Source organism: Clytia hemisphaerica, unplaced genomic scaffold (assembly GCF_902728285.1).
Source record: "Clytia hemisphaerica strain Z4C2 unplaced genomic scaffold, Clytia hemisphaerica genome assembly, whole genome shotgun sequence".
NCBI lineage: Eukaryota > Metazoa > Cnidaria > Hydrozoa > Leptothecata > Clytiidae > Clytia > Clytia hemisphaerica.
The window spans coordinates 93817-207980 of record NW_027103805.1 but is presented as its reverse complement, the minus strand read 5'-3'; the positions used below and the strand labels follow the sequence as shown (position 1 = coordinate 207980).

Below are 114164 nucleotides of genomic sequence, written 5' to 3'. Positions count from 1 at the left end.
CGAAACAGGAAAATTGAATTTTTGAAGATTTGGCGCCCCATCAATAATCAAAGAAAGCTATTTTGAATGGCTAAGACCTATACTTGTATGAAAAAATGCTTTTTTTATTGCTTATATACTGTTTTAACTCTACAAACCTTAAAGATGTTAATTTTTTTCTTAGATTTCATGAAAATTTTGATTTTAATCGCTTTGGCACGCCTTTATGACGACTTAGGACCGATTTAGTAAAAGACATATTAATGAAATTGTATTCTGGAATTCTTTAGAATAGATAGTATGAGTATCTCCAAAAATTTTTAGGTCTATATCTTTCTTACTTTTTGAAATATTAACAAAAGTGTAAAACTAGGGTAGAGGATAAATTCTCAATTTTTGAGGTGTTAACAGCATACCATCCCTCAGTCTAAACCCGAAATCTTTCGATTCCATACTTTTTGACCTTGCTAACATAGAAATTTCCACTCTACATAAAATTTGGGATCTTTTGGTATATAATATGTCTGGTAACCTCTTTGAGCCCATTTTGACCCCCAGCTCATGGACTATATGTATTTAGGTTGAATTTGGATAATAACTAAACTAAGAATACTGTTAGAATATTTTACGATGATTTTCCCGAAAAATTAAGAATACTCATGTTCATGATGAAAGGCCTCTCCGATTTCTTACGTCGGTTTCAAGGGCAGCTTTTTCTAAACTTTTATCAAAAATTATGAAAATTTAATTCTTATTGTCGGTAAGAATAAGCTCTACGTAGGTATGTTTTAAAGCATATCTAATTAGCACATACGGGAATGTTTTTGTAGTAATTAAGGTAATTCTATCAATTGTTTCGCTTTTAACTTAATTGCCTCTCTAATTCACTGTTCAACGTGTATAATTATCATAGTGTACAAATTTAATGATTTTGAACAACATTTAATAACTCAATCGGATACATGTTTGAAACCGTTTGGCCTACCTTAGGTTTTGCGGCTATTAAGTCTGCAGTCTCTGCTTTGACGCAATGATTACCAAGGGGATAACTTGGGCAAAAAGGGGTACGGCAATGTGCCGCTGTTCAGGGTACCTTTTTTCACCTCGATGAGTCCCAGGTAGCTCTGCAAAAACACCAAAATAGAAAAATCAGTGCCTCGGGACTCGTACGGTTTCTTTTTTGGGGAATTCGGAAAAAATATGGAAAATCTAATTTTTTTGTTGAAATTTCAGTTCCATTCAAGGTCACTTCTTTTCAAAAAACGAGTCCCATGTAGAGTCAATTTTTTGAACTTCAGCGGCACACCCCCGTCGGTCGGCAAGAGGACGATCTTCACTTCACTTATTTCATCCATCCAGCTTTAGATTTTTTTGGCAGACCACCGTTGGAAGGCAAAACTTTCCTATTCCCGCCCAGTGAAACATTCTTGGAGCATTTTCGGGATCTTTCCACTGCTTTTCCGAACATACCTTAGCTAGAAATAACAAATAGCTTAGAAAACACGCAACGGCGTTGAAACTTCTTAAAACAAATTGAAGTTACTTTTCTTCCGACCCAGAGTAGTTGTCTTTTTACGTTGTAGGTGGCAATAGGACATTTTTGCCGGAAATGAGAAATTTTTGCCATCCTACGGAATATTTGATTGAAAAATTAGCAGTGAGCAAAAGCAACGAAAGCAAACTTTCATTTTTACTTTCGATTTCACGCCTCAAAGAGTGCTCCAAATTTGAAAATTCATGCGTCGAAATCTTATGGGATTAATCAAAATTTTAGTTTGTTCTATATATTCTATCTAATGACTTTCAAAAATAGAAATACGGTATTAGTACTAGTAATCGTATGGTTTGGAGTGCAATTAACGATTAATCACGAGTAACAAAGGAGAAAATAGTAATTTGCACGAGTCCGAAGGACGAGTACAAATTACGGTATTTTCTCCTTTGTTACGAGTGATTAATCGTTAGTTGCACGACAAAACATACGATTCCGAGGTAATCGTCAGTAAACATTCGAAAACCTCCTTTTTTTCTTTTGTTTAAAAAGAAAACGTTGCAGTGTAATTTTTCTTTGTTTTCAATTAAAAGAAGCTATTGTAACGTAAAATTTCTTTGTTCTTTTTTATAATGAAGAAAAAAAATGTCTTTGTTTTTTATTATATAGTAAAAAAAAGTCTCTGACACAGGACTTGGGAGAGAAAAGAATAAGGGGACAAAAGTGTCCCCCCGCCGAAGAGTGCAAAAAGTGGTAATAGTGCAATTAACGATTAATTGCACTCTTCTAAACCAATCAGATTCGAGTAATTTTGCACGGCTGACGATTACTTATCAAATAAACGCCCCTCGAGTAGACGCCTCTGCTAAAATCCGAAAAATTTAATTATTTTTAATTATTTTTATTCGAAGAAATACAGTATTGAAATAACCTTAAAAGGTTGGTTCAAGAAACACAGTAAAAATTATTATTTATATAGTTAATGATCATTTCAAAAGCTTGAGAAATATTGTACAAATTGCAGACAAGAAATTTGAAATTAGCAGGTTTTAGAGGTATGATTGAAATAAATTTGGGTTAGGAAACATATCCAATCCAATTTTTGACCATATTTTAGCGGTTTAGAGTCCAGAGCACTTCTAAAAATACACCCTATCTACCATGACAAGTATCAATTAGAACTTCTTCAAAACTACCTCTAACAGTTTCTTTCCTTGAGTAAAACCGATCAGGTTTATGTTCGCTTTCATAAACATAATGTTTCATATCATGATCACCAGTATTTGGATAGAAATTCTTCAAACTTGTAAGACAAATAGAATCTTCTTGTTCTTTGCATACTTGCCAATATCTTCGTGTTGTTAATAATCGTTTCTCCCCGACATCAGTTGTTGTATTACTGTGACGCACGTCATGCTTCAATGAACGTCGGCGACGTTTACCCCATGTCCATGACCAGTATGTCTCGTCGCCCATGAAAACCGCTCTAAAACATAATATTGTCTACATCAACACATACATTGACCATATTACCATGATCGGGAATGAAAGAATATTTCAAAAGACAAACACCTGATCACTTTTGTCTCAGACCTTAAAAGAAAGTCACATTTTTTGAGGAAATTTGAAAATGAAACGGCCCCGAAACACTGTGTGAACGTCAAAATTGGAAACGTCAAAAAAAGAAGACGTTACAATGCAAAACATGTCGAAACAGTTTCGCTCCACTACTTTCATCGGAACGGAACTGCTTCGTTTTTTCGCTCCGAAACGTTCCGAAATGAGTATGAACACTTCCAATCCATAACAAATGACGCACCGGGGCGATACGAAACCATAACGTCTGAGTATGGTCTTTAAGTGCAGGGGTAATCAGTGAAAAATAATATTCTATATATTATCGGCGATCCAAAAAATATCTGCAATCTGATTGGTTAAAGAGAATGACGAAAGCTAAATAGGGGGTCTCAAGATTTGTTCCAGTTCCATGGTATATTCGCTGACGTCACCACGGGTTTTAATTGGTTTAAAAGATTCGAAAGAGAAAACGATTTTCTGACGTTAAGACATTATAGCGTCTTCTTTTTCGAACTCCAAACCAGAATTGACGTCACAAAAACAATAAAAAAACAACAAAACTCAGCGTTTTTTTTAAATAATTTTATCAAGCCTTCGCTCGTACAATATGGAAATATTTCACTCGTTCCGGATTTTTCGTCTAAAGGCTCGGAAAATATTGTATGGAAAAATCTCGGAACTCGTAATTTATTTCTCATATTGTACTTGCAATTGTCCGATAACTATTACATATTCAATATACCCCTCTCTCACTTTTTCTGGAGTTAACCCGAAAGACAAAAAAAAATTTTGCCATATAGTGAGGTCTGTTAGCACAAAAATACTTCAGATGGTGATAAAAGCATGAAAATTGGCACAAATGATCCTTAGAGGATCTAAAACTTAATTTTAAACAGTAACACCAAATGTTTCCACATGGTCACCAGCCAGATGACATCATCAGGTGGCTGGGCAAAAATTTATTTTTTTGAAAATCTTCAAAATCTGATGGTTCCAGCGGAAAGAGCATGAAATGCTGATGAAAATCGAGGTATAAAACATGCCTTGAAAATCTTCCTATCAAAAGTTATAAAGGTTGAAAGTTTTGTTATGACGTCATCATAAGCCTTTCCAGACAAAACTTAAAAACCTCGTAATTTTGGAACAAATTGACCAAATTTGATGTTTTATACATATCAAATTTCGTTGCTTTTTCTGATTCTGATGTTCAAATTATATTAAAAGCTTTAAATCCTACAGAACACTAAAACTTAGATTTTGAGATTTATAAGGCAAATCAACGCAGCGTTCTCCCCTTCAGAAACACAGTGTACAACTGACTAATTTTTTGGATGTTTTAAGGCTTATGATGACGTCATCACAAAACTTTCAACCTTCATAACTTTTGATAGGAAGATTTTCAAGGCATGTTTTATACCTCGATTTTCATCAGCATTTCATGCTTTTTCCGCTGGAACCATCAGGTTTTGAACATTTTCAAAAAAATATTTTTTTGCCCAGCCACCTGATGACGTCATCTGACAGGTGGCCCGGTGGCAAAATTTGTTGTTACTGTTTAAAATTAAGTTTTAGACCCTCTAAGGATCATATGTGCCAAATGTCATGCTTTTATCACCATCTGAAGTATTCTTACGTTTTTATGAGCTAACAAACCTCACTAATACATACCTTGAATGATGAACAAATCCTAAAATTTTTGGAGGAATTATTGTAACCAAATCAGCTTTGTAAACGATACGAAGTTTGCGGAATGTTGGAATCAATTTGTCATGAACGTCCGCGTAATCTTGGTTTCCAACACGAGGCTGTCCAAAGGTGATCAAACACGATTTCGGGTGTTTCCATATACTTCCCTACAATTAATAATCATATCTAGTATTATACTTGACGAGAAGCATCTGAATATATTCAATAGACCTTTTCATAAATTACGTCACGAATGAACATCACTTGCCTCGTATTCAAACAATTACCATGGTGATTATGTCCCTTGAGACATTAAATGATTTTCTTTATGAATAGAAAGTAGTTTTAATTCCACTGGGAGTTAATCACCATGGCAATAATTTCAGGCAAGCGATGTTCTCAACGTTAAATTATTGTGTTGGTATATATTTTCTTAAATATTTTGTTAAACACACGGAACAACCTTCTACTCAGAATCATGTTCGAACTCGATACTTTTTTCCGTACACCCTGTATACTGTAGTGAAAGCACTGAGCCTTTGACTCTATAGAGAGTTTTCTTATTCATTTCTAGCCAACCAAAATCTTTAATCTGAGTTTTTTTGAAAGCGGTATTGACAGCAACTATTAAATAGTGATGTGAATGCATCGAGAGAGCTAGATCAATCTTTCTTTAGATACTTTTGTTGCAGGTACATTTCCAAAAAAAACTACTTCAAAGATGGCGGATTAGTCCAGGGTTTATAAGTGAGCGAAAGCAAAAAATTCACCCGAGAAGATCGTGCACAGTTTCCAAAAAACAAAACAAAAATCCCAATCAAAAAGTCTCATAGCCCCCCCCATCAAATCGACAAATATATATTACAGGAAAAATAGGAAGGTAAAAACCAAAATCTCTTACACTGAATTCTTGTGTCATTTGCAAAGCCAACATCGATGCTAATGCACCACCTAATGAATGTCCAGTGATGATATATCTCTTCTTTGGATCGGTCATGTAAGGCTTTTTACCATAGAACATCAATTTGAAAGCGTTGTGAAAGAATTGAAGAACCCATGTCTCCTGTGAACCAACCATAAACTTAATTTTGGATTTCAACGCATCTACGACTTGCAACATCAATTGTTCAGTCCTAAAAAAGTAGATATAGTGTGTGCGATAATATAAAAAGTAAGACTTAAGTTTGTATCAAAGGTACGTGAACCTTTTTGATAATTTCTCAGTACATATTAATACTATACACTGCTGGAAAGATATTTTCAAGGAGAATAGTCGAAAAGATTTTTGAAATGTTACAGTACTATGAAGTGGTTAACTTTTGTTATTTTTCGGTCTAACGGTGTAAATGCATACTGAGAAATTGTTAAAAAGGTAAAAGGTCAGCATATTTTTGTGACAGACTTTAATGTAAATCGCAAAAATCGTAATGCAATAATTTAGCAATCACTATGAGTTGGCAAGTAGAAAAAGGTGTATCACTTTATAAAACTCTTAAATTGTTCATCAAGTCTTTACTTTCACAGACTAGAGAATTCAAGAAACCACTATAACATATCATCCATTCAGACAACCTTAGGAAAACTGTTTAAGTTTCACAGTATCATACCCATCAGTTCCTCTGAAGGCCAATATCCGTGTATTATGAGGACCATCAGCAATGACTGATCGAATGCCTTCACCATCTGATTGTAGATTCTCATGGATGGTTTTGATGATTTTGAATTCTGTGTTCGGTACCATCGCATTCTCTTTACATACGCTGTCGTCGTAAATGAATTTTGAGACTTCAGCTGCGTCTTTGATGTCGGCCATCTTAATGGCATTTTCAGTGGTGCTGTTTATTGAAAGAAAAACAAACCTTTTCGAAAGAACTTTTCGAGATTTTCAAGGAGCCTCATAATTTGCCTTTCAAAGCAGTTGATGATCAGCTCAAAAAGAAATACAATAATTTAACATCTTGAAACACTTGGTGTACTAAGCAAATCAGGTCAAGGAACTTCAGATTAGATGCAGTGTTTCAATATAATAAGTGGAAAGTATAAAAGAGGAAAGTGGAAAAAGAAACTTCGAAAATTTCAGAGAAAACTTCGTAGAGAAGGGGCAGTATTAACGCATTATTTGCATGTTTCATTTAGAATCAGGCGTTGGTTCCTTAACTAGTACATTCACAACAGAAAAGAAAAATCAAGTAATTGATAAAAGTACTTACGGGCAACCTCCTCTGATGACACCAACGAGATACAACATCCCAATCAGATACGGTAAAAACATTACTGGTTACTTTGAATCTGAAAAATTGGAACAATAAATTTAAATATGTAAATTTACACTTTTAAAATCCAATGACTTTAAAGACTTTTCATAAAGCTTTAAATATTCGAACACCCATTAAGGGAAATAAACTTTCCCTCAGCTAATTTCTTTGCTTCGAATACAGCCACCTTTGGACAATCTGAATGAAACAGAAGAACCAAGAACCTGGTTATGTATTGCCAAGCGTAGACAAGCTAAGACATAAGCAGCAAACATATTTTTCAAATAAATCAAATCTAACTAGTAAGTTTGAAGTCGAAAGCAACAAGCCTTTAATTCGGCATGATTTATTTGAAAGCTACATTCAAGAAAGCAGCTTTGAAAATATTGTATATCTTTTTACTGATTGGTACATTATGATGAATAGCAAGCAGATTACCAGACATTTTTTTGAAATGATAGAAACAAAATCAAAACTATAAAAGAATTTCAAGCGGAATAGGTAATGAATTTAAAACACGGCAATCATAAAGCACTGAAAATCTCCGTATATAAAAGCTCCTCGAATTAATCAACCCTATCAATAGGCTTCTGTTCATCCTCTAGCGAAAAGAGATTCTTATATATGAAGAATATCTAAAGAGGTCTGCGATTCAGACTACCCTATCAAATAAAGAGTTGAGATTTTAATCGAGAGTATAAATTTACGAAGGAAATTTTACCCATGATCCTTTTCTGCATTTACTTGTACCCTTTCATGAAATTATTTTCTTCCTTCAATTTCTTTTCCATCTGTCCAGCAGAATCGTGTAATTCCCTGACCAGAACCATCAATTCTGTAATGTTACGGTGGAATGTATTCGAATGATCAATAACTTCTAAGTATTTTTGCTGGAATCTTTGTTGCATCTGTGAAACAGCCCATATAATGTACAAAAACATGAAAATTGAAAGACAAATTATAGATGCTTTATTCATTTTTAAGATACAAACACAGCTTACAAAGTTTAAAGTGACTTCTATGAAGTAGGAAAAGTGCATCGACGAAATTCAGTCGAGGAAGCTCTAGGAGAGGAAAAAATCTCTATTGGACATGTCTTCATAACAGCTGAGTTGAAGGAAAAATTTTCTCATCATCTTGTTTTGAATACACGTTTTTTTTATAAGAACAAACTATAAAAAAACACAAGGTTTCAATGGCCAAAATTTTAAAAACAAGTTAGGAACGCATTATAAGGCTTTGCGGACACTCAATTTCTTTGGAACATGGACCAAAATACTCAAAATGGTGAAATTAAGAACATGCTAATAACATTTTTAGGTTTAAAACTCAAAAATTTAAGAACATCCGAAGGCTTAAAAATTTTTGGATGTTCTTATAAAGAAAACGCGTATTATCACATGTTTAGAAAAACGAACTGAAAAACTAAGAGAGGTTTCGTATTAAATATTGGTTTTTATATTGACAAAAAATTTAGACAAAAACTGCACATCTAGAAATGAAAATGACACAACGATACATCCTTCGGAAATTTATCAAAAAACAAAGCTTGTTACCATCTGATATCCCCACCAGCTGTCTAAATGAAATGATCTCCTACTCCTGAACGGAGAGCAGAGCGCTTTTATGTATGTTTTGACGATGTGAGACGGATATTTTCTCATTGTTTTAAATCTTAAATGATAGACGCGCTCTGATAAGTGTCCCTGTGTATTATGGTCGACTTAATTTTTGGCCTGTACAAGCCTCTGGCATGCTAAAAAATGAAGCAAATCCTTTAATATAAAAATCTAAATAACAAAACTATAAACAGCAAAATAATAAATATTCTAAAGCTTGATAAATACTTAATATTACAAATAAAACCTAGAAAACGAGCGTCCACAAGTAACATGGTTGCAGGGTGTTTTTGACAATTTAGGCGCCCCAATACTTTTTTAAAACTCAAACTAGTATTTGTCACCTAAAAAGAGGAAAATATCCAAAAATATTCTTGTTTGCTTCATAATACTGATGGAAAGAAGCAATGAAACTGCCGGAAACTGCCTTAATGCATAGATTTGCTATCACCCTCACATTCAGTCACTCCACTTGCTTTATAAAAGGTCAGCGAGACATTTTTCCAGGGGGGTAAAAAATCAATAAAAAGGTGATCTTGCGTATCAATAAAAAAAGTCGACAAATGCAAGGTTTGCCTCCAAATTTACAGTATCATATTGCTTGCATACCATAATAACGAACCCTCACATTGGCCCATCATGCCAATTCATCCATCAGCGATCTCAAAACATTGGTATACTTCATATCTTTCTTATTTTCGGACAGTTTATAAAATACCGGACAGTCTAGAGAAGTACATTGAATGTCTTGTGTGGTGCACTGCATACAATGTTGACAAATCTGAAGGGAAAAAGTAAGAAAGTGAGACCCCTGTCTCAAAATGATGTTTGAGTGATGCTTAGTAAGACCAATTTTATTAGTTCTTTTACGGGCCTGACCGACCCAGAAATTCCAAAAAATCGGAATAAAAATGAAATTGATTTTGGTAGTACATTTTATTTTCATTGCCTTACAGACAGCTAAATTTTCAAAATGTTGGTAGTTTTTCCAATGTTTTGAGAATTTCATGTACAAGTTTTCATTTCATCCAACAATTCGAGCTCTTTGTGTCCTTTTATTTTCTATGTTGCTTTTGTCAAATTGTAGTAGTTTTTGCTGGCTTTTTAGGAGATTTCATAGGGGAAATTCTATTTTTATTTTTATTTTTTTGCCGCCCGACCGACCCTCTTTTTGGGGTAGCTTGACCCATAAAACAACAAATTAAACTGGTCTCGCCTAAATAGAAACGAGAAAGAATAAAGTTAAGAAATGTCATCAAATCAGGCATTAAGTCATGCAACAAATAAGTTTCCCCCGTACATTTCACTATACGTAATAAAGAAAGCTCAGAGCTTTTCAAAATAGACGGGCTTTAAGTTTTAAATATATAGACGTGATTTGCCCGTGGTCGATTTAGAGAGGGTTGAGATAAGCCAAATATTTTGAAGATATTCTTTTTTTATTAGAAGGTTTTAGTTTTCGCTGAGCCTGAACGTGCTTAATTCTTAGACAACTTTGAGCCTAAAATGTTCTTATTGACATTTCTGAAATGAATTTACTTAAATACATAATAAAGTTAAGTTGGGTCAGAAAAATATTTTGTTAGGGGTAAAGCGAAGGTTTTAATTGCCATCCATCTTTTTTCGTTCTGACAAATATCCTAAACCCTATCCTTTGAAAGAAATTTGTTTCGGGAGAGATTACTCCTTCTATTCACCGCCAAGAGATTCATCATTTACACATAAAAAATTCAGGTTAACACATTAGTAAATCCGTTTGATTGATCTAATTGACACAGGAAAAAACTTGGTCACCATAGCTCACTATATGTGATATTCACTCAATAAACTGAAACAATCGATCGATTGAAATCACTGAAGTCACGAATGTGATGAATTTTTTATGTCAAAATTTTCGCAAATGGAATGCTTAGAAATCTAAAAGGTGGTTAGTGTCAATCAAAATATCATAGATCGTGCGAAATATTCATTTAAGTAGTGACAGATTAACCTAAAAGAGATCCACGAATCGCAAAATAAGGAGAGACAACAGCAAACTAGCAGGTAAGAAAGAGATAACAGTGATAAAAATGGACACCAAGAAATTAAAGTCAATCATCATTGCTTTTGCAATTTTTGACACTTGTTTGGGTGGAGTGGACGACAAATACAGTCGAACGTTTCGCCATAAGCGTTTTACTTTGTACACCTACATGAAAATGCAAGGATTGAGCGAACTTCATTGTGTAATGGAATGTTCGAACGATCATCAATGTGGTTCTATTAATCACAAGGGTGATCAACAACTTTGTGAATTGAATCAACATAGGGAAGAAGATCATCAACACACAACACAATTACAAGATGAACAAGGATGGAATCATTTCATCAAAGACAAACAGGTATAATAATTAATTTCTCAACCCCCTGAAGCGAACCTTTTTTTAGGATTAGACATATAATAGGACTGCAAATCCACTGAATTTTGAAAAAGGCATATCCGATTCATTTTTGCCAAGTTTTGGACATCGGATTTTTAATTTGACGGAAGAGGAGATATTGAGAGGTTTAGTTTGCAAACGACAAGAAACGATTGTTTTCTCACAGTTTTGAAATAGTCAGGTAATCCAAAGTGTTTCAATAACAATACAATGTAAACCATTTTGGTTATAGGATTCTTCACAAAACGATGCCGAAATTTTCATCAGGCAAGGTATACTATTCAGGTAATATATCAGGTAAGCTGAATTGAGCTAAACTTCTGAAACTCTAAAAACTCTTAACCGAGCCTCAAAAGTTAAACTATAGTCTTTTTTGAAAAATTCAAAACATTTGCAAAACTTCATATCTAGGACATGGACCTAATTTGCACGGTATGCGAGGGTTCAACTCAAGGAGCTCCTTCCTTCTTTTGTGACTTATGCCAGAAATGGTTTCATCATCAGTGCAATCTACCTTTCACGATTAAGCCACCGCAAGTTAGCGCGTGCGTAAACTGCAATTGCAATATATTCCCTTTCAGTATTTGTCACGATATCGATGACGAAAGTTTCAGGTTCAACTATTTTCATCCTTCTTTTTCTGATCTAACAACTATAGAAGAAATTCGAGAAACTAATTCAGAGTACAATTTAAACACTATTGATTGTAGGTATCTAGATTGTGACGACTTTAACTTTGCTTTTTCTAATACATCTTCACACCTCTCTTTTCTTCACTTAAATATCTGCTCTTTACCGAAACATTTTGATGAGTATAATAACCTCTTAGAAACATTAAATCACGAATTCAAAGTCTTAGGAATTTCGGAATCTAGGCTTACAGATTCGTCTATCCCACACAGGCTTGAGATAGATGGCTATAAATCATTCTTTACTAATACAAAGGCGAGTGCCGGCGGCACTGCCCTCTTCATTTCTGACAAGCTAAAATCCAAACCTAGAAAAGACCTTTCTAATCTTCTCAACTCAGAAAAGGAGCTTGAATCTACTTTTTGCGAACTCTTGTTTGAGAAGCAAGAAAATGTAATTGTTGGATGTATCTATAAACATCCAACGATGAAAATCGAAACTTTTACAAACGACTTCTTCATTCCCTTCTTACAAAAAGCTAACAAGGAAAATAAGCGCCTTGTGCTTATGGGTGATTTTAATATCAACTTGCTAGAATGTGGTACCTCTCCACATGTAAATAACTTCGTAGACTCTCTTGAATCCTTTTTTCTTTTACCTAGTATTTCTCTACCTACCAGAATCACTGATAGGTCTAGGACACTCATTGATAACATTTTTTTCACTCCTTCTAAATACAAACCTTTAACAGGAAATCTTCTTTCAGGTATTTCTGACCACTTGCCTCAATTTCTGATATTTGAGAATTTTCATTTTAACTCCTGCAAGGAAACAAAATATTACAGGAGATGGAAAATTTTTGATAACAATAAATTCAAAGAATCCTTTTACAGAGTAGATTGGAATGACATCTTGCATTCTGACTCGGATAATCTAGATCTTCTTTTTAACAGCTTTTTTGATCGAATGAATACCCTAATAGGTATACACGCACCTCTGCAAAAACTCACCAATAAGCAAATTAAAAAGGGAGCTAAATCTTGGATAACTAAAGGCATTAAAACCTCTATTGCTAAACGAGATCAACTCTTAAAGGCTTAGACGCGAGAGAAGGACAATGCTATTAAACACCAACTCCACATCAGATATAAATTCTACAGAAATCAAATTGTTAAGCTCTGTAGAAGAAGTAAGAATAACCATTATAAAAAGTACTTTCAAACAAATATAAAGAACAGTAAAAATATCTGGAAAGGCGTATACGAATTGATCGAAAGTAAAAAATGCCGTAGTAGCACAACAATATCTCTAAATATTGACGGACAAGTAACATCTGATCCTAAAGTAACAAGCGAGGAATTGAATAAATATTTTACTTCAATAGCCGATAAAATACGTCAAACTATAAATGTTAATAATGAGGAAGCGAACTTTCATCAAACTCTTGTAAATTCACCAATAAATTCTCTGTTTTTCGAGGAGATACAAGCTGAGGAAATCGTAAAAATTATCAATGCTCTTAAACCTAAGGCAAATGGACCATTCAGCATTCCACCAAAAATCTTAAAATCGGTTCTTGGTGAGGTAGCTCAACTCCTTGCTAAAATTTTCAATTTATCAATACAGACAGGCAAGTTCATAACAACTCTTAAAGTAGCAAAAGTAATACCCGTGTGTAAAAATAAAGGCTCCCCATACGATCCTAACAACTTTAGACCAATTTCGCTCCTCTCTAATATTGATAAAATTTTTGAAAAATTAATTAAAAATTCAGAGTTGTAAATTTTCTTAACATTAACAACAGCATCTTCAAAAACCAATTTGGATTCCGTAATAAACACTCTACTTCTCACGCATTAATAAATCTAACAGAAAAAATTCGGTCAAATATTGACAAAGGGTTGTATTCTTGCGGGGTATTCATTGATCTTCAAAAAGCTTTCGATACAGTAGATCATGAAATTCTTCTATCAAAACTTCATCACTATGGCATACGTGGCGTTGCGAACCTCTGGTTTCGATCTTACCTGACTGAGAGGAAACAATATGTTTCAATTTCTGGGCATGATTCCTCAAAACGATCTATCAGACACGGAGTCCCCCAGGGCTCTGTCCTAGGGCCTCTACTTTTTCTAATATATATAAATGACATTCCTGAAGCCATTCTGAATAGCGAAACAAACCTCTTTGCTGACGACACCTGTCTTCTCTCTTCCGATTCGAATCTAAATTCACTTGAGACGAAAGTGAATTCTGACTTAATCAGACTCTCCTCTTGGCTTCGTGCCAACAAAATCTCTCTTAATGCTACAAAAACTGAGGTTATCCTGTTTAGAAGTAAAAATAAACCTGTACCATATACAATGAATCTCAATCTTGATGGGCATGTCTTGAAATTTTCGAAATGTGTCAAATATCTTGGTCTTTTTCTCGATGAATGTCTAGCGTGGAATTTCCATTTTGATCATTTATCCGCAAAACTTAGAAGGTCAAATGGCATCTTATCCAAACTGCGTCACTTTGTTCCACAGACCATTCTTAAAACTTTATACTATGCTATTTTTCACTCTCATTTGTCATACGCAATAATCGTGGTATGGGGGCAAAGTCTCACTCAAAACTCTAGAATAGGCAAACTTCAAAAAAGATGCGTGCGCATCTTGACTTTTTCAGATTTTAATGCAGAATCTGCTCCTCTTTTCATTAACCTGGATATTCCAACTTTGCCACATACTGTAACAAAGTTCAATATCCGACTCGTACATCAAACTCTCACTAATCTTTCTCCTGAAGCTGTTACGAACATTTTAAACTTCAAAACTCTGTCTCATAATTATCTTACTAGAAATAACGAACTGAAACTTTTGGAGCGCCCAAAAGCCAAAACATTAAACTATGGATTGAAATCGATTAAGTACCAATCTCTTTTAAACTGGAACCAGCTAATATTACATACTAAAATCGATCTACAACCATTATCTGGATATATGATCAAAAAAAAGATAAGCGAGTTCCTTCAAAATTGACCTCTTGCATACCAGAAAAATGAAAGTCCATATAGATATAAAAATACTCTAATTTGATTTATTAAAACAAAAGATTACTTATATAACTACCCGATAGTTACGTTGAGTTTTTTTTTTACTTTGTTACTTGGAATATTGAAATATTGTTACTCTAATAGTTATATCAACCCCACAGAAAAAAAATCTGCGTCCAGGTAGCCATTTCATATGATTAGACGGAAACGTCTATTGGATGGACTCCTGGCCTGCATCCCCTCCCCTAATTTATACAAACTTAAATATGTAAATTTTTAATGATATGCAGGCGAATAAATAAGTTTTGAATTGACTATGAACGAATCCTTTTTTATCAATCCAATAGTTAAATTTCAAAGGGCTTTATATTGGCTTGATGGTCCAAGTATATTCAAACGGAGTAAATATCAAAATGAGATCGAATTCCACCTAACTTGGCGTGTATGTTGAAGTAATATTCGAAATTTTGATAAAACATGGGGGGGGGTACAGCTACAGGGTACTGACTCATAGCAGTGGTGGTTGTGTAGATTTTTGTAATTTTAAATCTCAAAAAGTCAGTACTCGGTACTAGATTTGGGGTGGGGGTGGGTATATCTATACCAGCTAGTACCTGGTACTGAACTCAGTTTTTTGTGTGGGTAAAATGGGTAAATGAGGAGATCAGATGGGGATTCCCTAATTTTCCATAAAAAATTCCGGAATATCATCAGATTTCATTTAACGAAAAGATATTTCTTCATTTCCTCATTTTCTAATTTTGAAAAAATAAAATTGGCGCAGAAAACTTTGAGTTCTCTATGAGTTCTCACATTTTACCGAGGTGAAATTGACTGATAGGTATTACAAAGCGTTTTTCTAGGGTGATGTACCCATATTCTTCAAGTTAACCAGCTTCTAAAAAGGCGGTGGGCAAAGGTTAGTAACCGGTACTAAAAAGGGGGATAAAACTTCCTTAAAATCAGGGTTTGTACCCTATGAGTTTAATGGAAATGGTCCTGGAATCGTCGACAATTTTTAGGGCTTCATAATAATCTTATCAAAAATTCCACTGGACCACAAAAATTCACATCTTTCGACATAGGGCCATTGTTTTTTAAAGTAAAATGTTCGAGTAAGTTTAAAATTAGAGTTTTGTAGCTTGTATCGAATTATGCAAAATGATATCTTGTCTTATAGCCATTCGTCCAATCAGAGGACGTTTTATCAAGTTTATCCAACAGATGGAGCGTATTTGGGAGGTCTCGTTCGACTTTACATTATTGGAGCAAACAGATCGGTGGAAAAATGCTATTGTTTTCACCACAGATGAGAATGGATTGGATGACGACTGGAAAACTTATGGTAACAGGATTATCGCTGTTTACAATCTTTCTGGTAAAATGTACTTTTATTATAACACTGACGTGAAAGCTGACCACCACTTTACCAGTCCATCCATTACGGTCAATCAAAAGTATTCATTCAAGATGAGACAGACAACAGGCTTTGTCAATAAGAATCAGAAGTACATCTCAATCTTTATGAATGGCAATCTGGTGCACACAAGGAATTTTATTTTGGACATGGATTTTCCTGACGTCAGATGCTACATAACGGGCGCACGCCACAACGTTCCACCCACAAATGCTATTATAAGCAATTTCAAATACACCCACGATCTTCTATACTCAGGTAAGCTATACTACCTTTGCTATGATAGCAAAAGCAAAAAAGAAATTCTTCATTTTCCAATAACCTTTTACTTAAGGCCGGTCTCCACTTGCGCACGCTTCGATCACACTTTTCGAGAAAAGCTTCCACGCTATTGGTCAAAAGAAAAATGAAGCAATTTTATTGGCGCGATCTAACGTAACGGTTGAAAAAAACACTTTTTTTTCGAGACCGCACTACATTTTTATGACGTAATCTTTTTTCCAAGCAAAAAGGATTGAAGCCAAAAAGTGCAATTGCAGCGCGCGCAAGTGGAGACCGGCCTTTAGGCTTTCTGACCTGACCTGACCTGAAATTGACGCATAATTACTTTGATAGGTCAAGAACTACTTGTTCAAAACAAGAAAGAATTGGTTCGTATCTTTCGATTACCAAGTCAGGGCTAATATCATGATAATAAATGGTCAACGTATTCTTACATTTTCGGGTGGATTAAACGGAAACAGCGATAACACAGCGTTAGAAATCATCAAAATCAGAAAGGTATCCAACGATTTGGAATTTTACACACATTTGCACTCTGGTCCTACATACATTGCCAAAATAGATGTTTCCAATTTGAGTAACACCATTGTGAAATGCAAAATCGGACAAAGACGTGAGTCAACGAATGGACAACTATGGGTTTCATTGTGGATCGACGGTGTGAAAGTGGGTGCCGTACAAAATTCACAACATAGAACATATGAACGAATACAAGTCACTTCGGGAACGGGTACGCCAAACGCAGGGGAATGGATAATGAACCTGAAATATGGGCCAATACAATAAATTGTTTTTTAGTTCATCGATCATCCATACACCTATCAACCTTTGAAACGTGAGGAGACTGGGTTTTAGAAAGGAATGACGTCAAATTACCTAAACATTCCCAACAAAAATGTTGACGTCATTTCCTTCTAAATTCGTTTGCAAACCCCTAAAAAAGCGAGTTCGCCGCTAAGGGTTGATGCGTGTCTTTGTTTTGTTGGTATCAATATTAAATTGCACTAGTTAAGAGAAGAAAAAAAGTAATTAAATTTTCATACTTCATGGTAATTCCATTAGAAACGAGTTCTTATTACCTTGAGGAAACTAAGCGACTTAGTGCAGTGGTAGAGCATCCGGCTACGGTGCGCAAGGTCGTGAGTTCAATCCCCGCCCGGGTCGTAAAAGATTTCGTACTTAGTACAAAAATAGTACTTGATGCTTGTCAACTTAATGCTAAGCAATTAAGAGAAGGATCGAGGGTCAGTGGAGCAATCCAAGGAGAAGAAGTGGCGCCCTCCCCTACCTTCGGGTTAGCTATCAAAGGTGACTCTTCGGGTTGCCATCGCAGGGCATCGCAGGGCATCGCAGACTAATTTGCTAAAGGAACTAATTTCGACAAGAACAAATTTAAGTTGAAAATTAGTTCTCATCAAAATTAAAATTTTTTGGCTGCCTCGCCAGAACAAGATTTTGGTCAAAATTGACCTTTTTGTAATTTTTGAAATGTATTTTTATGTTAAAACACTAATTTCTATGCAAAAAGGAACTTTGCCCTGACATTAGACAAAATTGGTTTCGTAAAATTAAAAAAAAGCGTTACTCGTCAAAATCAGTTCTTGCCAAATCTGATTTCAATTTTAATTTTTTACCACTCGCCAAAATTAGCTCCCTTAAGGTATGAATTAGAAAAGAAGTGTCTTTCAGAGTAAAATATTGAAAAAATACACTTAAATTTACCATAAACTGTTTTTTTCCAAAATCAGACTTTTACATCCATGGTAATTGCTTCTAAAAACTTAAAGCACTCACCAAAGAAAAACGTCGAATACAAATTTTTAGGGGCTCTCGCAACCAATTGATATTTGCCCTTTCTGTTACAGTATTGACCCCAACAGGCACACAACGTTGTTTCAATGTTTATCTAACGCTCACAACGTCCATATAACGTTAGATCAACGTTTAAACAACGTCGTGAGCCTATTGGGACGACATAAATCGACAACGTTTTGTCGCCAGCGGCAGGTTTGACCGATCGGGTTTAAGTTTAGAGTTATAAATATAATAAATATCATAATTATTGTTGAGAAACACCATTCATGGTGTTTTCCCGCAAACTGAATGCAATGCATAAGACATGAAACAATCGAGAAATCAGGAAAGATTTTGATTGGGTAATATAATGGTCCTCATGAATAGGTAACATAAATTTTTTTAGAAAATCTACAATCTATAACCAAAATAAGACGAGACAGGGCAAGTAAAAAGAAAGAGAAAGAAAAGAGAGGAAAGATTTTAACGATTATTTTTCGTCAAAAATTTTAAGATGAAGAATAAATTCAGGTTACAAATTTTCTATGTATCGCTTCTCATTCAATTTTGTTTGGGTGGAGTGGACGACAAATACAGTCGAACGTTTCGCCACAAGCGTTTTACTTTGTACACCTACATGAAAATGCAAGGATTGAGCGAACTTCATTGTGTAATGGAATGTTCGAACGATCATCAATGTGGTTCTATTAATCACAAGGGTGATCAACAACTTTGTGAATTGAATCAACATAGGGAAGAAGATCATCAACACACAACACAATTACAAGATGAACAAGGATGGAATCATTTCATCAAAGACAAACAGGTAAAGACAGACAAAAAATTGAAATATTGAACACCTAAAACAAGTTGTGAATACACCTTTTCGACCGTAGCCGCCAATTGCCGCGCGGGCATTTTTCCGTTCGTTTTACCACCCAAAAAACGTCCCAGTCTTTTTTTGCACCTAAAGAAAATAGAAAAAAGTGTAAAACAGGATTGGATCGAGCTTAGGTTGGTAAATTAAATAATAAAGTGGCACGCGCCTGACCACGGGTTAATTTTCCCACGAAAGATAAGTACTTTTGCCCCCCCCTACTACAAACAAGTTATTCCTGACATACTTCAATAGAATTCTCATATTATTCAAGGAATGGTTAACTCTATATATTTTGAATAGTGTAACATGAGTAGAGAGACCTAGATCGAAATTCCAATTTTAAGCTTATATTTTTTTAAATACCCGGTATTATGTGCTCATAACGCATTATAGGTTAAGGGCTCTGACCATAGCCAGAAAATTGATTTTAGTATCTGAACATAAAAGTTATGTTTTAGATTTTTTAACACTTTTCACAAAGAATTGCCTTTATAAATTGCTTTTTAATCAAATCCCTTAGGGTAATTAAGAACTTGCATTTACAAAAATTTTCCGCAAAAATTTTTATTGTTCGGTAAAAGATACACCTTCTACTGCAAAAACTTTTTCAAAATGTTTTTTCTTCGCCGAAAGCTCTTCAAAGTTAAAATACTCTTCCTCGCAAAAGTCTTCATTTTCTTCTTCATCAAACTTTTTCAATGCAATTTTTGAATTTTCAGATTCAGGAATAGTTTGTCTAACAGAAAATGTATAACATGCCATAGTCTTGTTGGCTACATCAGTCAGAAAACACATTTTAAACACGGCAATTATGAAAAATTCACTATGGTCAGAGCCTTTAAGTCAGTTTACAACACTGGTTACGTTTCCATTTTACGTTCCAATTTAATTCTATTTTCAGAAAACTGTCAACACAAATGACATCCTAATGCCCACAGGTTAGTTCAAATACAGTATTCATGATATATAAATATTCATGTTGGCGTCATATAGTATTCATAATATGCAAAGGGTTAACACGAAATTATGTAGTTTTAATTTTCGTCTATCAAGTCCTTGGTGTGACTCGGCTGGGGATTGAACTCACAACCTTGCACAACGTAGCCGATAAAAACCAGCCCCCATGACTTGCTCTCACTTTATACGTTTGAGAAAACCCCTTCAACTAAATTCTAAGGTAAAATAAATGGAATTAATGTTATCTTTATGATGATTTAATACGCTCATTTTTTGCCTTTTTTGACTTTTTTGACAAATGATCTCCCAAATTTAAGTTTATCCTTCCTCTTTCCAATGCAAAAGGATTAATTCTTTAATAGTTTATAGAACTCGGACAAATTCTCTTCAAAGAGGAAGATTTTTTTCTGGGACACCCGGTGGTTACGATATGAACCATCTTTATATGCCTTATATACACCAAAACACGATAGTCCAGCATATAAAGCAATTTTTCTCGCACAAAAGATCAGTTCGTGAACGTATGAAACCTAATTGATATTTTCTAGTCTTCCGACCACGTCAAAACCACCACCTTGTGAAAAAATTCGTTTATCATAACATTTGGGAATTATCTTTCGATTTTAAACTCTTTGAAGAAGTTCCCCATTGGGTAAACATCGTCTCGTTCCAAAAAGTTGGTACGACATATTACACACAGTATGGTAATCGAATTCCATCTATTTGGACATTTGGAAGAAAAATGTATTTCTTCTATCCAGATGATACTAACCCAAACCAAGATTGGAACCTTGACCTGAATCTACAACAGACATATTCTTTCAAGATGAGACAAACAACACATACAACGAACGAGAATATCAAACACATTGCCATTTATGTGAATAGAGAAAGAGTTCACTACCGAAAGTTCACCTTAAATTTGAGTGTTGACTTTGTTGAATGCTTCCTGACAGGTATCTTATGGAACTTCAGATACACACAAAGTCCGATATATCCCGGTAAGTAATCCGTTTCTTACAAACCATCACGAAAGTAAAAAAGCTTAACCATGGCTTTAGAGCGTGTTCTGATCCAATCCTGAACTTGAAAACTATGCAGTGGAGTCTCTATAACTCAAACAAGTAATTGTGGTCATGGAATATGGTGACTGTTTATAAGGTAGTGTTAAGTGAAGGGACAAGAAAACTTCGAATTGAGGAGACATTCGATTAATAGAGATTCAAGTTCTGGAGACTCATCTGTGTCTTAACCTTGTCGCCCAATCGTAAACTTTTTCTAAAAGCAAAAAATAATAGCATGAATTATTGCCGGGTCATTGTAATACCAGGGTTGCTACAGGTTTGCCAAGTTGAAAATTCCAGACTTTTAGTCTCAAAAGCCATATTTTTCCAGATTTTTTACCTGAAAGTGTCGAAAATCTTCCAGACATTTTAGCGAAATTTTATCCATTAGGAAGGTTTTTAGTCATTCCTTAATGAAAAGTTAAAATTAAACTTTCGGGAAATGGGAAAACTTCCATCCTTGAAATTCCAAAAAATTTCTGCTCGCTTCGCATCAAAATTTTGAGGGGGTGACGAAATTTTTCCCCGACATTTTATCACCCGACCAAAACTTTTACCCGATTTTTTAAACCCCAACCAAAATTAAAATCTAAACTTTAAACCTTTATTAACCGAAACAAGATTCGCAAAAATGCGACTAAATATTTCCTTAAAAATGAAGGTCATTATTGACATATACTAGCAAGTAGCTGTCGCTAAGAATGCCCCGGAGAGCTTCCTATCGAAATATCCCTAAGTAAGCAAAATTACGCATGTGTAGATTTTAAATTCGTTTTATCAATAAAATTTAAGTTGGAGGAAGAAAGCTTGGTATCAACTTTACTTTTATGACATGGGATAGACGGTCGGTCACATCTCAAAAAGAAAAAGAGAATTTATCGCTCACATGTTATCACAGTGAAAACGCCAAAAATTCTGAAATTTATTTGATTCTTATAAAGTAGACACTTATAATAAAAATAAATATGCTCATCTTTTTCGCCATACTTTGTTTACTTTGTAAGAACTAATTACCGAAAGGCATGTTGCCTTCAATCAAGAGTTATTGATTTGATTTTTATAAAGTAGATGCTTATAATAAAAATAAATATGCTCATCTTTTTATTCATCCTTTGTTTACTTTCTAATAACTAATTACCGAAAGATATATTGCCTTCAATCAAGAGTTATTGATTTGATTCTTATAAAGTAGATGCTTATAATAAAAATAAATAAGCTCATCTTTTTCGCCATCCTTTGTTTACTTTGTAAGGACTAATTACCGAAAGGCATATTGCCTTCAATCAAGAGTTATTGATTTGATTCTTATAAAGTAGATGCTTATAATAAAAATAAATATGCTCATCTTTTTATTCATCCTTTGTTTACTTTCTAATAACTAATTACCGAAAGATATATTGCCTTCAATCAAGAGTTATTGATTTGATTCTTATAAAGTAGATGCTTATAATAAAAATAAATAAGCTCATCTTTTTCGCCATCCTTTGTTTACTTTGTAAGGACTAATTACCGAAAGGCATATTGCCTTCAATCAAGAGCTATTGATTTGATTCTTATAAAGTAGATGCTTATAATAAAAATAAATATACTCATCTTTTTCGCCATCCTTTGTTTACTTTGTAAGAACTAATTACCGAAAGGCATGTTGCCTTCAATCAAGAGTTATTGATTTGATTCTTATAAAGTAGATGCTTATAATAAAAATAAATATGCTCATCTTTTTATTCATCCTTTGTTTACTTTGTAAGAACTAATTACCGAAAAGCATATTGCCTTCAATCAAGAGATATTGATTTGATTCTTATAAAGTAGACTTTCTTTAGGCGCTAAAACGGGCGTCAGTCAGGGCGTACGGAAGGCGTTTTGACACTGAAAATTATTATGATGGAGAAAGCCCGTTTTGACAAATATTTCCCTTTTGGAAAACGGGAAATATTTAATAAGTGCTTAAAACGTCGAATTACAAGATCTTTTTTTGAGCTAGTGAAGGAAACCAATTCATTTGGACAATTTAGTTGGGTGAAAGTGACTAAATCGTAAATTTCGTCGGGGAAAAGTGACGAATTTGAAATTTTGGTCGTGGGAAAGTGACGAAAATGCCTCTAGGTGACGAGATTTTTCCCCGACTAAATAAAACTTCGACATTTTTTTCCCCGATAAGGTAATTCGAATCTTTTTGTAATTCGAGCTGAAAAATTAGTGCCCTCAGCTGGAAAGTAATTTTAAATACTCTCTGTAATATGAATCTTTCTCGAATTCGAAATAAATTTTTCTTTAAGATAAACTCAACTGTATTTTTTAAAACCTTAGGTCAAAGAATTTATGTACCACGCGAAGAAGAGCTTTTCAAAGAGATCAATAATTGGCCGCCAAAGGAATGGTTTGTATCTTTTGATTACCAATTAACGTACAGTGCCCAACCAAACTATTGGCTTTTCATTCTTATGTTTTCTGGTGGAATAAACCAAGAAACAAACAATCGTGAAAAAAACTTCGTGAGAATTCAAAGACCGTCCAACGCACTTGCATTGAATGTCAGAACATGGACATCGACAAGTGGGGCACAACTATTAACACATCATGATCTAACAAACTCACTCAACACTTACATCAAATGTCAGATGCAACAGCAACGCGATCCAACTGATGGCAAACTTTACGTCACATTTTGGGTGGACGGACAACTAAAAGGGACACGAGTTCTCAATGAGAACCATCAAACATTTCAGAAAGTACGAATCACCTCCGGATATTCAAATTTACCACATGGAGTTGAATGGATTGACAATTTAAAATATGGTGAGCTTTGAGATCAACATTTTAAGTTACGATAAAAAACAATGCACTGTGGATATTTTACTACATCTTGGCAGCCAGAGTAAGAGTCGCAACATTATAGAAGAAAAATATAAATGAATGTGATTTCAATACCACCTTTGTGATTTGATGATTTGACAATGTCCAGTAACATACCAGTGGAACGTGGAATTTCACACACAGAGGCTATGAAATTTATGATGAAATTTAAATTTTTTCATTCAATAGTCTTAACACCATACATACACTGAATAGAGCTATTCTTTCTTTCCCAAGCCAAAAAAAGGTGAAGCAAAGTTTGCGCTGAGCGGACCACAATATATTACAATAGAAAACTTGGTTTTCAACGTTCAAATATTTTGACACTGTAATTAAATGGCTTAAATTAAAGGCTCGTGTAAGCAAAATTGTGCCGCTACTCTATTAAAAATGACCGACAGAGAAGCTCCATCTATTCTTTTATTGATATCTGTGATTTGTACAAGTTACAAACAGAGCGTGATTGGAAAAAATCCGTGTCCGCCCTGAAGTGACAAAAAAAATCCCATCAATTTGCAAAGATCCCAAGAAAAGGGTCAAATCGGAAAATACCTTAAGTAGATTTATAAATCGTTTTTCGGTATTCCAAATACGCGATGTAAGATGGACAACGGTCATTTGTGGCTGTTGTTGACACGAACGGCAGATTCGTAGAGTAGTCAGCTGTTGACATATTGGACAGTGCTGACTTCCAAAATAATGCGAAATGGTTCCCTGCAAACGGAAAGACAAGTGCTAAGCAAAATGCAATCTTTCCTTGTATTAATTCATGATATTCACGGCGGAAAGATCCCGGTTTTTGCCAGTAGTGGCAAATTTTAAACAACTTTTGTCTAGTTTAAATTTGCCACTACTGGCTAAAACCGGGGTATTTCCGTAGAAAACACTACGTCATGAATATCACAAATATAATGTAAATAATATTGTAAATAATATAGACATCGTAAAATTTAATTTTACAGTTTAAAGTATAAATATTTCAATCATTTTTCATTAATTTTCATTTTTTGAGATAAGATTCGCATTTTCAATGGCTAAATTTCAAACTCCAAATCTTATTAACGGTATTAAAATGGGTTTCAGAAATAATCTTCAGCAACGTAAGAAAGCTCTTTGTCTCAACTTTCCAAAAACTACTAGAGTAAATTTTCACTGAACGCCGTATTTTGTAAAGCCGTGCCAGCTGATGTAGGGCTGGTAAAATAGCTTTTTATTTGAACGTAGTCAGACGTAGTCAATGGTACAGGTTAGTTTTGTCCAAGAGAAAAAGGTTACAAAAATTCAAAACATGAATTTTTTTCGTTATTTTAGTGTCATCAAAAATATACATCTCAGCAGCCTAGTACATGAAAAACGATATCAATGATATTACCTTTTTGTTTGTGGAGTGGTCAATATCTCGATCATGGATTCTGTTCATCTTCGGCAAATCTGTGTACCTGGCAAAAACAAATTGTGTAACAATAAAAAATTGCTTTTTGTTCACACGAAGCTTTTTGAGAGTGCATAAAAAATACATTATCCTTTATGTTAAGATTTCATCCAATTACAGTGGAGTCACTTTAACTCGAACCTTTATAACTCGAATGGCTCCTTAACTCGAACAGATTTTAAAGACTTATAAACTTTACTCCATAACTCGAACAAATTTGTGTTTCCCTCGTGTGTTCGAGTTATGGGGACTCCACTGTAGTATAAAAAAACCTTTTCGAGTTCTTGTATAATGCATACTTCGTAAAGTGAACCTTTTCTTAGAAGTAAGTTTCGGTTTAATTCCAATCCATTGAATCCATTCTGAACTTGACGACATGCTCATGTTCATAGTCGCGTCTAACCGATCTCAATTAAAACATTTATCTTAGAAGTTAATTATTTCTTTCCAAAATCTGGTCGGTTCAAAAAAAATTTTGAAAGTAAGAAAATAATAACTGTAAAAAATCCTACTATCATTCTTACCATTTGTTGACATTAACACCGAGCAACGAAAAGATACGCGACAACGCAGGTAAGATCTGTTTAGTGATATAATACACGTCATTGATTCGGAGTCCTGAATTATCAACTAAATCTTGCGGCCTGAAAGAAACAGATGTGATAAGAAAAGGTGAAAATACTCGATGCGAATTCATTCCACTTCGTAGGAGAGCTTTATCTTTGCCGAAGCCTTCTGCCATTTAATTACACATTTGTTTATAAAAGCAAAACTATACTAGAACATATAAGAATAATATTAAGAACAAGTTAAGAACATTTTAAAGCTTTATGGACTCTAAAAGGCCAAATCTCTTAGGAAATTTCACAAAAATACTGAAAAATTGTCAATTTAAAAACATTTTGAAAATTTTCAGGCTTATTTTAAAAACATCAAAAAGTTAAGAACATACGAAGGCTTCAAAAATTTCGGATGCTCGTATAAAAAACGTGTAATAAGAAAAGGTGAAAATACTTGGCGCGAATCTATTTCACTTTGTAGGAGATTAATATCTATGCCAAAGCCTTCCACCACTTAAAATTACAGTTGACGCTCTCTAATTCGATCTTCAAGGGGAATTGGATTTTCATCGAATAAGGGAGCGTCGTTTATGAGAGTTTCTTGTTGACGGGGACTTTAAGTTTCATCGAGTAAGGGAGCCTATCGAATAGTAGAGTGTCGTAGAGAGCGTCAACTGTATAACAAAAAAAAAATCATAAAAGATAATCTTACGGTCGAACTAATTGTATCAGTGGTAACCCAGGGCTTCCATGAATTACAACATAAGGAACACGTTGACCTGTACGAGGTTCTGATCGCCTGTCTTGTTTTAACATTTTCCTGGAAAAGGAGAACAGCCATTTTCGTTTATTAAATGAGCAGAGATGTTGTTAGTGGTGATTTTATGAATATATAATAACAATTTTGACAATCAGTCCATACAGTCATTGTAGGCTCCGAAGTAAGTTGATGCATTGGAATTTTGACGATTCTTGCAGCTATTGGTCCCTAGGGAAATATTAAAACCTGAGGGGTTTCCATCTCTAGTCCATTTAACTAACACGAACATCGAACTGGCCGTGATATACTGTACATTTATGAAAGAATCAAACATGTCAAATTTTTCCCGCGTTAAACTCTTGATTAGTTATATAAGTGTGATAAGATATTAAATTCTTATTATAGGATTTATAAAATATAGTTTTTTGAATGTAAGGCACTGAGGAATTTCGACAAGTGAACCAATAAACACACCATACCAAAATTACTATTAAATTTGACCTGCAATTTTACCTGGTCAGCACAAGCGCTGGTACGCATGCGCCTGGTTTATAAGTGTTCATTCCACGGTATTCTTTTGCAATGATAAATTCTTTCAAATATGTCTTTCCTTCTAAAATTTTCATCAGTTGCTTTTGAACGTAAGATTTGATCAAGCTCACATCCTTGGTTTCAAACAGAATACGTATCGACTTTTCCATCAGCTGTAAATTGAGCAATAGGTTCAGTATTTACACTATGAAGAACATAAGGCTTCGATAGCCAAAATATTAAGAAAAAGTTAAGAACATTGTAAGGCTAGAGAATCTCACAAAATGGTGAAAATAAAACCCAAAAAGTTAAGAATGTCTGTAGGCTCAAAAAATTTGGATGTTCTTATATAAAAAATAGTGTAAATGAAAGGTTTTGAGCTCCAAAGTGCAGAGACGATTATTTTCCAAGCAGATCCTGATATCTACTTAATTTTCCGCACCCAATCCCAGAGCGTGGCGCTGATAGAATGGATATTCTGTTCTGAGATCAAGTAAAAAGGTCTAGATAGTTGTTAGCGTATACGTTTTTTGCAAGATCGAACTATATAAGAACATAAGGCTTCGATGCCCAAAGTATTAAAAACAAGTTAAGAAGATTTTAAGGCCTCGCAGACTCAAAAACACTAAATTTCTCAGGATATCCCACAAAAATACTCACAAATGTTGAAAATAAGAACATTTTAAGAATATATTATAGCTCAAAACCAAAAAGAACATCCGAAGATGTTTTTCTTGGATGTTCTTATGAAAAAACGGGTAGTAAAAATACATATTTAAATCGTGTTAAATAGTCGGTTTCTCTTCAAGTAGAGTTCAAAGAAAAGAAGAACCGATAAAATAGTAAATATGTATCAAATCATTAACCTTTTCAACAGCTGGGCAATTATCTCTTCGAACAGTTTCGATTCCCTTGGCATCGAAAATTGGTTCATTTTGGTCTAGAGTTTCATAACTGTAACCAACATATCGTTTCTTGGTGATCAAAACACATGGCTGATAAACCTAACAATACGAAATGGTCGCAGGAAGTTATTTTTACGGAATGAGCTAGTAGTTCAAGATTTGTTTTGGGAGCTTGGTTTTAAGGATCTATAAATTTGTAACAATGATACCAAAAGAGTACTTTAAGAGCAGAAAATTTCGCGAGGTTACAAAATCTTGAAATTTCGCAAATTTAACTTTTGCGAACTTTACTTTTGGAACGAATTCAGCGAATATAACTTACACGAATTTTAGAATATCATTTCATTTTGCAGGTAAAAAAGCACTAAAACTGAAAACTGAGTATAAAATAGCAAAAAAAAAGTGTATTTTTCGCGGAAAAAACTTTCACGAATTTCTCGAGTAATTTCTTACTTGGCAGAAACTTTCGTGAAAAAGGGCAAAAATCGCGAAAATCGCAAAAGTTTCTACCCGCGAAAGTTTCTGCCCTTAAAGTAACGCTCCGAAAACCATGATTTTTAAAGAGTACCGCAACACTTATAATGGTAAATGGACGACATAGCTTTATTGCAAATTGAGAAGAATCTCTATATAAATGATTGCTCATATCAAAGCCTGAGGGTTAATTTTCGGAATAGAAGGACTGAAGACTGAATTAAAGATTAAAAATAGTATTCTTATTTTTCGTCGACATTATTGCTTTTATTAATCCTTTTCTAAACAAATTTAATTACCTTATTCCATAGTAACATTTGTTAACTTTTTGCACGCAGATATTTTAGATTGGATTTCTCTTGTATATTTGAATAAGCGCAGAAGCACGAAACTTTGAGTCATGTACTTTTATTGAAAGAAAACTATTTTTGAATTTTACTTGGGTCTAGTATCTTGTTTGTTTATATTCGATTAGTATTTAGTTTGGTTTCATGGTAATGATCGAACGAAAATTATAAAAAAGCGGTAGAGAATGATCAACTAATAGAAAAAAAGATTATCCTACCTTTTCGAATTTAAGTTTGACAGGTTTAGGGTTTGCTGCAGTGACTTCATTCACTATCTGTTGACCGATTTCGAAAGCCCGTTCTTTCGTTGCTCCCTTAACCAGGATGAACATACTAAAGGCGGAACGAAAGCAAATCAACTTTATAATGACAACAGTCTACAGGTTAATCAGACACAAAGTTCTTTATCACCAAACTCAATGAATGATTATTATTATTCTTACATACCAAATCTCTTATCTTAAAGACATTGTTTTCAATGACATACAAAAGCAGACTCGCATCCTATGCTGACAAAGCACAGTCAAAACAATGACTTGTCAAATTTTGCGCTTCTTCACAGAAAAGTCGATTTCTTTTCCTTAAAAATGCTGTGTAAGAAAACTCTTTCTGCAGGGTTAATTTTCTGACCTGTCAGTATCTCCATAGACTACTTTAGCATCCCACTTAGCAGTTGTGTTGACCAGATGAATAGCTCGTTCCAATGTCTCACGGGCCTTTCGCACTACACTGTCACCGATCTGAAAATAAAAATGTCAAAAATTAATTTCTTGATTTGATGATGATAATAGACGATATTGGTTTCACATTAAAAACTCAGATTTGACCCCTGAGAATTCCCCACAATGCATTGTGCGGAAAAAGATTCTCCGTGAACTATTTTTCCGCGCAAAGCATTGTGGGCAATTTTCGGAGGTTAAATCTGAGTTTTCACGTTAAGCCGATATCGTCTATTGCCTCAGTTTTGATATTGGTCCTTTTCTTTTTATCCCAAAAGCACTGTTTTAACTGAAGATTGTTTCAACACTTGAAAAAGTTACTTTTGACACGAATATTTCTTAAATTTTAATTGCAGACTCCTTGTTTCCTTGATTTCAATATGACGACAAGTGTACTGCACCTCAATGCAAGGCATTCTGCCTGAGAAATTGGCGCTGGTGTAACCATAAGTAACGTTGGCAATCAATTTCAGTCCAAGTTGTCGCGAATCCAACATTCGGTGCAGGACCTTCAAAAAGAAATAGAGGGAAGTTAAAAGTGAACAAAAAAAAAAAATGAAAATTTGAGACCGAAGCGCAGTCGAGGGCGACCTGAAGGCTCCTTTTTCTCTAGCTATCTACCCGAAGGTAATGGAGGGCACTATTCCTTTCCCTGGATTTCTCCATTAAACCCTTGATCCGTCTTTTTACTTGCTGAGCATCAAGCAGAGAAGCATCAAATACCTTTTTGGGAATCTTTGATATGAGCCGGCTGAGCGTCGAACCCATAACTTTGCGCACCATAGCTGGATGCTCTACCCTCATACTACGGCCACTTTCCAAACGATAAGCCTCGTTTAAAAGGAAGGAATTGAAGGAAGGCTTGCTCCGATTTCATGCAACAAAAAAAAGAGCATTTTGAGGATTCGGTTATTTTGAAATGGAAAAGCATACCTTGTCCTCTTTAGCTTTCTTCATAGCACCTTTGACCATGATGCGCGTATTCAAAATGTCCTCCAACATTCTAAATAACAACATATCTCAAGTAACTCTTCAAACGTAAGAAACATAAGGTTTAGGTTAGGATTTTCAGGCTCTAACATTTACAACTTGTTGTCTTAAAAGGGGCTTAATATCAGTATTTCCTTTAGCCACTTACTAAAATCTGATGCTGGGAGTGTTCTTACTTTTCTCTCAAACTTTTACCAAAATCTGAGTCTTATTTCTCTCTTGTTTTATAAAAAAGCGTGTCAATTAATATGAAATTCGAACCAGCATCAACAGGCAGCCTTACGTATGAGTAGTATTCGCGTTTGATTTCTAAATTAATTACTGGAATTTAGGGGCGATAAAAATTCTATCAAAAAGTTGTGTGAATATTTGCTACTACCACCAAGATTTTCATTAAAAAGTAAAATGTTATATACCTTGGTAAAATCCCTCGTTTGACGTTTGCAGTTACGAAGCCGACACCGTTTGGACTGACATGCGTCAATTTGTCTTTTGAAAGTTTCTAAGGTTTCAGGAAAGGGAAGATTAACACTTCGAGCATTTTTTGAAAGTGTGTAAGATTTAAAGAAAGGAAATTTCAAAGTTACACACAAGAACAATTTCTCTGGTTACACGTTTTTTATTAGAACAAACTATATAAGAACATAAGGCTTCGAGGGCCAAAATTGTTAAGAACAAGTTAAGAACATTTTAAGGCTTTGTAGACCCTAGCACACCCAATTTCTTAGGAAAATGGACAAAAATATTCAAAAATTGGTGAAAATATGAGCATGATAAGAACATTTTTAGGCTTAAAACGAAGGCTTTAAAAATTTTGGATATTCTTATTAAATTTATTTATTTATTTATTCGTTTATAAACGTGTAGTCGATAGTGTATCGAACTCGCCTTAATCCTTTGAGCATCTTCCTGTTTTTTAATGGCGAAAGCATCTTAAAATTTCAAGTGAACTAGTTGATAATCGGAGGTGATTTGTAAAGTTTTGGAATCAAGCCCCCCCAGCAAGATACACGAAGGTTTAAAACCAGATTGGTTAAAGCAAAAGAAATGCAGCTCCTTATATTTGAAAAAGTGTCTTTGTTTAAAAGACTTACATTGAGAACTTTGAGTGGTAAATTCAACGAAGTGGCTCCAAATCGATAGTTCTCATTACTGAAATGAAGAGATAACATAGATAAATTAATTACAATGACTTAAACAATTCATTTCTAACCGATAAATGGGGGCTTGTGGAACTGGTTTAGTTATGAGGTTGGGATTAATATTATATAAGCAGATACATAGAATTCTTTGATGAGTTTTCCGTTTTTTTTTTACGTAAAACAAAAGTGCATGTGGTTATCAAACCCTCCATACTATAATACAGATCATTTATTAGGCATCGTAGCGTGCACTTACGCCGAGCAACCGCATTGCGGAGGTAGAGTATTTGGCTACAATGCGCTTCGTACATAGTATAAAAAAAGTACTTGATGCCTCTTTGCTAAATGTTCAGCAACTAAGAGAAGGGTCGAGGTTAAGTGGAGAAATCAAGAGAGTAAGAGAGGTGCCCTCAAACGAGGAGCCTTCGGATCGCCCCAGCTGCGGTCACCGGCTTACTACTTACGCCGAAAAGGAAGACACTTTGCCGAGACACGTTGAATAACAATAATTATATGCGATTATGATGGATGGGTAGAGCGATTGAAAGTCCAATACAATGACTGGATCAGCATAAAACTTTGATTCTGGTTCAAGAACTAAAGGGATGCATTCTGGTGCTGCCATTCTGTGAAGGTATAATACAAAGGAATAAACATCGAATATTCTACGATACAAAAAAGTGGGTTTATGATAGCTCTGGATAGAATAGTCTGAATAATAGACAGCTCTAGGCTTTTAGACCGTTCTTAGGCCTTAGAGTAGGAGTTTTACACTCGAAACGAGGGATGATATGGCTTGTGGATAAAAGAAATCACGAAAACTTAACCACGTAATCAAACTTTGATCGGATTAGTCGTGAAAACATTATCTTTATACGCATATGTGTTCGAAAGTTACCAATTAGAGCTTAAATTCACTCAAAAGGGTTTCATTACTTTTTTTACCCATAAACTGGTCCGGTGTGAGAAATTCGTGTACCATTTATTAGGAAAAACAAAATGCGTAGAAAAAGAATGCAGAATAAAGACTTTTAACATTACAATTCCTCATTGAAACTTAGGGAGAATCAACACAATTCTCTTACTTTGCTCGTTGTTGTACAGTGGGAGAAACAGGAACATAGTTCAACGGGTTGGCTGTTCGAATCATCATCGACTCCACTCGAAACTAAAACAGACACATAATTCAAGACAGGCAATAATGATAATATACGATACTTGCTAGAGTTAGACCTTTGCAGGTTGAGAAATAAACGAATAAACAATCATTTTCAACATGTCTTAAAATTGAATTTGCCAGTTCAAAACGGTCAATGGGGAAGGGTGCTTAGGATGACGAACACGTTTTTTATGAATCAAAATTTTTCAATGTAATTAAAATCTATCCATCTAATCGTGAACTAACCTGCGATCCTCGAGAAATGACAGCATAAAACAAAATGCCGAACACACGAGCCAGTTCACTCGTTCTATTAATGAAATCGATGCTATTCAACAATTGTAAGTTGCCTTGACAACGCGTCAAATAATACTGACAAACTCTCCAACGTGATTGGTCCTTTTTCCACCAATCAGTGAGGACTTGATGCGTGAAGAAGGGAATACGCCGGTGGAGCACGTGGTATGCTACATTCTCGAACGAATAAATTTGCAAAGTGATCTGAAAGAAATGGGAACTAAGCTCTTTAAAGTCATTTCAAGGTAGAAATAAATAAATCAAGAAAAATCATTTTTAAAAGGGTAACCTGTACGTCGTAAAGCTTAAAATATCGTCGACAGCATATGCAACCGGTTATTTTTAGACATTAACAGCCCTAGACAAAACTGCAGATAGATTTATGCATTTTGAATCGATGTTAAAACTTCATAAGTCTGCGTGCTCTAAAAAATTTTTTCAGGCAGTTCCCGTTCATTTTTTAATGAAATAGATATCAAAGAAATGTTTTTTAAAAGTCAATACCTAACTTGAAATCATTAGGCAAGAAATGAAAGTCTAACCTCACTCCTCATGACACGCCACACATTGAGTATAATCCGTCCGGTGATCGTCATGTTCACAAGCTGTCCGAACCAATTGTCCGGCTTACCACCACCTGCAGATGCACCTAAAGTAGAAACGAAAACGAATTGAATAAGTAAGAATAAATGAAACCATTTTGAATTACAGTTGGCTCTTCGATCTTCATGGGACTAGGATTTCGTTCGAATTAGAGAGAGAGAGAGAGAGATTCGAATTAAAGATATTATTTCAAACGGCTTCACAGTTCTAAGGACCAAAGGATGTAGGTCAAATTAGAGAAAGATTCGGATTACAGAAGTTCGAGTTACAAAGAGTTGACTGTATAAAGAAAACTTATCTTATTCATATAAGCGCGGCGGTTCAAAGGCATGCGAGGTCACGTTATTTGATCTGTGTGATACAGGCGTTTGGAAAAAGCCAAACAGATTTATATAAAAGTAAAATCATTAAAACTTTTTATTTCAATGGAGTTTAGAAAATAATTTTAGAAATACACTTGATTGACACCTAAAAGCAATCCTTTTACCTCTTGGTAGAGCGTCCTTTTCCATGATCCTTGACAGCAAATGACACATGTTTAAATCTAATACAGCACCACGTTCGATGACATAACCCCATGACATCATTTGAACTTCGTACCCCATTATAATATCGGGGTCTAGTTCTCGAATGAATGCTGCAAACTCCAAAAGCATGTCTTTCTCTTGTTTGAAAGTGCGCTGTTGAGTGATGACAAAACCTGTGGAAGTGCAAGAATAATACCTTATATAAAACACTAAATGGGGCTTCTTTGTTCCTAGCTAAAGAAAAAAAGAAAAAAAGCACCATCTTTTAAAAGTAAGCTACAGTTTGGTGCCGGCAATTTAATCGATCAAGTCCTTTCTCTAGCATCTTCGCTTCGCACCATTTGTTTTTTTTTTTGCTTGATTGAAGAAATTACCTGTGCCGAACTGTCCTTTAATCAATAAGGATGGCACATTATTTTGCTTCAACTGTCGTAGCTTTGGAATACAGAGTAGCTCTATTTAGTGTTTTATAAAATAATGCACAATGGGTATAATTGTTAAAGTTTGTATAACAATATGTGCCTTCCGTTTTTTTTTTGAATTTTTTATCAATTATGTCTAAACGTGTCTTCTAACTTGATATTTTATCTTTTGGTAATCCACCGCAATAACCCTTAATTTTCATTGAAAAAAAAGTTCGAAATTTGAAAGTTCATACCTGTTTTTTGAAACAACTCATTTACATCAGTCTCTCCTTTCTCATGTTCAGCATCGAAAAGAAAGACACCTGATTGGTCAGACGCGTCATCCGTTACCTTGGTAACATCACGACACACACTGTAAAATATGGCATCAATGGGGTCGATCTGAGGGTCTGGCTTCAAATTGCGACGTGTCTTACAGAATATTTCCACGCTTATAACTATTAGATGTTGGTTCTAAAATCCAAGAATATATAATATGGTTAAAATGAGACCCTTATTCATTATAGACAAAACGATTCCTATAATTCTAAAAGCGAAGGTTGCACCTTAATAATTGGTCTTTTGAAGTAATAAAAATAACGCATTCTTTAGAAAAAGCAAAAAAAAATATTACTGGTTATAACTAACGACCAACCCAATCAAATATGAGCTTGTAAAAACTCCATCTCGTCCATCAGCAAAAGAAAAGTCGAAAAAAATTTTCCAATGAAAGATAAATTGAAATTGTACAAAGCCGAAACTTACAATATGTAACGCCTTAGCATCATTGAGATTGGCTTGGGTGTGATCAAATGAATAAGTATTATTGGGTGTCATCCCTTCGATATCTGATTGGTTCATGATACGGTCAACACTGAATGAAACCTAAAGTAAGACAACGCGAAAAAGCGGTAAAAATTGGCCCACCCAAATACAGTGGGGCTTTCGCATGTCTTTACACGTTCGCGAACCTTGCGCGTCAGAGAATCGCAAGCGGCTTCTTTCACTATTGAAAACCTATTTATTGGCGACTCGTAGCCTCGAAATGATAGGGACACTTGTGTTGAACTATTAACAACAGTTAAAAAGCCTATTTTAATTTGTATGTATGTATGGGAGTAAATCTTGAGGTAAATAAAAACCCCACTATTTTCGAAAAAAATAATGCTTTTGACGATATTCTTTACAATTCAATTAAAATGGAGTGGTCTTTTAAGGGGTTAAAGAAATATCAAAGTTAGGGGAAAGAACTATTCTTGGGGCCATAACGCTAGGGAAGGATTATAGAAAAACTACCTCGCTCTTATTTTTAGCAACAGGTGTCTTGTTCGAGTCTTTTCGATTAGTGAAAGGTGAAACGAATTGAGGTATGGAAGACGAAGCTATGTCCGTTTTTTTTGCTTCAATTTTCCTCTTCTTTTTCTTTCTTTTCTTTTGTCGTTCGTCAATCCAGGCTTGAACTTTGCTCAACGTTGGTGGTTGTTTACATGGTTCGATTGTTATAGTTTCGTTACCGTACAAAAAGTCATTGATGGACCTGATACGTGATTGGTTGGATACCCCTATTATGCGATTAGTGAAATAAAAGTAAGTGTGTAGTAAACTACAAACATTTAATGCAGGCAATTTGAATTGATCTAGCTAGGGCTTCTATTTGCCGTCTAATCTTTTAGTCTTCTCTTTGATGCTTAGTAATCAGCTTGAGGTTGAACCATTGATTTTCAGGCCCGAAGGGCTAGAGTCTAGAGAGGGCGAGACTCCTGTATGGGAAATGAAACCACTTATTTCCCATCCAGAACGCCCAAGGTAGTTTTTACACAAACGCCGGATTGAAACTAAAATCTATCGCTAGATCTTAAAAAAGTGTAGTCCTCCAAAACAACGGAGCCGAGATACAATCCGTCGTCATGATTACGGCGCGTTCTATACGCGTTTTGGATGGGGAATAATAAGTGGCTTTAATTTCTCTTGCCTAAGAAGGGTTAAAGTTTCGCCTGTAGCCCTTCGGGCTTGAAACTCAATGGGTTGAACCTCCAAACTTGCTTACCGTTTCCATGTAAACGGTGTGGGTCATTTCGGTCGGGAATTTAAAGACTCAATTAATAAAAAAAGCTGAAAGTAATGTACCTTGCAATGAATTGTCCCAAAAGCCAAGTTTTTCGATTTGTTTCATTTGGAAATGTTCAATGGCACCGTTGGATGGAGTTACACCAACACATTTTGGTAGATTACTTGTCTAAATAGAGAAATTTTAAAAATATAGGTATTCATAAAAGAATCAATGTAATTAATATTTTTTTCAAAATCGGTGAAAAAGAAAAAAATGAAATGTAAAACACCAAGTTACCTTTGCATTGCATCGAACAGCATGTTGTCCATGAAAAGCGCTGCAAGATAAAATGTCAAAAAATTAAGAAAATTGTGATTGCATGTTATTCAAGTTATTAGACTGGGAATAGAGAATATATATTGACTTTAAAGCCCGAAGGACTAAGAGTAGAATCTCCTACCAACCAAACAAGAAAGCGTTAGGTTTCGCGCCGGATTTAGAATGACAGAACAAAATTAGCGCTTTCTTTGTTTTCAAGTAGCATATTTTTAGAAGTCAGAGATTGTACTCTCAATCCAGCGTTTATGGAAATCAACGCGCGGGTCACGCGTTTCAGATGGGAAATAAGTCACTTCATTTCCAATCCTTGAGATTCATTAAAACTCAATGACAGATGATGATGCAATTCTTATTTTGGTAAATTGAAAAATTTCTTTTTGACTTTTTCAAAAAACAAATACGAATAAAAGATCCTAACAAAGCGAGTGTCTTTTGTACTAACCTTGCTTTATCGGTCAAGTCTTTGTCGCAACTGAAGAAAGCATCTACATTTTGCGTCTCCGATAAATTATATTGTGAAAGCGAGTCCGAAACCTCTTGTCTTGAAGGTGGGCTTTTCTTTGGTTTTACGATGATCATTTGCTCCATTAAGTCTTTGGGTTTAGTAAATTCAAATGATTTTGTAGAGTTTTCACCTGAGTTAAATCTTTCAAAATCTTTTAAAGACGTTTCTGGAGATTTCAAGGTGATATCTTGAGGAGAGTTCTCAGAGCCATTCAAACTCGACGCTTTAACAGTAGAGTTGCCAGAAGAATTAGTGGAGCTTCCAGAATGAGAATCTGTCACGGAAGAATCGTTCAAGTCAACTCGTCTTGGTTGTTGGAAACTTTTGATGGTCTCGTATTCTTGGGAGTCGACAAACCTCGGCAAAATTGGATTTCCAACAGAAGAAGAGCAATCATCTTCCCTTTTGTTAGATGGATCTGAATCTCCATCAACACTAGCTTTTTGACCTTCCTCCTGGTTTTCCTTATTGGTCTCATCAATTGCTCGATCATCACTTGAAGCTTCATAACTGTGGCCACTATTTGAAGTTTTGTTGTCATACAGAAAGCTACTTTTCTCGAATATGAGTGGTGAAAGCAGATCAGATTCTCGCTGGTGATGATCGGAATCGACCGGTTCATTTTGTTGCATTGGAAAGGCGTCTGGTGAAAGCACATCTTTGTCTAAACTACCAGGAGATTTAATTGATTTTGAGACTGAACTATCATCACTGTCAAACCGAATAAGAAAGTTATAACGCTCTCTGCTGAATAGAGTTTTCTTCGTTTCGACCGAAGCATCGTCTTTATCCGTAGATTCAAAACATGGAGGTGAATTCCTTTCACCAGAGTCCTTGTAGATTGTTTGATCTTCCCCAAATTCAATGTTTGTCTGCGAAATATTTCTCTTTTCTTTCTCAGTCCATCTTTCTTGATATGTACGTTTTAATTTGACTGTTTGAAATGCATTATTGTCGTTCGAATTTCGCCCTAAAGTTTCTTCAGAACAGGCCTTATGTTGTTGAGTTGTGATTTTGTCATTTTCATTATCTGGGAGGCTTGAAGAAAGTCCAGTAATAACGGTACATTTTGTTTCGTTGTCAACAATAGAAGTTGTAATACTAGAAGCAGAAGATTCCTGTTGATCATCTACAGGCTCTTCCTTTTCGACCATATCTTGATTATCAATGTCCATGGAATAACTCAAAGTTTTCTTGACATAAGCCTCTTCTATTTCATTTGTTCTAAGGTGGTCATTTGCTGCTAATACAGTTTCGTTTGAGTCTATTTTCTCAGATCCTAAAGAATCCTTCATTTCCTCAGTATTATCACCTTTGTCTACATGTTTTAGATTCTTTATAGATTCTGGAGCAATTGTATTACATATAAGATCTTTTCCAACGTCAGTATTTACAGAACCGTCATCAAGGGGAGTTTCAAAGACGATGGTTGACGAACTTGTTTCTTCATGTCTGGTAAATATATCCTCACTTTCTGTATTGCCAACATTGCCAATATCATCTCCAGAAGCGAAATCCAAAGCTTTGTTGACTTTCAGGTTAGTCAACCTTTTTGGTGTTTGATATGGATGAACTTTGGTGGGTGTGCCATACGTTGACAGCTCTGGTAAGGCTTCACAGTCGTCTTCTGTTTCCTGCTCAGATGGACTTTCTGGAATCTCGCTTATCGTTTCTGCAAACTCGTATTCTTCAGAAACATCACTGTAACATGGCGACATTGCAAAACAGTCAGGAAGACTTTCATTGTCTTCTTTATCGTTATTGTCACTGGTGAAAGATTGACGTCTTTTGGTGATCGGTGATCTGAAGGCCATACGATCCAGAACATCTTGAAACTGATTGAATTCATCGTCGACATCATTCGCTACGTTGGTTAAAAATGTCAAGTCTTGTAATTCGACTTCAAACTCATCTCTGGGGATTATCGAAGTAAACGACTCCTCTTTAATAGACTCGTGAGTATTTGTGGTGAAGAGTAGACTAGGCTTGGCACCAGTTGGAAGACCACTTTCTGATCTGATTCTGGAGACTTTAGAAGTGGTATTTGGGGGAGTAACAGAAGGTGAATGTTTTATGTAAAAATCACCTCTAGTATCTTTCCTGAATTTCATTTTTAGCTTCCCAGGAGTTCTTTTTGGTGTTCGAGATTTTATAGAAATATCATTCATAGTTCCAATGTCTTCTAGGACAACTTTACAATCTTTTAGATTGTATTTTTCACGGTAATAGCTCATGGGAAGTCTATCACTTTGTGAACACGTGGAGTGTGCATGTCTATCATCTTGATCTGAATCAAAGATGTGGCTGTAATCAACAATCTGAAGCGTGTCGTGCTCGTCCACAAATTTAATACAACATTCTTTACTGACTTCAAAATTATAATTTACATTGTCATTTCGTTTACGTTTCGGATATCTATAAGCTGCTTCTTCAAACGAAGTTAGAAGTGCTTCTGATTTACGTTTTGTCTGTTGAAGTTGTTTCGTAGGTTTTACTACAGGTATTGATATTGTTGTTGACGAGCTAACTGTAGTGACATCTTTCTTAGAAGAACTTCCAAAGCCTCCAGGTAAAGCATTCTCAGCTTTACAGGAAGGCAGTGGTGTTACCGTCCATGCGGAACAGCCAGTCACACCGGAGCTAGCCGCACCAGAGTTTCTACCAAATTGAAGTTGTCCTCGTTTCACTTTTTTCTTCTTTCCTCTCTTTTTAGAGGAAGATTTTGATGCAAATGAAGAAACGTTCGGTTTGAAATCGTCTGCAGATGAACTGTCTGAATCGCCATTACCGTCGAATTGAGGGATGTGTTTATGGCGTTTCTCTGCTTTCAGAGAAATTCTACCCTTATTTACAGACGAAACAGTACCACAATTGCCAGAATTAGTCATTTTTTCTTCAGAAAAACCATAGTCCATATTACTATCAAATTGAGGTATATATTGGTTATATTTGCTGCATGTTGGTTGATCATTATCGTCGACATGTTGTTGGGGAAGATCGTCAATGAAAGATTCTGTCCAAGAATCGTTTGGTTCTTGATATTGTTGGAGATCGTTTGCACTGAAGAAAAAAACATTTATTGCTTTATAAGTGGTTACCTTAAGGGAACTATTTTTTGCGGTTCGCAGTTCAAGATTTAATATTTAATATTTGCGGGAACTTAATTTTGCGGATTTCTCACTTGAAAGAAAACTACAGCCGTACTGTGAATTATTCGACCTTTGTTTTTCGCATTTGAAAAATTTTGCGGGAACTTAATTTTACGGTTTGGGCCTAAATCCGCAAAATTTAGTTCCCGCAAAAATTCGTTCCCTTAAGGTAGTTTCACAATAATTTATTCATACAACCCAATTAAAAAATTTTTTTCCAAAATTTTCCCAATACCTCAAGTGGGTATTTATAAATTTGCCGATTGGCCAAAATTAGATTTTTGGGGGTGATTTAATTTGGTGAATGACTGATTGTTTTAATTTTGAAGGGCATTTGATTGGGTGAATTTTGCCAGCATTTTCCAAATTCACAAAATTAATCTTCTTAAGGTATGCCCGCAAAGTTTTTAGTTCTGTAGTTCTTTGGAATTATAAAATATTTGGATAGGTAAGAAACATGGTAAATATACTTTTTCTCGTGTTCTTTCTCTTCTTCACTGTCCACATGGGTCACGTGTTCACCAAACACCGTTTGGGACATCAACAAAATTTCATTTTCTTCTTCTGTTACATTTCCCTCCTCATCCTCCTTGTCTGAAAGACCTATGATTGTAGGTAAAAAGAAATATGATATATCCCGTCATGAAGGCATTTTTAAAATTAGTTTTTAATTCAAAGAATTATAACAAAGGATAAGGCACGAAAGAGAATTTCATATCATTTGGCACCAGATGTAGAAATAAGCTTCTAGTACGCTAAAGCTCTGAAGTCAATATACACAATAGCAAATTTTTTCACCATTTGGAAGGTTTACCGTGGTTTGCCTGACGGCAAAACGTATTTTCTCGCGGCAGGTTTGGTTAACCTATCCTTCGGTTTGAGGGATTGTCGGACCCTTCTTTCATTTGAAATCTCTATTGATAAACTTCTTTTGTTAAAAACTTCTATTATGCTTAATCCAATTAAAAAGCGAATTCCTGGTGGGGGTCACTAGTGGCCGCCTATAGCAGTGCCTATGGAGAGTGTAAGGTCTAAAAAGCCTGGAGCTGTCTATTTTTAGATTAGTTGATTCACAATTATATTCATAAGATAGCACGACGCCATGATGACCAAGTGTATTACCATTATTGATGAATGTGGTTTCAGACAATGGAGTTGGATTGATTTCCTCTTCCCCCTCTTCATTTTCTTTAACGTTTGCCATGTCAACTAAAATGTCCAACAATGACTGATCGTTGCTACTGGTGATGGCTGGAATAAATAAAAATGTTTATAATTATCATCTGTGTAGGGCCATTCCAAGAAATTGTCAACCAAGAGTCTATGCCCGACTGAACCGCCTTTATGGGTGCTATCAAATGGTGCATGGGTCGCAGCGCTCCTAAGTCCCTACTGGAGCAGGTATCCAGTCACAAATGAGATTGACGTAACGCACCCTTTCCTCTGAAATGACCGTATAATAATACTCGTACTTCTTTTCAGCGCTTTAGTTTATTTCCCTAGCGATCGTAAGTCTCGTGTAACTTTTATTAGGAAGTTTTGTTTCATTAAAAATAAATAGTTTTCTTCCGTTTGTTATTTCACATAAATTTGCATTGGAGGATAAAAGTAGTCTTTCATGTGTCCTGAGAACAGGGGGGGGGGTGAAGCAGTTAGTACAAGACATCATGCCGGTTAGTACCGTGGTGGTGTGCCATATGAATTGGATAAAATCACTTAGTACTCAGATGTACTAACTGCAAAAAAGGGTGGTCCCCTGCTAAAAATTTGCCAAATTTTGGTACTAACTGTGTAAAAAATAGGATTTTGTGAGAAAATTAAAAAAAAAATACATATTTTACCAAAAAAATTTTTTGGGAAGTAGATTTTTTTTTCAAATTTTCGAATTTTTTTTTTTTAAATCTTAAAAACAATTTGCTGGTTGCAATAGAAATTTGATTTTCTAAAATGTTGTTTTTTCCTATTGAAAGCTATGGAAAATTGAATCATTTTTAAGATATTAAATTTTATTTTATTTGATTTTATTGAATTTATGAAGGTCAAAAGCCTTTTTCAAGGCTAAATTCAGTCAGTACTAACTGTACTAAGTGTACCAAGGTGGTGGTGTTACTAACTTCTTCCGAGAAAGCAGTTAGTAGGCATGATGTCTTGTACTAACTGCTTCACCCCCCCCCCTGCTGAGAAGGTTATTAAAATATCTTTAGAAATGGTGTCTTCAATGAAGCTAATGATTAAAATTCGTCTTTAAAAACATATGGGACTGCTTGGTATTTGGTCAAAAACGCGTTAAACAAATTTAGCAAAAAGAATTTCTACTTACAGTCGTTGGCAGATGAGCCCAATCGATCTAAAATGAGAGAAGAGCGAACTTTTCGAAAAGAATTCTCCAATACTTTGGAAATCCTATTGTAAAAGACATACTTCTACAGTCTTCGGAAGACAATACCGCGTTTATGTATATGTGTTTTTCTGCGACGGAGGCGGTAAGCTTCTAATTTGTCTAGATCCTGACTGACTGAGGACGACAGTAAATCGCCAATTTTGCCGTCCTCGATTATGGTGCAGATTATTCCAAATAGCTTCAGCCACTCTACCGTCCTCAACATTTGCTAGTATATCGACGAAAGATGGATTAAAAATATGCATTTATGGAACCAAAACATGCTTTAAAAAGGCATTTCAATTTCAACAAACATACCTGGTTGAGAGAAGCTCAAATCAATACTCGACATTTCACCCCTGAAAAGAAGATGAATCCGTTAAAATAGTGGTTTTTGAGAAATTTTCTTGTAAGAAGTATTCTAATTGATCAAGTATCTATCGGGAGCTAAATAAACCAACGATGGGTGGACCTTTTCGTTTATATTACTCAGTCGTTGCAGAGTGCTAGTTTTACGCGGACTAGTCTTCGGAGGTTATTGAAAGCACAGGCAGTAGGGCAACCAGGTCGTGTTCCGACGGTTTTCCTCGAGGGACGTTTATTTTTCCAAAAAAATCTTCGACGATTATGCATACACGTTTAATTTATAAGAACAAATTATATAAGAATATAAGGCTCCAAAAGTCTTAAGAACAAGTTAAGAACATTTTATAGCTTTGTGGTCTCTAAAACACCCGATTTCTTGGGAAAACGAACAAAAATACACACAATGTGGTGAAAATAAGAAAATTCTAAGAACAATTTTAGGTTTAAAACTCAAAAAGCTTCGATGTTCTTCATAAAAAAACGTGCACTTACATTGTATTGACTCTTTCTTGGAGGACCATTTCAAGTCTGTGTATCTGCTCTTTCTCATCAATTGTTATCTCATACTCATTACGCGCTAAAGGAAAAGAAAGTAATTGTAGACTCTCCCTAACTCGAATTTTTACAACGAATCTTATTTGTTCGAATTGTAGAAAGATTCAAATAATAGAAGTTCGAATAAACGAAAGTCTACTGTAACTATGATAAAGTGATACAATCCTTAGTGCAAAGATAGAGCACGCAAAGTCGACAGTTCAATCCCCGAGTTGGTTAAACAACGATTTCATACTTTATACAAAATTGGTACTCCACGACTCAATGATTGATGTTGGGTGCAATTAAGAGAAGGATCAAGGGTAAGTGGAGCAATTCAGGGAGAAAGAGTGACGCCCAATCCTTATCCCCGGGCCATCTCCGACTGCGTTCACAGACTTAACTTTAGAATTAGAAAGACTCTGTATATTATATGATAAAAAGGAAGCATTTCAGCCACTTTTACCTTCAACCTGACACATTATCAGAATGAAACATTGTAAGTCAATATTTGAGCTCTCCAAGCAGCGCAAGATTATTCGCGTAAGTAACGAAGGGAATGTTCGTTACCTGGCTTTGAGGAATTTATGATTAATAAGCTACATGCTCAATGGGTGTTAAGAATGACGTAAGAAAATAGGAAAGATGGTAGCAGTAGAAGAAAATACTGACTAAAGAATCAGAAAAAAAATACCAAGCCTGTCGCGGTAGTAATAATTAACGAACGAACGGTGCAAAAAATGCCTCATACACTACACAATATATTGTTGGGCAATATATTGAGAATATATTGCTGAATGCCGGAAATATATTGAAAAGGTGTCCACAATATATTGTCAGCTCGATTTGCAATATTCCAACAATATAGGGGGATTGTTTACAGAAAGAAAATTCCTTTTTATATAGAGCACCTGTTGCTTATCCGTACATCACGGTCCAAAAACTTTATTGTCGAATATTGATCACCAATACCTTATTGGAACTAATTTTCGCGGGAACTAATTTTCGCGGTCGAAAAAAAAGTTCCGAAAAATTGCATTTCGCGGGTTTTAATTTTCGCGGTTTTTTCCATTCAGGGATTTTCGCGGGTTTTAATTTTCGCGGTTTTGCCTTTTTTTGGACAAATTTCTTTCATTTTCCTAGGGATTTTCCAAATTTTTCGATAAAATTGGAAAAAAGTTGTATTTCGCGGGAATTAATTTTCGCGGTTTTCGACTCTCAAAATTTTTCGCGGGTTCAAATTTTCGCGATTTTGACGAAAAACCGCGAAAAACGCTAAAATTAAAACCCGCGAAAATTAGTTCCAATAAGTTAGTTGATGAAAATCAGTTCACTACGCACGCGACGATGATTGTGACGTCATTAAGGGATTTTCATAACTGAACTCACGTTAATGGGATTGTATTACAATAATTCGCAATTTCCTGGTTTCCGATTTTAAATCGGATCATTATATCGGAAATTCTTTTATAAATTTACAATCTGATTCCGATTTGATTGGTTTATTTAAAGAGAACGTTTTCCCTGATTTCAATATTTGAGTATCTGACCCCTTTCTGTAAACCGTAAGCCCTTCCTTCAACCCGTCATTTTCCAGCTAAATGGCTCATAAGCCCTTGGCCCTTTATTTTTTCAACATCCTTACACAAATAGCTATTACATACAAGGGTGTCTGGCGTTTTAACCACTCTATAATGAATATGAACAATTTCAAAAAGGTTCTACACTTTTTGAGTGTTGACTAGTGTCTGATATCTTACCTAGTCAAACTTAGAATACTTCAGACGATCTCGATATTTGAATCTGACCCCTTTCTTTTAGCCGTTAGCCCTTCCTTCAGCCCTTCATTTTCTTGCTAAATCGACTATAAGCTCTCTAGATCTTCATTTTTTGAACCTCCTTTCCAAATTTATTATTACACCCAAGGGTTTTTGGCGTTTTAACCACCCTCTAATGTACTTGATAGTTTATAAAAGATTTGACACTTTTTGAATGTCTTGCCTTGTCAAACTTAGAATATTTCAGATGATTTCAATATTTGAATCTGACCCCTTTCTTTTAGCCGTTAGCCCCTCCTTCAGCCCTTCATTTTCTTGCTAAATCGACCATAAGCCCTTTAGACCTTCACTTTTTGAACCTCCTTTCAGAATTTATTATTACACCCAAGGGTGTTTGGCGTTTTAACCACCCTCTAATGTACTTGATAGTTTATAAAAGATTTGACACTTTTTGAATGTCTTGCCTTGTCAAACTTAGAATATTTCTATTTCAGACGATCCTAATTAATTGAAACTGACCCCTTTCTTTTAGCCGTTAGCCCCTCCTCTTCAGCCCTTCATTTTTATGCTAAATCGACCATAAGCTCTCTAGATCTTCATTTTTTGAACCTCCTTTCCAAATTTATTATCACATCCTAGGGTGTCTGGCCTTTTAAACACCCTATAATAGACTTAAATAATTCCAAAATAATTCAGACGAGTGTACTTACCCTTTTGAAACTTATGTACTCGCATGATTTCACTATTTGAGTCTGAACCATTTTTGTAAGCCTTTAGCCCTTCCTTTAGCCCGCCATTTTCAAGCTAAATCAATCATAAGCCCTTGGCCCTTCTTATTTTGACACCCAATTCAAATGAATAATTTGCTTTCCTATTGGTGGAGGGCGCCCCACCCACTCTTCAATGAATAAAGACTTTTTTCTCTAAGTTTAAACCTCTTTCTGAAAGAAATTGAGTCTTTTTTATCTGCGCAGTAGCATGAATGGTTGACTTTTGTATCATGTCAAAAGGGTATTGTCTGAATCAGAACCCTTATTTTACATCCTTGGGCCCTTCTTTGAGTCCGCCGTTTTTAAGGTAAATTGTTCATGAGCCCTTGGCCCTTCATTTTTGGGACTTTGATTCCAAATTATTTTCGCACCCATGGGTGGATAACGTTTTGACCACCCTTACATAAACTTATACCATTTTAAAAATGTTTACTGTCTGGATTCTGAACCGTTTAGGTTAGCCGTTAACCCTTATCGAAGATATGAATATTACCATAATTCAGATATTAATAACGTCAATCTAGTCGAACCCAATTTCAATCTATTTTTAAACCCTTCAAATTCCCTTGCAAAACCCGTGGAGCCCGTGGTTTGGTCCGTCCTTTTCGCTTGGATTTCCTTGTGGGCCCTCGAGCCCGTCACTTCAGAGAAATAGAATATAACGACACCCTGGGGTGGTTGGGCTGGTTGGCGTGCTACACCCACCAAATTTGATTTTAATTTTTGAAATCCTTCAAAGTCCCTTGCAAAACCCGTGGAGCCCGTGGTTTGGTCCGTCCTTTTTGCTTGGATTTCCTTGTGGGCCCTCGAGCCCGTCACTTCAGAGAAATAGAATATAAGAACACCCTGGGGTGGTTGGCGTGTTACACCAACCAGATTTGATTTTAATTTTTGAAACCCTTCAAAGTCCCTTGCAAAACCCGTGGAGCCCGTTGTTTGGCCCGTCCTTTTTGCTTGGATTTCCTTGTGGGCCCTTGAGCCCCTCACTTTAAAGAAATAGAATATAAGAACACCCTGGGGTGGTTGGCGTGCTACACCCACCAAATTTGATTTTAATTTTTAAACCCTTCAAAGTCCCTTGCAAAACCCTTGGAGCCCGTGGTTTGGTCCGTCCTTTTTGGTTGGATTTCCTTGTGGGCCCTCGAGCCCGTCACTTTAAAGAAATAGAATATAACAACACCCTGGGGTGGTTGGGCTGGTTGGCGTGCTACACCCACCAAATTTGATTTTAATTTTTGAAACCCTTCAAAGTCCCTTGCAAAACCCGTGGAGCCCGTGGTTTGGTCCGTCCTTTTTGCTTGAATTTCCTTGTGGGCCCATGAGCCCGTCATTTTAGAGAAATGAAATATGAAAATAAAATATGCTTGTTGAATTTTTAAGAGGCCCGTGAAGACGGGCCTCATGGATTTCAAAGTCTATTTAGAATAACAAGAGGCCCTTGATGACGGGCCTCATAGATACAAGAGGCCCTTGATGACGGGCCTCATAGATACAGGAGGCCCTTCATGACGGGCCTCATAGATACAAGAGGCCCTTGATGACGGGCCTCATAGATACAAGAGGCCCTTGATGACGGGCCTCATAGATACAAGAGGCCCTTGATGACGGGCCTCATAGATACAAGAGGCCCTTGATGACGGGCCTCATAGATACAAGAGGCCCTTGATGACGGGCCTCATAGATACAGGAGGCCCTTGATGACGGGCCTCATAGATACAGGAGGCCCTTGATGACGGGCCTCATAGATACAAGAGGCCCTTGATGACGAGCCTCATAGATACAAGAGGCCCTTGATGACGGGCCTTGCGTATTTATCAAGTATTACATGTTATTCTATGGAACTAATTCAAATGATTTCGAAATGCTTTCAAAGAAACGACGGGTCGAAGGGCTCATAAGCAATATAGGCTAAAATAGAAGGGCCTCTCACGGGCCCAACACGGACTAAGACTTTGAATTCAGAAATGTCAAAGTTTAAGTTCTTAAAATGAAGGGCCCAAGGACTTGTAACCAATTTTGCTTGAAAACGACGGTCTCAAAGAAGGGCTCAAGGATTTACAACAAGGGCTCAAATTTTGAGAGATTTACATAAAATTTCTAAGTTCAAATGGGTGGAACGCCAACGCCTTCCACCCTTTTCTTAATGTCAAGATCACAAAAATGAAGGGCCCAAGGGCCTGTAACCAATTTTGCTTGAAAACGACGGTCTCAAAGAAGGGCTCAAGGATTTACAACAAGGGCTCAAATTTTGAGAGATTTACATAAAATTTCTAAGTTCAAATGGGTGGAACGCCAACGCCTTCCACCCTTTTCTTAATGTCAAGATCACAAAAATGAAGGGCCCAAGGGCCTGTAACCAATTTTGCTTGAAAACGACGGTCTCAAAGAAGGGCTCAAGGATTTAACAACAAGGGCTCAAATTTTGAGAGATTTACATAAAATTTCTAAGTTCAAATGGGTGGAACGCCAACGCCTTCCACCCTTTTCTTAATGTCAAGATCACAAAAATGAAGGGCCCAAGGGCCTGTAACCAATTTTGCTTGAAAACGACGGTCTCAAAGAAGGGCTCAAGGATTTACAACAAGGGCTCAAATTTTGAGAGATTTACATAAAATTTCTAAGTTCAAATGGGTGGAACGCCAACGCCTTCCACCCTTTTCTTAATGTCAAGATCACAAAAATGAAGGGCCCAAGGGCCTGTAACCAATTTTGCTTGAAAACGACGGTCTCAAAGAAGGGCTCAAGGATTTACAACAAGGGCTCAAATTTTGAGAGATTTACATAAAATTTCTAAGTTCAAATGGGTGGAACGCCAACGCCTTCCACCCTTTTCTTAATGTCAAGATCACAAAAATGAAGGGCCCAAGGGCCTGTAACTAATTTTGCTTGAAAACGACGGTCTGAAAAAAGGGCTCAAGGATTTACAACAAGGGCTCAAATTTTGAGAGGTTTACATAAAATTTCTAAGTTCAAATGGGTGGAACGCCAACGCCTTCTACCCTTTTCTTAATGTCAAGATCACAAAAATGAAGGGCCGAAGGGCCTGTAACCAATTTAGCTTGAAAACGACGGTCTCAAAGAAGGGCTCAAGGATTAACAACAAGGGCTCAAAATGTACAAAAATTACTTCAAAAAGACTAAGTCAAGTTGGGAGGAATGCAATCCACCCAATGGGTGCAATTAGTTTATTCTTCAAATGATGAAGGGCCCAAGGGCCTGTAACCTTTCTTGCCTGAAAACGACGGTATTAAGTAAGAGCCTTAGGGCTTCTTAAAAAGGGCTCAAAGTGTACAAAAATTACTTTAAAAGAGGGTGGTTAAAACACCAAACACACTTAGATTTAGTTGGAGGTTCAAAAATTGAAGGACCAAGGGCCTTTAACCAAATTACCTTATAAACAACGGACTTGAGCAAGGGCTGAAGGATGAGAAATAGGGATTTGAAATGGAGTACAAACAATACTAAAAGTTGAGATGGGGTGTAGCTAACGCCTAACACCCTCAGGTGTTAAATTGTTTATGAATCAAGAGTGCCAAAAAAAGTCTTTTTTTAACTATCAAGTCCAATAGAGGGAGGTTCAAAAAATGAAGGTCTAAAGGGCTTATGATCGATTTAGCTCGAAAATGAAGGGCTGAAAAAAGGGCTAACGGCTAAGAGAAAGGGGTCGGATTCAAATATTGAGATCATCTGAAATATTTTAAGCTTGACAAGGCAAGACATTCAAAAAGTGTCAAATCTTTTTTAAACTATCAAGTGTAATTAAAAGATCAATTTAACGGCTCAGATATAAGGGGTCAAACTCAAATAATGAAACCATCTAAAATATTATAAGTTTTGAAAGGGTGCATACATACACAAGTCTAAATCATTTTGAATTAGATTAAGTCCATTAAAGTGTGGTTGAAACTCCAGACACCCTTTGGTCTAATAAGAATTTTTGAAGGGATGCTCAAAAAATGAAGGACCAAGGGCTTATGATCGATTTAGCTGGAAAATCACGGGCTGTAGAAAGGGCTAACGGCTTACAGAAAGGGTTCATACTCAAATAGTCATCTGAGTACATACATTTCGAAAGGGTGAATACTTTAGTCTAAATCATTTTGGAATTGTTTAAATCTATTATAGGGTGGTTAAAACGCCAACCACCCTTGGGCGTGGTAATCAATTTGGGAAAGGGGTTCAAAAAGTGAAAGGCCAAGGACTTGTGAATGATTTTGCTTGAAAATGACCGGTTGAAGGAAGGGCCAAAGACTTACAGAAAAGGTTCAGACTGATATAGTGAAATCATCTGAAAAAAGACTAAGATTGAAAAAGTTGAGTGTTTGCCATTATTCTCAAAACTTAAAATCATTTGAAATTATTTAAGTCCATTGTAGGGTGGTTAAAACGCCAGAAACCCAAGGGTTTATGATTGATTTAGCTTGAAAATGACGGTTTGAAAGAAGGGTTAAAGGCTTACAGAAGGGGTTCAGAATCAAATGTTGAGATCATCTGAAATAATGAAAAGTTTAGAAGGACTAAATACACCATCCATCAGTTCAAATCATTCTAAAAAAAGTCCATAAGAGGGTGATTAAAACGCCATACACCCTAGGGTGTAATAATCAATTTAGCAAAGATGTTCAAAAATTGAAGGGCCAAGGGCTTATGGCTGATATAGGTTGAAAATGACGGGTTGAAGGAAGGGCTAAAGGTTTACTGAAAGGGTTCAGACTCAAATAGTGACATCATCTGAAATATTTTAAATTTCGAAAGGGTGCATATATACACAAGTCTATTTTATTTTGGAAAAGAGTTCTTAAACCAGTACTGAATAGTCTACACCTTTTATTATCATTAATCAATAATTCTAAAATGATTGATGTCATCTGATAATTAATCAAAAATTGGTAGTATGAAAGCCAAAACAATGTCAATTCCTCATTTAGATATTTGATTCACACATTGATGATACTTATACAGTTGATGAATACATCAGGCTTTAAAAAGAGAGTAACAATACGATTTTGATTACACTATTATCAATTTTAGTACTCTAATTTAGGTAAAAACATAAATCCCCATATTGTCATAACAGTGAAGGCTTTGATAGGATTGTTAGTGCAAAATTGCAACTACAATGCTCAGTTAAAGACACCCATTTTCTAGATTTTATTCAAATTCATTCATGTTGGTGAAAAGCTCAATGATAAAAAAGCTTTTACTAAGTTCAAATTTATGACAGAAAATTCAGTACTATTACTTCAACTTTCAGTAAAGAAGCCAAAATTTTGATCAACAGAATGAAAAAAAAACAATGATTTAAATGTACCTTTTTTATGCATAATGACTTGATATATTACAATGCTATTCTTATATACAAACTGAATAGAGCAATAAAAGAACCCTATACTAATATGATGAAAACTGCAATTATGACATTGAATATGGTATAAATATTTTTGGATTTTACTATGTAATCATGTTATCAATTTATGTGGATAATTTACCTTTTATTCATGTTAACTTGTGCCTAGGACTGCAAAGTTAATTATTGTTCTCATTAGGTTTCAATCTTTCCGAATTGAATTAAACCGAAACTAATTAAAAGACCTTCAAAAGTCAAAAAGCAATGTGAAATCAGTGCATTTAATACTTTCTTAGGTTGCAGGCTAGATTTTTAAGTTCAAATTGATAACATATTATTATATAATCTATGATGTATAATATATATAGTATATATACTATATATAATATATAATATATAATATATAATATAATATTATATAATATATATAATATATATATTATAGTATATATTATTATTATAAAAATTTTGAATCATTTCTTATTTGATTTAAAAGAGTCTAGCCTGTAAACCAATTCATCGGATGTTTCTGAAGTTAAAGGTTGGATTAATCGAAATCAAAACCACCGTTAAAAAAGAATGTTTCGGCTATAATACTTAACAGGACATGAAGCATTACAGTATATATCAAAATAAATATTATAAGTTATATTGTATAAATATTTTTTTATTCTAAAATCACTTATCAACTATGGTATATCTTATAATGGAAACTGTTTCTTGAAGGCTGCAGAGTTTGATCTTATCCTCAATGAATCTCTGGTCCTTGATTGGTGAAACTGAAACTCCTTGTCCTTTAGAATAGAAGCCCAAGCTGCTCGGCCATACTTTTGGATACCTAAATTCAAAAAATGGTCCTCTTCGCTTGTAAATTTGATATTCTTTGTCTTTTTAGTCGATGCATTTGTTTCATTTACATTTTTTGTCGCCATTATTGGTGCCATTGCTTTCAATGGTAGTTGTGAAATTAAGGGTGCTGTAGTGGTTGTAGGAGTCGAAGTAAAATCTGTTGATGTATCAAAATCATCATCAATTGGTTGGTACGGATCAAGATACTTAGAACAAGTGGGTTCTTGATTAATTTCTGTTGTTTGGTTGGCTGCAATTGGTGGGATTGTGGAAATGATTTCTTGACTTTTTTCTAACACTTTCGGATCAAAATTACTATCCAGATTGTTGAATAAATTAATAAGATTGTCTGTATCACCTCTTCCTCCTTTCGTCATTTTATCCATGCATTTTTTCCCTTCGATTGCCACCTGTCTTGAATGTTTCTTCTTATAGTATATCTTGGCAACTTGTGAACTGTGTTTCTGGTCCTCTGATACGAATCTCTGTTCTTCAATTGATAACCTTTCACTGCTTTCTGTTTCAATGATTTGACGGTATCGAGTTGGATTTATATATCTCTGGATTGCTTGATGAACGATCATGATCATTGCATTAGTTAGTGACTGAAACTGAGTTCCATTCGACGATATCAACACATAATCACAACTAGGTGACAACCGAGGTCGAACAAATTCGATATACATGTCAATAATATCTAATACATCTTGTGTAAAAATCAATGTATCGAATAGGTATGTTGCCGAAGTTTTAAATTCAGTTTGATCGACAAAACCTTCATTTTCCTTGGCCTTTTTAATCATGTTAACAGTCAAGTACTGAAAGGTCATTGGTCTCGTACACTTAACTCTGAGAAACAATAAGGTAGTGATAAATCTTGTAGAGAAAACTAAATCACCTTTTGTAACAACACCGTTTTGTCGACAATTTTCTATTACTCCTTTAAATTTTGGTAGGTGAAATGGTACGACCTGCTCCATTTCCTCAATTGTAGCCCAACTGTCTTTTGCCATTAAGGTCTCTAAATCTAAGTTTCGAGTACATTCTACATTCTTTCTCTTTCGGAGGTTCTCTTTTGCTCGCCTTATGTAAACTTCAGTAATGGTAAAACTCCTCAAAGTAGCATCAGACACGCCACTCGCCTTTCTAAAATCTACCATGTCACCAATAGCTTTAACATAGTTCAATGAACCGGAGGAGCTCATCTTCCATGATTCTTCTAAAGTTTTCAAAAAACGATATGATAATGCTTGCTGATCCAAGACAACAATCGACAAAGTCATAAGTAAAATCAATAGAGTCGTCATTATTACCAATAGCCTGCATAAAGTATTTCATTGTTCTTTTACCAACTTGTAGTGCTTCTTTTTGAGTCTTTCCACCACCACAAGAAGTTGTCAACCATTGCATGAAATCAAGGCCGATTCCTTCCTCAAGTGAAAATGAAGGTTTCTTGGCAGTGAATGCTTTTTTCCTATTGGTTGGAACTTCTTCAAACATGTTTTCTTTCTTTACTTCCGGTTGTTGATCAAAGTAAAAGTACCAAGGATGCTTATTATTGATGTGTTTGCGCAATCCTCGAGCACTTTTGTAGTCAGCATGTAAACAATGTTTCAATAACGGACATGGAAACGAACCTTTGTTGTTTGGTCGAATTTCCAGTTTTCTTCTTCCTTGCGCAGCACCCTCTAGAGATTTCCAATCCACAAGTAGATTTCGACTGACCTTCATGGTCAATCTGTTTTTATGATTTCGGAATCATTTGCAGAGTTTTTATAGAGACAACAATCTCACATTATTGATAGGGGGCTAAAACACTGAATTTGATTTGTCAGATCTTAAGAATAAAAAGTTTCTCCTTTGTTCAATGTTCAATTGTGTATTAGTTTACCCCCTGTTCCTTTTAGGCCAATGAAAAATCACCGCCATTTTGTATCCACGTATCAATGTGCTCTCACTTAAATTTGCGCGCTAATGGTTTATGTAATAATTACGCAATAGAACGAAGGCGTTGTTCCCTTTATAGATTGAACAAAATATGCCAGCATTTAGTGGAATAACAAGTTCCATAAAAACACTGAACAAAATGACCACTTTAGTAGAGACTGAAATTGTCTAAATGTAGTGTCCATTTAATTCTTTAAAAAGGAACAGAGAACAAAGCAGTCAATACCAATTTACAATGGAACAAAATGGACTCAAGTTAACAAATTGTTCCATTGATTAACTACAATTGAACAAAATGGTCTTTGGGACCAAATGGTTCTGTAAAATTGTGTTCTCTACGCATTCCCTAAAATGAGGAATATTATAGAAAACAACTACATTAAGGTATATTGTGTAGTCTAAGTAGCCCTAAATAGTTTATCGGTCAGCCGCGCATGCGAGTTATAGAAAAATTAAACCAGGTTCCAACCGGGTTTTAAGAATGGATTGAATACCCTAGAGGTTAAGATAGTTTAGGAAGCGCCAATTTAAAAAAAAATTACGTCATTTTCAAGATTTATTTGTTGACGTCGAAGTAAAACAAAATATTTGACGTCAGTTTATTTTTTCTACGAAAAAGAAAGTCGCTCCACTTTGTTTTTTAATTGGATCGAAAAAAACACTGAGTTCACTCGTGTTTTATTTTGGTGAAAGAATAACTATCAGATTCCAGATTTAATTTCATTGTATTATTGGTGGAATTGTGATTAATAAAATTTTATTGATCTACTATATTTGTAAATTATATTTATTTTGTTTTTTTTGGCCGTGCAATACACACGGAAATTTCAAGATGAGGTCGTTGAACCTTTTGGTTTCTTTGGTCCTCGTTTTGGCATTATCACATTCGGTAGTGCTTATCTCGGCAACAGAGGTAACTTTTCATATCATTTCCCAAAGAAAACAATGTTACTTCTCTCCATCTATGACAAAGACGACACCTTGCACTTAAAATTTAATTTTCTAAACAAAAATCCTTTTACTTTGCAAAATAGTGGGTCGTAGTGAATTTATTTCTATTTTCACTAGGTCAGCGTGTTTCAGACACACTGTTGGCAACCGCCCGCTGAAAATACTGTTGAAAAGAGCTCTCTTTTATTAGCATTAGAAATACACTATTCAGTTCGTCCACTTTTCCACTAGTTATTATTTATTTTCTATTCATAGTTAAACAATGTTTCCTGATCCCGGGGGGGGGGGGCAAAATGGGTGCCGGGTATGTGCGAGCCATAAGGGTACCTTTTCTCATTCCTCGGAAGTCTCTCAAAGGGGTACAAATTCAAAAGTTAGTCTCTGAAAGGGTCCCAAAATCACGAAAATCAAAAATTTCTCTCTCAAAGGGTCACGATTTCCAAACATTTTGACCAAAATTTGGTGAAAATCAAACCAAAATTTGGAAAAAATGGACCAAAATTTAGGAAAAAGTCTCTCAAAGGGTCCCAAAATCACCAAAATTTTGTCTCTCAAAGGGTCGATTTTCGATTTTCGGCTCGGACATACCCGTCACCTCGCAAACCTAGTACCCCCCCCCGGGTTCCTGATATCTCTGGTTACGAAACTACTATTATTATTGTTTCTAAATTTTCTAGGGACAAGTTGCTTTGCCACTGGTATTGAACCATGGTATGTCTAACATCATTGAAGACAATGGTTTTCTTAAAAGTAAGTTTTGTTGATTGTATTTGGTTATTGATAACATGTATCTTAAATTGTTCTCTGAAAATATTTTCGGCTCATTTTTGATAAAAACTTTTCAGTATATTTTGAAATCTCTGACCGTCTCTGCAGCGGAGCATAGCATTTGAAAAAGCTTTTCCCATTTTGAATTTTACCAACAAACAAGAAGTTACCATTTCCGCCAGTGCCTTGATATAAAAAGGGGTTGTAAAGTTTTGGGACATCAGCATCAACAAAGCTCAGCCATAATTTAGCCCTAGAGGTGGAATTTTCAAAATTTAGAGCCCTAGATAGACTTAATAGGCACATATATCTTTCAAAAAGAAGGCAACATTAAAGGAAAAATGCTTTGGTCAACTTACCCGACTATGTTAAAGTATTGACTTTGTTATTAAAGCTAAAATATTTAAAAAAAGGAAGAAAATTCCAAAATAATATCAACCTTGGTAGCTAAGGTAATTTATTCATCAAAATTAACGACGAAATAAATTTTCTCAACTTAGATACCATGGATTTCAGTGGTAGCATCCACGAACACACAAGCTATGTTATTGATGAAGAGATAATGGAATTTCTTGGTGAAACAAACAACGAAGATGATAGTCATGAAAATAATGAACATGATGATGATGACGTCAATGATGACGTAAAATCTGATGACATCATGGATGGAATGGAGAACCACCAAGTGCGGGAATATGAAAAAGAATCAAGCCCTGAGGAACCTCAAGAATGGATGGCAAAAGAGAATACCAGGCAAAAATCTTTGCATAAGATCATTTTGGAGCAAGATGATGGTAACATGTTGAATGACATCAAACAAGAGTTGATTGACGAAAATGAACTCTTCGATCTTTGCCAACAACATTATGAATTATCTGATCAATATTTCACGGATATTGTCGATTCGGATAATGCACTTTATATGAAAACGGAACTTCTCGAGGAGCTGAAGGAAACAATTGAACAGATAATCGATATCTCATCAAATTTATCGACAGCTGATGTAATTTCTTCCTGTGTACTGGTGAACCCACCTCAACAAGGTTTGTTCCAAGTTTAATCTTTTCATGTATATAATTGCCTTTGTGATGATTGCAAATAAGCATCGACGCTCATTTTATATTTCGGAGATATTGGTTCCATTCAAAACTCTCGTTATATATAGGGCGCCAATGATGGGGTAATCAAGTACTAAAGTAAAACGGTACTGTATGTAGTCAACCGAATTGTGACTTGACATCTTTGATTAATTTCGTTTCTTTTACCTCTAGCGATGAATCAAAGTATCACAATGCGAGGCGTGAGAATCGAGGACCCAGAATTCCTCATGTTATACGTCAACTGGACATTGCACGGTGACCAAGTCATGGATGCTAAAGATTTTCACCGAATGCTGGATGAGAAAGAAGAAGACATTAAAACATCTGCAAGACACTTGAAAGAACATTATGTCATTCGTTGGAACTATCTTGTGTCATTGATGAAGGAACAATACGCTCATTTGCGTGAGGTATATCTTTAGAGGCTTTTTCATCATATGCCATTATTCTAAATTTTCATATCATTTCTAAACAAAAAGTTATTGATAACCCAGTTGGATGACGTCATAACGGTGTAAAAACAACAGCATCCACAATAAATGTGAAACTCGTCTTCATTCTATTAGATGCTTTTGAATTATTGGGATGATATTCTGTCATCTAGCATTCTAAATTCTGAGTTGTATTCTTCATCATAGAATCACTGGTTGCAAATGAAATTATTCGACAATTTCTTGGTAAGTACTTTCGAAACGATGAAAACGCGTTATTTCAGAAGTAAGCTACAAATCACCACCAACATGGCAAAGACTCACGTTCAGAGCATCGAAAACGGTGATTATGTGGGCGCGTTTGAACGACAAGAAAGCATAGTCACGGCAATTGACATAATCTCCAACACACCGGTCAATGACCGATACCTCAAATATAAGATGATGAACCAGATCAAAGAGAGCTACTTTTTCTCTGGTGATCATCGTGGCAATTGCTTTCAATACTGTGATGAATGGAACAGACATTTAGAATTGGTCATTGAGGACTCGCCAACTTCCAATAAACATTCTGTTTATACTTGGTTGGACTGGCTCCACACCTTACTGACCATACAGGAATACAAAATCGCTTTCCCAGAGACGGACGAACCAAATTTCCCAAATTTCGAACTCCAAGAAAACAGCGAGGTAAGTGAAATTTCAACTCTGATTTACGTTCGTTACAGAAACGGGTTATCAAAAAATGTTTCCAGTGTTTCTTTATGCCTGTCCACTATAATTTTGAATGACTGGTAAAGACTATCATATGAAACTAAACAGAAAAAAAAACTAAAATCGTAACATTCTCTTTCCGTTGCATTTGCAAAACAATGTTATTAAATACCTTTTGTGTAACTGCATTATTCCCGAAATATGTTGAAGGAATTACATAATGAAATATTAGTTAGAAGCCATTGTATTGGTGTTTCACCTTTATCCAAACAGTCAATCTTTATAATCATTTTCATTATATACAGCCTGATTGTGACAAGGACAAAGCTTCGAACGGTGAAGGTTGCGGGAAGACCGGAAAGAATGGAGAAAGTGAGGAAGAAAGAATGATGAGATTGTTCGGGTTCATCAATGATGAGAAAGAAGATTATCCTTCTCCTAAAGGCGAATACCAGTTACAATCTTTTGACTACAACCAAATCCTGGATGACCAACTTTCCCCAAAGAATGAGTACCAATTGCAATTCCCTGAAATCGACCAAGACCTAGATGAAGGTTACGGTTATCATGATCCCATACTGAAAATTGTACCCAAATCTGATCCAACCGTTAACACAGAGTTTATTGAAATCTTAAAGAGCAACGGATATGATATGGACAATTTCCAAGAAATCAACTCAGAAAATTTACCACAGCGACCATTACAGCCACACCAAAAATCTCTCTTCACCCGATGCTACATCATAATTTGCAATGCTTACAACAACCTCATGCAGAAGCTTAACGATACTTTCAGTTTAGTAATGGTTTACCTAGCTAAGATTGTGGTTGAACGACCTTACATCTTGGTCAACTTGTGTTATATACTGCTTTTCACTTACTGTTTCTACCGCAATGATGACAACTATGTCAAAAAAAATTATATCCGGATTTAAAAACATTCAAAACAAAACATCAAACAAGACCAAAATCTATATAATTATAACTTTTTTTAAAATATACTTCAAGACTTGCCTTTTTTGTTATTTTTAAAATAATATATATCTTCGTAATGTAAACTGTTTTTTTCTTGATTCTTATTTGTAACCTGCATGATTTTAACGCCATTTCTGTTATCCCTAAATTTAACTCTTAAAAATCTGTTTGTCTCGAATTAGCTATTTCGGGTTACACGTCTTTTTATCTTTTGATTAATTAGGATATTTAAGATTGTATTTTTAAGATTATATATTTAAGATTAAAAAGTCACACCTGAGATTGAAGAGCATACGTGGGTGAAATCACAGATTTTCACCTAATTGGAAAATACCAAGGATATTATTCTCTAATGGAGTCGATTTCTACGTTTCACCCTGTTTCATGATTGATCATTTTTCAAAGGTATTTTGAGCAGTATCCGACCTTAACATTAACTTAAAACTTACATCCAGAGCTTGGCATCTCAATGAAAGATGATTCATTATTCAATCGTCGTCGTTGTTTTTCGTCGTTCCAAATGGATTGCAAGCCAGGGTTAAAACCATTGTTGTCTAGAAAGTGTGAAAGACCTTGCTCTTTAGTTTTAGAAGTAAGTTTCAAAGAGGGATTGAATGAAATATCCTCGGATACCTTCAGTTCACCATTAAATTTCTAATTTAATTCTACAGTACTTGATAATCTTAACTAGACACACAGAGAGACTAGAGAGGCTAAACCTGTCCAAGAAAAGGGCATAGACCACATGCCTTAAGCATGAGAACCACAGCGCATAACAAGACACACAAACAAAATTCCCAATAATAATAAACAGTAAATTTTTGTCAGCTTAATTGTACTCTTATTTCAGAAATTTCAGATTTAAACATTCTCAATTATGTTTTTAATACACTTGGTCTGTCCTTAAAAGACTTGAAATAATTATTCTTACCAAATTTTGGGTTTAAGAAAAATAGTCATGTTCTAGGAAAATTTATCTCATAAAAAACCTGAACAACTCGAAGGAGCTACTTTACCTTTTGTGCCTTCAATGTTGAGTATATGATTTCCAAGGGCATCACATTCTAATTGACAACAACTCTGTTTCGTTATATCTCCTGGTAGGATGCTTGTGCTAGAAAAAATAATCGTTTCTTTAAGCTCAAAGGATTTATAAAAGATAAAACTGCACGTTTTTTAATTATAAAACAAGAAGCCCGTTGGGCGTGAAGGCCCAGCGAAGTAACGTGTTGAAAACGAGCGTGCAAAACAGCAAATGCATGACCCCGTTGACATGGATCAAAGTGAAGACAGGAAAAAAAAATTCAAAATCACCGCGGTACTTCTCGAATGGTCTCCTACCAACCGGGCCTACACAGGCGCAGGTTCAACTTTCCAATAAAATTCTAGCCTGTGTATCCAGACTCAAAATTTCAGAAAAAAAAATCTTACTTATCTGGTGTAACTAAAAATGTCGGGTACAGTTTGTTTGATACTGCCTGTGAGTGAACCCTTGTTGACAGACTATCAAAACCCAGGCAGACACACATAATTAACTTACCATATAACCTCTTTTACAAACTCAAAAAACTTTCAAAACTACTTTAAACTACATCAAAACATCAGCCACATCAGGCCACGTTTAAAAAAGGCTCCTTTCCATTTTGTTTAGAAATGAACCTGTGTTTTCATTTTCATTTGTTCATCTTTTTTCACAAGGTCAGCTTTTTCCATAAATTATGCGCGCCCAAAGAAAAATATAAAAAAATCCCCCGAATATTCTGCTTAGTGAGTGATGGGCGCTTTTTAACGAATTAGGTGCACTCACATATGCAGGGAGAAATATCCCTGCAGGCATGTTAGTTGGACCGGACCGTAAACAAAAAAAATGATCTTTAAAGAACTAGACGATAAAATAGTTTTTACGGTCTGCATATCCAAGCTAATAAAATTCATGTGGTTAATGTGAGTTAACAGTTAATGCGAAAATCCAGAAATGACCATTTTCACTGTTCATGCCTTGCAACCATGAGAAATGTTCAATCTAGTTTGAATTTACCCATGAGCTGCATTTTAGTGCCATTAACAGATTCCAGAATCAGTTTATATACTTTGAATAATTACCATCAACTGCTCCAACTTGGGACTATCTGAAAAAACATGGGACGGCAATTCGGCCACCATTTCACCGTACTTCCAAAGTCATTTGATTTGAGTTAAGGAAAGGCGTATTTAAAAATACACGATTTCTCTTTCGATTTTACAGTAAGTGAAAATACAGACCAGATATGCAACAGTCCCATGTTTCGACCAATCGTCCCAAGTTAGAGACGGTTGACGGTATGTGAGTCGAGTTTGAAAAATCAAGCCACCGACTGTTTAATGCGACAGATCCAGAATTGACCATTTTATTTAATGTGTAGAATCATGAAAAAATTCCCAATCTTGTTAAAGTTTACACATGAGCTGCATTTTAGTCTCCGCTAACATATTCCAATAATCAGATTTGAAATAATTCTGTGTCGAGTTTGAAAAATCAAGCCACCGCACCAATCGTCAAACGAGACGACAGATCCAGAAATAACCATTTTCACGCGTAGCCTCATGGAAAAAGTACCAATATTGTTCCAATTTACACATGAGCTCCATTTTAGTGTCCATTACCAAATTCCAGAATCAGTTTACTTTTAATAATCATGTGTTGAGTTTGAAAATCATACCACGTCCCACCACAGCGCACAGCCACTGACCGTTGTTAGCGACAGATCCAGAAGTGACTGTTTTCTTGTGTAGCATAAAGTAAAAAGTTCCATTCTTATTCAAATTTACACATGAGCTGCATTTCAGTTTATTTATTTCTATATCAGAAGCCATTATTTCCTAAAAATAAAGTCTTTTCGAAAGCAATAAACTAAAAATAAAAGTGATTTAAGGTAGAATTTTCACTCATAAAACTTTATGAAAACTTGAGCAAAGACTATAAGATATGGCAGAATGTTGAAAAAGGTTTATAAAAGAAAATCATTACAAAATATCTTTGGTTTGAAAGTCTCTTGACCACTAAAGCAAAGAAAATGTTCAAGAAAGTATGAATCAACCTCCTCGCTTCGACCGCCATCTTGTTTTGTTTTGAAATTTGTTTTTGAAGGAGCGCGAAATCACAAAATATATCTTTTATAGCCAGTATCCGACTTTAGCAACCTTTTCCCTCTCCAAACGGCAAAATTAAAAAGTGTGTTACTATGGTTTCAAGCGCCGTTTCTACCAAAACGGACGGACAGACAGCGGAAGGACGGAAAGTTGCAAATGAAAGGCCCTATCGCTAGCGCTGGGCCAATGATGTTTTTCCATTTCATGAAAGATATTCTTAATTTTTTTGGGGAAGATATTCCTAAAATATTCTTTACGGTATTCTTAGGTTTGGAGCCAAATTCATCTTAAATTTCAAAGAATACCTCAAGCAAAAATATGTGAAAGTTTTGAGCATTGCTGCAAATTACAGGTATAATGATGCTTCAAATATACATATTGATAAAGGCTCAGTTGCCAAATTTGATGCTGGTGATATTAGCATATTTTCAATTTTTTGGACAACTTGACAACTTGGACAATCTCATAGAGTACATTCCTCTTAAAAAGTGTGTATAATGAAGCACACCCCTCTGATAAAACTTATAATTATCCAAAACATTTGAAATGAAATGATTTTGGTTTTTGAAATGGCATCAGTTATGAAGCTGTTATTACATATCTGGCAAATCTTAGGTTAAGTACTACACATACCTTGGCACAGTATCACTATTAAAAATATCATAGTTTGTTTGTGATACTTTGGGTGAAGGAGAGGTGCAGAATGAAGTTGTTGGACTTCTCAATCCTCGGAAAGTGGTGTTCATGTCCCCTGCAAAGAAAAATAACAAGAGAGTGCCTGAAAGATTGATATGAATTAAAAGCATGGCATTGATGATTGACTTCATGTCAAAAAGTCAAAAATTGTTTGATGCAAGGAGGTTTTTAAACTGAGCTTGATCATTGCTTTATAATCAAACCTTGTGGCATTGGGAGTGGTAGCCGGAACATGGCGTTTGACAGATTGATGAGGTTCATTCCTTGCAAGTTGTAATCTATGAAAAACTAAAAAGAAATCTAATTGCAATTTATTACCAGTTTTAGTTATTTTGTCCCCCTTTTATGCATCTACAAAATGTATGTTAAGCAAAAGTAAAATTTTGGTTCCTTTTACTGGATACTAGATAAATTCGATATTTTACATGGATAGTCTTTTGATTGGTTTCACAGGGTTAACAGCCAACCGGATTAGCTATCTTACAACTGATCGGAACATTGGAAGGAGTGACGCCTTGACCATCATTCCACGATTAAATTACCAATGAAACAAATATAAAGCCTGGTATAAAAATGTTTGAATTATAACACCAACCTGCAGTAGAAAAGGTATGTGTGTTTCGAAAGGTTGGAAGAACTGATTCAGCACTGATGCATTTACCAATAATTCACTGACTCTGAAAAGAAGATTTAATTTCAGAATTTGTAACAGATATTATAAAACCTTTTGTATATATTATTAGGCTGGACTTAAAAAATTGTTGGTTTGCCGTCACCCGACCGACCCTACCTTGAAACCTGCCGACCGAAAAAATTTTATTGCCATTTTAAAGAAGATTTTTTTTCCTTCAAAAACTTCAAACAATAAAAAATCAAAACTCGTATCTTGTTTGTCTCGAGCATAAGAATCGTAAATTCCCTGCTAGCACTTCTGTTTTTTATTCAAAATTACTTAAATGTAAACAAACTGTTAACCCTTCCATGGACGAAAATTTCATAAATCGCCAAAATAAAAAAAAATTCCGACCGACCGACCCACCTCCAAAATCTAGGGTCGGGTGACGGCAAACAAACAATTTTTTAAGCCCAGCCTTATTTATTAACATTTATAAGACTGAGTGACGGAAGAACTTATTCTCTGTAATTTAAATCAAAAACTGTATCAAACTTGTCTATCAGATGAAATACATAGGCTGTGGTATGAACACTGGGGCAAGAATCCTTCATGATATTCTTGCCATAAGGGGAAATTTTTTCAAAAAAACCTGAAAAAACTTTATATAATATTATTTTGAGATGAGAAACTTACTTTGTGATCAATCCAGGGTTGAAGAGATAAACCCTTAGAAATATTTTGGTCTTATGATGGTACCCATAAAATGGTCTATGAATAAAAGATAGAATAAAATATAACATTGCACTGTATAAAGCTTTGAAACTCCTTTTAAAAAGTATTGAAACCAATAAAGGCTAAGGGTAAAATCTCGACCCAGATTACCTCTCTTTGAAATGTGACAGACATTTCAGATGAGTTTATAATAGCTTCTTTCTTGGATTTCAGCATATTTTCTATAAAAGGCCAATTAATTAAGACAATGTAGAGAAAAATTTAATGTTTTTTAGAGCTTTTTTTCTGAACCAAAAACTAGAAAACGTTACTTTCCATTCTTTCCATTCATCAAACAAAGCTGAGAGAGGCATAAAAAATACTACACTCAATACAATGTATAAAATTTGACACTTACATCTTGTGAACGATTTCATAGGCATACACATATTCCTGCTGATTTGAAGCAGCTTTCCCAAGTGCCAAATGTATTGCTATGTCCAAACTAGATGCAAATTTCTTCCCAAACTCAACTGGTAGTATTTCATCTTCAGGGACCAACACATAGAAATATGGAAAAATGTTATGGACATGTAAACATGCCTTTTGTCCTTGGGGTGTGGTACCAAATATCCTGATCACTGGTACTTTGTAAACATCACGTTGTCGACATTTTGAATAGGATACATCTATGTTTGCTTTTGGTTTTGCAATGTAGTAATCAGCATCAATGATGCGAAGTGAAAACTTTGAAGGCATATCTTTATAATTTTGTATTGATAAACATTTTCCTGAAGGGAAACTGTATATACTATACTGGATGCGCCACAAGAAAGTTTCTCTCTTTGAAATTGTTTTTTGGAGTTTTATAAATTTTAAAAGCTTGAAATAATCCTTTTCCATTAAAAATAAGAAAAAAAAGCAATACACCTTTTCCTAGTTAGGATGTCATGTTGAATAATTAAAATCTCCAGTAATAAATTATAAAACAATGACACATCTCAACCCCCTTTGGTTCCCCTAGGGAGGACTGCTTGTGTTTAACAAGATTACATCCAGTTTCTTTGCTTCAGCGATTAAAAATTATAATTACTGTAATGGTCAAAGTGAACTTTCATTACTTTATCATTGTTATTGTATTGTTATTAGAAAGTAAAATTTCAATTTCATATCATAAGCGGCAGACACTTTGTAAGAAAAATAGTTTAAAATATCAGGGGATGTCAACCAAACCTTATCGAACTGATTTTCTTAATCAAACTAATCAAGCGATACGTGTTCGATAACCGAACTGAATCAAACAGTAATCAAACTTTATGCAAAAATATATTGATTAGTCTGATTAAAAAAATGGTTCGATGTACATGTTCAAGTAGTTGGGCAAGTGTTCAAGTAGTTTGATGCGAGTTCGATTAGTTCTATGAGTGTTCGAGTAGTTTGGTGATTGTTAGATATACACTTGCTTAAAAAAAATTGGTTCATAGCCTTTGATCGGACGTTCTTCTTATCAAGGATTATTCAATATCGTCGTCCAAGTCAAAGTGCAAATAAACCAGGTTTCCAGACTGAGAATCTTGGTGTTTTCCCTGAATCATTTGGCTATTTTTTTCGGGTACAGACGAGAAATGGCACAAAAAAAAAGCAAGAAGCTCACTGAATGGCAGTTAGGAAAACCATCCAGGATCCTGCCATTCTTAAGCTAGCAAAAACTAAATGACACTTGTCAGTTAGTCACACTAGGAAATCAAGCTTTCAGAAAAAACAACATAAGTCATCTACAGGATGTATTTGCATCAACAAGGATGAGAGTTACCTGAATCAAGTTCAATTTCCCAAGACAGCGCTTCGATTGTTAAGGCCTTGTTTATACGCTAAAGTAAAAATAATTCCGCTCATGTAAATGGGTCAGTGTTTGAAGTCTGGCGGTGCGCGGATCTAGGTAGGTGGGTTCTGTCTCCCTCGTAGATCTTTTTCTTGGGAAGTTGATCTTCAAATTAGTTTTCAAGGTTGGCTTGGCTCAAATTTTTTCATTTATGGCTCAAATTCTAGGTAATTTCTCATATAGTTTTTGAAGGTATTTTAATAATTTCTATAAAAAGCGCCGGGTTATTTTTTCATGAATCCCTTTAGAAGTTTTGCGGTGAATTTTTTGTCTGCAAGTCAAGTAAACGATATAGCGCTTTTTCAGCGTTAATCTTTGATGCACATTTCGCAGGGACGCTAGTATGACTAACTGCTTGTAAACTTAAGTTTCTTACCATTTTCCATCGAAAAAACCTATCCCCCCTAAAAAAAAGATAAAAAATGTGCTGAATAATTTGAAACAGTTTGGTCAATCATTGCTGAAAGTTTGATAAAGTTTCTCATACTGGGTACACAAAAAAATTGTCAGCCAATTAACTGCACAGCGTGCTTATACTACCGTGAGATCGGGTAACTTGCATCAGTGGAGGCTAACATGCATAGCCCTTAAATGAAAGACCTGGCTGGTCAGTAAAATACAAAGTTAAATCAAAACGAAAATGGTAGAGTAAAGCTGCGAGCGGAGCTGCGTAGTTGTATTTAAATGACCAACCAGGTCATTCATTTGAGGGCTATACATGTTGCATGTTAGCCTCCACTGATGCAAGTTACCCAATCTCACGGTACTATACTATGTTTTCTACATCGTCTAGGCTAAAAAAGTGCGGAAAGACTCGAACAAAGGTTTTAATGAGTGTTGTTATGATTTTTTTGGTTGCCAGGCGGTGTCTATCGAACGAATCGAAAGCCGAATCAATTGAACGCAATTGAACACAATCGAATAATTGCAATTTGATTGTCGAACGCAATCGAATCACAATCGAATATTACCTAGGATTTGCCATTCGATTGCTTACGATTACGTTCAATTGTATTCGATTATTTTCGATTACGTTTGATTGGTTTAGATTTTATTCGCTTTTTGTACGATACTTTAGCGCTCGGCCGGCCACGCAAAAAAGCTCTAATGGAGTGATCCAATTTAATTTAATTGCAATCAAACTCATCGAACGTTATCGTAATCGAACGAAATCGAATATTAATCGAATGTAATTGACAATCAATCAAACCAATGGAACATAGTCAACTATTAATTGAACCAATCTAACCTTACTCGAACGCAATCGAACACAATCAAATATTACCCAGGAATTGGCCGTTCGATTGAGATTCGATTACGTTCGACAATCGAATCGCAATTATTCGATTGCGTTCTCAATTACGTTCGATTCGTTCGATTTCGATTTTTGTTCGATTGGCACCGTCTGGTCATTGCGGCTGCGTACAGGAACTCACCAAATGTTCCTAACTGAATGGTACAGCTGTCTATCAGTACGGCATTTCACCCGGATCGGGGGACATCACCCGATCTGTGACATCAGGTGTTCCACAAGGTACTGTTCTGGGCCCACTGCTTTTCTTAGTATACATCAACGATATGCCCCATGTAACAAGCTCTAAACTTGCACTTTTTGCAGATGATTCTTATCTGTATCGCCCAATATCATCCAGTGCTGATGCAGAGGAGCTACAAAAAGACCTATCCAATCTAACAAAATGGGAAAACGATTGGCAGATGGAATTCCACCCAGACAAATGTAAGATCCTAACCGTCACTAACAAAAGACTCACTGTTGTAGAATCCTACAACATACACAATATCAACCTTGAACTGGTAGAGAAGGCTAAATACCTAGGAGTCACTCTAACTAAACGTCTTACTTGGAACTCTCACATTAATAATGTATGTGCAAAAGCCAACGCTGTTCGATTCTTCCTGCAAAGAAACCTTGTTAAAAGCAACTCCGAAACTCGCTTAAAGTGTTACAAAATCTTTATTCGCCCAATCTTAGAATATGCAAGCACAGTTTGGGACCCTTCCAATAATAATGCTCTACGAGATAAAATCGAAATGGTCCAACGAAAATCGCTGCGATGGATTTATAACTCCTGGGATTATGATGTCAGCCCCACATTACTAAGAATCAAATCTAAATTAAAGTCACTTGAGGATCGTAGGTCAATTGCCAAACTAAAGATGTTGCATTCCATTTATCACAGGACGAAAGAAATAGATCCAGAAAATATCCCAAAACGTCAACGCTGCTCTACCTTACGATTCATCCAACCACACGGCAGAATACAAGTATATAGCTCATCATTCTTTCCAAGTTCAATTTGCTTATGGAACCGTCTACCTGATGATATTGTAAATATTGTAGAATGTGATAAATTTGAAGAGAAATTATTATCCCTAAATTTTAACGAATTTTAAGAGTTACTTTATTTATAGCCAAATTTAGGTCTTTTTCTTTCTTGTTTGAAATACTTTTAGTTTTTCTTGCCACGCATCGTTCTGTGCGTCTCTTTTCTAATCCTTATTCTTTAGTCATAAATCTTAATCCTCTGATTTTTAGAACGAAGTTTTTACTAATACCAAGTTGTATATTTTTTATAAATATATATTTTATTTTATACCTTTTTCATATAATCTATACTTATTTATAGTATGCCTATAACAATTCATATCTTTAGTTAAATCCCGAGAAATCACATTCAGCCTCAATATACTACTAGACTTCTCGAATCTGCCTAAATCTAGCTCTTTTTGATCTTAGTCTTTTGATTTTAGACTTTTTAATTATTGAATAAAGCATATTTTATTTATTTATTTATTATTCATTTACTACTTTTTATTCAATTTAATATTATTATATATATTTTTTTTTTTTTTTTTTTTTTTTTTTTTTTTATTGAATTGTACACTATATATAGTTGTTTTATAATCTGTAAATTACTTAATATTTTTTCATTTATTTATTTTTTGTTCCATTAGCGAAAATAACTTGTAAAAAGTTCATGCTAATAAAGAAATAGAAATAGAAATAGATCGAACTACGTCGCTCATTCTGGGTACGCGCGTCTCTCGATCGAGGGACGGTGTAGTCCGTGAAAATTTTAGTTTGAACGCTCATTCGAGGGCAAATTTTTCAGAGATTACCTTCATGCAGATTTCATTGGCCATCATCCAGAATGAGCGACGTAGTTCGATTGGGTGACGTCCCCCGATCCGGGTAAAATGCCGTACTGTTCTAACTTTTACCAAATTTAGTTTTTTGACTACTATATGGGGTCAAAGTTATTTTGATATCCAGGCCAAATTCTAGAAAGACAACCCAGCGTCCGCACGAGTTCAAAAAGGGCACTTTTTCTGCTGTTTTTCATCTCATTAAGTCGGCAGGTCTGGGTGGGGGAGGCGCAGGTAGACTTTCTATCAACTGTTGTACAACAACAACGATGAACGACTGTGGGACTTTATTACTATAGTCACCAAAAAAAGGATTCCCAGAAAGACAGAAAGAATCATGATGTAAAATAGCATCGGTGTAACAGTACTGAAAAGCCTAAAAAGCATGAATTTTATAATTAAAACTTGCCTGCCTTTGCCCATCATTCAACACCTTTTATGATTTTTTTCCACTTTCAATTTCAAATTTCTTGCTCTGTACCACTATTGATGCGATAACAAAAATTTGAGTACCACGATCCAGTTGGCCTCGTTCTCAAATCGAATGTTTCTACTAGAGACGCACATGTAATCAAACATGGGGCGCTAAAATATAAACATTGGAATTTATCAAAACATTTTTTTTCTCAGTTCGGTCTATAGACCTCGAAGTAAAGCAGGTACTTTTGACAGCCTTTCTTGGACTGATTTGAGGAGGAGAAAAAAATGGCAAAAAGATATGAGCCGAAAGGTTCTCTTTCGCTTCGGTCAGATCATATGGACTATGGAAGAGCTACACTCGTTTCAAACTGGTAATTTTTAAGTTTGAATTGTTGATTTAAACCATCTTAACTTTATCTTCCTTTGTTTTCAGAAGCATTCGGCGAGCCATTTTTAGGAAATATCTGCTGTTCCTTTGCTAGGGGGTTTGTAGGGGTTCGAAATACCGTTTTCCCGTCAAAATCTTTGCTGAATCCCGAAATCCCGAAAATTGAAATAAATAATAACACCGTCACACCGGTTTGTACAGGTTCAAATACCGGCATAATGAATAAAAAAAAAGGCCAAATACTGTCACCGTCTGATTTTAAAATAGCGTTTTCCTGTCTTTTTTTTCCGTCAAATCCTGTATAATAGGTACCGTACTAAAAAAGGGCCAATCCCGTCACATCGTATAAGTACAACCCCCCCTTTTCTAGGAGGTGGTTTTTTATGAAAAATTGAGCAACAGGTCTCATTTTCTAGGAGGGTCAATTTACTTCAAAACATCTGTTGTTCTATAGACCTTTTTTTAAAGAGGCGACCCTGTTGAATAATTAAGGAGTCCAGCATAAAAACAATGATACAGACATGCATAATTACTGTATCATGCATATTGTAATAATTATGTATGGCTATATATCATTGTTTTTCTGCTGGACTACATAATTATTCAACAGGGTGGTCTCTTTAAAAAAAGGTCTATTACAGGAGATACGGCCATCAGTGATCAGCAGATAGCATTTTCTAGGTAATGACGTCATCCGTGAACAGCAGATAGGTTTTTCTAGGCAATAACTTTATACAGTAATGAATATTTTATTAATCTGCTGTTTCATTTTGTTATTTTCATGAGACAGAGTATATACAAAACTGTAGGGATATTTTTAAAGAACAGCAGATCATATTTTCTAGACATTGAGTTAAAGGGGTACAAACCCATGAACACAGATCAATTTTTTGAGACAGGGATATAAGCCCAAGAACAGCAGATCAAATCTTTTGAGACAGTAAGACAGGTGTGCAGACAAAGAACAGCAGATCAAATTTTCTATTGGACAGGGTACAAAACTAGGGTCTCAGGAATCGAAGAACAGCAGTATGTGAATTTCTAGGAATAGGATTTTTCCAGCATTGAGAACAGCAGATCAAAATTTCTAGGTTGAATATACGTGAACAGCAGATATTCAAAAAAAGGTCGTTGCTGGATGCTTGTGTGTTTTCTTTGTCCCTTGCATCTTTTGCAGCAACTAGATATGATTTAGACTATATTTAAACTACTCTGGTCACTGGTGATCAACGATGACTTATTTGAAGCACTAACTAATCCCTTTTTTCTTCTTCAAGGCACAAGGCAAGAGAAGCTGAACCAAAAGATCACGATGTCCATGGGTCTAAAAAATTTAATTCTAAAAATAGAAAATTACACCAGTCAACATATGATCGAATATTGAATATCACTGATGGCGTAAGTATATTTAAATTTTGCCAAAATTTTAAGATATTAGCCTAGCCAGCTGTTTTCTATCAACTTGATAATTTGAGATGTGGTTCCTGCTTAAAACAAAAAAAAACTTGTTAGGAAGGGCCCCAGCAGTTCATATCAATTCTTTTGTGTACAGTAGCGATGTGATTCCAAAATTTTTTGGATAGATTTTGTGATCAAGATTTTGGCGTGATTTTAATTTATTTTTTGAGTATAATAATTATGAAGCAAAAATTTGAGACATAACCATATGTGTGATTTATGCTATTTATGGGTAGTTTGTATGCTCTTATAATTTGTAAAACATGAATATCTGAGCTTTGGAATATACAATAGATTTGATACTTGATTTGAAGGTTTTGCTTGGGGCAATTTAAGGAATCAGTGGTCAAAAGATCTTTCACCATTTTGATGCATTGTATCCATAAATTCTGATTATTTTATAGGAGAGGAATTTCTAGGCCACCCATGCTAGATTCAGTATATCTCTAATATTGTGTTAGGGTCAACCCCTCTGCAGATTCTTGGTTGCTTTGAAAGTTTAAGATAAAATGTTATTCTTTTCTTGCCTTTTTAAGACATTGCCATCATCTACCATGCACGATTACATGAATCAAATCAATTTACGAAAAGATTTTCAAGAGCGAAAAACAAAGCAATCAATGATCGACATGTCAACATTTCATCATGCAGAAAAGACAAGGTATTACAGTAACCCAACTCTAAGATCTTCAAGGGACTAATATTTTTCTTCAAATTAGAGAAAAATCCGAATTATAGAGAGCATTTTAAACTATTGAGGGAGCAATGTTTTAGTTCGAGTTACAGAAAGATTCTAATTATAGAGTTGACTATGTATTACTTATCATCTAGCATTCGAAAACAGAATTTCTAGAGCTTCTTTCAAGTAGATTTTTAAGATGAAGATGTCTCCCAATGATATTTTATTCACTTTTTAATCAATATCAGCTTTATTTTGTTGAACCTGGTTAAAACTTATTTTTCTTGTGAATATACAGTACTTAAATTGTTTTAGGCTTGCACATGCACCCGAAAGAGGTTTTGGTAGTATTTTACCAAGACACCCACACGATCATGATAAAAGGTAAAAATGACCTACATTTCGTTCCCTTTTGAAAATGAGAATTTGTGAAATAAAACTTCAACAACTTTATAGTAGGCTTATGGGTGGAAAACGAATATCGCATCGGTTTATTTCGCATTAACGTTTTGAAATACTATAGATTTTATTTCATGACCACAATCTCACCTCACACGATTTCGCATTCCGATTTAATTATCATTATATGATTTAATTTTCTTTGTCTAGATACCTTGACACAACGTACGGAGTTGATTACCGCGATACATATCCTTACGTAGATACAAATCAAGCTTCTCCATTACCTGAAAAAGATCTCTCTCCAGCGTACAAGAAATGTCATTCACAATTCACTGATGTCGATGATTATAGACGTCATGGTCGAAACACGTGGCAAAATGATCGCGGCGTGTACGCTAATAGTGAACTCAAAAAGGAGGTTTTCAAACCCACCGACACAATACCTGAACGTCTTTTATAGTAGGTAGTGCTTTTACATTGTTTTCTATATTTTAGTAATATTTGAATTACCTAAATCTTTAACTTTTCAATGGATAACTAGTCAAAAGACAGAAAATTTATTTCCCTATTTGACTTCAAATCAGTCTTTGGAAATATAGAAAACATCAAGGAAACAAACTTTTGACTTATAATATCTTGACTTTATCAAATCAAATTGTTTGAAACCTTATTTTGAATGAAGTACATGAAGGTGCATTTGATAACGGAATAGTTTTATTGGTATTAGATTTTTACAATTTACCTTTATTTGTCGGTTTTAAATGATCATCGGATTACTTTGAGAATCCACACTTAAGCATCCAATGTTGTTAATTTCCCTTAATATCATTTTAAACTCTATTCCGTTTTCCATGCACTGCAAACTTGTCTAGTTATCTCCTGCGCTGATTTATGTAATTTTCTTAATTTCTTGCATAGATTTTTAAATTGTGTATCCGAAATAATTTATATACGAAATATATTATCTACATTTTATAAACAATTTGATGTCATCTTTTTCCTTCATTTTCGCTGTATTCCAACTCGTCTAAGATTTGTTATAGTGAAAAAGACAAAGACCCACTGTAGTCGGGCGAGGCAAGGAGATATTTCAGTCCCAAACCAACAACAAAATAAGTTTCAATTTATCCAATTTCTTCGAGTGTATAAAGCAAAACTGCACAAAACATTTAAGAAAGCAAATCATTGTACAAATAGTGGAGTCAGTTAGGTGTCAGATAGGTAACAATTGTGCAAATCATGACAAAATCGTGAAATTTTGCACAGTGGTCCAGGATGGTCTATAGATGAAAATTTTAAGGGGAGACAAGTGTCAAATGTCACCTGTCACTCCCTGTCAGCATTTGTTGACAAACAAATATGTCACTCCAAAACATGTCATATTATATACCATTGGAAAGATAATTGAAAACTGAACAACTTTTTTGCTTACACTAAATTCCGAAAATGTACTCAAGAAGAGTAAAATCAAAATAAAGTTGGAGAAATGACGTCATCGTTTGAAATAAAATTTTGTCAAAACCGAAAGTGTTTTAAACTCCTACATATTATATATCATTAGAAAGATAATTAAAATCTGAAGAATTTTCTTGCTTACAAAAAGTACTGAAAATATACTCAATAAGAGTAAAAATAAAAATAAGTTTTGAGTTTTGAGTTTTTAGTTTTTGTTTAAAAGTCTTACTGACAAAGACTTCCCTATTAGGCTGGTGCGAAGTGTATAGTCTAAAGTTTGCACTACTTTTGCTATCACAATTTCATGGGAATTAGTCAAATTACGCTGACATGTCTTGGTCAATTTTTTTCTTCAAAAGAATTTGCTTTGAATGAGGTGCTCCATTCACCTAAGAATTTCTTTCGCATCCAGGCTTTTTGCAGTAGCGTGTTGACTTGACCAAGACTGGTGAAGAAAATAGGAAAAATATTGTTTTTTTTCTCTTAATGAGAGCGGGGGGAGTACAGTAAATTGTTTCAGATATTTTTTCTCTTTTTGACTCAAAAATTTGCTATTTTGAACAAGAAAGGAAATTTTGAAAATACGGTTAAAAACTGCCAGAGCCTTAAGAAAGGTTAGTACCCCAATTTGAACAGACAACACCATGATTTGTCAAACTTTAGCCCCTGACCCCGACTGTCCATGATAGAGAAAGTTTCTCAACATAAGCAAATAGTCTTACTCTTCAATCAGTAAGTGAATTTACTTTTATGTAAAAAATGTACTCCTTTTTTTACAAACTTCTCTGAAAAACTGCACCAAATTCTCAGTTTTGCAACTTTTTCGACTGAAGCAGCTAGGAGGTTAAGGCTTAAAGTATGGTATTTTTAGCCGACTGGAGTATACTTACCTGCATAATATACTACTGACATTTTTATATTCTGTGATTCAGACTAACTGCTAGTTTGCAATATCTTCAAGTCTTTTCCTGCAAAATATGCTTTTCTTTCGCTATTTTTCATCAACTATCTAACAAAAATCTTTGAAATCAAGATAAGATTCATAAGTGACGAAATTTCATTGCGCCAATTAATCTTTACTCTCCCTCAACAAATGTTTGTCAATTTTACTATTGGGAGTTCTAAGGCTGACGATGTCCTGATAGTGCTTTTAGACTTAGTCAGTAATTTAATTACACCCCCTTCTCACAGACATGTTATGATATTTTTCAGCCAATGGGCTTTAAAAAAAGGGACTGAAACTCGATGGGGATCGATATTTCCTTGCTTTTTATGGCTGGGAGCTGCTTGGAGACGATATTGGGCCAATTTTTCCACCGGGTCTGCGAGAACGGGGTGTAGAATTAGTTGCAATAGTATTGTAGCTACCGGGGGACTAGGTTTGCGAGGTAAAGGGTATGTCTGAGCCAAAGTTGAACTCGTTGAACTCTTTGAGAGACTGATTTCGACGTTTTTGCGACCCTTTAAAGATTATTTTCCATATTTAGCTCAGATGACCAGATTTTAAGACCCTTTGAGGGACTTAATTTTTTATATTTCGTAAGTTTGGGACCCCTTCAGAGAACCAATTTCTAACTTATCGTTTTTTTGTACCCCTTTTAGAGACTTTCGAGAAGGGATCCTTATGGCTCACACATACCCGATATCCATTTCGCCCAAGTAGTAATTTGAGGCGACTTTGCAAAATATCTAATTGTAAATAAAGTTGTAAATGAGGCTTAGTTAAAGCACCTTATCCAAACATTATGTTGGTATTTCAAAAGATACGAGGTAGAAAGCCATCGCGTAGGCTATTCTAATAAGACGAATCCTACTTACTTTCATAACGGAACCGAACATCAACAGATTCACTTCTAGAAAGTCCAAATACAGGCTTTTTTACATTGAAGTCGGCTAAATAGGGAAATCATTGTCAGTAAGACTATTAAATACTTTTAATTCAACATCTACGAACTCAAGACACCAGCTAATTTAACAAATTATACCAAGAATGATGACGTCAATGTTTTCACTTATTTTTATTTTACTCTTATTAAGTATATTTTCAGTAATTTTTGTAAGCAAGAAAGTTGTTCAGATTTTAATTATCTTTCCAACGATATATAATATGTAGGAGTTTGAAACACTTTTGGTTTTGAAAAAATTTTATTTCAAACGACGACGTCATTTCTCCTATTTTGATTTTACTCTTTTTGAGTACATTTTCGGAATTTAGTGTAAGCAAAAAAGTTGTTCAGTTTTCAATTATCTTTCCAATGGTATATAATATGACATGTTTTGGAGTGACATATTTGTTTGTCAACAAATGCTGACATGGAGTGACAGGTGACATTTGACACTTGTCTCCCCTTAACATTTTCATCTATAGACCATTTTGGACTACTGTGCAAAATTTCACGATTTTGTCACGATTTGCACAATTGTTATCCTAACTGACTCCACTAAAATGAAAAACAAAATATTAAATTCTTTACATAAAATACCTTAAATAATTCCATACAACGAAAAGAAATAAAACGAATAAAACTTGAAATTAAATGTTTCGATTTTGAGTGCCGAAATACTTTGTCTGGATTGACATGATATCAGTTATTTGTGTTCAGTTTTCAATGTGCCAAATCCAAACAAGCGCACTCATCTTGGGGTGCTTAAAGGAATTGTTGTAAGTGTTCACGTAAGCTGACACAGCCTTACTATTCCAAAATGCTCCTGTCACACAGGGAAACATAACGAATGTTACCACTATCGTTCCGTCGTTCAATGAACGCAGTGTGTTTCAGTAACACGGGCCTCACTCTTTCCACCATTTTTAAAGAAATCATTATGTATATCACGTAACTGCTGTGCTTCCATTGTTCGCACGCACAAGGCGTTCAAGTTCAAGAACACGCGCGCGGAGCTCTTCGTTTTCTTTTTCTGTGCTTTCTTTTTGTTGTCGCTCTTGTTCCAAAGCTTTTAAACGTTCCTCGTAATCTTGAATGATTGTTTCGTCTGTAAAAAAATAAAGACGATGATTGCATTAATTTCACAACTTAGCTTCTTTAACACTAACATTAATGAGTGAGCATGCCTAATGTAGAAAGCGTTTCAAAAAAACCTTTCGATACCTTAAGGAAGAAACTTTGCAAGGAATTTAATTTGACGAGGACCGAAAAAGTCATTTTAGAAAGAATTCAATTGGTGGATGGCTGGATGAATTTAGTTTTAGCGGTTACAGGATATTTTTGGGTAAAAATCCTTGTCACATTAGCAGAAACATGTTTTGAGGCATAAGATTTATGGAACACTTGTTGAAAGGCGTTTCGAGAGAACCAACATTTTAATAGTTTCAAAGAACTCTTATTCTAAAGAAAAAAGAAGTGAAATAAACATACCTGTCATGTTATTATTGTCTGAGTGCTTCTTTTTCCCTTTTCGAGGTGATTCGCAATTTTGTAAACTGACCGAAATATTCCGATCAAGATCTACAGCCGATTCACGTTTATTTAATCTCTTGGCTGGTGATCCTGGCTCGTCGGTATCGTCACTCGATTTAATATCGATTCCTTTCGTTAATCGTTCCGCTAAACTATTCAACTCAGTTCGTATATGATGAGTGAACTCGTCAACATTTTTCTTTGAGCCACGCTCAAGTGATTGTTCAATAATTTCGAGTTCATTTCGTAATTGGTTGTGAAAAGATTCTTCACGACGTTTTTGTTCTAGGAAACGATCATCAGTCGCTTGTAAAGCTCGTTCGAATTTCTTTCGCATTTTACGCATTTGCTTTTCGAGCGAATGTTTTGATGCGTTTAATTGATATTGTAATTCAGCTTGTCGATGAATCATAAGTTCTTTTTCTGATGTTTCGACCACATCTTTCAGTTTTTTATCATTTTTAGAGTCTTTGCTTGACTTTCCTTTCTTTTGTTTGGACTGAAAGAGAAGAAATATGCTGAGGAGGTTAAATACGTCGGTGAACTGTTATAAGGTTTTCTAGATAATTATGCTAGAGAAACCGTATTTAAAACAGGAATATTTGTATCATCATCACCACTGGTCATTATATGGTCACTTGGTCAAAAAGGATCTAAAGCGAGTTGATTTACATCAACCTACTAGTCCTCGTGTATCCCGAGTTTTATTTACGTAAGTGATGGACGCCAGGGAATAAGACATTAGGAACATTATCTGGCGCTGTTAGAAAGCACAAAAAAACAATAATACACAGGGAATGAATCACATCGTTCTTACCTTACTGAAAAAGCACCCTTTAGCTTGTATCGATTCCTCAGATATGTATCCGTCAACAAAACCATGGTCAGAGTATCGGTCAGACTTGTGTTTAGATGAAGAAGCCACTTGCATATTCATTCGATGCTTTGGTGTGATTTGTGGTGACATAAAACGTGGGTCATACCTGTTGACAAACGATATTTTGAATAAATTTTCGTTATTCCATAGCAAGATCACCTTGGTTTAAGTTGAATTCGTAATCATTCTTTATCTAACCTTTTAATTTTATCAAAATAGGAGGAGTAGGGGAGGAGATGACCCCTATGTAAAAAAAGGAAGGATTATATCCGTATAAATGACAAACCCATTAATTTTAAGTATTTTTCTCTCCAGACTATTATTGTGATGAATGGATTATCAATGAAAACTAGGGAAAATCACCAGAAGCAATCTTTTACCTTAGTTCTTTGTACTCATGACAGACGTATTTATTTTCGTGTTTGGGTGTCGGATAAATTTGTTTATCTTTTTGTTTTTGTTTGTCTTTGCGATGAGAATCATATAATTGAAGTTCGTCGTACAAGTGCGGTTTTTCAGTTTTCTCAGTTTTCGTTTTGAATGATTTCCGACGGGAAGACGAGTTGAGGGGTGTTTGATCACCGCGTGCATCCTATGGAGATTAAAAAGAGATTTTGTTACAAAAGAAAAAAAGTTCGTTAATTTGAATTTTTTTTAAGTACACATTAACCAAAATGGTGCATGTTTGGCTGAAGTGGGATAAGATAAATATATATAGAAAACGTTACTTTTTCTCGTACCTAATGCAACATTATTATTTAAAAATTTCTTTTTTAAATTCGTTAATTCTTAAAAAACTCAAATGGTACCAAATCTTAATGGTTTCAAGAATGAGAAATCACCGAAAAAGACACAGTTTCAATACACGTACAATGAGTATGAAAAGAGGAGAATCACATCTTTGAATGGGTTCAACAATTTTATCACAAACATCACCATGCTGGTAATCGTTGTATTCTTCAACGTCGATCATTTCTTGTGGTGAAGAGGAGTGCTCCTCTGCCATTCGAATGTATGACACATTCTGTGTTTGCTTAGGACTGCCAATAAACTTCACCATGATTTCACCAGATTTAAATGTTGATGAAAATTTATTCCTGTCTGAAGTTTAATGTCACCTTAATCCATCAACCACCTCAATATTAACTTCAATGATAGCCAAGACTTTGGAAGAGAATCGAATGTCGTTACAACGATCCAGAGTGAACGAAAAGATTACAAAGTGACTAGTTAATCAAATCCAATACAAGAAGACAGATTGTTCCATTGATCAAATCTCGATCTGTTCTCTACAAACAGATCTTCTCAAATGAACGACAGAAGATCAATCGCATTTATCTCTAAGTATAGACCGAGAGAGAGACGAGATGGCGACAGGGGCTATTTCAACACCAAAGTCTCAACCCTTTGTATGTGAAAACATAAAGACGACAAATAAACAAAATAACAAACAAAAATATACAATATTCAATTCATTCATTAGCAAGAAAGACGATATCTTGACAAAAAGAAAATGACATCCAAAAATTAGCAATTAAGACTTCCTCCGGTATTTTGATATAGAATTGTTACTGTCTTTAATCGTTTAGTAAAGCATACAATTCTTTTATAAGAAACCCTTTACACGGTATCATCTTTCCCACAAACTTTCTAAGATATATTATATTGAATGCAAGAAAAGGTTGTTGCTGGTAAACATTTACAAATATTTGAAATCAAAAACAAAACTAGGCAAGTTTTGAGTTATGGAATTTTATGGGTTGAAAATAAGTTTTTGTCATTCCAATTTGGGAGAAAGAATTGAAATGAGCCCCTCTCCGTAGTATGAATGATTTCAGAACCATCTGTTGGTCAGACTTCCCCTTGCCTCTGGGCTGCTATCGAACTGCATTTAGATGCAGTTTCTGTGCATAGAGGGTACTTTTCTTATGAAAAAGAAACATGATTTCTTCGGGAAGAACACTGCCTTCGTTCAATTAGCATGCTACAAAAAGCTCATTAGAAATTCATTTATCATTTAATGATACCGCCCTTTTTATGAAGTAATCCGATGGTAAATAAAGGCTATGAGAAAGATAAAGCAATTTAAAAGACATTACGTGAAAACTGGTCCTTATCTAGGTTTACCATGGACGTCTTATCAACGGCATGATATGTATCATGCTTTCTAAATGACGTAAGTAACGATAATTACTTCTTGTTTTCAATTAGGGTGGCAATAACGAGATACTCATTGCTTTTGAAAACTAGAGAAAAGTTAACAAACTCATATTGTCAAAATTTCGGCAGCATGGGTTGTGAACGACACCATATTGTAGGGCCGAAGCAAAGTTAAAACACAATTAAAACACGGAATTTATTCATAGTAATAAAGAGATAAAAGCACGAAATTCGTTAAATATATTATGGCAAGCATTTTCGTGATTTCAATCGCGGCACAAACTACTACGAAGTAATGACTTGCTGAATAATTTTTTTAACGTCAATGAAGAAAACACCAATTTTCACGCCTTCACTTCTTCGCCTGTAAAGCAAGAAGAAAAACACTTAGGATACCCGTTAAACTTCCCGCTAAAATTTCGCCATAAAGGACGTCGGGAAATCGATAATCAACCTTCTAGTTAAGAAATGATGACGTCACAGACAAAACGTGTCGTGCGGATCGGATATTCGAGGACTGTTGTCAAAATGAACTCTCGTCTCTTTTCATTAACGTTGAGTTGATGCAATGGATTTGAGTATTTCCTTTGTCATTTAGTAGTACTTTGTAAAAATCGCAACTTCACCGATTGTGAAAATAAGCGAGGTGGAAATATGGTCTTCAATCGTATTAAAGTTAATAAAAAATTAAGAACAAGCTATTTTCACTGGCCTTGTGGTACCTAAATATACAAGTTATATACAAGTTTCCTTTCGGATATGGCTTAAAACACGTTGAGGTCAATGGCGGATCTGTGTGGAGTTCAAATCAATGATCAATGTTTCTGTTAGCCATATTTAAGGAAATTCTGACTCTCTTTCATAAATCCTAAAATCCGACACTGAAGGTTCTTCTAATCCTTTGAGAATAAGAATTTCTTACAGAGCTATAGCTCCACGACTAGTAGACTAAAATCAGGTAAAATACAATATTACGAAACACTATATCACATCAATATTGACGTCATTACTATGTTTTCTTAACACTGGAATAGAATCTAATTATGAATGGGGAGCAATAACCCCAACTATGTTGATTTGAAAGAAGTAAAATAAGGTTTTTATATGAATGGTGGTGTAATATGGTAAAATATGCTTATTTGAGTAAAATTAAGCTCTTGTCAAGAGATGTGTCGTCGATATGTTGTGTTATTTGTTGAAAGGTAAACGATTAGAAGGCTCTGTCTTTATTTCTGAGGCTAAACGTTAAAATTGCTTGAAGACTTTTTGAAAAGTTGCTTGCTAAAAATTCTGATACATAAATTTAAGAACAAAACCACCAAATCACTAACACGACGCACAAATTTATATGGAAAATCAAGCTGGACATGACGAAACACAGATCCCTACTGCCACCAAACAGGTGGAGATGAGGGAAAGCTTTCAAATATTACAACTGGAGAAAACAGTGAAGGAAAAGGAAGTTATTGGGAGGCTAATTGGGGAGAAGAGGAAACTGCAGGATGATTATGAAGAGAGGTTGGAAAGGTTATCAAAGAGAATCAAAGAAATGGAGGAAAAACCAACCAATACAAATCAGGTTCTGGTGACAAGCAGCAATAAGGAGGTAAGCAATTCTATTGTTTAAACATTTTTTGTATAAGAATTTCGGCGCTCATCTCAGTAGCCTTAGCCGAAAAGAAGTGTTTTAGAGATCAAGCGGTCTTAAATGTGTCTCAAATGCTTGATAAGTCTTGTGTGGTCACACAAGGGATGTGGGTTTTAAACAAATCTTTGTACAAAATCACATACGATTAATGTTTTAGTGAAGTCTGTTAGAAACAGTTTTACAACAAATTTTCATAGACAAAGTGCACAAGGATTTACATAATCAAGATGGAATTGAGTCACCAAGCAAGCCTGAAGGATGAGCCTAATGATGAGGAAAATACACCAACATATGATTGGACTGTTCATATGAGAGGAGTGGGTGATGCAGATCTTTCACATATAGTGGATAAAGTTGTTTTCAATTTGAATCTAGCAAGAAGTTATCCAAAGCCTAGAAGAGGTGAGATAAAAATAGATAAGAAAACACCCTTCTTCAAAAACTTTAGAGTATTAATGGAAGTTTATTTATCAGCTTTCCGTGCAAAGAATAGTAGGATCTTAGCCGAACAAACAGAGGCAGGTAAAGAACAAGAAATTTGACTTAAGATTTTTTCCATTAAGTTCTGTATCTTATGTTCCCGGTGTAATTTTTAACCTTTTCAGCCCGGCAGACGTGTATACACGTCGAGCATACGTTCCGGCAGACGTGTCGAAAGCATCCACCGAAGGAGGACTTCAAAATATCTGTTCTGAAGGCACGTTCCAGCTGGATATGGTGGTCTGTTCTTACCGAACTAAAGAAAAAAGTCTGCTGGAAAAAAGTGGTCTGTTCTACTGAAGATTGGGACCAGCTGGAAAAATATGGTCTGTTCTACTGAAGATTGGGACCAGCTGGAAAAATATGATCTGTTCTTACGAAAAAAATAGTCTGATATCTTATATTTATAAATAACGTGTCTAAGAATTTCCTATCTGTTCTGAGGGAATTAAAAAAAAGTCCTGAATGTGGTTGCCTGGAGTGGCAGCTGAAAATTCTCCATCTGTTCTACAAAACATCTGGAAATTGTGGATGTTCGAACTGTTAGCTGGAAATTAAGTTTCTGTTCTTAAAAGTCCTTCAATGTCAAGCTGGAATTTAGCGATCTGTTCTTATAAGATTTTGTCAGCCCTGGTAGATAAGAACAGTTAACTCGCGTAAAATCAATCGCCTGGTAATTTCGTTCTGTTCTGAAAGTTTTTTTACCTCCTAGCTGGAAAAATATAACTGTTCTGAAGTAAAAATTTCTCGCCTGGAAAACGAGGAACTGTTCTTAATTTCGTGGAAATCCTTCCAGCTGGTAAATCAGAACAGATATTTGCAAATTTTAGGTCGGTGGCTGCTTCTGACGTGTATACACGTCTTTTTGACATAGTGATCTTCTAAGCTATATTTCTCCCATTGGCTTCTTTGCTAGCCGTAGAAATAAAGAAAAACGGAAAGTAGAGGTTCTAAGCTTTCTTTTGATATATGGTGATGTAATGTTTTGATCACGTGGTGAGGCAGCAGATTTCGAAGAAAAAGTAGAGAAAAACACTGAATCAAGATGGCGACCAAGAAATGGGTTTTTCAAACTTACTGCTAAAGCTCTTGGATTTTTTGACTGGTTTAGGCCAATTTTCTTCATGGAAACATTGTTTTTATAATGGCAAAACATCCAGTACTAGCCGGTAGCCGGCGTCGCACGCCGGATAAGCTGTAGCTGAACGCACTAAAAGTCCTTTGGATGTTGAAGGTGGCTTAATAAAACAATCAAATGAATAAAAAGATATCTTCAAAATTGACTCTAACCCCCGGGGGGTGGGGGGGGGAAGCAAAATGACTGACGGGTATGTGCGGGCAATAAGGGTGTGTTTTTCAAGGCATCCGAAATGCACTGTAAGGGTGGGTTTTTTTGCCGCCTGCACTGTAAGGGTACGAATTTCTAAATTCTAACAAAAATGGCATTGTTGAAAAATTGTGAAAGTTTTTTTAAGGGATTCACCTATTTTCAAATATTGGATCAAGTACGTATTGGATCCCTTTTTAAATGCAAAATTACATAAATATATACTGTATAGAAGAATCACACCCAGCGTGTCTATTTTTTATTTGCTTTGATTTAAATCTTTGTTTGATCCATTTCAATCACTTCAGGGAAAAAAGCTAGACTGCACTGTAAGGGTATTCAACTTTGCGAAAAATGCAGTAAGGGTGCAATTTTGAACGCAAATTTTTAGCCCGCACATACCGTCAGTCCAAAATCCGACTCCCCCCCCCGGGCTCTAACCCTCCCCCGGAGATCTTTTTCTCGCTTTGCTCGCATTAAATACGCCGTCCAGTTTTCGACAATTTGAGAAAATGTCATGGTAAAGAGGAGTAAAATGTAGAAATGAGAATTTTTTAGGAAAAAGCGGGAAAGCCACAAAGAATAGTGCAACTTTGTTTTTATCAGTTTTAAAAGATAAATAATAAGTCAATTTCTAAATTGCTTTTTTTTAACCCTTGTCATAACTTTTCGAATTTAAACATGTAAAATGACGTACACAGTTTTTAATAGTATCAACCACATTCACTTGAATGTTTTTATATGAAGAAAGACTTGAAAGAGATGCACTAATTTCTTCTCTTGCTTTTTATCGCCCTTTGAATGCTGTTATTGTTTGACAAACTTTTAAAATTTATGTTTTGATCTACATTTGAAATGTTCTTTTCTATAAAAGAAACTTGTTTTGTTTTGAAAAGAATTCGAATGTCATTAATAAATACGATCGTTAAATACATTCGAAAACATTTCAAACAAAAGAAAAGAGAAAAATAGCATCAGGCAAAGCTGGGCAGAAATTAAAATGACTAAATGTAGATGGGCCTTAAATTTCAAAACAAAGGCTGAATAAAGTCTAAACAAGGCTCTATCCGATATCTGTCAATCAAAACAAACTTATCGAGAACAAAACATGGCTTGCGAAATCTTTTGCAAATGGCGCGAATCCAATAGAACAAATTTGTGGAGCAAGAGACTAAAAGTCATAATTCTAAAACACAAACAAAGCGAAAACGAAAGTGGTGACACACATGACACAGACACACAAAGCACCGCTATTAATATATAGAAGTATATCCTATATTTTTTGTTTTGTTTTTAGCATAAAAATTCCATTTATTTGTCATTTTGACCACTTTTCTCGACAAACCATAGGCGGGTCGACCCAAACTTACAGTACTTTTTACTTTTTCTTCAGGTTGGAGCATGGAAAGTTGACAAATCCAATGCAAAAGTGTTTTCTGCACCTCATATATTTCAAAGGAGCACCAAAGAATTTGAAAAGCCTGGATTTATGTTGAATTGCACTACTTCTTTCACTCCTCTGCCTCTCCAAGCACCAGCGACGGTCGATCGATCCCCGAAATTCTTGGTTCATAACGATGTCCTGATTACAGCTTATATGGATCAAAATGATAGCAGGTACCACATAACAGCCACATGGAATTATTATGATGACATTTAGCATCCCTTATGGTCAAAAGAGACCAGATTTGATAGCAATGAGTTTGCCTCAAAAGGCTTACGGTTTTTGGAAACTTTGCAACTGTCGCCGACTATGCCATCTAGTTTCACGGTAGCCGATACCCTTCAAAAGCTTCAGGAGCTAAGAATACTGACTGAAAGTGTTGCTTAGATAGTTGGGAAATACTTTTACACCATTTTTGATGTTGTAGCTGCTTCTAGAAACAGATTATCATCAAAATACTTCAAAATTATTGTATGTATTGGATTTTTTTAGCCGAAAATCGTGATTTTTGGCAGAAGTGACCGATATTTGGGCGGCTGGTGTGACACATACAGATTTTTGTGGATGCTGATTTTTGGTATATTACTTCAAAATGATGTATAGATTGATAAATAGCCAAAGACAGATTTTTTAATTAACTTCCCCCCACTTTTTTTTGCTCTAGAAGTGAAAAATGCAGAAAAAGTGACATTACCGCAAAACGTGAAAAAAAACTGTGGTTTACGTGATGCTACCATTTTTGTTGGAATATTCTATTTGGATTGGTACCTGGTTTAAAAGTTGTAGAATTTAATTAGCTTTTCAGGGATACCTTACTTTTTCTCTAAAGATTCCTAGTTCTTGAGTTATGATAAAATGACTGAACATGTCTATTTTCTGAAAAAATGTTGCGCGCTGACAGCGTGAAAATTTAAAAAGTTGCGCGCTGGAAAGGTTAAGGTTGCAGCGAACCACCATTTAAAATTTCGGAATTTGGACGCGGGTCATTTACCATGCCAATCGAAATTTCATTCAAGACGTTCGAAAAACAAGACAAACGTCACGAAATCTTATACCATAAGATGGACTTCACTAAGTTGACGGGTTGCAACGTAGAAGAACTCGATCGTCGATCCCTCAGAAGACTTCGAGAAAAGATTACGTAAAGTTGGCGCAGTGGTATCAGAAGAGCAAAACGATAAAAATATCTCCTAAATTTCAATGTAACAATATGTAAATTATTTTATTGAAAAATGTCGGGGGAAAGTCAAATATTATTGAGACAACGTTCCCAGACTAGAATTATAACTGACTTTTTCCCAATGATATTTTAAAACTGTCAATTTTATCAAAACACACCTGTGTCACAGACCCACTGTGACCTTAACCAGCGCCACTGGAAAGTTTGGCAAAAATTTTGTCCCCCAGTGGGGAAAAAACATATAATTTCAGCCCGTCTTTGATTTCGTCCCCATTCGAAGTTCCATGTTTAAAAATTGCACTCCAAAACCTTGGAAAAATAGAATTTCTATCCCCATTGAGGAAAAACAGAGGAAAAGAGTTCCACCGGGGCTAAGAGATAGGGGTGTATTAAAAGTCTTTAGTTAAAAGCTAAAGATTCCACCTACCATAGGTATTGATATACCAGAATCAGTCGTCGGTACAAACAAACTCAAAACGCTAGATGAAGTTGCTGTTGGTAGCTCTTCCGATGGATGTTGAATGTACGTTGTCGGAACGCTGTGTTCTGGGCTACCTGTTGATGCTGTTGATCCACACTGACTTCCTCCTCCTCCCCCAGTCTTACGTAAATCGTCTGCGGTAAGATGCGGTGGTGGATTAGCAGGACTGGCTAGGCTAGCCGCTGGACTGATGGTTGGACTATCGGAACTTCGATGTTTCCGCCGTTCTTTAGGTGGACGTTTCTAAACGAAAGTTTGAGAGTTTTTCAATGAATCTGTTTTAATACTAACTGCTTCTACTTCAGTGCGTAAAAACCTTATTATCACTGGGTAACGAGTCTAGTAAAGATTATTATTTTTTTGTAAAATCGAGTTTAAGCACCTCGTGCACCTTCAACTATTCAACAAACTTCTTTTAAACAATGTTTAATCAGAACAATGAAGAAACCTTAAGATCGTTATACTAGCAAATTGACTGAATTGTCAACAAATTTGGTCGAAAAAATAGAAGTCATTTCGTGATCAACGGAGGACTAAGCTCCTTGCAAGAGATTCGCGTTTTTAATCCTCTTAGAGGCAAAAAAAGATTTATATAATACGAAAAAAAAAGGCTTGGTTTAGCGAAATCACTTATCAATAAATTTCGTACAATAGAAAATCTATCTGACTTCATCTATAATTTAGCAATTTTCTATTTTCATGAATATTCGAATTTTCCTAAATCATTTTTTTGGCTTCGAGAAATCTACTTCAGACTGAGGTAGAATGAGAAAAAAAGTTAAAAAAATACTTTCGGATTATTTTGTTGTGTATACACAAATTAATATACTGTATTTGGACAGATAAAAGGAAATACAAAAGGCTTCATTTTCAATCGACAACAAAAGTTCAATGGTTTCCTTTTCGGATAAAAATAGCTTTTTTATGATATTAATTAAGTGTAATTACCCTTTTTTATTGAATAATATACTTAAATGAGGCTTGCAGGTCTAGAATTTAGGTTACTTATTATAACGCTTTTACCAGTCCGAAGCCCACACCAGTTGCGCCAAAGTTTCCCCTACCTGCCTCCAGAAAAAAACACTCTGAAACCGTTTGGATTCTCTATAGAGATAAAGCAGCTCAAACAGAGGTAGGTCTTTTCTCCGAGAAAAAAAGTTTCCAATCGCTGTCTTAAAAATTACGAATCTGTCAGTATTTTTACTTAAGTCCCTTTAAATTTTACAAAATGAAGGATCAGATATGCTGAACAGCTCCTGTCAAAATTACAGTATGAAAATCAGATAAAAACTGCTTTAAAAAAATGCAGGTTCAAGCGATACTTTGAGGAGATAATAAGATCTGGGTATAAGATAAAGCTAGCGTCCAGCTTCGAGGGATATTTTTAGAAAGAGTGCAGTAGTAGTGTAGATAGGTGTAATATATTCCAGGGGCCGCGGGAGCAGCTGGGCCAACCATGAAGATTTCCACTGATTAAAAGTAAGTAAAATTCTGCTCGAAAACCTTGTTGAAAACACTAGTTTTAGGCATTCTAGAGGGAGTAAAATTCAAATTTTCTCCTATCCACGGCAATGTAATGGTACCGGCGAAAACTGTTTTTCGATTGAGCTCACACTAAAATACACCCGACAAAAATGTTTGAATACCAAGGGCGCATCATACCTTTTTATTTGGTTCGGGTATCATTTGTGCAATTTCTTTGAATCCATTTCTGATGGCGATGTCTTTTGCTGTATCCCCGACCTAAAAGGTGAAAATCGACATTAAAATACCTACAATAGTTTAGACATAAGCTCAATAGTTTGAACATGAAAGGGTTGAATCTTATTGGCCATTAAGTTTAAAAGAAGCTTTGTTAATTGCCCTAATGTGGTTTCATTTCAATCTAAGCTTCTTTTGATAAGTGGACACAACCGAACACTTTGCCTTACACTATTGGCTCTTTTCATGAATTAGCATAACAAAAATTATGATGATGCCATCAAAGCAAAGCATCTACTACGGATCGATCAATTTTAATCAGGCCATCGCGCCCCATAAAAATATCTCATCATGCCATAACAGCAAACACCAAAAAATATTTTTTATCAATTCACGCTGCAAACCGCTGGGTGGTGGACTCATCCATCTTTTGGTAAAATAGTTCACTTACATTATTGGGACTGAGCTCAATAGGCTGGTCCACACTAAGCAGGTAGTCCACATATTGTGCGTTTCCAAGTTCCGCACTCAGATGTAGTGGTGTGTTTCCACCCTAGAATAACGAAAATATTCGATATTTGTCGTAATTGTCGTTTTTTATGAAATTTTTCGTTCTTTTTGTCTATTTTTAGTAAATGCAGGATACTTTAGATAAACCCCTCATGAATTCAACGAACTCTCGCTAATTCGAACTTCTTTTATTCAAAAATATTTATATAGTTTGAACTAATTCTCAATTCCCGCCAAGAGAAAATTCTGTTAAAATACTCTTTATGATTCGAATACCTCTGTAATTTGAACAAATTAAACTTCTTATTCGAGTTCGACTTAGCAAGAGCTAACTTCAAGACAATTAACATTTTTCTAAAAGGCACGTAAGATTCAAATACAAGGTTTTTAAATTATACATAACTCAAATTATAACTTAAAAATTCGTTACCAAATCAATACTGCTCTCATCGGAATGAACATAATAGCGTGCGCCACTCGCGTACAATACTGTCCGCCTGATCGAAAACATAACTCCAAATAAACTCAAAACACACAGAACAACCTTTACCAATCAAACTTACTTTATCATTTCAAGAGGATTTATAGATTTCTTTTTAAACAAACGACGAACAGTATTTTATTTTACGGAAATGATTGAAAATGGTTAGCTTTTTCCGAAACTCATTTCCATCAAATTAATATGGGAAACACTTTGTCAATTTATTAGTGGATTAATATTTTGGGGCATCGAATCCTCTTTATAATCCAATCAAGAAATCCTGCTGTCAAAATCTAAACTTTTTTGGTTTGTTTTCTTTCGGCTGCCGTAATTCTGATCTCATCAATTTTTCTCTTTGAAAGAAAATAAGGCGGTACAATTTTTTGTGGAAAATCCATTAGTTATCAAATGCCTTAAATTTAGAATTGACTCAAAGGGTTTCGCCTTATACGATGAAAATTAGTTTTAGCAAACCGATCAGCTGTTCTGGGAAAAAGGGATATAAAATCTTACATGATTTTGTATATTGACATCAGCACCATGTTTGAGAAGACATTTCAATGCTTTGTATGATTTTGTTTGTATTGCCATATGTAGTGCTGTGTTACCATTCTAAGTAAGAGCGTTTCGAATTATAGATAACTTTCTTTCACTAAAAGATTACATATCTGGCGCTGTTTACGCATGAGCTTCCAGTATGGGCTAGATTGGGTAGCCGATGTAAAAATTGCAAGTTTAAATCTTACTTCAGTCCTCAGTCCGCTTTAAATTGCTGTCGTTGAATTCATTTCAATCTTTGATGCAAAGTCTTTGTCAATTCATATTTTCAGAAACCCACCTGGCACGTAACTTTGTTCCAACGTTCATGTAACGTTATATGGACTTTGTGAACGTTAAATAAACGTTGAAATAACGTTGCGTTCAAGCTGGGAAAAATGATGCTCAGCAGCGAGTGATTAAGTTAACTTACAGCGTCTTGAGCAGATTTATTGACACCAGCTTTCATCAACAATACCATTGACTTGGTGTGGTGGTTTAACGTGGCTATGTGTAGTGGTGTAAATGCATCCTAAAGTGTAAAGAAGTAAAATATGATACTTTTCCTCACAAAATAACTGAAAATAAAGTAATTCAAGATTGTTGAAAGAACGATAACTTTTTAGGTTAACTCTATTCAAAACCACTCGATTTTAATAACTTGTTTGGAAAAAATGTAACTTGAAACATATTCTTTAAACCTTAATATTGGACTTAAGGTTTTTTGTTTCTGTAACAAATGTCCACTTTAGAACTGTAAAAAAAATTAAGCTTAGTTACTCCTACTTTTCACGATTTCAAGCGAACAAAATTCCTTTTACTTTCTTACTCGATAATGAGAGGGTCAGCACTCGGTACACCCCTGTGTTAAAGATCCGTTGTGACCCCAGCGCCACTGGAAATTTTGGCCAAAATTTTGAACCAGGTGGAAAAACTACCCTACAATTTCATCCCCACTGGGGGAAATTGACTTTTATTTCATCCACGTTCGAAATTCAATGTAGAATATTGCACTCCAAATCCTTTGCGCTTGATTCTTTAAGCTTTGAAACAATGTAGTATTTTTATCCTCGTTGGAATTTTGCGATAAAAATGTTTTCCCCGCTGTACCAAAAAGCTTCACCGGTGCTATGAGGCAGGGTTGTCTCGGTATAAAGGATCCGAATACTAATCGTTTCACACAGTCTCTTTTATTTTACTTCGACCTTTATTAGCATGAGCTCCATATAAATGGTATAAGGGCATGCTAACCAATGAAGTATAAGCCCGAAGGGCTTAGAATCAAATCTCCTTTGTAGGACTTGAAGCCTACCAAATCCTACCAAAGTTGCACGGCCTAGCGCAGTCCACCTGGATACACAAATAACAGGTTGAAACCAAAATTTACACCTATAAATTTCGAAAAAGATACCACTCGAAAACAAAGGAATCACTAGATTCGGTTCGTCGTCAAAAATATGGCGCATATTTTAAGGCTTCGCTTTTTCTTGTCCGAGAATGGTTAAAGATTTGATTCAAGCTCTTCGGGCTTATAATTCATTGATGCTAACCATATCTTCACATTTGTTAACAAAACGGACACTTTTGCTCGTAGCTTTCTCATCGTCCCGCTTCCCTCCTTGCTTTCTCTTTTTCTTTGAAAGATGTTCTTCTATTTTCATTCCTTTGTTACCATCACTATAACTCCGTCTTCTATGACTTGTCGAATTGGAAGAGTGATTCTTTTCTTTGTTGCTCTGAGACTGTCTACAGCTTGATGATCTAGGCCTTCTGTTAGGTTCCATTTTTAGGAACTTAGTAAAATTATAGTTGTATTATTTCATCGTTCGAATTTGTCATATATAGTAAGCTTGGCATTGATATTCAATCCAAACAAAAATTGTGAACGAAAATTATTTCATATGATATATTCAGCAATATTTTGGCACCAAAACTTTCTAGCACAAGTGCATGGAAAGGCTTGTCATGAAAATTTAATGACAAACGTTCAACTATTCTGTAACAACTTATGGAAATTTTTAAAATGTTCTTTTTTATTCCGAACCAAACTTTGTCAAACAATTCTACTAAGTACTAATCACTTTTCAAATAAAACTCAGGAGAAATTAAACTTAGAAATTCGACAATAACATAGAGAAATCAAAGTTAGCCTGATTCCCTTATCGAACCCCTCACGAGAAAAGTCATTGATATTTTTCATATCAATACTACTGAAATAAAAATTAATCCTACATTTGATTCAAAAAATAGAGAAGTTTTGACATTTTTCTTTTACTGAGTTCTGATCACAATGAGAACATTGCTAAAGACCTTATCTCTGGAAAGAACATCAAATTTTTATGTCTAGAAAAATATATATCATATATCAATTTTTCGTTGTTTGCTCCAATCATCATAACGAATAAAATTAATAAAATTGATAAACCGTCTCTGACAAGACTGCTAAGCCTCTTGTTATATTTTATAATAAACGATTTCTCAAGCTAAGTAATTTTATGAGGTCTTAAGTGGTTTATGAAGAGGCCAATGTCAATTTTTTAAATATGCAAGCCTTCAGAATTTAAATGCAAGATGGTCTTTTTGTAAGAAATTACGATACCTAACATTGTGCAAATCCAATTCCAAAAACTACTGAAATATCCAACTTTAGCGGCTATTCTACTTTACGTAACCTTTTGCTGTAGAGGCTCTTCAAGACAAGTTTACAGTAATGGTGATTTATGGATTTATGGACTTCTTTAGTCATTATAATCAGCAAAGCAATGTTGTTAAGTTCCAATAAAAAAGGTGTGAGCATGAAAAGTAAATCATTGAAATGATATCTTGAGAATCTCAGCAGCTTCTTAAGTTGCTGAAATATTTCATTTCTGTTTACACTTCCCTGAAATGATTTGAATTGCAATGCCATGATTGTATTAAGTACCAACTCTTAAAAGATATGAACGAGTTGTGTAAAGTTAGAACATTCGGCTCCTCGGTCGGTTTATACCACAGAGTTCGTATTTGGTACAAAAACGGTATTGATACCTCTCTGCTTGATGTTCAGCAATTAAAAAGAAGGATCAAAGATAAATGGAGAAATCCAGGGAGAAAGAATGACATCCTCCCCTACCTTTGGATTAATAACTATTAAACCTTTGGGTCGCCTCCGACTTCGGTCACAAGACCCACTTACTTGCTCTTAAAAGTAGTAGGTGTTTAAAAATGAAAGTGTTGTATGACTGTTTCCATATAGTCACACAAATGAAAACTTATGGATTACATACCTTATTTTTGATGTTCAAGTCTGCTTTGACATGTATAAGGAGTTCAACCACTTCAAAATAGTCGTTCAAACAAGCCACATGACACGGTGTATTTCCTTCCTATAAAAAAGAGAAACGGTAAAGTAAGGAAAGGAAACAAAAATGTCACTAAGGCTAAAAGAGCCTAGAATAAGGAACCAATATTTGTTACTATACGTAATCATTTAAATGGCACGCCTGAGGGAAACCGAAACCAACCCATTTAATTAGAGTATTAATTCCTAACATTAGTAATTTTCAAGGAGTATCAGTCTGAAGGGTCTTCTTTTCGAGCTTCAGGTTATTAGTTTGTTTTGTTAATTTCTTCGTCTTGCCAAGGACAATTTCCAGTACTGAAGAAATCCCCTGTTGAAACCATGATGGACTCTATATGCTTAAAGGCATGGATTATTTTTCTTTCCCGAGAAATTGCCTACCTCATCTTGTACATTGAGGTCGGCGTTATTATCAAGTAAGATTGAAACTATGTCATGATGGCCTTCCTCTGCTGCTAGGTGTAGGGGTGTACGATCACTCTGTGGGTGTAAGGAGAGGAAGGAGAAAAATTAGTCGTTACAGGGATCACAAAAATTCGGTCCAGTTAGAATACACGCTGTTTTTATAAGAATACACTTTATAAGAATGTCCATGATAGAAATGGCCAAAAAATTAAGAATATGGTAAGAATATCACCATCATGGAATTTAGCAACTGAACCTAAGAATATCATTTTTAATGCATTTTAACCTGTAGATTGCCAATTTCGATCTTAACCTAAGAATACCGTAAGATTGGATGATTTTCGACAAAAGGTTAAGAATATCCATGATGAAATGAAAAAACACCATTCTTATAAAAAAAAGCGTGTAATGGAAGTGTTAGTGACAAAGGTTAAGATCATGGAATAGGAAGTCTCTTTCTGATGAGAAAGTTGTGTCTTGTTGACTAGGTAAAAGGAGTAAGAATGTATCCCCTTGGTTCTGATATCATAATAATAACTTTCTTCTGAGCTCGTATGATTAAGGTATATTTTGAAATACAGATCGCTTTCGTTTTCGAAGAGATTTGCATAATTCAATAATTTAGTAACACTTAGCTGACTGAGGAGACACTGGTGTCTCAGCAAAGTCTTGTCTTCTTAGCAACCGCATGGCTTAAGGATTAAACTAATGGTTATCTGGACTTAGTTTGAGACAGACATTAATACGTCATCGGTTCGATTGAGACTGATGAGATTGCGTGAGGTCGAACTTAAATTTATGTGACTAAGCCAATGTGTAAAATCAAGTTGTTATTGTTACATATTACATATTGTTACATGTTAGTGCATATCGTGACAATTAGTCAAAGTTATTCGAAGAAAAAGTGAGTATATGATAAGGGCGTAAGTTGATCCACCCTCATGGATTTTATGTTTTATGGAGGTATAGTATAAACGCTTAGAACGCCCACAAATGAATCTATTTTAAATAAGTGCTGGCTTCCAGAAAAGTGCTTTTATCACCATCTGGAGTATTTTTGTGCTATCAGACCACATAAGAAGGTTATTCCAACTAGAGAAAAGTTTTTTCAAGATTTTTGAGTAAGTGAAAGGTGAATTCTCGGATATTATTGGAAGTTATAATTGCTCTGTTCTATTCCGTACAACTTCGAAAGCTTTAATAGCAATTTAATGGATTTCAGGTCACCTTATCACGAGCATTTATGTTGCATCCATTTTCAATTAACAAATTGGTCACTTGGATATGCCCCTTGCATGCTGCGTAGTGCAAACAATTCTTGCCATCCTACGAGAACAAGAAATTTGAATTAGAACAACATGTTTGTCTTGTTAAATACATTCTGTCCTTAGCCGTCGTTTTGAATAAGATTTTACTTCCCAGACTAAGATTGTACTTCCCAGCTGGCACACAGCGTTGTTTCAACGTCTATCTAACGTTCAGGACGTCCATTTAGATCAACGTTGAAACAAGGTTCTGTGCCAGCTGGGTTACTTTTCCGGAAAATTTCTCCTACTTTTTCCAAAATAGCCGGTAAGATTATAAAAGGGTTTCTCTAAGGGTACAGAAAATCTTGCGTTGATTTAACAAACTGTCTAACTTTTTGAAGCTCATTTTTCAACTACCCAGAGTCTTGGTCTTTTTCCGCTAGAAAAGCAGCAGTGGAATCTTAATCAAAAAATGTAGCCTTGCCTATCTTAAAACCTTGATTCCAGCAAACCCTTTATTCAGTGCAACCTCGAAATTATGGCCGTCAGCGTAAAAAGACCGACATAAAAGGGCCAATAAGAGATTATTTATATGCGACTAAGAAGAACGGCTGGCTCACTGGAGAGCTCTTTTTTTAAGAAAAGGCAATATAATTGAAAATAAAAAGATTTAGGTAGCAGTTTACCTGATCTTGTACACGAACGCTTGCTCCTTGTTGTAACAATAAGATGACATCGACTTCTTTTCCCCATCCACATGCAATGATCAGGTCTCGATGTAACTTCAATGTATCATCTGAATCATCCATTTACTAATCTGAATAAACGAGACAAGAACGGCATTGGTTAAGTCACTTCATGTAAAAGACCCAAACAACCCCGTGTCCCTCCTTCTAACGCGATACATCCTTTTAGCAAAAACATCCAATCTTATATAAAGCGTTTCTGGCTATAACTAATGGTAAATTTTCCCATCCATTACACTGTTTTATAAAACAATTTTCAGCAAACGAAAAAAAAAGATCAAAGCTGCATTAAACACAGTCCTAGTACGTCAGAAAAAATGTTTTGTTTTTAGGTAAAAACAATATCTGTATCCAATTTGGTAGCTCTTGACCACATAAGAGGGATTAAAGCGACACATAAACACACACACAGTAGAAAAGCAAGAAAGTTTAAAAAAAACTATAGATCACAAAAGAAACGTGTTGATATCCCATCACTGATTTTAAAGATAGTTACAGGTCTGGCTTTGAAGACAGTTAGTTCCCTACCTAGATGTTACTGGTAAACCTCTATTGAACATTATATTAAGACTTTAACGAGGCCGACTTTTTTAATCTTAGGTTAATCAACTAGAAGACTAATTTGATAAAAATAACAAACATTTTCAGATCTTGACCTTTGTGGATTTGCAGTAAAAATATCTTAAACGTTAAGTGATTTTTACAGCATCGGCTAGGAGAAGCGTTATAGACGATCCTATCCTCTACACATAATACATTTTTTCGTGTTTACTATCCCTCTAACGGACGATAGCAACGTCTAGAAGCGCCAGAGCTTGATATTTGCGCAAAAGAACACAAAGAAATAAAGAACTTGAACAGACTTTCCAAAGAAACTTCTGATATACAAATAATCTTCTCATAAATATTTCGTATTCCAGTGGATTCAAGGGCACAAAAAGCTGCCTTTACGTGCGAATTAGGGTTTCGAAGCAAAGCTTTCACAAATTCGTCTCCTTTATTTTCCCATTCTCAGTAGCGTAGACAAGGGTGAAGGAACATTTGCTTAGGAGAGCAGATTAAACGACACAGTAATTATGTATTTCATGAATAGGTAAGTGCTTTTGTCGTAAAAATCTGCTCTCCTACGCAGAACATTCTTCACCTCTGTCTACGCTAATGCATTCTGATGAAGAAATTCCATCCGTAAAGCAAGCTTTGAGCTCACAGACTCGCAAAAAACATCGTGCAAGACATCTTTATTTCCCAAAAACCCATTCCATGTCCACGCTAACAAATATTCCATATGCGTGCATTAGAAATCAACAACAAAAATTAACAAAACTTGATCGAAAGAACAAAAAGTGTACTTAGTTGCAAATAAGTAAAAAAAAAATGACAAACTTATTATAAAGAAGTATTGGAAAATATCCGGAAAAGATTTATCACTGGGTGTTCAATGTTGATTTTCTTTCAGTCATCTCTTTCTCTCAGTTATTTAGGATATTAAAGGAAGTACCATCCATTTAACATACACGCATATAAAAAATTCCACGGTGACTATTCGTAATAATCAAATTTATATCGGGCACTAAGCAAATTTTTATAAAATAGTCCCTCTCTCCCTCTCTGATTTAACGGGCTTACAGAAAAAGATTTTAGCTTTAGAAAAAGTTTTTACAATATAGGAGTGAGATCATCCAGTGTCCGTCAATTGAACGGTCCACAAAAAATGGAAAAAAACTTTCAATGCAATATTTTCTCACAAACACGAAATAGCAAGCGTTCTATCTAAATCAAACTGGAATCTCATTTTGTTTGAAGGAAGTAACACATCCGCTCCATGACCTACATATATCAATAACTTTTACGCGTGAAACATTTAAAGCAAATATTCAACTTGGCAATGATTGTTTAAATGCGGTAAAGTTAACTGTGCACTGATGGTGATGGATGGTTGAAAATGGAAACACTTGACATTATCAAAATAAACGCTTTCATTTTTGTATGGGCGAACTTCTCTTAATGTTAAGTATTTCATTCAGTTTTCTAAGCTATTATGTATGAAGCTTGTACGCTGGGTTATATAGTAAGTACTTTCAACCATAGATCAAATTCAGTAATCTTGCTTCAGGGAATTTCTCCAATCAAGAACGAAATCCTTAAAACTAAAGATTCAAACTTCTTTCGAAACAGAATTTAGAATACACCTCCTTCTCACAGACCCGGTGGGACCCACCCCCAAAAGGACAATTGGTCAATTATCGTCCCCAATGACGAATTATACAATTATACAATTATACAATTTGTTGAGAATAGTAAAATAAACAAATCCTTCACTGAAAGTTATTGTGCTAATTTTTCCATCCCAACTGAAAACATTGATTGGAATTCAAATCCTGATAAAAAAACATAGGAACATAAATCCCCGTCTAGTTTCAGTTCGCTATTTTTACTACAGAGCAACACTACCGGGTCCGTGAAGGAAGACAGGTAGTAATTAACATAATCTATAGACAAAACACATATTATAATTGAATTCATCCGAAAAATTCAAGCCTTTTAACTGCTACTATTAAAACAAACACTCTAATTTGATCACTCAGCCAAGTTTGATCGTAAAAAGCATTGACGAATTTAATCCTAGTCACGTCAATAGTTTAATAAGGCCAAAAAAAGGATGACAAAACAAGATTAAAACAATCCAGTACGAACTGAAAGAATGCTAAAAGAATTGTGCCGCCCAAAATAAGGCCTTTGAAGTCAGGCCATTACAGTGCATAGAAAAATAAAATATAAAAAAATTTGGGTAAAAAATCGACCCTTACGGTTTTATAAGTCAAAGGTTTTTTGAAAAGGTTTGCCCAAAAAACTTCTCTTTGCTCACTTTTTAAACCCTTAGAGTGCATTTTCTCTTCGTTTATCTTTATTTTATTTATCAAATTTCAACCATTTAAATTTATTATGAGTAAAATTTCCCTTTTCCTAATACACCTTTTCGACCGTAGCCACCAATTGCCGCGCGGGTATTTTCTTGTCTGTTTCACCACCCTAAAACCGTCCCAGTCTTTTTTTCGCACCTATAACCAATAGAAAAATGTATAGAAAGGATCTGATCGACTTTAGGGGATACTTAAATAATAAAATAGCACGCGCCTGACCGCTTGACTACGGTCGAAAGGTGTCTTCTTCATCCTCGAAAAGTATTTTTTTAATACTACGCCGCACATGCTAAAAATCTGTCCAACAAAACAATAAATAAAACCCATAAGAACAATAAATGTTACAATTTGGTACATACGGTTCCAAGAATTTTCTAATCAAATGTTCTAAACCTGACCACATTGCCAGAGTATAAAAGTAGAGACATTTTACCATTCCCCAACTTAAATCTCGAACGTAACAGGGCTTTCTACCCTGCAATTGGTCCAATAATATTCTTACATTTCCCTTATTTGTTCTTATGTGGAAAACAAACAATTTGGATCAAAGAATACACAGACCTGTCATTGAGAACTGTCAATTAAGTAAAGACGAATTACTTCCTGTAGATACACCGAAAATTGATACTTTAAAAGCATTCGAAAATTAACTTTTTTAATTTCGTTCCATGAACATTGTTCAATCGGGTGCCCTCATTACATTAATTCTGTATTATGGTAGAATAATTACACATTAAGTGGTCTAGCAGATAAGAGAAAGGAAATTTGTAACCTGTCTGATTCATCTGCAACTCAGTATTCTATACACCTTTTCGACCGTAGCCGCCAATCGCCGCGCGGGCATTTTTTTGTGCGTTTTATCCCACTAAAACCGTCCCAGTCCTTTTTTCGCCCCTATAGACAATAGAAAAATGTGTCCAAAAAGGATTGGATCGAGTTTAGGGAGGATAATTAAATAAAAAAGTGGTAAGCATCTGACCGTGTGACTACGATCGAAAAGGTGTATACTGCAATGAAAAATTTAGAATTAAATTTTTAGTACTCACTATCAATTTTCTTTTTGCAAGAATCCGTTAGTAATCACTTTCTATCATCGATGGTTTTTGTGTCAAGGAGCATCTAATCAACTTGTAATGTAAAAACATCAAAATAAACAACGGTCTGGATAACCAGGCCACGAGATTAATAAAATTCTGAAAATTAGTGGAAAGATCGAAAGCTGGATTTGTTTAAAGAGAACGGCCGGGAATTTTAAAACTACTTCATATCACGCGATGTTCTTAGCTACTAAAGCGTCAGATAATCCAAAAAAATTTAACCCCTACTGTAGGATTACTAGCAAAAAAACAAATTCTGGTATTATATGTTGGCAGATTTGATAGTCAGTGAAATGAAAAATCGACCCAACTTAACAGAAAAATGAATTAAAATTCTCTAGAATATTGAATTTAGTGTTTTAGCAAGAGATGTTAACATTTTTTGCGGTTTGACATCTCTCAGTAAGTGAATCAGGGTAGAGATGAAACAATTTTCAAAGTGCTTTGATCGAAATTTTACTCTTCTTTCAACTAGTTTGCGCTATCTCTTTTATCCCTTATGTCTTCCATGATGGTGCATTCTATTTACAACCCCTCGCGGTGAGAAACACAAATCATTCGAAAATGAGGTCGAAAATTCTATTAAAATGAGATGTATAAAGAGTTTTGAACGAAAAAAAATATTAACATCTTGGGATGATGCATGTTAGATGCATTCTCAAAGGAGATACTCGTATTCAACTTGCACTAGTAATTATGGAGACTTTGTAAATATACAAATAAACTATAATTTTGCCCCCCTCTTCCTCCAAAACAGGTTTCTTTCTGAATATTAATATTTGGAATGCAGGGGGAGTGCACCTCAAAAAGATCTTTTAACATATCCATACTGCTAGTTTAAAAACTCATCCTTTGATCGGGAGGATTCAACAAGAGATTGATCTTCTTTTGAAATGTATTTTCATTCAAAAAGATCCTCTGAAACAGATGCGTTCACAAAGATTCGCCATTTTAAACTATACAAAGCCGATCACAGACTATAATTTACTGGTACAAAATCTTACAAATGCTATAGTATTACAGTATTTCTTACCATCTACAAACATTCATTACAGTCTGTTAATGATCAAACTATTTCATCGAACAAAGCAAGCACGTAAAGCGGGCTAAAATATGAAAACATACCGATAATACTGCTATTTAAGCGCATTATCGCACAGAAGTATGCTATTGAGCAAAAGTATACAAACATAGTACTCCTATTTGATCAAAAACAGTCATATATTCACTCAGCATTTAAATGGAATATTAAAGACAAAGCTTAAACGGTAGACAGGTATAAGAACATATACATTTTGATGTGGGCTGTCTTTAGATCGAGGTATGCTTTTTAACTGTTTACCTCTTAAAGTGTTTACTTATAAACCCGACCTATTTTAGAACCTTTCTGTCAAACTTGGATACAAACTAGCTCAGATTCGAAGTATCAACAAATCTTGATTCTGAAATTCAAAATCAACCAAAATTAAATCAGTGTTTCAGCCATCCAATAGAATAAAACGGTTACAACCAGACTACGAACAAACTCGATCAAAAATCTCGCTCACTCAGGGTCCTCATTCTTATCTTCATAGACTTTCTATCTTCTCTCTCTTACTACGATTTTAAAAAGATCTTATCGCACAGTAACAAAACTATTGGCTAGTATCGAGTAAAACTGATTAAATCTGCTTAATCAGAGATTTTATTTAAGTGAAACATTGAATCTATAAATCGATCTATATTTTTGATATAAGAAAGGCCATGTTTATATTTTACTGAAATATTAAAATACAAGATCTTTATTTTTAGGACTAAATAGTTTTATTTTTAATAAGGGGTAGTTTTAAAACTAAGACGTTTACATTTGCACAACAGTCGGCATGACAATACTGGTTTCGTAGTGCTTGTTTGCTTTAAAATGGTCCCATAAAACTATATAAGATCTTGCTTCTTACCTATAACTTTAGGGTAGAATTCTTAAAATATCTTGTAAGAGTCATGATATAAAAAGACATCAAAATATTTTAGAGTCGATATAAGTAGATCAAAACGGGCATTACGTAATAGAAATCGTGACAAAAATCGAATCTAGGAATTTATCAATTTCAAATCGGTTGCTATTTTAGAAAGAGAATTTTTTCAGATAAAAATAGTTACCTATTCTCACCAAAAGAAAAGAACCATGAAATCACATTTGAAGTCTTGTTTTTAATTTTTTTGGGTCTTATAACGTTCTATAAATGTTCTAAAAGTGTTTTCATTTTCAGCATTTTTAAGATAACAATTTCATAAGAACTTGCACCATAAAGAAACCGTAAAGAATATGCTAAAACTTTGAAATTGTTTTAGAATCTTCCTAAATCTTTTGGTCTCGAAGCAACCTTCAAAGCGCAAATACGAGAGGTTACGAGTCACCATACGTCAAGCGGAGTAAATCAAAAATTAATGGTCCATCCACTGTTCTGATTTGTATAATTAATTTTTTGGTTAGTTTAACAAAAATCGTTGCAGCTATAGATTTATCAGTATCGACATAAAAAATTACAGGATCTGGCCATGAACCAAATGAAGTAAAAGTCAAAATCAATGCGCTAAATAGTCAGAGCGTAAAGTTTAAATTCTAAAATCGAAAACTAAAAGGAAATCAAAGAGTTGAAAATTTGAATCATTTACAAAAAGGGTTTTTTGTATAAGAACATCCAAAATTTTTAAAGACCCCGAATGTTCTTAACTTTTTGGGTTTGATGCCTAAAATGTTCTTAAGATGCTCTTATTTTCACTATTTTGTGAGCATTTTTGTCTATTTTTTTAAAGAAATGTATTGTCTTAAGAGTCCGCAAAGCCTTAAAATGTTCTGAACGTGTTCTTGATATTTTGGAAGCCTTGTATTCTTATATAGTTTGTTCTTAAAAAAGAAAACGTGTAGCTCTCGAAAGGGGGAGGCGAAGTTCGATAGCTTGTCAAACACTTTTTTCTGATCAAAATTCTGACATTTGAGAATACTTCATTTTATTGGTGAGAAAAAGGAAAAAATTCTCCTTTCAAGCACGTACGCCTTAAAAAGGGGCATTTTTCAGAGAACCCAGCTAAGTTTGCATTGCTGGTTTATCACCCCTAATGCCAGACACCAAACCCTACTGATTTTATATTTTTATATTTCATATTTTATTATATCCAGTATCCCATCAAAAATAAAAATAAAGGCAAAATATTTCATATTTGACACAACGCTTTCAAGTCCAGTGACTGTTATTAGGGTCTTTCGCCAAACATTTTAGGATGATCATGAATGAAGTGTGAAAAATATCTGTCAGAATTTTGGAAAAAAGATTGCTGTCAGGAAATTGTAAAACAATAGTGAGTTTATGTATCTGTGTTTCCAGTGATGGAGCCGAATAGCTTCAGATTCGTCTTGATCCAGGTTGACTGAGGGCAACGATAACCAAGCAATTTTAACGTTCTCGATTACGCAGGTCAAAATTGTGGGTTATTCCAAATTGCTTCAGTCATATCACCGTCATTAAAATTGCAATTACGTAAAGTCGCTAATGTTAGCTCCGCACAACTCACAAAAAGGGAATTAGTAGGACTTGAGAGAACAGAAAAGTTGCAAAATTTTTCGAGTACTTAATTAGCAATTCTACCAACAAATTAGCTACATAGTAGATTGTATTTTTCAACTATAAAAAAGCACGCGACTTAATCGGCTTACAACTCGCCATTCGTAAAGTAATGTATTCTTAGCAAGCGGATAATTCAACCCCAGGGGTTGACCATCTTAAAACAGCGGTCACAAGACATACTAATTAAAAACACACCACAAAATCAAAAACTGAAGTACACGCGACTATATCAAAACATTATTCAATGCTTATGAGAGACGCCTTCAATGTTAAAGATCACAAACTATAATGTCCAAAACAAAATTCATCATGTAATAGGATTGCAGTAGAATTATTTGAAAAACAAAATTCAATTTCTCTAGATTATTGAAATAATGGTCTTAAGAAATGATATTGGAAATAGCCAAACAACAAAGGGGAGGATTGAGAGAGAGATCTGCTTTGAACTTTTATCATCACAAACTATATAGATATAGATATGAGCCCTCTCAATGCATTCGGGATGGGTCCTACTCCAGAAGGATTACCCAATTACCCTCACATGGGGGACTAGATTTTCAGAAAGAGGTACCAACCGTTCTGTGATACCGGGGTGTAATATTCAAGCAAAATATTCACATCACATTTCAATTTAAACATCACCGACCATGTTGCTTACTTATGATTCAAGAACCAACTTTAGGAACGTAAAGTAACCAAAGCTAACGGTAGTTACTTTTTTATCATCAAACACCTTTTTACCAAGAGTAAAAGGAGAGAAACAAGCCGAACTAAATCTTAAAAGATCAATGATATGTTGACAGTACCTTTGGCAAAACAATTTAGATGTACTTAGTCGGTGAAAATTTAAGCTCATAATGAAGATATTGCTTAAATTACGGAAGTATGAAACAAGAGAAACGGATTATATACAAATTTTGTACGCAACTACAAAAATCACGCATAAGAATTGATTGAGTTTAGCTTAAAGTCTAAAAAGCTTCAACCTTTCTTAAGCAAGAAAAAGTGAAATCTTAAGATTTTCGAAGCTTCGAAACAATGTGTTAAGTCTAGCGCTTTTCTTTGTTTTCACGCGGTAGATTTTATTTTCAATCCAGCGTTTGTGTGAAAAAAACGTTGGTCACGCGTCTCGGACCGGAAATAAAAAGTGGCTTTAATCCCTATCCAAGGATCCATCTAGCACCTCAGGGGCTTTACGGTTAATGATTGCTACAACTGAGCTGAGGCAAAATTTGACCATTACATTGAGCGAAGCGATGTAAGCAAAGAAAAGACGTAGACGCTTTAGTCAAAGGCAATGCCAAGTTCTCATCCAAATCAAGCCCATTCACAGCAAAAAGGAAAATAAATAATCACACACAGTGTCAATGACCTTGAATGGTATCATAGTACTAGGTATACACACGGATCTATACAATTCAGAACCAATACATTCAAAACAAAAAAACCTCTCTTGAATACCACAGGATAAACAGATCAGTGGGGCTTCAGGAAATGCCGTCACCAATCCAATTGAATTACAATAGTGCAAAAGAATTTAGACGTAAAAATATCACACAATATAAATTAAAAAAAGCTGCTTTTCACAACGATTCTGCCAACATCATAGTATCTTTACTCTTCTCAGAAACACAAACTTTGGAGCACTAAAAAACTGCCAACTCAACATTATGTCCTCCAATCTAGGATAAAGAGGACCTATGTCGGTTAAATACACCTATTTACATTATTTGAGATTTGAGATTTAAGATTGGCGATTGAACAAATCAATTTCCAAAGAACTCATAATACACTCTTCTCGAGATGCATAAATTTATTGTTGTCCTCGTTTTCAAACAGATTTCATTGCTATGAAATTATACATTTAAACCAATTTAAATTCCCAAAAGGCAAACATTAACTCTAAAATAAAAAACCAATTATGTAGGATCAAGATGAAATGGAAATTTGTTACAATCCTCTTGTGACAACGATATTTTGAAAGTGTTTTTCTTCTACTGTTATCAAATATTCTGTTAAAAATATATAATACACACGAAACTTAAAAAGCAACCCCATGTAACATAACAAGTTAAAACCATTTTTTCACAAATTAACCGAGAAGTAAAAACATACTCTATTGATCGATAAAAAACGAAAAAAAACAGTACTGTAGCATTGTAATTTTTCAACCATTCGAAGGAAAAATGTTCGTATTTATATTTCCCCCTAAAAAGCTTGACTTCTAATATTGTCGGATACATTAAATTTTATAACCTATAAAATATTTCAAATCTAAAATCTCTGGCTTTTCTCAATTGAATCAAGTATAATTTGTATGTATCATACAGATGATGTCTAGATTTGTTGATCGATTAGTATATCAAACGTAGTTTATGTGTTTTCTTTCGTTTCATCTATCAGTTTGAAAGGGGATTAATTATAAAAGTATTTTAATTAAATTACACTTAGAGGTAGAATGGTTTCTATGGCAATCAGAATTGTGTTCTTAATGGATGGGTTGATTGTCATTCGATAGAAATAGATTGCAACCGTGATTCAAGGGTAGAACACTGGATTCTCTTTAACTTGAACTTCTATAACTCGAATGTCTCCTCAATTAACTCGAAATTTCCTTAACTCGAACAAATTTGTGTTTCCTTCGTGCGTGTCAGAGTTATGGAGTTTCCAAGTGTTAGAGGTATTTTTCGACAATGAAATGCACCCGTTTTGTCGAAACTACGCCAAGGTTGAAATAATTAGGTTGGGGAAAAAATTTACAATCTTTAAATAACATGGATTCAAATGATGTAAAATCTCTTGTTGTTAAGTATGGTAAAATCGAACTTTTAAAACGTTTCTTTGCTTCTTATATTCTGTCACCCTCAGAGGGCGTTTCATAAACTTCTTATAAAAAATCTCTTCGTTGATACTACTAATCATCTAAGATAAGGATCAGTAAAATCAAAAGCAGTTGTCCGAATGAAGATTATCGTGAATTTAAAACGTTCAGTTATGATATATCACGACGGGATTAGTGCTTTATTCACTTCAATTAGGTGTATTGAAGAGAACCTAGTATCAGCGTCATCAAGAACAATCTTACTCCGAAAGTTTTCTCAATTCTCGAAGTCTCAAAAACAACAACTTTTATCATTTTAACTGTAAAAGCTACTTCAGTGCCTCTGATATTCAAATTTTCAGGATTGGACAATCTCGAACAAACCTCCTCTCCATCGGCATGCACTTTTGAGAAGGTGAGATTTTCTTTCTCAAATTCCTAATGTATTTTATCCCATTTGAGCCTTCAGCCTCCCCACTTTTACAGTTGTTCCGCCGGGTATGATCTCTCAGTAATCGAAGAAAACAATAATGAGCATTCCAGGAGAATATCATTAAACAAGCATTTATACGTAAATATAATTTTGACGAACCCAATCATTTGTCATGTTCTATAATTTAAAACCATTTTGTGGTATCCGTCCAGAAAACCTTAAGATTTGACAATCTGAGGTCTGATTAAAAAGAGGTATTCAATCAAAAGATATATCACTGAAGTAACACATCAAAAGAAATTACAATTTACAGCCTGTCAGACTGTGGACCTATGAAAATAAGAACATTAGGGAATATATCCTGGGTATCTTACAGTGTCATTGAAGTTAACTACCCTGTTTCATTAGTGAAATATCAATACAACTTTTCGCGTGGTCAGGCGCGTGCCACTTAATTATTTGATTACCTCCCTAAACTCGATTCAATCCTTTTTTGACAAATTTTTATATTGTCTATACGTGTGAGAAAAGGACTGGGACGGTTTTTGTGGGATAAAGCGAACAAAAAATGCTCGCGCGGCAATTGGCAGCTACGGTCGAAAAGGTGTATACAAAGAAAATGTACAAAACATTTAGGTCAGCTAATTTGAGTTTTTATAATGTAACACTAAATCAACTAAAGAGTTACAGACATGTTACAGGAAAGCGAAGGAAGTCAAACTGCACATTCCAACATAAATACGCAAGAAATGAACGCACGTAGGAACAATATAATTTCACTTTTACTCTCTCAATATCCGATTTCAATGCTCGTTTAAATTTCCCTCCTCTTTTGTCATCTAATATGGACGAAAATTTGTGCTAAATGATTTACATTACCAATGCATTAAATATTTTGTCCTGGGCTAAAAATTCTTAACTAAAAGGACATCATTAAACGTATCTCCTAACATAAAGGGTGTTCCTAATTAAAGTATCGAGTCGAAACACAACTATGAGTAGAAAGTTTTATGTGCGTGTTCACAAAATTGTATTCTAAGCTCTCCCTCTTTTTTCTTTGTCATTACGATTAATTTATACGTTGTAACTACCTTTTGTAATAAGCCTGTGTGATGGAGAACGTTCTTATATTTTAGCGATAACACACACAAACTTTTCTACTCAATCGCATGTTCAAACTATTGAGTTTCAAGCCCGAAGGGCTAGAGGTCAATCTCCTTGGTAGGATTTGAAGCCAACAAATCCTACCAAAGTTGCGCGGCCTTGAGCGACCCGCCTGGTTTTTACACAAATGACAGATTGAAACTAAAATTTACCGCTTCATTTTGAAAAATATATCACTCGAAAACAAAGGAAGTGCTAGATTCAATCCGTCATCAAAAATACGGCGCATATTTTAAGGCTTCAATTTTTCTTGCCTGAGAAAGGTTAAAGATTGACCTCTAGTCCTTCGGGCTTGAAACTCAATGGTTCAAACTCGATACTTTAATTAGGGACACCCTGTATAACAAATTTTGCTTACATAGCGTTTTAAAAAAAAGAAAACAACTCTCTCTCCCGCTCCGCGCTGCCTGAGAACAATTTTAGAGAAATTCTTTTATTAATTATGTTTAGTTAGCATAAAGGCGAGCCTTCATAAAAAATAACTTTAATGAGAAAGAAGATAGCAATGAAATCGACTTTATTCTTGACAACTTTTACATAACAACTTATTTCACGGACATCTCGGAACAAAGTTTTGTACACCTTTTCAGCTGTAGCCACCAAATTGCCGCGCAGGTATTTTTTTCTCCGTTTTACCTCCTTAAACTCGATCCAATCCCTTTTTACACCTTTTTCTATTGTCTATAGGTGCGAAAAAAAGACAGGGACGGTTTCAGGGTGGTAAAATGGGCAAAAAAATGCCTGTGCGGCAATTGGCGGCTGGTCGAAAAGGTGTATTGAGCGACCCTGTACCTTTATTAAATTACAATAATTATACCTAAGCAATGAACATAATCTTGTAATGATTTTAATCGATAACTGATTAATCGATTAATATCGATTATCTATCGATTTAAAACGATGATCGATGTTATTAATTATGACCATCTGGTTTCTTTTTGACCATAAAATCTCAAATCAATTCTAAGTTTCTAGATTCGCTCAAAATTTATTTAAACTCTCTACCCCCTTCAAATTTAGAAATTTCTTGTATTACCCCGGTCAAAAATCACATTAATTAGGGCAACCCGGTCAAAATCCAAAAAAATAAATACTAATGAATTTTACAAGAGTAACATTTGCCAATCTTTGGCAATTTTAGCCAAAATTACTTCTTTTTCATAGCCGTCCCGAAGAATTCCAAAACGTCACTGGGTCCCAAAGGCAGGAGTATTTCAAATCAAAAAAGTTTTATGTGATGAAGTATTACAAAAAAAACAAAGTTTCATAAGATTTTCAAAGTGTTGAGAGTGTGATGAGGTATTTCCATGAATATAAAACTTCCGAACTGTAAAGAGGGTGTATATACACTCCTTCGGGTTAAAAAACCCCCACTGGTAAATTTTCCCAAAATTCCGTCTCTAGTGGGAAAATTATCAGAATTGTCCTAAAATATCAGTCTCTTTGGGAAATTAAATTTGATTTCATCCCTATTTATAATTTCAAAGGAAAAAACTGCACTTTAAAACCATCCTCACTAGATTTTTCGAACTAGGAACAATAAAATTTCTTAACCAATTGAGATTTTGATAGAACTTCTCATCCCCACTATGGGAAAAATTCCCTACAGGGCTTTGAGATATGGGTGCGTTCAGTATTTTCTTGAATGCCAAGTTTTCAAAACTTTAAGTTGACATCTCTTCTATAAAAATTTGAATTGAAAATATGATATAAAACTCCCGCACTATGAAATAAACGTCCACTTTAAAAACATTTCCGAAGATCTTTAAAAAAGCATTCACTCAGACGAAACATGTTTTTCGTATTTCTGATGGTTACTTTTGTTTTTTGGGGCCTTATACTCTTTTTTTTGAGATTCCCTGAGTGAAAATACTATAATATCAAGAGAGACATATCACCTATGTTCAAATTTTGCCTTTTTTCCATGTTTTCAGACTTTGTATAGAAATCTCTACTCACAAACAAAGTAATAAGAAAAACATAGTGAAAAACTATTGGCAAAATAAAATTAACAATAACAGGAGAAAACATGGAGATTTCCAGTTAAGAATTCCAATCAAAAATGATTTAAGGACAACTGTAAGCAAACAAAAAATACATAAATGGAATCCACAGAAGAGCCGATTTTCAAAGTAAAAGCAAGCGGCAAAATCTTATATTCTCATATTTTACACTATACTCATAAAAAGATACCAAACCAAGCAAATTATCTTATAAATCCCAATAATCCGGACTTGATCCATTATCTCAAATGTAAACTACATGCAACTAAAACTCCAAGAATGTTTACATAATGTTGTGCAATCTATTTCTGTGTTGCTTCGTACATCCCCTTCTCACAGACCCAATGCGACCTCTCCCCACTGGAAAAACTGACCAGAATGTCGTCCCCATAGGAAAAATGTTCTCTAATTCTTGTCCCCGCTGAAATTAAACAAATCTGGATGTAAATATTGTGCTATTTTCCTATCACCACTGAATTTTTTGACTTGAAAACAATGAAACACAGATCCCAAAGCCATAAAATACATGATAATATTAAATCCCATCAATTATTATTCCATTATTTTTACCCTGGCTGAAGAATTTCACCGGGTCTGTGAGAAGGGGGTGTGATATGAGTAGTCGAGAAGGATTGTACAAGTTCAAAATCTAACAGAATCTCAAGATTGACTATTCTCAATAATACCACATTATAAGATTTTCATGTAAAACTTACAATCAGGGTCATAATATATTGGCACTTTTGGCTAATTTACAATTTTTCGAAAATTGAAGTTCGAGCGAGAATGTCAATTTTTAGGCCTTCAACTTGATTTCATCGAATATTTCGATCTGGGAGGGATTTATGGGTTTCTAGGCTATATTTCAAGCCCTACTAGACCATTTTTGAACTTTTGGATCCTCAGATCCTAAGGTCCTAAGTCTTAAGTCTAGCGTTAAAACTCAGAGTTAAAACTCTACCCTTCGAACCTACTTTAGAGCACTTACAAATCGATTGTGGTTTCAAAACACCCCGGTGAATTTCCCTTTTGTGCCAAATATTTTGTCCCTGATTGTAGATACGGGACAAAATTCAATATCTGTTTACAGAGACCAAAACCATTCAACAACAAGCCAATCCTAACCGCCAAACGCCTAAATGTTTTTAAAAACAAAGTTTTCCAAAAAGTTACAAACTAAAAAAAAACAAATGGAGATGGAAGTTCTCCGCAAAAATCACTAAAAGAACAGCGCAATAATCCAAAATCTTTAAGAACGCGATTTACATGATAAAATTAACTTTGTAGGTTTTCGCAAAAAAATCTATTTTCTTCCCGATAGGGAAATTCTTTAAAAATACACAAGCAAAAAAAAAATAGAAGAAATTAATAAAAGAAAATGAAGCAAAATAATGATATATAGTGTGAGGTAGAAGAAAAAAGAAAAAAAAGGAAAAGAAAACTTTTATAATTGATGATCTACATAGTCTTATATTTTTGTGGAAATTTTTCACGATAATGTTCTCCTTTAAAACAATTCTATCTTATTTCTATCATAAAGAAAGTTATACTACATCTCCATCCAACATTAAAGGAAAAAAAAGGAAAAACCTTCTATTTTTTTAAAGAATCTCCCCAACAAACCATGGCGCAGAATAATAAAAAAATCTTCGATAATATTATTTCGGTTTTTGAAGGCTGATAAGTAAAAATAATAAAACCTCTTTTCGACTAGTATTGTGGATAAATTATTTATAAGATTACATGGCGTGGCTTAAGATTACTCATGGATTCATAAGACTAAGAACATGATCGAGTTCAAAACAAGCGTTTATTTCAAGAAAGTGAATCATTCTCTTTCTTGGAAAACACGCTTGTTTTAAGAACACTCGGGTAAATTAATGCGTGTCCAAATTTTCGTTAATTTTTCGGACCCATCATCACCCCTCCTAGCATAATAAATTATACCTTTAAAGAAGCGCATTACGATATAGAACATGAAAATCGGTGTTACTTAAATTTAGGTTTTGCCAATTTTGCGAAAAACCGCAAAAACCAAAAAAATGCTGACGTCAGCAAAACTTGTTTTTTAAATAACTCCAGTTTGGCTAATGGTATGAACATGAAATTTGAACCAAAGTTGCATATCAGTAATAAAAACATTTTTGCATAATCATTTTTTTCAAATTTTGCTGACGTCAGCAGAAATCAGCAAAATACGAAAATTTTTAATAAAGTGCAGACGTTAGCAAAATTTCAAAAAAAATTTTTTTCAAAACGATCCTTTTAATGATGTGCAACTTTGGTCCAAATTTCATGTTCATACCATTAGCCAAACTGGAGTTATTTAAAAAACAAGTTTTGCTGACGTCAGCATATTTTGGTTTTTGCGGTTTTTCGCAAAATTGGCAAAACCTAAATTTAAGTAACACCGATTTTCATGTTCTACATCGTAATGCGCTTCTTTAAAGGTATAATTTATTATGCTAGGAGGGGTGATGATGGGTCCGAAGAAGTAACGAAAATTTGGACACGCATTAATTTACCCGAGCAATTTCATAACAAGACTAGGCTAAAAATTGACCAGAAAAAATTTAAGACAATCTGAGGCTTCATTCTAGCGACCATTTAAGGCCTCTGACCATAGTGAAATTTTTATATTTACCATGTACAAAATAGAAATTTCTGCTTGATGTAGTACACAAAACTATGGCATGTTATACATTTTCTGTGAGGCCAATTATCCTGAGTCTTAAAATTTAAGAATCGCAATCAAAAAAATTGATGAAGAAGAAAATGAAGACTTGTACGACGAGGAGTATTTGAACTTTGAAGAGCTTATTTTCGGCGACGAAAAAACATTTAGAATTTTTTTTTGCGGTAGATGGTGTATTTTTTACCGAATTAAAAATAGATTTTCGGAAAATCTTTCTAAAAGCTTATTTGTCCCAGAATCTTGAAAACAGTGCTCTTTGACCAATTTTTCATCTCAATTTTTCATAGAAAAACAGCCATAACTTTTGATGCATTAATTTAGAAAAATTTTCCGAAAAATTTAAAACAGTTCAATTCTTTGCAGACAGTTTCGAAAAACTTCGAAACAAAGAGGTTAATTACCCATTAAAACTAAAACTTATCATTTTCTATAAAACAAGGTAATGCTACATATTATTAACGTCTTTTTAAAGTTCCTAGTGTTATTTTTGCAATTAAATTCTTAATTACTCTTAAGGGATTTGATTAAAAAGCAATCTATAGAGGCAATTCTTTTTTTTAAGTGTTAAAGAGAACCTAAAAAATAACTTTTACGTTCAAATACTAAAATCAATTTTTCGACTATGGTCAGAGCCCTTAAGAACAAACTAAGATCAAGACTAAACCAAGAATATCAGGAAAAAACACTGT

General features: G+C 34.9%; 7 protein-coding genes across 10 annotated transcripts; 4 read left to right on the top strand and 3 right to left on the bottom strand.

Annotated features, from left to right (window-relative positions):
* Positions 1–2547: 2547 nt before the first annotated feature.
* On the bottom strand, positions 2548–7785 carry LOC136806394 (uncharacterized). Its single transcript, XM_067062961.1, has 6 exons — positions 7712–7785; positions 6946–7024; positions 6343–6570; positions 5637–5868; positions 4718–4902; positions 2548–2957 (listed from the first exon to the last, which is right to left on the bottom strand). Exons 2-6 carry the CDS (start codon positions 7005–7007, stop codon positions 2624–2626), a joined length of 1041 nt encoding a protein of 346 aa, XP_066919062.1. The 5' UTR covers positions 7008–7024; positions 7712–7785; the 3' UTR covers positions 2548–2623.
* A 902-nt stretch (positions 7786–8687) lies between these two features.
* LOC136806391 (DNA polymerase zeta catalytic subunit-like) lies at positions 8688–65735 on the bottom strand. Of its 2 annotated transcripts, XM_067062957.1 has the most exons (36): positions 65323–65735; positions 64887–64961; positions 64173–64254; positions 63781–63865; positions 63515–63632; positions 60769–60866; positions 60202–60306; positions 44081–44165; positions 43541–43581; positions 43163–43189; positions 41965–42093; positions 41313–41445; positions 37631–40753; positions 37147–37186; positions 36927–37035; positions 36096–36361; positions 35565–35684; positions 35054–35273; positions 34356–34568; positions 33808–33914; positions 33215–33469; positions 32895–32977; positions 32274–32435; positions 31762–31819; positions 31084–31169; positions 30611–30680; positions 30079–30186; positions 29589–29698; positions 29177–29291; positions 28099–28236; positions 27215–27405; positions 26654–26761; positions 25906–26025; positions 25322–25388; positions 24502–24663; positions 8688–9390 (listed from the first exon to the last, which is right to left on the bottom strand). In XM_067062957.1, exons 1-36 carry the CDS (start codon positions 65661–65663, stop codon positions 9247–9249), a joined length of 7494 nt encoding a protein of 2497 aa, XP_066919058.1. In that variant the 5' UTR covers positions 65664–65735; the 3' UTR covers positions 8688–9246. The 2 variants fall into 2 exon arrangements, with proteins under 2 accessions (XP_066919058.1, XP_066919057.1); XM_067062956.1 differs by lacking the exon at positions 32274–32435 and having other exon boundaries at positions 9213–9390; positions 65323–65728.
* On the top strand, positions 10679–16799 carry LOC136806380 (uncharacterized). The gene is made up of 4 exons (XM_067062944.1): positions 10679–10990; positions 11262–11301; positions 15880–16374; positions 16732–16799. The coding sequence occupies exons 1-4, from the start codon at positions 10679–10681 to the stop codon at positions 16797–16799; spliced, it is 915 nt and encodes a 304-aa protein (XP_066919045.1).
* LOC136806392 (uncharacterized) lies at positions 18759–24502 on the top strand. The gene is made up of 4 exons (XM_067062958.1): positions 18759–19018; positions 19974–20010; positions 20578–21030; positions 23404–24502. The coding sequence occupies exons 1-4, from the start codon at positions 18830–18832 to the stop codon at positions 23901–23903; spliced, it is 1179 nt and encodes a 392-aa protein (XP_066919059.1). The 5' UTR covers positions 18759–18829; the 3' UTR covers positions 23904–24502.
* On the top strand, positions 57038–59712 carry LOC136806403 (uncharacterized). Its single transcript, XM_067062969.1, has 4 exons — positions 57038–57575; positions 57804–58042; positions 58271–58753; positions 59083–59712. Exons 1-4 carry the CDS (start codon positions 57038–57040, stop codon positions 59710–59712), a joined length of 1890 nt encoding a protein of 629 aa, XP_066919070.1.
* A 4822-nt stretch (positions 65736–70557) lies between the features above and the next one.
* LOC136806390 (cilia- and flagella-associated protein 95-like) lies at positions 70558–74006 on the top strand. The gene is made up of 5 exons (XM_067062955.1): positions 70558–70745; positions 72040–72160; positions 72757–72881; positions 73215–73283; positions 73509–74006. Exons 1-5 carry the CDS (start codon positions 70660–70662, stop codon positions 73759–73761), a joined length of 654 nt encoding a protein of 217 aa, XP_066919056.1. The 5' UTR covers positions 70558–70659; the 3' UTR covers positions 73762–74006.
* Positions 74007–77201: 3195 nt separating this feature from the next.
* On the bottom strand, positions 77202–96834 carry LOC136806389 (ankycorbin-like). 3 transcript variants are annotated; one of them, XM_067062952.1, is made up of 13 exons: positions 96677–96834; positions 95971–96069; positions 94720–94818; positions 94265–94363; positions 91432–91530; positions 90975–91073; positions 89922–90023; positions 89432–89512; positions 87716–88012; positions 79430–79641; positions 78990–79155; positions 78131–78671; positions 77202–77747 (listed from the first exon to the last, which is right to left on the bottom strand). In XM_067062952.1, exons 1-13 carry the CDS (start codon positions 96797–96799, stop codon positions 77587–77589), a joined length of 2178 nt encoding a protein of 725 aa, XP_066919053.1. In that variant the 5' UTR covers positions 96800–96834; the 3' UTR covers positions 77202–77586. The 3 variants fall into 3 exon arrangements, with proteins under 3 accessions (XP_066919053.1, XP_066919054.1, XP_066919055.1); XM_067062953.1 differs by lacking the exon at positions 94720–94818; XM_067062954.1 differs by lacking the exons at positions 94265–94363; positions 94720–94818; positions 95971–96069; positions 96677–96834 and adding an exon at positions 92549–92806.
* Positions 96835–114164: the final 17330 nt, after the last annotated feature.

Excerpts from the sequence above, each read along its gene's own strand:
- LOC136806394 (XM_067062961.1), bottom strand. The coding sequence starts at position 7,007 with ATGTTTTTACCGTATCTGATTGGGATGTTGTATCTCGTTGGTGTCATC. Across the intron at positions 6,571-6,945 it reads GTCATCAGAGGAGGTTGCCC|CACCACTGAAAATGCCATTA; the intron begins GTAAGTACTTTT and ends TTCAATAAACAG. Across the intron at positions 4,903-5,636 it reads AAATGACACAAGAATTCAGT|GGAAGTATATGGAAACACCC; the intron begins GTAAGAGATTTT and ends TATTAATTGTAG.
- LOC136806380 (XM_067062944.1), top strand. The coding sequence starts at position 10,679 with ATGGACACCAAGAAATTAAAGTCAATCATCATTGCTTTTGCAATTTTT. Across the intron at positions 11,302-15,879 it reads CGAAATTTTCATCAGGCAAG|CCATTCGTCCAATCAGAGGA; the intron begins GTATACTATTCA and ends CTTGTCTTATAG. Across the intron at positions 16,375-16,731 it reads CCACGATCTTCTATACTCAG|GTCAAGAACTACTTGTTCAA; the intron begins GTAAGCTATACT and ends TTACTTTGATAG.
- LOC136806392 (XM_067062958.1), top strand. The coding sequence starts at position 18,830 with ATGAAAATGCAAGGATTGAGCGAACTTCATTGTGTAATGGAATGTTCG. Across the intron at positions 19,019-19,973 it reads ATTTCATCAAAGACAAACAG|AAAACTGTCAACACAAATGA; the intron begins GTAAAGACAGAC and ends TTCTATTTTCAG. Across the intron at positions 20,011-20,577 it reads TGACATCCTAATGCCCACAG|TCTTCCGACCACGTCAAAAC; the intron begins GTTAGTTCAAAT and ends GATATTTTCTAG.
- LOC136806403 (XM_067062969.1), top strand. The coding sequence starts at position 57,038 with ATGGATTTCAGTGGTAGCATCCACGAACACACAAGCTATGTTATTGAT. Across the intron at positions 57,576-57,803 it reads GGTGAACCCACCTCAACAAG|CGATGAATCAAAGTATCACA; the intron begins GTTTGTTCCAAG and ends TTTTACCTCTAG. Across the intron at positions 58,754-59,082 it reads AACTCCAAGAAAACAGCGAG|CCTGATTGTGACAAGGACAA; the intron begins GTAAGTGAAATT and ends CATTATATACAG.
- LOC136806391 (XM_067062957.1), bottom strand. The coding sequence starts at position 65,663 with ATGCCTTCAAAGTTTTCACTTCGCATCATTGATGCTGATTACTACATT. Across the intron at positions 40,754-41,312 it reads GAGAAAGAACACGAGAAAAA|TGCAAACGATCTCCAACAAT; the intron begins GTATATTTACCA and ends TTTTTTCTTCAG. Across the intron at positions 33,470-33,807 it reads GGCGTGTCATGAGGAGTGAG|ATCACTTTGCAAATTTATTC; the intron begins GTTAGACTTTCA and ends CATTTCTTTCAG.
- LOC136806390 (XM_067062955.1), top strand. The coding sequence starts at position 70,660 with ATGGCAAAAAGATATGAGCCGAAAGGTTCTCTTTCGCTTCGGTCAGAT. Across the intron at positions 70,746-72,039 it reads GCTACACTCGTTTCAAACTG|GCACAAGGCAAGAGAAGCTG; the intron begins GTAATTTTTAAG and ends TTCTTCTTCAAG. Across the intron at positions 72,161-72,756 it reads TATTGAATATCACTGATGGC|ACATTGCCATCATCTACCAT; the intron begins GTAAGTATATTT and ends TGCCTTTTTAAG.
- LOC136806389 (XM_067062952.1), bottom strand. The coding sequence starts at position 96,799 with ATGGATGATTCAGATGATACATTGAAGTTACATCGAGACCTGATCATT. Across the intron at positions 88,013-89,431 it reads TACCCGAACCAAATAAAAAG|AAACGTCCACCTAAAGAACG; the intron begins GTATGATGCGCC and ends ACTTTCGTTTAG. Across the intron at positions 77,748-78,130 it reads AGACAATAATAACATGACAG|ACGAAACAATCATTCAAGAT; the intron begins GTATGTTTATTT and ends ATTTTTTTACAG.